The following is a 144,179-nucleotide window of genomic DNA, read 5'->3' as shown; positions in this document are numbered from 1 at the left end:
CAGCATGAAGATATCTTGCAACCTGTTCGTTGCGAATGAGCAGCAATCGTTCTCCATTTCTCAAGAGAGATGGTCAGATCGCCACCTGTGGAGACTGAGGCGAAGCCATCATGGTGGTTAAGTGGTTATGGTACTCTGCAGCTGCTGACCCGAAATACGCTGGTTCGATGAAGGCGACATGCTAGAGGTCAGTGTACCGTGCATTGTCAGTGCACGTAGGCCGAAATTACCTGGAAATTGCCAGGTGGCTGAAATTACCTGGAACCCTCAATTACGGCGTCTCTCATAGCGTGGGTCGTTTTGGGACGTTTAATTTGTAATTGTGGACAAGTACCTCATACCAAGGGCTTAAGTGGGCGGATCCGGTAGGTATTTCAAATGTATCAAAGGAATATTTCCAGCCAAAAACGGACGAACACAGGAAACGGTGAAGGAGACAGGAAAGCGGCTATATTTCCTTAATGCAATGCACCAACTAGCCCAACAACGAGTTATACTAGAACACATTTCAAATGCCTTCAGTAATTACTTTCACGGAGTGAATTTATACCGATCCTATAGCCTACCACTGTGACTTCAAACATGTCGATTTTCCCTTTGTTCTCTTTCCGATCACATCGCCCATAGTGGTCGCTGTAATCCATAACCCTAAGGACACGGGTCTTGAATTAGATCATTTATCAGTTCGCCATTTTAAATTAGTAGCCCATCTTATCAGCGGGACAGTAAGCTACATCATTATGCACCTTACTTTCAAAGATTGCGTTTTCCCTATACAGGGTGTTTCAAGAAATGTGTCAGAAAATCTTAAAAATAAGGGAAATGCAATACATATTTGCTCGCTGCCTTCATAATTTCTTTTTCTGTGGAGGCCGACATCTTTGCATGACTGGAGATATCATATACACTCGACACGGTGGTCTTAGTGGTTATGATACTCGACTGCTGACCCGAAGGTCGCGGGATCGAATCCCGGCCGCAGCGGCCGCATTTTTGACGGAGGCGAAAATGCTTGAGGACCGTGTACTTCAATACCCCAATTCCTCAGCCCTGACCCCAATTTAGGTGCACGTTAAAGAACTCCAGTAAGGTGACTTGTTGGGCGAGTTGGTTCATTCTTATTGCAGAATTAGCGCAAATACCAAGACGAGAGAAGGCGAGAGACGAACAAGCGCAAACTATCAACTGAATTTATTCGAAAAGCACACACATATATACGTGAGCAAAGTCACAGTCACGAGTCACCTTAGCGAACACTAAATTCGATTAGTGGCAGGCGCTCAAGTAATCTACCTCAGTGGCATGCAACGTGATAGATGGCCTCACTCCGCATGCCTCGCCCGATCTGTTAATGAAAAATGCTTCCTCTATTTCTCGCGCAACCTTCTCTCTTAATCTTGAGAGAACCTTAGCTTCTGATAGCAAGGGTGCGCAGCCGCACTCCCTGCAATGTAATGACAGATTAGAACAAGGTGTTCCCCTCAATGAAGCCTTATGATCTAACAGTCTGTTGTTCACACACCGTCCCGTCTGCCCGACATAGCATTTCCCACACGATAACGGTATATGATAAACTACCCCTCTGCCACACTCGACCAATTTATGACGGTGCTTGATGTCGCATCCGTGGCCCCGCTTGCTCTGCCCACATATGCGGCCGCACATATGCGCCCAAGCTTGTCTGCAGCAGAAAAAACCACATTGCACCCGAACCTATTACCCACTTTTTTCAACCTATGGGATACACCGTGAACATACGGAATGATTACAAAAGGTTTCCCTTTCTTCCGTTTCACTTGACTTACACCCCGCGCTTCCAACTTCATCTTTTGCAAGATCCTTTCGCTCAGGACCGCCAAATGTCGCTCTGGGAACCTAGACTGCCGGAGCCTCCCAGCCTGTCGTGCAAAACTCTCATTCATGCGATGAGGGCACGACTTCTTGAGTGAAGCCTTGAGGCAGGCCATCGCAACACCATTTTTTACTATTTTAGATATACCCGAACGGAAGTCGATGATAGGTTTGACACTACGAGGGGCGTACATCCAACATACGTGGCTTCCTCCAAAACATATGCTCAGATCTGAGAACTGTATGCAACCATTACTGGGAACCTCACATGTAAACCTCAGCCCTGACCCCAATTCCTTGAACACCTTCAATACATCAATCCTAGTGCTCACACACCGAAAGTCCTCTACAAAAACCATGTAATCGTCCACGTATCTAAAGGTTTTTACCACAACGGAGTCCAACGCAGTCTCTAGGCCACGGTCAACCACACTCAGATAAATTTCGCTCAAACCAGGCGCCACACTCGACCCAATGCATATCCCCGACTTCTGAGTGTAATAGCACCCTTTCCAACCAAAAGCGGTTGATCCTAAGTATACAGATAGGAGCTCAAGGAAGGAACTCGTCGATACGCCGCACCTATCTTGAAACCTTTGTTCGTCGTTATCTTCTTGAATGCAATTCCTGACGAACACCAGAAGTCTGTCATGTGGCAACGAATAGAAGAGGTCCTCCAGATCCACACTGAATCCTGACAGCACTTTCGCGTATCCTTCCATCAGAATCTGCGTCACTTCCTCTGAATTCTTCACCCGGTAAGGGTCCACCACGCAGAGAGAGGATAGGTGCTTCTGCAGAAATCCAGAACACTCACGCTGCCAAGTCCCGCGCTCGGACACAATAAGGCGAAAAGGGTTCTCCGCCTTACGTGTCTTCACAGTGAAAAACATCTCTAACACCGTGCCCTTCCCTTTCTTCACCGCAGAGCACAGGCTATCTAGTTTCATCTCCGGATGGTCAAATTTCCGGAGCCCTCCACTACGGTGCCCTCATTATCATATCGTGGGTTTGGGACGCAAAACCCCAACAATTATTAGGAGACATCAAATACGGCAGTAATTAAAGAAGTTAAACTTTGTAATTAGTGGAGATAAGTGGTCGGGTCAACAGGGGAGAATTGAAGCCCTCCATTGCTGTTTTGAGATTTCCAGAAAGCGGACGCTGGTAATTGTAGCAATTCGATGAAGTCTGGCTGATTTTGCCGGAGAAACCGAAACCGAAACATTGAAGAGCGCAAGTGCCGTACTCTTCTTAGATGTGCAGAATGAGCAAGAGCTGGCACCATCGATCGACTTTCGCGGATGTGCCCGCTGTGCTTGCGATTGTAGCCCGTATGGCACGCATACATTAACGAATGCTGAATTACTAACGCCACTGCAATGGTGGTTGTGAACAGCGACGTCATTCTGGAGGTCTGCTAGTTGCGCTCGTAAGAGAGTCGGTTGCGGTTTTGCCAGTGAATGTGGTCAAATTTCATTACTCCGCAATAACTGCTAGAGACCGCTTTTTCGAAATCTGAAAGCGCCAATGGGCTTTCAGCACCAGTGGCGTAGCCAGGGGGTGGCACACCGGGCCTGTGCACCCCCCCCCCCCCCCCCCAAAGCTTTTTTTTTTTTTTGCCATGGCATACAGAGCACGAAATGACAGTCGGCCACATCTGCCTGCCCGTCCCCCACTGTCTCTAGTCATCTTAAGATGCCTGCAGCAACAGAAAAAGTAATTATGAAGGCAGAGAGCAAATATTCCATTTCCCTTATTTTTGAGGATTTTCGGACGTATTTCCTAAAAGACTGTACAACTTACTAAGGAAACCAAAAACCATTCCTGTATTGGCAAAACATAACCGGTATATCATATACAATTACCTTCCATTCTCTATAGTTTTCGTCATTAGTAAAATTGTTGAGTAGATATGTATGATGCGATTAAAAAATGACCTAAAAAGTTTAATATGTTATCAAACTCCCACTTCGGATTCCGTTCTGGACGCTCTACGAGCCTGGGCCATTCTGTAGTAGATTTTGTTAAAAAGAGCAATTGATGCAGGATATCTGTCGATGTGTCGGTTCGATATCTTGCGATTTTAGTAAAACGTTTTATACTGTTAACCATGATGTCCCTCTGAACAAAGTTGAATGCTTATGCGAAAGAAAGGCAGGAAGGGGCAGATGGAAGCTTGCGATGAGAAATTCGTAAACAGTGTGTGTGTGCTGGAGCCGACGTTTCGACAAGTGGACTTGTCTTTTGTCTGGAGTTGCTGCCTTGAAAAAGACAAGTCCACTTCTCGAAACGTCGCCTGAAGCACACACCACCTGTTTACGAATTTCTTATTGAGTGCTTATGGTGTTTTGGTCCTCCGTTAAAGATTTGAATATCTTATCTGTTGTATTGGTAACAAACTGACAGCTGTCGGGATTTAAATATATTTTCTAACGTGAATATATTTAAGCAAGACGTGCCTCAGGGCTCTATTTTAGGTCCACTACAATTCGGATATTAATGATCTAACCAAAAACAAATGGCAACTCAAGCCATTTCATAGGCTGATGACTCTCCTGTTTCAACATCACGCAGTTATATTGCATATTTAATTACAAATCTAAATAATGCATTAAGAGAAATTACTCCCAGTTGATTTACTAATCGATTGGTCCTGAACCCATCTAAGATTATGTTGATGGTTCTTATATCACCACAGAAACGTATATATGTCTGACCCGGAACCTAATTGTTGTATTATATTATAATGCTATCACTGAATCTGTCACATTTCTTGGTGTACACGTAGGGAGAGACATTAAGTGTCATGGCCGTGTTCATCACTTCAAAGGAAGGCTGCGTTTGACGTCAGAGCACGCCAACCCTTCGAGTACCAACCCGTCAGAGTACCAACCCTTCGGCTTGGTGAAGAAACATTCTACGAACAGAAACACTGCTGTGACCAGCTCAGCCAAATTTTATTGTCGTGCGCGGCACGTAGAGTTTACAAAAACTTGGAGGACGCTTGAGCTTCGCTTTCAAGGGTAAAACGCGATAGCGTAATCGGACCATGTTCGTATCGCCTTCCCAATAGCTAGCCGAGCTTCGCCTCTCGGTCGTCACCTAAACCGTGCCGCAAGGAAGACCAAAGTGCGGACGCTCGCCGTCTCCCATATCCATGCATGAGGCGCGACTGAACACAGAAAGTACGCCCGTGGGCCCTTTGCGCAGTCGATGCGGGTTTTCCGTCAAGCCGCTGAAGAACCTTCGAGATGTGCGTACCACCAACGCGAAATGGTGTATATAAATTGCTCGCCGTTAGTGTGCCGGAGGATGTATACGTGGTGGCCGAGCGGCTAAACGCATCGTACCGTGGAGCGATGGGTCGTAGGTTCGAATCCACGGTCCCGCTCGAACCGAAGATTTGTTATTGTTTCTTTATTAGCATCTACCCCGAATTTTCGCTCACGGACAGCGCTGATTTTTTGCTCACAACCAAAGACGCCGACGCCAGAATTTCTGCGAAACGAGCTCTTTAACGCTCTCGCGTTAATACGAAGTTGCCAATTTCTCAAGCGCCCTCTGTAAAGGCTCCTCCTCACTCTCTTCAAAGCTGCCGGCTGCTGCGAGATTTCATTTCGCAGGTTGCTGCTATTGGCCGATAGCTGACATAAATCAAGAACGGCGTTTGGATCAGACGCGCTTCTTGTCGTGGGGTGCCGCCACATACCGGCGCAGCTAAAACTACGCAGTAGCAACAGTAGCGTGCACAAGAATCACACCGCCAGTGGGCGAACGGGTTTCATGACGTGCGTTGACGTATATTCTTGCCCCGAGTGTGTCGGAACCAAACGAAAGCCAAAAACGAAAAATAATAAAAGCGATATTTTTGACAGGAACAAACACGTAACCGAAACTTTATCTATTTTTCGTTTCGGAGTGAAACCGAAATATTTTTTTATCGGTTTTCGGTTCAAGGGAAAATTTGGCAATCCTTAACAACCGAGGTCATGCAACGTGAACATTAATGCATATCTCGGGCCGGTATTCCAAATAAAAGATGCGTTGAAATTTTGGGAAGAACGAAAAGAGCGGCAACCGGAGCTGTGTGTGTGTGTGTGTGTGTGTGTGTGTGTGTGTGTGTGTGTGTGTGTGTGTGTGTGTGTGTGTGTGTGTGTGTGTGTGTGTGTATATATATATATATATATATATATATATATATATATATATATATATATATATATATATATATATATATATATATATATATATATATATATATATATATATTGACGCAAGTTGTCCCTGTTGTGCCAGCCACACAGGCCAACGTGGAGAAGGCATTCTCGGCGCTGAAGTTTCTTTTATCAGAAAAGCGGTCTCGCGTATCACTTGATGACGTGTTGCTTCCGAGATTGTGCTCACTCCCTTGAAGCAAAGCATTCATCCTGCTCAGGGAATCCTTGATAGATGAATGGATGGATGCTGTGAGCGTCCCCTTTATAACGGGGCGGTGAAATGTCTGCCACCAGGCTCGAAGAAAAAAAAAAGAAAAAAAAAACCTTCCTTGTTTCATGTTGGCCTAATACCTTATCTCCATTGATTAAATCTATGTTATTATACAAAAAAAAATATAAATTCACGGTCCATCTCTCTCCCTCTTAAGGCAGAATGACCTTATTTTCACCCATTATTTATTTTTGTACTTTATCTCTACTTTTCTGCCACCAATACTCTAACCGTCTCTTACTTATTTCTATCGCGGACGTGTTCAGCTTTGCATTGTCGTCCCTAAAACCCAAGGCTTCCTGTAGACTCGTGCCCACACGTATACCTGGGTGAATATCGCCACATTCAATCAGTACATGTTCCATCGTTTCCTTAGTTCCCCCGCAGCATGTACATTGTTCTTCTTCGTTACTAAATCTCGCTTTATAACTACGCGTTCTAAGGCAGCCCGACCTTGCTTCAAACAGTAAAGCGCTTCCCCTTGAATTATCATAAAACCTTTCCCTCCTTATTTCGTTTTTTTCCCTTTCGGTAGTTACTCAGAGCCGGCTTCTTTTCCATCGCTGTCATCCAATAAGTCCTCTCCGCCTCTCTGACCTTCCGCTTAATGCTCCTTGTTGCCATATCGCCCGCACTGCTAGCCGTATATTTACTGGTGAGCCTCCTAGTTCTTTTTCTCCACTGCGTGTCAACGCTTTTTCTATACAAATACCTGAAAACCTTCTCTGCCCATCTACCCCTTTCATAAATACGCCACCTGGCGGTGGGCTTTTCGTCAGGTTCGATTTTGCAAGGAATTCTGGGATAGAAATCGCCATGTTTAGGGCAAGGGGGTGTGTCCGTATCATGTGCCCGTGCAGGTACCAGCCAGCTTAATTTCAGTCTCCGATATCCCTGTGAAAGAATGCCACCGTGCCTTGCTTTGCAAAGGCTGTACACCTGACTTCGGCGTCGTAAGAGCAGCCCGTAGACCGGAGGGACGAAAGGTTTGGCGCGGCTGTTGAACTCCGAGCAATGGATCGGCTGGCGTCCGCCTCGGGGGCAAGGAAGAATGCTCGTCGAAGATGATGATGATGATGATGATGATGATGATGATGATGATGATGATGATAACAACTTTATTGTTCCGCCAGAAAAGGAGGCCCCCTACTCCTCGTCCCCGGCACACAGGCCTAGGCGACGGGGGCCGGAACCTCCGCGATTAGAAGCAGGCGAAGAGGTCTTGACTCCTCGCGGCTTCTTCCGCCAGGCGGATGGCTTGTTGCTGTGAAGCGGGGTCCTCGCTCCGCAGCAGGGCTTCCCAGGCCTCTCTACAATTGATATTTGATTTAGCCCCTGGGGAGCTACCACACTCCCAGATTATGTGGTCGAGGGTCTCTCGCCCCACAGTGCTTGCACCTATCGTTTGGCCTATCATCTTTCTGAACATGATATGCCCAGACCGGATTTACAAAATTGCCAGCTTGCAGGCGCCGCCATGCGACTGCCTCCCTATAGTTCAGGCTTTTATCCGGTGGTGGCACCACTCTGCGAATTAGCCGATAATTTTCAACGATTTCGGTGTAACTTTGCAGACGCTCGTCCATGTTCTGGCAGTCGGTCGGCTCCACAGTCACCCGGAAGTAGAGAGCTCGGGCTAACTCGTGGGCCGCCTCGTTGCCAGGAACGGACGTGTGTGTTGGCGTCCAAATTAGGCTAATTTTTCTGTTCAGCCGTCTACCGGTGCCCTTGCCGCTTCGGGCGAGATCCGACCTTTTCCAAAATTCCAGATGGCCGTTTTGCTATCGCTAATTATAAAATGAGCTTCCGTTCCAACGCAAGCGAGCGCTATTGCAAGTTCTTCAGCCGCTTCCGTGTTGCGGCTTCTAATGGTGGCGGCCGACCACCGAGGCGACCGCCGCGCCCGACTTGCCACTTGCCGCGTCCACGTACGCAACCGACTTGTGGTTCATTGATCCAAAGCGTTTGATTAGACTTTGTGCTCTCTTTTCCCTCCTCTCTGCGTGGAATATGGGATGCATGTTTCGAGGGAGGGGGTGCTCGTCGAAGCTACAAGCTGCTGACGGAGTTAGGGCGACGTTGTAGCAGCATCGCTGACGAAGAAGAGAACGATGTCCGCCTGAGAAACGAGGCGGGCGCGCGACACAAGAAGTCTCGAGCGGCCAGTGCCAACCGCTTGGAGTAAACAAATAGTTCAACTTTTTACGGCCCCGAATGAGATTTCTTTTTTCACTTTTTAGGCTGAGTAATACGTGAATATAAGGCGATCGCGACGCCTCCGGCGCAGGCTCGTGCTAGACCCGCACTAGCATTCACAACCGCGAAAACCGACGAAAACAGACGCGTGGAGTTATACATTTCGCTGACCGCACTTCTTGCGTGGCTTCAACAGCGTTGCACTTGATGCGTGAAACAGAGTATAGTCAGGCCAGCCTAGGCTTCACGACAACTGGAATGCCAGCCTCGTCCTTCTGTTCGGCAAAATATATTTGTTTGATTGGCTTGGCGTCATTACTGCCCCACCGCTTAATCACCATGCCCTGACTCCACTGACTACATCGACAGACTGCGAGCTTCATCCCGCACATTTCGTGTCCCTGAACCACGCTGTCAGCAAACGTACTACATCCCATATTGCCGCAGAGCTGGCGATGTCGGAAGCCACCGCAACGCGCTTACGGTGGTCCATATCGCGTCATCTGACGTGTAGTCGCCTTCTCTCCTTGTGTCTCGTCCGTTTGCGCTCAAATCTATTCTGCATCATCCATCGCGCGGACAAGCATTTTACGTACAAATTCGCAACATGCCTACGTACACGGCCTAGCGCTTCCACGACCATAATGACACTGACAGTGTATTATTCCGAGGTGCAGCACGTGCATTTGTTTCATTGGCAATTTTCAAATGTCCGTGGCTTACTTTTTTGTTCTCGTCGCTGTAGCCTAGTTGGTGACACAACGGAACACACCTTTTGAACCATCTTAGCAACACGTTTCTAGCACAATTCACAACACGCGAGCTGGCTGCCGCGCTAGCGAAACCTCACGCACCAGCAGTTGGAGTCTCGCAGAGTGTCGGCTGCTGCGGCGACCTAAACCATTGCCTAAACATGGCGGCTTGCGGTAGTACGCGTGAAGGGGCGCTTGGGGCGCCGTTTTACGAAAAGGTGTTATTCACTTAAGAGGAAAAAATAAATACTATGTTTTTATCGTTACTTTACGTTCTTTTTTTGTATGCAAATAAAAACTGTTACGAACCATTGCGAACGTTTTTTTTTTCTTCGTTAGGGTACACAAACGGAACGGAACTTTCTTCGGTGGAACGAAACTAAAACTGAAACGAAAACCAGTTCGTTGCGACACCCTCTCACACCTTCCTGTGTAGTTTCGAGCGCGCTCGTCAGGACGAAAGGAGAGAAAGCGCTCAAAGCGTGCGAGAAATCCCTGCAAACCCTCTCGTTCTTGCCGGATTCAAGAAATTTTTGCGGCAATCAACTCAGGAGGCAATAAACGATACTGAGGTAATTCAATAATCACTTGGAAATGCGGTTCAGGACCCCTTTAAAGAGCGCTCATCTTTCCACTTAACACTTTCTTCTCATATATTTGTTTTTACTCACAGTCACGTCGACTTATGGTATTGTCGCTTGGGGAAAGAGTTACAAACGTCACCGTCTACATTACAACACATTCAAAGCCAAGCCATGGACATCATCACACGTACTTGTAACTGCACAAACGTAGGCTACTCGGTCCGTGATAATAAGATCCTCTCAGTGGAGCAGTTGCCTAGCTCTTTCAATCTCCATCTTCTTTTCGACAAGTTAATAACGAGACGGCTACAACTTAATGATGTTAACTTGCTCATGAATGAAATGAGGGGTCCTTCATTTGCGAAGCAAAAAATTAAAACGCGTGAGGCTTCGCAATGCTCTAGTTCGCGAGTGAGGAGTTCTTCAGGATTTTCTGTTCTGTTGACGCCTGCAGTAGGTTAAAGTATTGATGTTCTGTGCAGGAGGTCCTGGGTTCGAGTCCTGCGGTATGTTTAGTTTCTAAATTTGTAATTATTTTTTAAATCCCACTCGTCTTTCTAACATTTTTTTTCATTTCCTCTTCTTACGTTAGGGTGCGCTGCTATCGCCTACGGATGGAAGGACGGAGATGTCGCGCACATCTTTTCCGCGTTTTTCGCTTGCAATAAAGTTTCTAATGCACAGGCAATAATATTCCTATTAGATGAGCTATAAACAATTGTTTACTACCTAGAACTCACACTAATTACGGTCAAATGACATCAGCATGCACAGCAATCAAACAATGCAATAAATTACTGACCTTTTAAAAATAATTATCATTCTTACAAAATTTCTTTCACAATTAGTTCTGGCCTGTTTACTTATTTATTTAAATTCAGTTATTAGGTATCTGTGTATAAGGTATCATGTATAGTAACAATAAAAAGTTGTACTTTTCGTTGTTTCGCTTTGGTCTGCATGTTGACCACTTATGCTGTTGGATGCCCATTGCTTTCTGGATTGAATTTGTTGTTCAGGAGCCTAATTCAAGAAACTTCTCATTGCGTAAGCGCTTTTTGCCATTGGCGAGCCGGCTTCGCGATTGATGTGTTCAGCATCAGCTTTGGCTGAACTATCCTCTTACGAACGTCAAGTTTTAGCGCAATACGTTTTCGTTATCTTCATTAATACCTGCTATGATGCTTGCATAGCAAAACATTTTTGTAATTTCTATTCAGGTTCTCACACAAGCTTTCATTTTGAGATCCTCTCATGCGCAGTATGCTACCTGTGCTCTCAATTCTCATACAAACAATTACTGGGTTCTTTAATTCCGTGCCCCTGTGGCGGGCAAAACCAAAGGGTAAGTGCAAAACTTATCATTTCCCAATCCTCTGCATGGCCTTATCGGGTGCATTGTCACCGTCTTGTCAGGCTTTTTTCGCTTTTTCGCCGGTTGAAGTAAACTTCAACTTCAATATTGTGGTTCAGTAGATGTGGCACTAACTCTAATAGGTCAAGGCACAAGCAGATCTCGAACGCCAAAAATCACGCCCCGAAAGATAATGATTGGGACAGAGGCACTGCAGAGCGCCTCAATCTGAGTGTATGTTTATTACATGTCGGTCATATAATAATTATTTACAGATAGTATGCACATTAGGGCCCCAAAGTCAAATGACTGCGAGATTACCGTTATATTACTTGCTATTATAACTACAAGGTATAGGGCCTGAACGAACTGACATTCTTCTGTAAAGTGGGTAAGCACCAATGAGTCTCACCTTTCTGGGATAGGAACGCCTTTGACGGGCAAGCCCGATGGGCGTACCTTGCGAGGCTTGACTGCTGTTGTCGTTGCACCCTTAGAAGCTGCGTTCACGCTGATGGCAGCTCTTCTTGCAACGGGAACCACATTACGGGGCTTTTCCTCGGTGCTGCCGAAGGCTCCTTTCTTAAATGGAGAGCCGTAGAGGTCTTCGTCTATAAGTTGCGCACGCTCCTTGATGGCATAGAAGTCGATAGGAGGGGCGGCGTCATGCGAGCCCCACGGTTGAATGACCACGGCGCTGGGATGAGCGTCCACGGGAATACGCGGCTTGTGATGCCTGTCTCTGGCTGTGGAGGAGGCTTCGCACACGACATCATTCCTGGCTGCCGGACGGAGCTTTCTTCTGAGCGGTTTCGGAGGCTTTGATGGCCTGGGAGAGACGGTAAAGTTTTAACATCGCATAGAGCAGTGTAAGCTATAACCACACCGAGTACATGCAGCTATGTGTGTTAATAGAGGTACCAAAGTATTAAAAAATACCGCGCTAGATCCTGCGCTAATGTCGTTCTTGTGTAGGCCCTGGTGTAGTTCTAAACCATGCTGTGAAACCTGATTGGTGTGGCATGTGGGCCACCGCAATCGGCAGATTACCGACGACACCATCGAAATACTAGAGAGAGGTTTAGAAAGAACGCATTTGCCACGTTTCGGAGAGGACCTCTATTTCTCGAGGTTCGACGTGTACCATGCATGTGTGGGTTGCAGGGACGTGTGTATTTGCTACAAACTGTACTACTGGTGACATAGGCTGGCGCTGATTGTAGCAGTACCCATTTCCCGCTATACAGTGTGTCCTGGGAGTACGGGGAATACAGTCCTGATTCACCCGCCGCGGTAGTCTTGTGGTTATGGTGCTCGACTGCTGACCCGAAGGTCGCGGCGACCACATTTTCGATGGAGGCGAAAATGCTTGAGGCCCGTGTTCTCAGATTTAGGTGCACGTTAAAGAACTACAGTAGGTTGAAATTTCCGCAGCCCTCCAGTACAGCGTCTCTCATAATCATATTCGTGGTTTTGGAACGTTAAACGCCAACAATTATTATTATTTATTAGCTTCCGGATTAGCGGTAACTTTTATGCAGAATGGGATCGCGCGTATGACGAACATGAGTATACTACATGCGTGGTCCACATATGCTCACTAGCGATTAGCATGTGATTTGATAAGCATGTGTGATACTGATTAAATGCTAGTCAGTAGCGTCGGATCTCTGGATGGCTTAAGAATGTTATGAATACGCCGACCATACAGATCTAAGTACACAGGCAGCTGCTTCATTAGGGCGTCTATATGAATGCGTGCCAGCTACATTCGAAAGGAAGTGAACACAACTGAGACCAGCACATTCTAAAAAATTTGTGGTGTAATCTAGACAAGGAAAAAAAAAACACTAACAGAGCAGGCGCTTTGAATAATATCTACCATCAACTAGCTCAAATCAAGAAGAAATATGCCGGAGCCTCTTCGCCGTTATATAGAGGTGACAGCTGTTAGATGACACGAGGTTATATCGCGTTCGCACAAACTTGCATGGAGGTAAGCAGCATGCTTCCTTCAGCTTCAGACGCACCTAGTTGACGGAGCTACCGTGGGAGCATCGGCGCCTCCGCGACGCTTCGGAACGGAAGGTTCCTCCTTGATGGAGGCTAAGGCCTTTCGTGCTTTGGGTTGGGGTACCCTCTTCAGCTCGACGTGAATGCCTTGCGACAACTCTGTATTCACCTTGTCAGTGTGGGGCACGTTATGGTCCATGGCTCGGCCCCACCGATTTGCAGGAAGCCGGCTACAAGGCTGATCTGCCGGGATTGCGTCGCGCCACTTCGATTGGCGTTGTTTTCACCCCTGCACATAAATGGCACGACAGCCGCTGCCTTTGAGCTCAAGATATTCTTTACACGGCGTTATTCGGCTTGGTTACCGTCGGACCGATCATTCACTGCTTTGTAGAACATCATCCAAAGGCCTTCAGTGGTTTGAGCTACCCATGGTGAAAGCACGCGATCTCACGAGGTTGGTTAGTTGATTGGATCTTGGTGGTATGGTTCAACCCACTACGGGGAACAAGGCCATGAATAGGTGGCAGTATGGAGAGAGGGGGGAACAAGAAAACTACGAAAAAAGCTTGTGCGAGCACAGTGAATGTTATCTTTTTCTTCCACACACCAAAGACGATGAAACATTTCCGGTGTTGCGTGCTTTTCAAATGTTTTATGAACCCGTTGCTGAAACCGTCATACGTTTTTTTTTTTACAGCAGAGCTGTTATGGTCGAGGTTTGCAGTGTGTCGTAGATAGAAAATTATCATCATCATGAACCGGCACGCGCTCTCTTCGCCCTCTTCTTCATCGCCTTTCTCTTCTTACTCTTCTGCTTTGCTGCCAGAACACGTGCGCCGATTAGTCCGGCGTAGGATGCAATAACTTCGATGGGCGGGAGAACGAGTACAGAGAGAGACAGAAAGAGAGAGAAAGAAAGATAGAGAAAGAGAGAAAGAAATTCTTGTCGAAAAAAATTTCTTGGCGAGATTCGAACCCGCGTACCCCCGATCCGAAGGGAAACGTCGTAACCACTCGGCTATCCAGGCACGCTAGCAGAGCATAGCATAGCATAGCCTTGTATAGTATAGTATAGCAAGGGGGTGGAAAAGTGAAGTGAGAATGAGGAGGAGGGGCGTTCAATAAAGATTTCCCCTGACTGACTTCTATTTATTGCAGGATGCTGAAACTGCGCATGTGTAATGACATAAGTCACTGTAGGTCACGCGCCAATGTTCAACTCTAAACTAGCAACGGTCTTTCTTTTAGAGGTGCTGAAGTGGTGTGAGGTGTGATAATGGATGCATCAAGTTCCCGTATTGAAAGGGCGCTCTCCAAGGGAGACGTTCGATGAGATAAAAGAGGTTTATGGGGAGGATTCCCCATCATAAGATGTAGTGAAGAACTGGCATCGTCAATTCAAATAGGTCTGATTTCGGTGGAAGCGGCTCCGATTGCAGGGCGACCTCACTGCGCTGTCGATGAACACACCATCCAGCAAGTGGAGGCCACCATTTTGGAAAATCGCCGCGTTAGCGTTCGAGAACTAACCCAACATGTCAAGATTAGAGTGGGGTCCATGGAAAAAATCATTTAGGACCATTTTCATATGCGTAAGGTATCCGATCGCTGGGTTCGCCGGCTGCTCACACCTTTCCAAAAGCAGGAATGAGTAAAATGCTCCCAGGCTCTTTTGACCATGTGCCATGGAAACCAGCAAGACTTTTTCAACAGACTGATTACACAGGATGAATGCTGGGTCCATCACTATGATACGGAGATTAAATTCCAGTCGATGCAATGGAAGCACTTGGACTCACCGCCTCCAAAGAAGGCACGCACCCAGCCCTCGGCGGACAAGGTCATGCTCACAGTCTTTTGGGACCAGCACGGCGTAGTCTTAATGTATTTCCTAGCAAAGGGTGCCAAGATTACTAGGGCATCCTATGCTTCACTGCTGCGGAAATTGCGAGAGACCATCAAAAATAAGAGACGTGGCATGCTCATCAAAGGCGTCCGCCTTCTGCAAGACAATTCCCCAGTTCGCAACTCACATGTTGCCCAGATGGAAGCACGCTCCTGCGGCTTTGAAATTCTGCCGCATTCCCCTTATTCACCCGACCTCGCACCCTCGGACTTCCTACTCTTTCGAACATTGAAGTCATATTTGAAGGACCAGTATTTTCCAGATGATGAGACTCTCATTTCTGAAGTTACAACATGGCTTCTGCAGCAACCTGTCGACTTCTACAAGCGAGGTGTTTACAGTTGCATAAAAAGATGGGAGAAGTGTGCGTCCCAGGGTGTCACCTATGTACAGTAGGACTAATAAATCTGCAAAGTTTCGTTGCTCTCCGTCCCCAGGAAGTGGGTCAGGGGAAATCTTTATTGAACGCCCCTCGTATGTGAGGGTAAGGAGGAGGGGAGAACGAGTACCGAGAGAGATACAGAGAAAGAAAGAGAATGAGAGAAATAGATAAAATGAAAGGGAAGAAAGAGAGAGAAACATAGAAGGCGAGAGAACGACAACAAAGAGTGAGAGAAAGAAATACATAGAAAGAAAGAGAAAAGAGAGAGAGAGAGGTATAAAGACACAGACACAAGAAAAGATAGAAAAGAAAGAGAGCAAGCTCAGCCATGTATAATATAGTATAGCAAGGGGTGAGAAAGAGAGAGTGAGACGGTAAGAACCTAGCCAAGCCAGCAGGGGCGTAGCCAAGCGGGGGGGGGGGGGTTGGGGGGTTCGACACCCCCCCCCCCGAAATTTTTCAGTTTTGCTTGCGTATATATACACGCGCACATACAAACGCACGCACGAACATACATAAAGTATGGTTGAACCCCCCCCCCCCGAAAAAGAATTTCTGGCTACGCCCCTGCAAGCCAGGACCAGCTAGGTGCCCACCAGCTCTGCCGTGACGCAGCCTTGCGCGACTTCTCGGACTTCTCGATAATTTATCTCCTTCCTTTTTAGAACAATGCAAATGTGAGACAGTCGAAGGTCACACTGTCCGCTACCTTTAACTGAGTGGCAACCTGCAAGCGACTTCAGAAGCCGAAGGGAGGGGTGCGCTGGTTTCGCGACATGGACCAATAAACTAGTCTTTCCAGTTTTAAGGCCCAACTAAAAATGTCTGAGTGTCAAGATATTCATTGAACTGAGTTCCCGTACTTTTCCTAACTTGAAGAACTGTTTAACCGTGCCTATGCGAATAAAGAAAAGTTTCGAGATGGGCAGACCGCAAACACCTCTACCGGACTAGTGAAATGAGGCCGAGGGAAGAAAGGACACAAAATAAAAATTTTCACTTGCTTCATTTGTAATTATTCGTTTTCCCAGTCGAATTAACTGCGTGCACGAAGTTCCATACAGAATTTAGCTTGCCTTCATACTTTCATTGCCCGAACAGCCGTTGTGATTGTATCATGTTTTTTTTTTCCTTGCCGTTATGTGGAAATATACAAACTGTTTCCGGTTGGCCGGACGAGGACCGTTACAACGCCTGATGCTCAGTAGAAATAAAAGGAAATAACATTTCCATACCTTTTGAGAATATACGACTAATAACTAGTTATAGATGCCCAAACCAGGATATAATTATGAGGCACGTGACAGTGGGGTGCCTGATTAACTTAGACCACCTGGAGTTCCTTAACTTACACCTAACACTAACCAAGATTTTAGCGCAAGCACTATGCGTGGCAGTGGAGTATTCTACTTCAGAGCCACGCGGGTGCTTGAAACTTCTTCGCAAGAAGACCCTATACGGACTTCATGTCGGGCGAGGAATCATGTTAACAGATGTTTAAAACTTCCCACCCATTACAAAGGGATCAGCCATAATTCTTCATCGTCATCAGCCACAGAATCAACAAAGTATCAACACAGTATCAACAAAACCCTCAACTCATCCCGAGCCCGTAAAGATGTTCTTCGGCAGGATACACGCGCTCTTATTCCACCGTGTGTCTGCTCTCTCCCCCTTCACCTTACTAGGGCGGAGGAAGTCGTGCTTAGGAGGCTTCGGGTAAGGGTGGTTCTTACACCGGCTGTCATCTCAACGTGGAACTGGTCGCATTTATTTCTGGGTGCTGCGTGTCCGTACTGCTCTATTCCAGTGATGCAAGCAGATGCGTGCCATCTTATATGGACATGCCAAGGGTTGCAGTCGGAACGCTCCCGTCACCTCCTGCAAGCCGGTCTTCGTTACAGCGACACGGCCAGTTATGACCGCTGGATACATGACAACAGATTCCGCAAGGCACTGCTTCCCTTCATACACAACACCGGCCTAACGGCGTACATCTAATATACATACACACAAAATATTATGCCTTCAGGGCAAGTCTATGTCGCAAAAAAAAAAAAAAAAAATGGCTACGCAGGCACGTATAATGCCTTACAGACGCGTAGTGGGTACATCACTATATACTTCGCAAAATGATGAATTACGGCATCGTGGGTATTTCCACACTTTGCAAAATGATGACGATTTATGACGTAGCAGCTACTTTGCAACTGTACGTGCAGCAGTCTTGCCAAGAGAGTTTACAACGGGTTCTAGAAAGCCCGCTCCTCCAACTTTCGCTGCGACTATACTGCATGTTCCGCACTGGCCTGTAGTTTACTTTTTTTTTTTTTTTAAGTTGAAACATGTACACGTTCGACTGAAATTTTTCCCAAGCGTAAGACGCAACCACATCGGTATAAGAGAGAAGAGACATACACTCCTAGTGATGCACAGCGAGTATTTCGTCCTGTTTTTGGAATTTGGTTGCCTACTTCTCTGTGGTGCTTCAGTTAGCAAGATTCCCTTTGATTCCGCCTTCACTGTTGATTGTGAGGTATATTTGCTGGAATTGAGCTAAACACACGGGCGCGTGTTTTGTATCGTATTCGTACCTACTTAAACCTGCCGTCGTCATAGCTTTCTAGATGCTAAATTGCGTAAGCATGTAAACTTTACAGTGTGTAAGCCAGTGCTGGAAGACGGAAGAGGGGTCATTTTTCTGCTACACCTCTTGCTGATGGAATTTTCTTCTGTTTGGGCGGAATGTGCAGAAGAAAAGAGATTGATCGAAGGACGGTTTTTGTGAGACACAATCATATGCATCCAACAAATAATTGAGTGGGGATCGCACCCACAACGTTCGCATTACTTTCAAGAAGGAAGGATGTCGCGAAAGAGGGAAAAAAGAAAAACAGAAAAAAAAAAACCCGTTACGTCTGCGTGGAACACGCGGCACAGTCACAGCGAAAGCTGTAGTAGCGGCCTCTCCAGGTCCCGTTGTAAACTCTCTTGGGGCGAATGCTGCAAGTAGAGTTGCAAAGTACCACCGTAAACGCCATAAACAATTATAATTTTGCGAAGTAGCGAAGCACCCACTATGCCATTATTCATCATTCTGCGGAGAAACGAGATACCTCCTACACATTGTAAGTCATTGTGCTTGCTTGCTTGCTGCTTGCTTGTTTCTTGCATTTGGCTCACATCCACAACGGGGGATTGCGCTCTTTGTTGATGTTATGGCTGATGACGATGAAAAATTGTGGCTGATCTCTTTGTAACGGGTGGGAAACCACCCACTCGTCACGTAATTCGTATGGCGGGACGCCTAGTTGTTATTTCACTCTTCTACCACCCGATATGTTACATCTGTTAACGTGATTATGAGCCCGGAATGACGCCTGTATAGGGTCTTTTTGCGAAGGAGTTTCAAGTACCAGCGTGGCTCTGGGCTCTGGTAGAATACTCGAATGGCACGCATAGGGTCTGGATTCAAATACCTCCCGATCCTGGATATTTTTTTTTTCTCATTGCGCGCGACAGCGGTCACGGACACCGGTGGCGGCAGCGGCGGACAACTACGCCACCAAAAATCGGCTGTTGTGATCTCATAACAGCTTTCGCTACAAAAAAAACGCAGCACACATGGGAGAGTGAGACGACGATGCTTGCGCGATCCCTTGCGTGCTGTGCTATTTTTTGTGTAATCCTTTCTTTTTGAAACGATGCACCATCTAGCCCCTGAACGCGTGCTACTAGACTACTTTTGCATTACGCGTGCGATGCTCATTTGGTATATAGAGCATCGCACGCGTAAAAGAGTATAGGTTGCCGGTTGGGCCCTCACGGGCGGCTAGTCGTTTTTTCGCCCACTTTCATTTCCATTTATCTCATAATTGCTGCTCTTCGATTAAAAAAAAATTAGCGCAGCTTGCACTAAGTCGCGCAAGGCTGGGTCCCACCAGAGCTGCTGGGCACCTAGCTGGTCTTGGCTTGGCTAGGCTTTTACCCTCTCACTTGTTTCTTTCCCACCCCTTGCTATACCTTACTATATATATGGCTAGGCTTGCTCTTGCCAAGAATTTTTTTAGCCAAGAATTTCTCTCTTTCTCTATCTTTATTTCTTCTCTCTCTGTACTCGCTTCCTCGCCCATCAGAGTTATTGCATCCCACGCCGGAGAAACGGGCGCACGTGTTCTGGGAGCGAAGCAGAAGATGATGAAGAGAGCACGTGCCGGTTCATGGTGATGGTAATTTTCTATCTACGACACACGGCCAACCTAGAGCCATAACGGCTCTGCTGTGAAAACTACACCTAAATGAAGCCAGGAATACCCCTGTGCTTTTATTGGCTTCATTATTTGTTGGCTTCATATGAAGGCAAGCAATAAGCTTCCAGTTGTAAGTTCAGCGCCGTGCTTGTCGCCTCACTCCCTTCGTCGCTTGCCCCTTGCGCTGCTACCAACTAAGTTCTTATTCGATACGGCTGCCGGAGTTTATACCCATTTTTTTGAGTAATGGCAGTGTTGTTGGCCGTACGCAAATAAACTCCAGCATTTACATCAGCTGTGATGACCACTGATTATTTATCTCTGCGTCCATCACTTTCTGCGTGTCATGCAGGCCCGTAGCTGCAGGGGAGTGGGGTAGGCCAACCTTCCCTCCCCCAGGAATATCGACATATTTTATACTTTTGGCCAGGGCCGTACCCAGGAATTTTTTTCGGGAGGTGTTTGTCTGTAGAACGGCTAACGTTGGCAACTGGTGGTCGCTGTGAGGGCGCGCAAGTATTTTAACGCGATAGCGTTAAAGAGCTTCGTTCCGCAGAAATATCGGTGTCGGCGTCGCTGGTTGGGAGCGAAAAATCGTCATCTTGTCTATGACCGAAAATAAAAAAATCTTAGGTTCGAGTGAGAATCAAACCAGGCCGTATGCGTGGCAAGCAGGTGTTCTACCACAGAGCCACTCCATTGCTTGGAACTGAACTGAAATTAACTTTAATGCTTCACAAACATACGCCTCCTGTGTGCAGGTGTCACAGTACGAGAGATGTAATATCGTAGTAAAACGGGGTACAAGCGTATATTGCCATCGGGCGTCACACCATGTGAACTGCATAACGAATTGGTGGTTTACAGTCGGCCACTCATTACAAAAGGCACACAGATTACTGCGCGTATTCCCTTACGAACACGTAGTGGGTGCATCGCAACTTCGAAAAAGTATCACGCGCGTAATACTGCTGGTTTAAAGCATGCCACCCATTACAAAGGGCATACACATTAGTGCGCGCATTCTCTTACACACACGTAGTGGGTACATTGTTGCCATAAAAGTGCTCTTGAAGAGGACTGCAGAAACCTTTACCTATGTCGAGTGTGTGTGTGTGTGTGTGTGTGTGTGTGTGTGTGTGTGTGTGTGTGTGTGTGTGTGTGTGTGTGTGTGTGTGTGTGTGTGTGTGTGTGTGTGTGCGTGTATGAGATCGGGCGACTGAACATGATGACAAGCGAAATAGAGCACGATGAAGATGGGTGTCGGATATCGCTATCGCGTTCAACTCTTAAAGGCGAAGCTTAAACGTCCCCCAATTTTTTAGTGTCACCCTAAAAGTTAAAGCATGAAAAAATTTCGGGGGGTGTCAGAACCCCCTCAACCCCCTTAGTTACGGCCCTGCTTTTGGCACACATATTCTTGCAAAACACGATGACTCGTGTACATCAGGTGGCCGCGCCTTTCGTGTAGCTACGCTAAATTTCTCCTAACATAACTGTAGACTGAATCCTTCACCAATGGCGCTCATTCTGAGGCGATGCAGAAAAAAAGGATACCCTTTTTGACATGTAGACGGATCTCTTACACGTGAAAAACTCTGCTACGAACTCTGGGCCCGTATTCTCAAAAGGCGACAATCGCAAAAGTATCGCCTTTGGTGCGCGCTGATTGGCTATTGAGCAAACCGGAAAAGTTAGGGCGCCATCTGGTAATTCCGCCGACGTCAATTTTGCGTCATGGTGCTCGACGGTGCTCTCGACATATTTGCAATAAACGAAGGCACCGTTAACCGTCGGTTCGTGGTGAAGTCTAGCACTTCAGTGACGCAGGCGGTAGCTTCTAGTATTCAATCCTCGGTGGATGAACGCAGCATTTTTTACGCCGAAGCTTTCATCGAGCATTACCTCGGGGAGTTATCAGCACTCGTTCTTTGCCAGCGCGTGTTTTTTCGTGGTTTGAACGTCCCAGGAACATAAACCGTGCGTTGCTCGCGTGGCTTATCGCGAGCCGGCAACATGTTGAGATCTTGAGACGATGTCGCTGCGGCGGCACGCTACAGCTGAATTCTCCGAGTACGCCGTCTTAAACTCTCAACGAAAATACGTTTCACGCAAAGTTGCATTCTTTAAATATTATACTGTGCATTAAATAATCGAACAAAAAAACGTTGAAAGCACTTTCAACACGTCTTATACTTCAAGTAGCCACAGCCAAGCCGGCCAAGCCTGGCCACTGCGTAGAAGCAGCAGCACACGCTCGAAAACGCCGCACTCGGGTTGCTCTGCGCTCGTAGTACGGTGCGCTCACTCCTGTGTTGTGAGACATTCGTACTACCAACGGCTAGTTGCAACAATGACGTCACAGGCAAGTGTTTTTTTTTTACTTATTGAACGCATCAAATTCTACGTCACCAAACGCGATACTATCGCCTTTTGCGATCGTTTGAGAATACGGGCCCTGGGTGTACACTTTTATGTGCCTGTGATTCCGTTATTTGGAAATTTGGAACCTCAATTTTTGGCACCTACAACAGAAAATTTTACTTGGCAGTGCAAAATTATTTCGCTGAGGACAGTCGATTACCCTTGCTTCTCCCTCTCTCTCTCTCTCTCTCTCTCTCTCTCTCTCTCTCTATATATATATATATATATATATATATATATATATATATATATATATATAGCCCCGCCACGGTGGTCTAGTGGTTATGGAGCTCGACTGCTGACCCGAAGGTCGCGGGATCGAATCCCGGCCGCGGCGGCTGCATTTTCGATGGAGGCGAAAATGTTTGAGGCCCATGTACTTAGATTTAGGTGCACGTTAAAGAACCCCAGGTGGTCGAAATTTCCGGAGCCCTCCACTACGGCGTCTCTCATAATCATATCGTGGTTTTGGGACGTTAAACCCCAGATATATATATATATATATATATATATATATATATATATATATATATAGTTTAATTATGCTCCTTCTGTTGTCTTTGTCCCTCTTCTACTGTTTACCACGTACTATAATTTTTTACCGGTGATTGGAAATTTCAAATTTGCCGATTCCCCTCTTCTGCACCATCTTTCTTCACCACCCGGTTCATGGCCGACAGTGCCCACTGTCGGCCAACAACAACAACAACAACAACAACAACAACAACAACAACAACAACACACAGGACAGGACATTCTGCCCAAGTGGCAACGCGCAATGCTGTTAAGGGCAATAGATGAAGCTTATGCGTAATGTATTGCAATATGGTGTTTAGCCACGCTGCATGCCAAAGAATCACACGTTACAGCCATGTTTAAAACGCGATGTCGGCGCTTAACTATCGGCACGAGAGATATACGTCTTTTAATCAAGAAATCAGCCAATTAGAGGTGGATGTCTCCCGTATGAAACTACTATATGTCGCGCATCACAAGAGAAAAACAAAATAAATGAATATGACAGGAGTCAATGAACGCGAGGTCCAAGTGTTTCCAAGGCCCATTCTCTTATCAGGGAGACAGGCGGCCGTTCCGTGGTCCATTTGCTCCCGCGGACACTGATATCGAAGCCCAAGGCTGGCCGCAAAGCAGCCTGCGCTCTTGAATCGGCGGCCGAGCTCAAAGCTACCCGGGCGCGGAAAGGATTGCGCGCGCTGCGGCTGTTTGCGTGGTAGCCGCCAGGGGACGCCACAGCCGGTGGCGTCACCCGTAGCGTTCCATAAAAATTGCCCTCTCCGCGAAACCCGCCGTACGGGAACGAAGACGTCGTCCGGCGGGCGCGGGAGGGCGGCTCACTTTTAAATTCGTCGTGTAACCTGGATCGCGAGCCTCGCTGCTGTCAGCCGCGCCGCTGCCTCCGCCGGAGCACGCCGTGGGGATCAGACACCATCATGTGGAACTACGTCGTCCTCTGTCTTCTCTTCCTCATCCAAATCATCGGAGGTCTGGACCGAGAGGAGTACGAATTCGGCGTCGGCATCGCAGACATCACCGGTCCGGCGGCTGAAATTGGAATGGTAAGCGCGGGACGTCGTCGTCGTTTCCTCAAGGCGTAGCATTCTTTCGAACGCGCGTATGCGCCTACTGAACCGCGTGCGCAACTCGAAGTTCGACTTGCTTTGTTTACAGTCGAACGCAGACCTCCGTGCGCGACTTCCCTTTCATTCGAGGTTTCCTGGAAGAGTTCCGTTCTGCACTCTGCTCGGAGAGCGCTCAGCTGGCCTGCGCCTTATAGCGCCACTATGATGTGACGACGCTGTTTTGTCCGCTTTCTGCACTTTGCCTGCGTGACCTCATCGTTTCGCGACAGCGTAAGTGAGCGCCCTGCCTGCAGCCTTGGCTGTAGGCCGCTTCCTCCCTTACGCTGTCGCAAGAGCCAGTGGTCCCTTTGCACATGCATGTAAGGATGCAACACCGACGGTGTGTGTACGGCATAGGCATAGCGAGGAGTTCAACCTCCCGCACTCCCCCCGCACGAAAGAAACTTTACCAGTTTGTATGCATATACGCCACATACAAACACACACACGCACGCAAAAATGGGTTGAGGGACACCTCCCGAAATAAAAAAAAATTCCTGGCTGCGTCCCTGGTGTACACGGCTGAGGGCTTGCGCTCTGAGAAAACCTTCTACAAGCAGACTTATCATCTCACTTATCCGCATTAATGTGTCGTACATTAGCAAATGCACTGATGTCTCATAAACAATTGAAGTGCACAACAGCGGCTACCAACTCGTTCTTGGGCATTCAAACAATTGATTATACAAGAAAAAACGCTTCAGTCTGCGATGAAAGATGCGGTTCTGCATTGGACAATTTCCTCGATGTCTCTACGCGAAGCTTCACACTTCTGTATGCGCCACGTTCTGTCGGCCACGTCGCAAAACATTTTATGTATCTCCGGTAACAGACAACCAAGGTTTACTGTGTTCCTTTTATATACCTCCTCACATCCAGGACAACTGTGTTCCTTCGTATATACCTCCTCACATCCAGGACAAGTGTGTACGACAGGGAACCTTCTAGCCAGCACATCATTATCGTGTGGCCTTTCGATCTCGTTGGCAGGGATTCGCACTCACGAAGGTGGTACGTGCTCCTTCGACTTGCCTCTGCTCTTATTTATGCACAATGCCGATTGGAGATTGTGAATGCGGCAGTTGCGTGGACCATTCCAGCACGTGCCGCCCGCTGACTGAACGCTATCGGTTCCAGCATCTTTCGGTGGCTCCAGCAGCCGCGGTCCTCTTCTAACCGGCTGGTTTTCGACGAAAGAGGAAATGTCTCGCGTTATATATTTTGAATGGTACAGAGAAGGTTTATTCAAACGCACTTTCCTTCGCGCCCTAATCTCTGGCCGCGCGGGAGGAAATGGAGCGTAGCCCTACGAACAGGCGCCTAATTCGACGTAGGACCCGAGAAAGGAGTAATGTGGTGCCGGGCCGTAATCACACGCGGCCAAAGTGACGCTCTCAGTTTTGTCGGGCGCAAGGAAGAGGCCGCGCATAATCCGATCCGTCTCGGCGCCGACGACTACGCGTGCGGGCAAAGCAGGAAAAAATGCACGGCCGGCGCAGCAGTTTCATAAACTTGGGACCGCAGCGAAGGGTGCCTATTTTTGGGGGAAGGCAAGACTTGCCTAATTCTTGTTTGCTCCTTTAGAGATGATTGCCTTTGTTTGCATGCTTTGCAGTGGCGCCCTTCCTGGAAGGAAGTGCTTCCTATGGCCGCCCGTTACAGGGATCGTGAACGGCCGCGTGATAAAAGACACCGCTGCTCTGCTGGGCCAGCGTGCAGCGGGGGCCCGACGCGGAAAAAAGCGCGCTACGTTCGCCGGGGATGCGAGGGCAGAGCATCCCGTGACCATTTTTTCGTCATCTCGGCAGCCTCTGTCACGCTTTCTCCCTAGGTTCATCGTAGATCAAAAGAGAGGTCGCGTGCGCTACCAACGTTGCCAATTGCGCAATTTTGTTTCCTTAGCCTTTACGATTATACTGTAAATTTGTAAAGAACTTAACCCTCGTTGCAGGGCTCGAACGGGTAGATATGATACATGCGCACCTCTTCTTTCAAATCAGAGAGAAAAAACACCTCGAGCATCAGATTCAAACTATAGACGTGACGCGATGTATACATAAGAAGAACGAAAAAAAGCCATCTTCGGAAGGAATGGCCAGCCGTCGTCCTGTTCCCGCAGCGACCACTGTCAGGGGGAGTGCTCGGAACGGCCGCAAGGTAAATGTAAATGGTAGCGAAGCTTCCATAGAGGCCCATACGTTCAGAAAATGGCTGCTCATCAGCTGCTCATGGGGCTTGGCGCCATCTGTGTGAGGAGGGAACACTTCCGGCGGAACAAAAAATAAAGCGGATGTGACGCAATATCCGGTAAAAAAGTGACGTCATTTTGTTGGCACTAGCGCGAAATTTGACCTCAAAATATTTTTCCTAGGCCCCTGGTCACTAAGGACTCGCGCAACAGCGAGCCGGCAAGCCCTTGGCGAATGCGCTTGAAGCCAACGCTAGCTAAACTAGTATCGACCCGTGAATAAACAGCCGTGTTTAAGTGTACCGTCGTGGAATTCGCCTTGGTTTTACCAGGAAACTTTATTCTCTGAGCTTTTATTCTGCGTTCGTGTGATCTTCCACAGCGTGAATAACGTAGGCAGCAGCGTACATCTCATATTTGCAGCGTTGCTTATTTGCTTCGCACATGCGCAGGGGACTTAAAGAGCGCATTGCATGCGTGCTTCAGTTCTAACCAGAAGAAATGACGCTGGTCACGCCAAAATAATGATATTTCAGTTTTATTCAATGGTCACAATAAAGCAATTTAACACACCTACACAATGAGCAACAAATGTCATAAGTACAAAAGGTGCGTACACTACGTGCACTATGTTTTGCCTTTTGTTCCGATAAATTAACCTTACGTGTAACGTATCAAGACATGCGAATTGTAGCGATCGTAGCGCGACAGATAACTTAGCGATCTGCTCACCGATAACCGGAAATATAGTAGGCACCGCATGTTCACGAAGGAAACCGGGCAGCAGGAATACTGATCCATGAAAATCCAGCAAGCACACTACTCCGAACCGTTGCCCCGGTGTCTTATCTAGAAGAGAGGGCTCGCCAGGCGTACGCGTGTTGCTATTGCATCCTTGGAACACCACATCGTTTCCGCTAGTACCGAGGAAAGCGTTCGGCGTGAAAGGTTAGTCGCCTCGTGCCGTTGTCCGTTGAACACCGTAGCCAACACGTTCACCAATGATGAAACGCACATCGCAACTTCGCGCACACAAAAATCAAATTCTCACCACAATAATTCACAGCACGCATGCAAGTGCGAAACACCAGCACACCTGAGGGGGTGTGTCGCCGCAGGACGAACTTTACGCGCGCCTTTCCGAACACTACAAGGACTGCGTCGCAGAGCAATGGCATGTGTCATTCTTTAGAGGGCGCTAATGAGAAGATTTTTGATAATGCATATACATTTTCATGAATTCTTTGTACACTGGATCTAAATAAATGTTATTCTGAAATAAATCTCGGTCATAAAATATAAATATTATTTTTTTGTTGAATGAAATTAGGTTTTTTGTTATTAGTGTTTGTTCCCACCACACCTAGTCGCGCTTCAATCGCTACTCCCATAACTCCCCATGCTGATGTCGCTGACAATAGGATCTGAACCGCTTTTCGCCCGAAGCTTCGCGACCTATTTGGATAGACCTTGACGGCCGCACCACCAATGCATCGAAAAGAGTGTAGAGCCACATGTGGCGCTGCAATCGGTAGCCTGCAAGGTGTGGTCATTTAAGAGCTGCGCGCGGTTCCACCAAAGTGATGCACAGGTAGAATACCTGCTTCCCACTGATAAGACCCGGGTTGGATTTGCTGTTATAGATGGTGCTTTGTTTTTGTTTGGTGTAACTTGTTAGAGTTGTACTGGGTTTCTTTTTTCATTTCTTAAAATACGCTTCAGTTGCTACGCACTTCCACAAAAAGTGACGCGAAATGTCAAGGAAATAAAACAAATTTGCGAGTGAATGCAAATATTTGTAGCGCCACCGTACGGGATTCAACAAAAAGAAAAGTATGGGCCCCGAAATTTTTGCGATTACGAGACTCGGACGCACTCGTTTTCTTAGGCGAAATCCTAGAAGTCTTGCTTAACAAGTCGTCGCGGCAATGAGGCTAGTGCGCACACGCGCACGCACGCATTTCTTGTACATGGGGCCCTGTTTTATGTCCTTTTCGAAGAACAATGCAATTTGCGCACAAGCGTCCTCGGCGCGATGACGCCTTAAGCAAGACTTCTCAGATTTCGTCTAAGAATAGGTATGCGTCCGAATCTCGTATTCACAAATAAATCTCGGAGACCGTACTTCCATTTATGTTTTTGTTGAATCCCGTGCGGTGGCGCTACCATATTTACATTCACAGTAAAATTTCTTTTAACTTCCTTCACATTTCGCGTTACTTTTTGTGGCAGTGCGTAGCAATCGTCGCGATTATCATGAAACGAAAAAAAGAAAACAAATATAAACGGAACAAGTTATTTAAAAAAAAAACACCTTTTATAGTAGCAGCTCGAACCCGGGTCTTCTCAGTGGCAACCAGGCATTCTACCTCTGCACCACATCGGTGAAGCCGCGCGCCGCTCCTAAAGGACCACATATTGCAGGATATACCAATCGCAGGGCCACAAGCGGCTTCACCCTGTTTTGGCTTCTTTTCGAAGCTTGTTCCGAGCACTCCCCTTGGTTCTAGTACACTCTAGTCAAGGGGAACAAGAAAGATTTACCGTGAAGCACATCGCATGGAGGACGGTCATCACCGGTCGCTCATGTGATGCGTTAACTGGAGGAATGTACGGGATCATTGTATTCACCTGCGTTCAGAGTGTTGCAGAAGGATTGAAGTCCAAAAAACGGCAGGAAGTGGAAGATGGAAGCTTGCGATGAAAAAATCCGTAAACAGGGCGTGGGTGCTCTGTTTACGGATTTTTCATCAGAAGGATTGAAGAGCACTTGCAATAACTATAAGATTAGAAAAACAAATGCAGTTTTGTAGACAGCGTGCAGAGGCATCTCGATGACGTCTGGTGTAATGTGCCGCGAGGTTTACTGTATCGTGCGAAGAATCTGATCGCATGAGAGCGAGCGCAGCGGTGACTCGAGAGTACGATGAACTCCGCTCATTGTATTGCCACGTACAGCACGTACTACGTGAAGTAGACGGACGACGCAGGAACAAAGGAAAGATACTTTATTGAGAGCCCCCACAAAGAAAAAGAAACATGGTTGATCCCTCCGTTATAGGAATCGGTATAACACGAAAAACAAACGTATCTTCACAGAAGTAGTTCAATATTCATTGTGATAAATGAGAGCTTGCAAAATGTCCATTAGCGTTTGGCGGGTATAGCACCGTTTGATGTGGACGCACCTACGTTGATTCTAGTGGCACATCTCCATCCAGACGACTAACGTCAATGATCACGTTTAAACCTTTGTGGTAGCTGAAGTAGTTAACATAAACCTGCGGACACAGCGTATGAATTCCGCGCAAAGATGGCATCAACAAGCTCATAATCACTAGCACTTGATATGCGCTCATCGAAAGCATCATCACTTGAACAGACAAACGGCAAGGTGTGCGCTCTCCAGCAATTGGGTAACCTACACTTCTGCTCATGCTACCCAACAGCGCTTCAGGAATGCGAGAGGCAGAGCTCGTAGCTTGAGCCGTGACTGCGCGAAGGCGTTCCGCTGTCCGCTCGCGTCTCTCGCTGCAACAAAGCACTCACTCAAACTGTATTGAAATGAAATGGAGTGGAAATCCGGGTAGCCAGCGCCCGCTGCGCTGAGACCACCGAAGTGCGTCCTGTCGGCTCTCGCTAGTATCATGATGCAGTACTTCACTTCACCTTTCCAAGACGGTGACACCTCCCCACGCCAGCGAAGGTTACTGTGAAAGGAAGAAGCTGTGAAAGATATACGGCGCGTTTGTGAAGGCTCATGCATAAGCATCGGTAACGCAGTGGGTAAAGCGCCCGGCTCTATATCGTCGCGGACCGAGAGGACGTCAATTCGACTCCCACGTCATCCACATCAACAAATTTTTTTCTTTGCCATCTGTATTTTACTGACGTATTTCCGTGACGGAAATACGTCAGTGAAGTCTTGGTGGACCCCCGGCATAAAACACTTTCGCTTTAAAAAAAAAGCCGGCTCTATGGTTTCGCCAGTTTCGCCGCAAGCGTGCCTGTTACGGCGAGCGACCGTCGACAGAGTGATTCCCGTTCACTGCCCGCAGCTCGTTTTTAAGAGTGGCATGAAACCAGTTACCGCCCACCTACCGTCTATCGCGGAATTCGATAAGACGTGCAGTGCACATAATTATTTAAGACAGCTACCCTGAGTGCGTATGGAAAAGACAAAGAAAAGCGATAGCCCTTATCGCGCGACAAGCCGCTCAGCGACACGCACATGGCTCTGGCCCCCTGTGAAAAAACACTATCGCCTCGATACGAACTGATAAAGCGCACACTGGAAAAAGGACAGTGCAAAAAGGATTGCAGTAGAAAAATGAATACAACATAAGTGTTTGCGTGCGCGCACACCAAATCCAGAACAGAAATCCGGCACAAGAGTATATCGCTTATCTATACCGCTCGTAGAAAGGTTTCAGTCGCATGATGTGAACTACCTCACCTCTCGCACGACGCCGCTGCATCGCTCCTTCAGGAACGATCTCATAGTTCACTTCACCGAGACTACTTAAGACCATGTATGGGTCAAGGTAACCCTAGTAAGAGCTTCTCGCTCAGTCCGCGCCGGCGAATCGGCGTTCGAAACCACACAACGGCACCAGGAGTGTACTACTCTTGTTATCGTCGAAGGTGTTGGGTGTCTATTTCTTGCTGCCTCTTTAGCCGCACACGGGTGAGTTGGCGAGCCCCTTCGGCACGATACAAATCATCAGCTACGTCGGGATTCACGTCATTGTCGTTTACATGCGGCAGCATGGCATCAAGCGTTGTTGTAGGTGGTCGCCCATGTACTAGACTAAATGGGCTTATTCTTGTAGTCTCTTGCAATGCTGTGTTGTACGCAAACGTTACATATGACAGCGCTTGATTCCACGTCTTGTGCTCAACGTCTACGTATACATCGACAGCGTGTCTTCCATGGTCTTGTTAAGCAGCTCTGTGAGGTCGTTAGACGTCGCAGTATTTAGCCGAGGATAAGACGACTACGGAAGCGCAGCGAAGATAACTTCCGCGTATCTGAAGCCTTCCACGCACGTCTGCATTTTTCTCACGCATAACGATAAACCAAGCTTCAGTATAAAGCGAACATATATTTGTTTGCGCTGACTTCGAGCAATTAATCTATAGCGATCTGTTTGCGTGCATATGAACACCGAATGGGGGCACGTACCCCCAGTGAAGGACAAAAACATCGCTTGTCGTCGGGTTTGGTTCCCACCGGCGGCAAGATTTTTTTTCGTTCCCTTTCATTCAGTTCCACTCGCCTGATGAAAACTTCAACTGAAAACTACGTATAACAGCCCCTATGCATTCCTCGGCTGTATTTTGCCTTCAAAAATGTTTGTGTCTAACAAGGGCAGCCCCATTCCGTTTTTGTTTCCGTTATATTAGTAGGATGTCCCCTCTTTACTTTGACAAGTGAAATTTGCTGAAACTTCAGCCGCTCTTTAGACATGTAATATATTTTGTAAAGCTGCCCGCAGAGTTAAGATGGTGTGGTTCAGCTGATGGTGAAAGGAGCAGTATGTAAATAAAATATACTATGAAATCATACGACGGAATATATATACCCAACTTGAAGAGAGGAAGCGTGAGATTACTAAAGTGTTTGCATGTTCAAGTTTCATAACAAGCATTCCGATATATGTTATACCGAAAGGCAGTTGTGTATATTACAATGTGGGGAAAAAAATCACATCGCCAATGCTATGTGAGCGTTCAAAATAGCGGAAGAGCGCGCGAAAAGCTTGTCTCAACGCTTCGCCAGGGTCCGGCCTTCGTCAGGGAATGCATCGCAGTAAAGGAATACAGCCTGTATTCTTTTACGAATACCGCGTTTTGAACGTTCAAGTAATGGAACAGTCGTTATATTGGGGATTTCCATGATGTGCGTTTTGCATGTTTTGCATAGAGATTTGTGCCAGGCTTATCCCACGCAAACTGCCCTTTATGATTTCCTTCTAAAAATCTCCTAGGTGCTTAAGTAGAAAATGACAAGTCGTTTCATGAAACATATTCAGCCAAAAAAATATTATTTCATCGGATCAAGCATCACAGGAACATTCTTGTTGGGCACGTCCTAGTCATCCTATATATAGATGACTATAGGATGATTAGGACTTTGAGATGACTGGGGTGATTAGGACTTACTAGGAATAACTAGGGCGAGTATGAAATGAAAACACGAGACAAAGTACACGGAATACGGATCCTTGTTCGTCTCCCATTTGTCCGGTGTTTTCAGTTGTGTTGTTCGGACTCGTCTTAGTTCAATGGGCTTTTGTTCTTTCGATAGTCCTGTAATTTCACCGTAAGTTTTATCACACACGCCTACACAAACCGCCGACGTTCTGCGCGCAGTGAGCCTCGTCGTTGGCATTCTGTCGATGCTGGCCTTCGGCAACCGCGACATGCTATCAGAGAGCGGAAATGGGTGAGCCCGAACCAATAATGTCGCACATCCACGTGGCGGAAGTTCGCAGAATGGCTTCGCCTTGTGTTGTCGGGAATCCGGAAGAAAATTTCTTGTAAGGAGCCCAGTCCTCTGTGGGCACGGTCGAGCGTGGCCAGCGTAACTGCCGAGGACCACTTTGCTCGGGTTCCATATATGCGTACTGTTCGTCGCGCCGGAGAAACGGTTGTTTGGCAGAACTCACGTATCTAGAAACGGGCATTTCTACTTCGGAAACGCCTAAGCCAGGGGTCTCAAACACGCGGCGCGCGCATGACCACTTTTCATACCACTTTTTTTTATTTACTTAATAAGTATGTTCGTGAGCTACACAGACATGACTGGTCTAAAGCATTGTTTTCGTGAGGCACCACCCCATGTGGTCACCATGTGTTGAAACATAACCGTGAAACGTAAAAACTATATTTCAGAATCGACGTCCAATTTTAGTCATTTTGGCGATAGGTATCGACATGTTGTAATCCTGGCGCCAAATCTCCTTCAGAAATGACGCGTATATGAGATACGGGAAAGGTTTTCTTTCAAATGGTAACGTTTGCTGACAATCTGTACAAACTATACAGTCTTACCTGTCCCTGCCCTTGCGGGACTAAATTGCGTGAGATTGAGACCCCTGGCCTAAGCCATGCGACTTGACAGCACTCAAGTTGCGCGAGTTAAACTGCCTCTTTGGGCATTGCACAGATTGTTGACAATGATTTTGCTCGGTTATTTGTTAATATTCACCGGCACTACTTTACGCAGAGGTTCGGCTTTTCGTTTCGGTAATAATTCGACAGTCATTAATAAGAGCTGTTACTCGCTTTGGATTCCTTATTTGCTGGCATCAGTCAGTGTATCACGTACCTAAAAGCGGCCTCCTATAGTTATCACCGTCTGAGTGTCAGCATAAACGTTCACTGTCTTCAGTGTCGGTCCATGTCATTGACTTCGTTGAATAGGCCCAGCAGTACACGGCGACAAAACACACACATGTATGGTGGCAAACATGGCCCAGTTAGTCTTGCGATAAGGTGCTTTGTGTGTGGCACATAAGGCGTAAAGTGAAACATAGAGAACGAGCAGTAGCACTGAACCATAAATGTCTATAGGTCGAGTTATTTTCTTTTGAGCGGCGCTGCTAGAATGTTCACAATGCAATAACAACGCCAGAAACCAGGCACAGGTACGATGAAAAATGACAGGTTGCTCGACTAACAACAGGGCTATTTATACATGATGAGCATTTCAATACGCTAGTCGTATTTAACTGCTCGTAGCACGTATGAATAAATCTGTTATTCAGCGCAACGTTCAGTTTGTTCGTGCCTTCTTCGCGTGTCAAGTTTCGTCCGCCACGGTGGATAAGTGGTTACGGCGCTCGGCTGCTGACTCGAAGGTCGCGGGTTCGATCCCTGCCGTGGCGGTCGCATTTCGGTGGACGCGAAATGGTAGAGACCCGTGTACTTTACGATGTCAGTGCGCGTTAAAGAACGCCAGATGGTCGAAATTCCCGGAGCCTTCCACTACGGTGTCCCTGATAATCATAACGGGGTTTTGGGACGTAAAGCGCCAGATAATATTAGTGTCATGTTTCTAGCAAGGTTACTGCATTGAAGGTAAACAACCAGTTTGATGATGCTTACACTTGAGCAGACTGTGTTAGCAAACATAGAAAATTGTGGGCGTGTAGGCCATTTGGTTAGTCATGATCAGTAGAGGCCGGACTTTCAGGCATTAAGGCGCGTTTTAGGCGCCGAAAATAGGCAGGCAGAACAATGTTTTAGGCCTCTATAATCGTAATATAGGCACAATAAATTTTTACATAAATGCAAATAATTTCAAATGAAGACGTGCGAGACCTGTATCTAGGACAGGAAAAAAAATGTTATTGTTCATGATGGCACAAAGTCGCCAACAGTTTAACATAGCCGTGCAATTGTCCTTTTTCCCACACGGCTCGCAGAGAACGGTCTCTCCGTTTATTGGGTAGCGTGGTGAGTCAAGTGTACGCTGTCGAATTAACACACTCCTGGGTTTCTTTCTTTTCGGCATGGCTGAGAAGGGCAGAGCAAGAGCAGATAGCCAGACCGGGGACTGAAAGACCAGAAGGGAGGGATGCCTCCTATTGGCCAGGTCGAATCTGGCAGAGCCAATTTCTCTCCTGGCGGTGAATACCTTAAAAAGTAAATTACAGACAATACAAAAGCCGCGTGCACATCACATTTTCTTGCATACTGTGCTCTTCACTCCCCTTTCCCCTGGCGGCTCCCCGCGGTTTCGCATTCGCCAACCGCTGGCGCCATGTCTGCGCGGTGGCGTATGCTGGCCGTCTTATCCAACTTCACTGCTGCTAGCGGTTTCTTTCCGGGAGTTGGTCGAACTAGAGGACTAGGTTGAGCCCCATAGAGTTCCGAAGAGTCAATGTTGCCCGGTAGCATGAATAACGGTCTGAAAATGCACCTGAAAACGAAACTTGAGGCTAAATAGTGCCACACGCGCTCATTTCTTTCTATGTTTTATGTTACCGCCCCCTTACACGTGTTACTATACTGCCTTGCGCAAGCCGTGTCAGAATGTCTGGGAACATTCCAGATTGTAGTAGATCATTTTGTTAAGATTGCGCACATGACGCGAATAGTCAAGATTACTCCAAAGCTTGCGCGACCACCAGTTATAAGGCTGGAAAGTTCGATGCACGATGTATAAAAGACGGCGCGTCCCAGCGATGAGCAGTTTATTGACGGCCGACGCTCTGTTCGCCGCTATCAATGTACAGTGTATGTTGCTGTAGTTTGATTTTCCGTTTCCCGGCCACAAGTTCGGCCAAATAAAGAGTTTCATCTTGGACACGCCAACTGCTGCCTTCGTCGACGTCACGACCCCGTGACAATAGTGTTCATATGGGGGCCGATTTTGAAAATAGGCATTCATAGGCATTTAGGCACAAACGCCAATATAGGCATTTATAGGCACTATAAGAACACTCGAAAAGCCTTCTTAACCTGTAATAATGCTCATATATCAAAGCTGACGATAGGAGCGCAAGTAACAAAATAGGCATTTGCTTAAAATCCGGTCTCTAATGATAACCAACTGGCGCGTGTGGTTTTGCTGTTACCTTTACTGAACTATGATATCTATTGCATGGCAGTCAGAAGGAACTTCAAGCATACCACATCAGAAATATGTCGCATAATAGCATATCGATCCCCTTACGTTTTCTTGTTTAGACTGCGAAATGAATTTAAATGAGCTTAAATCCACCCGACCACGGTTGGGTGGATTTAAGCAGGTCGAGATTTTTCATTTATTTGCTCTTTTTTTCTAACAATAACACCAGTAGCCAGTCAGCGGCTGCGGTACGTGTGTACTTCTTTCCTTGCTTTCTCCCGTTTGCGCTGTTTACAAGGTCAAGGATAAAGGCACACTGAAGAGAATCGGCCTAGATCGATAAATTGTGCTCTGAGAACTCTAATGTCGTTAATTTCGGCATCATATGTTTATTAATAGAGGAGAAAATCAAGCTCAAAGTTTCATTTTTAAATTTCGCGCCAAAATTTTCCCGCGTGACGTCACGGATTTCAAAGTGTATTTATCGTATTTTGGCGCCATTGGCTTAACAAAATTACCCCAAACTTGGTATGTTAAGTCTATGGCCTCCTCAGAGGACAATGTACTCCATTTTTACCGATTAGGAACTACGTACTCCCTAGTAAGCGCCGTCAAAACATGTGACGTCACGGGGAATGGTGCGGAAGCTTCAAGGTGGCGTGGCCACCCATATTTTGTTTTTGCACGTTTTCTCGCTTACTAATCGTCTTCTCGCAGCAAGCGTGGTGTTTTTGGTATCGTGAAAGAGTAGTCTACTTATATGAGAAAAGTCGTTTTGCTCTTTAGTGTCCCTTTAAATGACCCGCCCAGTTGTCCACGTTGCCGTTTGTTGTAAACGTTCACGTTAAAGTTGACAAGGTTCTGATCATACTTGCACAGGTTACGGAAAGAAAAATAAGTAATAGCTTGAATTTTCAATTACTTTATTCAATTGTATCACTCATTAAACTGACCAATTACTGCCCAATATAAGTAACTGAGCGATTACTAAGAAATATTCGATTATTTTTGTATTATTTTCATACTCTAATTCACATTCTAAAAATCGTGCTGAGAGAACGCGCTCGTTCTGTAGGTCGTTCCGTGCACGCCCTGCAGCCTTTCCCACTTTCTTTGTATTCGTTCACAATTGATGTCAAATATTTTCTTCCCTCGCCTTCCCCCGGGGAATGGTGAATACATCAACGGCGCCACTGAGAACTCGCTCGATGCGCGCGATGAAGAGAAGCGCGGCATCGTAACGTATACGAACGCATTGCGCACAAGGCTTCGGTTTCAAAACGCTGAAATGCTCGGTTTTAGCCCTCTAAGGAGTACACCTTTTCACTTTTCCTTTGGTTCGGGGGCGAAACGCGCCGTGTAGTGCGAATAAAAAGATATACAAAAGAGTACAATCGTCTGTAGGGGATTTCTCGGCTTTATAATGACCGTCACTGTCGAGCCATATATACACACGCCGACTCAATTCGTCGGTCAACTTCTGGTAAAGTTAAGATGACGAAACTATAATACTGAGCGTCCGGGCTTGCCTGCCTGAACATGTTCATACACGAGACGCTGCGTGGCACGACCGCGGGTGCTCTATGTTTTCCACGTGGTGCCCTTCTCACACATTGGCTAACGGTCACTCTTGATGCACACGATGAGAACCGCTTAGTTTTTCCCGTCATGTCATATGTCATGTGTCCCAGGTGTTTTGGGCCAGATTTTATTGAATGAATTTGTAACTATTACTGTATTGCGCAAAGCATTTTCTCATTCTCAAAATTTTGTTTTCGTCACGGGTTGCACTTCAGATGTTCCCTGATCTGACTGAAACATGGCTACAGAAAAAAGTTAATATAACATTTGTTTTTCGGCGGAGCGAAACATAAGTTCTCTTGTAGAGCGTTTGGTGACCGGAACTTAGTATTCAATATAGTTTAATAGAAATGCGGTACGGAAATATTTTTATGTGTCTCCCATTTTCACAAAGCTTTGCCAGAATTACATTTTTAGGGAGAAAAATACTGAAATTTGTTACTGACGCGTACTCCATGGCAAAAACACTTCGGAGTCGAAACAGGGCTAGTATTTTTTGAAAAAAAAAAAAAACAACAACACTACAGACATGCGAGAATTCAGGTTCTGGCTCACTTGCAGTCGTTATTTGCGCTTGGAGTTGTTCCCATTAAAATATGAACTAAAGTGCGTAATATATAGTTGTTTATTGACATTTCATTTCCGTCTTTTTACCTCGTTTCAATGTTAGCGTTAGGAGAGACAAATTTCTGAAGTTGGCACCTGCAATACAGTTGGCATTACCGCTTCATGGCATATCACGAGCATTGCCACGCGCACTGCTGGACTGTGACAAGCATTATTCCGCCCTGCCAGTGCTTGACAGTGTTCGCCAGTCCCACGAAACACTGTAATCCTGAGTCAGTACGCAGACCTCGGCAATTAACTGCAGCGTTTTCGAATAGGTGCACCGAATTTTTGAATTGCCTGAGTCACTAGATGTCAAAGCCAGCGCTACCTCCTTTTGGAGATCAATCTCATCGTCAATATGATGCACAGAAGCGCGCCCCATCCTATCGCAGTAGCTTAAGAAAAATTCAGTCGCTAGCTTTTCTCGGCAGGGGAACAGCTTAAGAAAGAAACCCTGCTCATAGGTTCATTCTTTTCTTTTACTCTCAGTTTCGATGCAAGCATTTATGCTTTCGTCTTCCAAGGTAATGGACTGTCTGCCTGCACAACTTAACTCTTCTAGATTAAGATCTTGGTGCAACTTCCTTCAGACCGACTAACTCACTACATTTTGTCAGGCGGATATTCGTAACTCCTAAAAATAATTAAAGGTTCATGTTAAGCAGTCTCAGTAAATTACGCTTCAAAAATAGCAAAAATTCCTCTATTATACTTGGAGAACTAAGCCAGCAGAAATTGGGAATTAATGAATTTCCTTTGAGCCTGAAGCTTACTGCAGTGACTCGTCAGTATGTCTTGGATTTTTTATAGCATCGACATGGATCTGCTGTTAACTGATTCTCATTAAAAAATAGCTACATTCTGGTTACATTGAGTTTTTGATAAAGAAAAGGCTCAACTTAGACGGGTTTGAAAACTTGCGTTAAGATGGCCTATGTATAAGCGAACGAGAATCGGAATGAGGGACATCACGTTCTTGGAGGAGGTGTCCAGCAAATAAAGTTTTGTCTTCATTTTATAATTTATATCGACCAAGTTTTTCTCACAGAACATATAAAAACAGTTTCGCAAAAATATTTCGTTCTCGCTTATTGGCCTCAAGCGTATAACAGAAGACAAACCTAGTTGCGACGTCGATGTAACAGCGCAAACTTAAAGACAGGGACACATAAGGCAAGGGAGACAACACAAACGCCTGTGTTGTCTTCCTTGCCTTGTGTGTCCCTCTCTAAGCTTGCGATCTTCCTTCGACGTTATGTACCAAGTCGAAGCCACTCTAGTGATATTGCGACAGCTCCTTTCTCGCTGTTTTTTACGTCCGAATACGCCCACACGTTTGACCCATGGTTTTTGCCATTTGTAATTGGCCATGTGGTAACCCACCTAACTAAAACTAACTAAATTATAAAAGTGTGCAGACATTACAGTATGCTCCCCTCACTAAATGAATAATAGAGTGCAACTTTCGTAGTATGTAGACGAGAAATTCGACCTACCAAGAATGCTTGAGGGAATGAAAGAGAACGTCATTTTTTGTCCAGTGCCAACATCGTGCCAAAACTATTGAAAAAGTGCACGTGGCTTTGTATACTGTTGGTTTTACTTCCATATAGTAAGAAAGATTAAAATATTTTTCCGTTTCTTCAAAAATTTCCGGAAAAGAACCTGTTCTTTTCGTTTTTTTTTTTCACTGCTTCAAAAGTTCCGGTAATTGTTCATCTCTACCCACCTGTGGTTATTTAACGCTCATTTATGTCTAAGTATACGGTTGTTTTTGTATTTCGCTCCCATCGAAAGGCGACGGGAATGGAGCCCGCGCCCTTTGCTTGGCACTCACCATAGCCGCGGATGCTACTACGGAGGGTGTAGTTACGCTCTGTGTATGCTTTGCCGGTAGGCTACGTGGACTGCTATTTGTTTGGCTGCAGCTTCAAGGTGGACTAGTCGGTGTTTGCAAGATCATGCTTCGAAAACACTGAGAAGTGCTAAAAGAGACAATACGCGTCCGCATGGGGTTCATCTCTCTTCGCGCCTCATTTCTGGATTCTTTCCGGTGATGAGCGACGAATGCTGTATAAACTATTTACGCGAGTCGGTGCCGCTATACGTATAACCATCTAAACACGAATTCTGTATTTTCGCGCGCTGCATATGGCAGCGAAACTTCGTATTCGTGTATTATGTCCGTGAGAGAGGCCTTCGCTTGTAGTTATAGTTAACATTTGCCATTCGGAAACCTCTTTCACTCATGGTAATTCGGTGAACAGCAACATCCTGTGTTATTGTTACGTATAACAATGCGGCGGAATTTACTTATTTCCTTTTCCTCATTATGCAAAAAGGCCTTTCGGCTGTATCTCCCTCACCATTTTCCTGTCAGAATTTGCCGCGGAACTGGCGTCACGTACCACTGCCGAGCATTTTAATCCTTGTGCTGTATACCTTCGCTGTGAATTTCAGACGATATGATAAAATGTTTTTTGCAAATGGGTGTTTACATGCGAAGTACCAAGTGCAAGCCGCCATGCTAGTGAATACACATGTATCTTGTCAGTAACGGCAACAGGGGGTAAAATATTTCTTTTTAGAATGAGTGTTCAATATTGATGTTCGCATTCGAGGCACGTGTCTCGAGTGTCGAGTGCAAGCCGTCATGCCAGTACATATGCATATATGCTGTCAGTAACGTTAACGGGGGGGTCATGGCGTTAATCCGCAAAATACCGCTATATGCAAATTCTGTTCACTCAAAGTGTGGTAGAAATTATTGCATAACAAGCTCAATATGGCGTCCCCCACGGTTACAACGTTGATTTGGCACCGTCAGTTTATGACAACAATGCTATCGAGCCTTAGTTACAAATTATGAGGAGTGTGGCGAAATTGAAGCGTTTTAAGCTGTATTCACACGACGGATGAAATCGCGATTCGAGCCTGCGGATTGCGTACTACGTCACCATACGTCAGCCGTTCCCGCGTTCCCGCTTCGGTCCGCGCGGAGCGATTCGTGAAACGACGGAGGCCCAAATCACAGTTGGGATCCTCGGGAAGCAATACCGAAATCCTAGCTTGTAGCGTGAATTCTCCCCTGTCGTGTGAATTCTGGCTGCGGAGAGATCGGAATCACGTCACATGTCACGTGACTGATCTGTCCGCGATCACGTCCGTCGTGAGAATACAGTTTTAAGTGGGGCGGAAACATTTGCAGCCTGAGAGAAAGCTCTGCGAAAATATCAGTACGGTACAACGTGCTATTCTAAAAGTAAGTAGGCGCGGCTGTGGGACTGTGCATGCACGCGACGCCGGCGAGGCATTTTAACTGGTACAGTCTGTGAACAGCGGATACGCATGCAATGCGTTTCCTTTACAAGGTACATGCGCCGCGGCGCACGCGACGGTGTAATGACTGGCTTTCGCAAACTGTGCACAACGATTGCCGTGGCCTCCACCTGAGCTGCGAGCAAAGGTTTCGAAGAAACCGCCGCGTCAGCTAAACGAGGGAGCGTGGTTGTCGTAACGAACGGGTGAACGGTTTATTCTTAACACCGAGCCAGACGAAGCGGATCCTTCGTGGTCGAACAGAAAGAAGAAAAAAAAAGGGGGGGGGGGGGTTAGCTGCAGCGCGCGCGACAGGACCCAGAAACATTCCTAACCAGACGGGGCGGTCAGTAGACGGCCTTCCTTTTGTTTATCGAAAAAGCACCGTTGGGATAGGGTTGACCGAGAAAATAAAAATAGGTCGGCCCACACCCTTCGAGCCATCGAAGTATTTATTACACGTGTACCTTTGTACGGAAGGGATTGTTGCCCTGCGCAGCAAAAGTGTTTAAGTAATCGTTATTTTGCACTACGTGTCCTTTTACCGGCAAAATCAGGAAAAAAAACCTTAACCGGCAGGCGTAGCGGGCTGTGTAGCTGCCCGCCAATTTTCCTTACTATTAAAATAAAATAACTCTAGGCGACTTGGCTTGGATTCAGCATCTCATTGCTCAGTATCTCGCTCAGTGTTTGCGGCATCCTGCAATGCAGAGATTGTAAGGTATTTCCACTTTAAACGTATGTTGCGACGCCAGGTGGTGAACCACATAGTGCCGATGTATACGGAGGCATCTTTTTGACTCGAAGCTACTTCGAACGCTTCTGGCCGTACTCGAATATACGTTTGTGTTCGTAACAGCTGCTTGTCACTGGTCATGCGCCTTCGCCGCTCGCTATCACGATTGGCGAGGGTTCTCTGCTACGAACTGTTGCAGCGTACAAAATAGCTTTGCAAGTACGTCCCTCCACGGACAGCTCATTTCACAATGTATGGAAGAGGTTGTTTTACGAGAGACTTCATATATTGGGCGCGAACGAATTGAAGGTAATCGCGCATCGACTGTTGACTGGCCCGGATGAACAGGACGAGGCCTGTAACGCTGCAGCTGTGAGCACTTTCGGTGCGTCAAATTTGGAGCATGGATTTTCCTTCGCGGGTGGCTATGGGCATGTAGTTTACGTGCAGCCGGCGTCAGAAGTTGATTAGGTTTGAGAAAACTTCGGATTTCCCAGCAATTTGTGATTGCAGTGATGGGATTGATCGACGCCATTTTGGCGCCGCTTCTGGACCAGATAAAACCAGGCTTTGGAGCAGCAGATGAGCCTTTTGGAGCAGTTACCAGTCCGACATTTTCGAACGCAAATAGTTGTCTCTAATATGGAGCAGTTGAACTTGTGTACCATGTTTAACAAATTGATATATACACAAATGAATGCATGTTTGTTTATGAAATTCAAGAAGATGAAATTAACAAAACCTTGGTTTGGGCGAGTTGGTCCATTATTAGAGGAAACTTGAAAAGCGCAAACGACAAAGACGAAACACATACAACAGGACTGGCGCTTTACTTGCAACTGGCGTTTATTTGAAACGAACATCGGGATATACCCGGGCATCAAGCTCACACATATGCACACATCAAAAGAAAATGAAGTGGCGTTTCTTTCGACGCACATTGATACACCATAGATTTGTTTTCAAATTTCATGTTTGAAGATTGACCAATCTGTTGTGGGATGATGTGTGCACATGTTCGAGCTTGATGCGCGCGTATATCGCGATGTTCGTTTCCAATAAACGCCAGTTGCAAGTAAAGCGCCAGGCCTGTTGTATGTGTTTCGTCTTCGTCGTTCGCGCTTTTCAAGTTTCCTCTAAACTTACTGCTCTTCCTTTTCTTGCGTCCAACCCACAATTTCTTCAGTCCCGTGACCGTCGGCCGCCTCACATTTGCCCGCAATACAGTCCCTATTTTAGTGAGGCTTTCCCAGATGCTTTAGTTACTGCACTACGGAAGCGCAAGCTGCGTAAATATTCCACGCGTTTTTTTTTTTTTGTGCTATGGAAAAAAACTATTCTGATGACGTTCGTGCTTTCAGTACAACCTAGGTTTGTGTTGTTTTGGAAAGTAAATGCGGTCGTGCTTCAGGGAGAGAATCGTTGGGCTGCTGTTTTGAAATACAGGGTTTAATAATTAACTGGCCTTTGCGCCCGAAGTATTCGCCGTGTTTAACGACATTCGCGGTAATGAATCTTCGTATCTCATTTTACAAGCTCTTTAACATGAACTTTTGTCTCGGCCGAGAAGCAGGACCGAGACAACAGTATGTATATGCTGCGACTTCGTGTCTTCTCAGCAAAATTTCACAGGCCTCTGTCGCGGGTGGAATTGTTGATAAATCCTGACCGTAGAATCATATTAAAAAAAGTGCTCCGCATGACTTCTTGAAGTTAATTAGAACGAACAGTACTACTGATTGTTACGAAAAAAAAATATAGCCGTCTGTTCAAGCACATATACGTACCGCTCACTGTAATTAATGCAATCAATCAAGTAAAAGGTTGCCGTCCTACACAAACTTGTAATTGCACCAAATACTGTACTTCATAACAGTTAAAAACTATATTTACTCGGTTTAATAATGCTATGCCGCAGAATGATGTAGTAGTCGTCCTAGAAAACTTCATTTACGCAGTGTATGGGGTAGCTGGTATTGCGCGACTGGTGTGCGCCCCCGCACTTGAGAATCCATCCTTAGCGTCCATGCATGCTATAATTTGGGCTGCTTCAAACCAGGTATTATCGGCAAACGTCGCTCGTGCAGTCTAGATCGTGATGTTCTACAGTTATAGACAAGCGTGTTGAGCTCTGTCCATATTGTTAGTGCGTTTTAGAACAGGCCGGAAATCAAAATTCAAGGCTGCCTGCTGAAGCAACGGGAATATTCAGCGTCTGCTTGTGTCTCTTGGTCTCTAAACTTTTCACGCTGACTCCACATACGTTCATACTTACTAGCCTGTCGTCAAAGACAAGAGGTCGTTCGCGTCCACTCGGTTGTTGTGTACTGCGAAGCCGGCAGCGCGCTGGCGTCAGGCGCTGACGCATATATTTCGGGCTTGCGAGTCGCACAGCTGGGATTACTGGCTACCAGGATCTAAACAAAAAGAAGAAGAAAAGAGAGAATGTAGCCAAGCAAATTGAATAGCCGCGTCGAAAGAGACACGAAACGATTCTGCCCGCTGCTAAGAGGGGTGAGAGGCGCAGGCGGCATGCAGCAGCAGTATACACGAAGAGATTGTCGTGCTTCAAGCGTGCTGACAGCGGCCGACGGACGCACATTCCCGGCAGGGATTCCAAATTAGGCGCTAACGGGCTCCGAATGCCACACAAGAAGAAAAAGGATGTTCCATGAAGTGCGAGGTGTACGCTTAGCGACACTCTTGTCGCCTTGTGAGCGCGTCGCAACATCCGGGCATTTTGATGTTTCGTGATATCCGGACACAGCCGGTGGCGTGGCCCCTTCTGATCGAGTGCGTATATACTCGAGAACGTCGGCGGGTGGCCCCTCACTCGGTGGCGACCAACCTCGTTTGCGTGGCGTGCCGAAACCATTGAGAATAAATGGCCCTACGTGTGCATTAAGCTAATGCCGCACCACTCGTGCAAGGAGGCTGGATAATTCAGCGTCTCGCTGCTTTGGGTGTTGCGGATGTTGTTGGCCATTAGAAAAATCATCACGGGATCCTGCGCCAAAAATGGGTCAACGGTGCTGTATCCGCTTGTGAAAACATTAGACGACGTAAAGGACTCTTTAAGCGGTACACGTAGACTTATATATCCGTGGCTTGCGCCGACTTTATCGCGGTCGCCATGTCGGAGGAGCTATCAGCATAGCAAAGCCTTGCGTTTATCTACGTATACGTTTAACGTTGCCGCAGTTGTGTTGCTAAGCGCACGGGAGGTCGCGGAATCGACTCTCTGTCACGGCTTCCGCATTCAGGCAGCGAAAACGCCCGTGTATACTGGTGCTTTGGTGCTCGTTAAATAACCCGTGACAAAGAAATAAAGAAGAAAAGACGCAAGCATCCTCTACGGAGTTCCTCGTAAGCCACAACGCACCCCTAGGGCGCAAAAGCTCAGAATTTATTCGCTGCGGGAGTTGCAAAAGGTGATCCAGAATGGCGGCCGTGGCGGCACTTTGAAAGTACTTGCTCCTTTACGGCGCACAAGTATGTTTAACGGAACTGGCTGCCAATTTTTAGAATACCCCCCACCCTCTCTCTTTTTCTTTTTTACTTTTTTTTTAGTGCAACGAAAAGCTGAATGGTCAGAGTGTTCACTAACGCGCTGAAAACACGGAAAGCGCTGCGGAACATTTGTCAGAATTTTTCGATATGCAGTGAGGCCCGATATAGCTGTGAGAAAGTAATACTTTGTCCATCAAGCCGAGGTTCCCGCGACTCAAATTTTCTGAAGTGTTGAAATGTTGAAGTGTTGAAACATGACAATAAGCTCGTGCTGCGGTATGCCACATGCAAGTCAGAAGTTCCTTTTTTGCTAGGCCAATGTCAGTTTTCGAACGTGAAACTATACGCTTCTGCACGTAGCATGCAGCCCAGCGTGTTGCCGCAGTCTCACTTTTCAAGCGAAGCGTGTGCTGACTGACCTGTGAAGCTGGTGCACCATCGTGTTCCAAAAAAAACAAAAAAAACACCCACCGCCGCGGATAAAAGCGCGTGACGCGCTCACCCAAGCGCCCTCCTCACCCACAGCTGGCACGCACCAAAGAAATAATAAATAAAAAGGAATAAACCTTCCTTCCGGGGCTGCAGTTTTGACCTGGGTCTCCCTGGTCCGAAAGCGAGTCCCTTGACCACTAGGCCACGCACCTACATATGTTAGAAGAGCAGACTGTTGGGCGAGTTGGTAATGCATTATATGGAAAACTGCGCGAAAAACTTATACAAAGGAAGAAACGGACGACACAAGCGGATACTAACAACTGAAAGTTTATTGAAAAAACACAGAATATGAGGAGCAATGAAACCACGTGTGCAAGATTAAACAGCAGAACGGGAACTACATGTGGTATATGCTTGCCCGTTGAGAACTGAACTGAAGCGTACGAATGCGTTCTACCGACGATGCAAAAAACAAATGGGAAGAAGTACACTTGCTATGGGCGCTTCATTGAAATATTTCGTGTTTGCGGACTAAAAGCGATCTGCTGGACAACGAGTAAGGTCGTTATCAAGGATTGCACATTTCAGTAAAAATGAATTCGTAACCCGCGCTTCCATGGTCGCGTGATGGTCATTTCGTTGGGCTGTTCTATAGAGGCTGGCGAACTCTAGCAAGAACATGCCGACTCAGCCCGAAAAGAGCGTTCCGGGGACGGCCGCTACTTATAACAAAACTGAACGCTTACGTTAGGAGGGGGCACTGCGCAATGCGAAAGAAACAAAAGCAGTATAATAATAATAATAATAATAATAATAATAATAATAATAATAATAATAATAATAATAATAATAATAATAATAATAATAATAATAATAATAATAATAATAATATCTTGAGTTTTACGCGCCAAAACCACGATATGATTGTGAGAGACGCCGTAGTGGAGGGCTCCAAAAATTTCGACCATCTGGTGTTCTTTAACGGGCACTGACATCGCACAGTACACGGGGCTCTAGCATTTCGCCTCCATCGAAACACGACCGCCGCGGCCGGAATCCAACCCGCGACTTTCGGGTCAGCATTCTAGCAACCGCTATACCACAGAGTCGAATGACATTTTTATTTTACAGGCCGCTGAACTCGGCGAACTTGCTCGCAAACTCGCGCGCTTACGAAAACAGTTATGCGCACAGTTACGTGATGAGAGGCGCGTCACACGACTCGCCACGGGTCTGCCTTTTCACATATTTCCTCGAAGACAGCGCCGCTGCCCCGTCTGAACTTTTTTATATCGCAATGCGCTTAGAATAAAATGCAGGCGCGCAAGAATCAAAATAGCGCAATGTTAAAGAAAATTATTGCGTAGTGATAACATCCGGTTACGTACAGTGAGGAGCTTGTGTGGGGGCTAGTTGGAACATACTGTAGGAAAAATGTAGCGCTGCAAAGTTGAGGACAAGACAAAGACTGGGACTACACAGACGAAGCTTCGTCTGTGTAGTCCCAGTCTTTGTCTTGTCCTCAACTTAGCAGCGCTACATTTTTCCTACGTACACTGGCCTTAGTGCATCCGTATTGTAATACTGGCTCCCCAGAAAGTTCGCGCAACATGCAGTTTTTCGCGACTTTCTGGGCTGTCTTAAAAATTGTAATTCCCACTTAAATCGCCGAACAGCACGTTCAGTATTCTTACTCTTTCGTGCTCTTTTCGTGCTCTTTTCACTTCCTCCAACATCTCTTGATAGGTTTCGGGTGGCTGTCGGTCCATTTGACTGTATTACATCCAAGAAAAAAGAAAGCACGGACATTTAGCTTGTTCTTTGAAAGCGCTAGAGGATGGGAATACCTTCCCATCTGATATAAATCATGGGCCGAAGCATCAGTGGCAGAGCGCCATCTGTGGAACAGTTCCTGCATGCTTTGTTCCTCTTGAGGAAACTGCTTGCAACGTAGTACACAGCTGATGCGTTTGAGCCATTTGAGCGCCGCGAAGCAGGCCAACAGGGCACGTGGCCCGAGGCAAACGCCGCGCCACTTGTGCTCGGCCAGATAGCGGTCACGAGCGCACAGCTTAGCCAGGGTTGTAGCGCGGCTGCTCGAGGAACGCTCTCGATCTCGCAATCCTTCGCAAATGCGCGCGTATAACGTAGTGTCGCGATAGCGAATTCTGTTCGACCGCATATGCGCTGCCGCTCGTAGTACGTGCCATCGCTGCATCGTATACGTCAGTGTACGTTATCCCTTGACATGGTTTGAGTACATGGCACCTGGATACAGCAACCTGTACACCACTCGACATTTTCTGTTATATGGGGCACCTTCTGTGTAGCCTTTCAAAGCCACCTTGTTCTGTAGTCGCTCCATATATGGCTGTATATGCAATCACATCGCGCAGGAGGCTCATCAGATTGCGTGCGAGGAAATCGCTGGCGTTTTGTTTTTGCTCACAGAATCGAGGCAATCAGTCCCTGGTCGCGTCCTAGCGTGTTTGTATATTTACTCAGCCAATATATACTATATATGCCAAGACTTACACATGCTCGGTATATCACAGATTGTTACGGAGAGTTCACTGATTCACGCGTGCATTCAATTACGTCTCTTCACCGGATCCCTCACCCGCGAAATAAGCCAGAAGGCTAAGGTGACAATTCGATGGTAATCCGACGGGTTGACCTGGAATAGTTGCCCCCGAATCTGCGAGCGTGGTTTCATTTGTCGCAGATCTGTATCTGCCAGCAGGAAGCAAAATTATCCGCGCCAAATCGCAGCGGTCGCGCGGTATATGGTAACAGAATCGAGGTCCAACTTCCGCAGTCTACCTTTCTACAGTTATGGTCAATGTGTCTGCGGTCTCTACTGTCGTCGTCCTGGCCGCCCTACGGTGGAGTGACTCTCAAGACGAGTCCCATCAGTAGCGTGAGTGATAATGGTAAACCACCATTCATGATTTGAGAGTGCTTGCCGAATGTGCTCCATCCCATCCTTATTATCCTAGTTACTTCAGTCTCATGGTTCGGCTCCACGGTTACTACCTGGCCTAAGTAGACGTATCCCTTTACAAATTCCATGGTGCAGTGCTTCGCTACCTATCACAAAGCGCTGTTCTCTTCCGAGACTGTTGCACATTGCCTTAGTTTTCTGCATATTAATTTTCAGACCTACCGTTCTGCTTTCCTTGTTCAAATCAGTAATCATGAGTTGCAATTCGTCCCCCGAGTTACTCATCAATGCAATGTCATCAGCGAATCGCTGGTTACTAAGGTACTCTCCATTAACTCGTATCCCTAACTCTTCCCAATATATAGGACCCTGAAAACCTCCTGTAAGCACGCGGTGAATAGCGTTGGGGAGATCTTGTCTCCCTGCCTTACACCCTTCTTTACTGGGGTTTTGACGCTTTCTTTATAGAGGACTATGGTGGCTGTGGAGCCGCTGTAGATTTCTTCCAGTATGTTTATATATGGTTCGTTGACGCCCAGATTCCGTAGTGCCTGCATTACTGCTGATATCTCGACCGAATCAAATGCCTTCTCGCCATATAGTTTGCCGTGGACCATAGGCCTATATGTGGGAGCAGATGGAACGAAGGGTCGCGATAGTAGCCGCCTGTTAATGTTGCATGCGTCCTGTTGGCGCTTGTTTGCCGTGGCTTTATGGTCAACTGACGCGCAATCCCTGCGCCGTCCGCCGCACAGGTATTGCGATCGAGTTTGAGCTGTGTTGTAATAATAATAATAATAATAATAATAATAATAATAATAATAATAATAATAATAATAATAATAATAATAATAATAATAATAATAATAATAATAATACTTTTATTTCCACCAATACGACGGAGGGGATGAGAAAAAAGGGATCCTATACGCACCAGGAAGAGGCAGGGGGCAAAATCCATGGTGCAATAAGTAAATACGGCAGTTATTACTGGTAGATTGCATGCTTACAAGACACAGTAGTTACAGTAATTATATATGACAGTAATTTAGATTATCGTCACCACCACCATCCTCAGCCAAATTTGTCCAATGCAGGATGAAGGCCTCTGCCAGTGATCTCCAACTTACCCCGTCTCGTGCCAGCTGACTCCATTTTAGGCCAGCGAACTTATTATTTTCGTCACCCCATCTAAATTGCTGCAGTCCTCGGCTGCGTTTCCCATCCCTTGGGGTACACACGTGCAAAACAGCAAAAGGTAAAAATAGCAACCACGAAGGAAATATTTCGAACAAAGGTTTCTGCGTAATGTTACGTATAGTGACAATACAAGAGCACATAGACAAGTTGGTTAGCGCAGACGGATGTTCGTTATGTCAAATAGTTTGAAGAATCTGAATATTTCATTCGCGTAGCTGAGAATGTGTGATGTCGGAATTCAATCCCTACAAGAATCAGTTGCAAGAATCAGCAAGAAACACTTTGCTGTCCATAATTAATTGCTTCAAATAGGAGTGTGAAAGTGAAACAAACGAACTAGCTTATATTATAAGTATATGCTATGCCTAGACTCGTGCTCAGCACGCGAAAGCGACGCTATTCAGTGAGCTTGCGGCCAAGAACGCTCGCTGACGTTGGAGCCAAGTGTGAGGAAACGAGGAGGACCATCTCTAGCCGACCGCTCAGTTTCGTCATTAGTAGCCAGCGCGATCACATATTAGACACACTACCCGCCGTGGTGGTCTAGTGACTATAGGGCTATACTACTGACCCGAAGGTCGCGGGATCAAATCCCGGCCAAGGCGGTCGCATTTCGATGGAGGCGAAATGCTAGAGACCCCCGTGTGTTTAAATTTAGGTGCACGCTAAAGAACACCAGATGGTCAACATTTCGCGAGCCCTCCACTACGACGTCTTGATCGTGGTTTTGGGACGTAGAACCCCAGCAGTCATTATAACATATTAGCCATGCTCAAGTTGTTTGTGTGGCTGTAAGAAAAATGGCGACATTTTCATGTTATTATATTTCCCCGAAACTACTTTTGCAAAAGAAAGCTTAATTTCCGTAGAATAAAGGACGAAGTTACTGCTGCGGGGCTTCGGGGAGTGTTGGGTAGGTTGTGTGGAGGACGGGGAAATGCTGCCATATGAAAGTGAGATCGATGTTCTGATTGATGGTTTGGCGAACAATAAAGCTAAACGCTTGTCTTCGCTATCAACGTTTCCCCTCTGGAGGCAACTTGCGAAGAACAGGTGTATGCGCAGAATGTGCGCCAGTTTTAAAATGATCACATTTTAACGGCAGCAATGCCTGCTTTTTTGCTGGAAAATAATATCGACGAAGGGCTCAAGGAAATATATATATATATATATATATATATATATATATATATATATATATATAGTTACAAGTTACAATCAACTGGGAGGGAAATACGACCTTGAGCAGTTGTAAGGTTTTCTTTAATAAATAAATTAATAAATAAATAAATAAATAAATAAATAACTTTTTTTGCTGCAGTTCGGGATCATAGTAGTGCGTATGATTGGAAAGGGGTCAGCTTGCACCGGCGGCTGTATGAGCAGTGGCAGCAGCGGAAGCACTTGTTCGTCACGCCACATTGCTCGACCGTATCGACGCAATAAAGGAAAGCGCTTGCTGCCACAGTTGCGTCACTCCTGTGGACGCGGATTTCATAAAACTCCCATTGTTCATTGATCGCTACGTGTGATGCGCAAACGCGGGAGGCGGGAGCCGTTTTCACCGCCGGTATTTTTCGACCAAATCTGGAGCAGTAGGGTTTCTTTTTTCTTCTTTTTTTTTAAATACCGCTCAATAGCGTTCGCTGAATGAATGAAAGCCAGTCTTCCATAAAGAATACTCGCAGCGAGAGCATGGACTGTGCATTGTTTGCCATAGTACAAATGCTCCTTTCACATGTACGGCGACTATGATCAGTGTAGTCTATTGGCAAATAGAACACGGGGGTGTTGGGCACATATCAATTATTCTCTCAACCAAGCGTACAATCGACTATAGCTTTGCTGTAGATGTCATGTGGTTGTTGGCACCAGCTCTTCTCTATGCACACCTGTACAGTGGTTTGGCGTAGTTTATTCCAGCAGTTAAAGTAAGGTGAAACAACACGTTTGCATGTTCCAACTTACGGTGGACCGCACTTTCTTCGAAAATGGGCTGCGAATCAAAGAACCATTTTTTGCCCGCCCTTCCATCGTGCATGTCGTGAAGCGTGTAGTGAAGCGTGTCCGTAAGGTGACGTCTGAGACTTCCAAATGCTGTGAGACTTTCCCCCTAATATATCATTGAAGTTGCTAGTTACGCTCTTATTGTTAGCGCTTTTGGGAGGGGGGAGGGGTTCCCGTAAATTCCACAATTTGTGTACGCTCACTCATAAAAACACACACGCACGAACATACATAAAAAGGAAGTCGAACACCCTCTGAAAAAATTTGTGGCTGCGCGCCTGACTAATTAATCGACTATTACATTGTGAATGAACTAACCTCGTTGTTCAGTACGTTTGTGCACGTATCTCATATAGATACGTGAATGCGACTAGTAAAAACCATACTTTTAACGATAGACCTCCCACATTAGGCTCAGCCAAGCGTTCATCGTGGAGTTACTAACAGCGCAACGGAGTTACAATACGGACAGTAGAAGAAAAGGACATGATGAACATCCACCAGCTAGCCCAACTCGCGATTCTGCTCCAGCCAAGCGTGTTCCTAGTTTGTTGCGTGTGATAGCTTTCCTTAACTTTCGGCTTCCTCAGCAAGTTTAGGCCCCGTGCAAATATTTACCTGCGACACCAGAAAGCGTCGGTCTTCTCTGTTCTGTGAGGATATTAAGCCTTAGGTATACATAATAGTTGTAGTATCTCGGTCGCCTATAGACCAGTGGCAATCTGCAAACTCATTCTTTGCCAGTGACGTCTCGCTGTCAAGCATGCGATGATTACGCGTATTTCGTAAGCTATCCTATATGTCACTTGCGCCTAAAAGGCTTTTATTGGCAACAACACGAGCGACCGTGGCATGTTAGTCAGGTGCGCATGTTAGAGACACTCACTGAAATTACGGTTGCAATCAAGGAATTGCGCGCGAATATAGGCTGAACAGGTTTAATTGGTTCTGTAAGAACAGCTGTGCGTCACTGAGTGACAACGATGCATTCACAATAAATAAGCGGACTTTTGCTTATTTCTTTTAAACTTCGGTTGGTGATAGCGCAACGACAGGTTCTCTACACGTGCCTCCCTTTGTTCCTCACGCAAAAAAGATGGGGTGCTCCTTGAATAATGACGTCAGAATGCAGCGATCGCGCACGTTCTCTTGTAGCGCGTAATTAAATAACGCGGGCTTTTCAGCATTCCTCGCGAATTTAGAAAAAAAAAAACTGCATATGCTGGACGACAGCTCATACTATATCCCGCGTGGAAACTTGGGCAAGTTGATAGGACATAATTGAATATAAGAACAGCGCAATAGACAAGGACTGACGAAGAAAACACAACACAGCGCTGAATTTCAACAATGATTTAATAGCGGAGCGAAGTATATATATATATATATATATATATATATATATATATATATATATATATATATATATGAGAAAAGTGGACATGCGTAGGAGGGTGCACTTAACAACCACTGCGATATAATACCAGCAAAACTCTTGTCGCTTGTTGATTGAGCAGGAAGCCAGTATACAGCTTAAAATTGATCTAGATACGCAATCTCTTTTTGCAAAAGCGCAACTGAAGGGGAACTTACACATGTACCGTCAAACTTGCTTATGTCATAAGCCTCAATTATCTCACGTGTGGCCTGCGAGAGGGGCACGCAGCCGCAGTCGCGGCAGTGAATTCCGAGGTGTCCTTGAACCGCATTTTGCACATCATTATTGTGCTCTCTTAAACGGTCATTCAAACACCTTCCGGTTTGCCCTATGTATTTCTTTCTGCAGGACAATGGAAGAAGATACACGACGGTGGTGGCACAAGGAACGAAGCGCGTCCTGTGTTGCACAGAGCATCTTACCCTATTTGCAGCTGGTTCATTCGCCAACTTAAAAAAGCTTTCACAACTTTTTCGGAGCGCAAAACACAACAGTGATGCGAGCACGTTGCCCAATTTTTTTTTTCAGCCTATGCGAAACGTTTTGCAGATAAGGGACTGCAACACAGTTCCTAGGAACTGGCGCATTTTGAGGCTGAGATTGCCCTCCTTGGTACTTGAATTGCTTCAAAAGCTTTTCCGCCACGGCAGAAATCAGGGCATTCGGGTAACCAGCGCTTAAGAGGCGCTCGACCTGTGCTTGGAAACTGCGTTGCATCGAGTGCGGGCATGACCTCCTAAGAGATTTAACGAGGCAAACATTAATGATGCCCCTTTTCCCCACTTTAGGATGAGCTGAGTGGAAAGGTAAAATGGGGTTTTCCACTTCTCGGTGAGAACAGCAAGCACAAATGATTATTCAGAAAACAGAGCGTTAGGTCTAAGAACCTAATCGAATTACCAGAAGGTAGGTCATGTGTGGTGTTTTAGCGCTGTGTGGTGTTTTCTTCGTCAGTCCTTGTCTATTGCGCTGTTCTTATATATATTCGACCATACTATCCCGCGGAGCAGTTGACACTTTATGGTCTTTTGGTGCTGTAGTACTATATAGGACGAAACTACCAACGTATGTATACGTCGGTGAGTGCATCACCGTTACTGTCTCAGCACTGCTGTCCACTGAGGTTTCTCTTAAACGCACGCGCTTCCAGAGGACTAGAAATCGGTCCATGGCGCTGGAAGGTGCGCGGCCAAGGAGGAAAAGCCGTCTACCTTCCCTTTCGTAACTCAAGGAAAGGCGCCGTGCGAAACTTGCTGGACGGCGGCTCGCGGCCACGCTTTCGTAGCTGTTCATGCCACAGCAGACGAATACATAAGAAAGAAACGAAAAGGCAAAAGAAAAGAAAGAAGAAAAAGAAAGAGAGGCTGTTTTATGTACATATATATGCGCTTCAATTGACGCAAGTCGTGCGCGCATTTTCGTTTCATATGCACTTTTACCTCTCTCTCTTTTTCTCTCTCATATTTTTTTTCTGTGGTGATGCAACTGACGGTAAGCAGCGTTGTCCTGCTTGCTTGCAGGGGGCTAGATGGGTATTTTATTGGTACGTTTTTTTTTCTCTTCGCAGCGAACTGTACCTCGTCTAACTGCGGTAACCAAGGCTAGTTTAGTTTATCCTTTGTAGACGTGTCTTGAATGAATACGCCTGCTCTTACGGTTAAACTGAATCGGGGATGAGAAAGGCGCCTTCACGTCGGCCTAGCTACTTTCACTGTCCTCTGTGACGACGATTACTCGCACTAGAATGACTCGAACCGGTGGCCTTCCAAGTTCTAGTCACGTACGCAGTTGCCTCGAAACTTTCAAGGACTACTACACGGCGTAAAATATTTAAACTGATACGCACACCAGTTTATTGCACAAGTTTCATCCATCGGCTTACAGTCCGTCACAAACAAATTTTGCTTCCTCTAAACTCAGTGTCCAAAATGAGCAACATACTTTCATGTTGACCTTCGCAGCAAGTTACTGGTACACAGATTTGCACAAAAAAAGAAGGTCAATTTCGCAGCATGAAGGCGAAACGTTGGAAGATGTAGTTAGATTTACCTTTGCAGCTGAAAGCGTCTCAGAGCGCTGTCGTGATAAAGAGCCTGCCAGCGGTATTTCTGGCGTCCTCGGCGCAGTACGAGATGACACCGAAGGGAAACGATTGGCGTTTGCTCAGCGCCGAAACAAAAAAAAATTCGGGAAGTTTGAACTGAGTTGCGCAAAGCTTGGCACAACGTACCTGGTTGGTCCTCAGCTTGTCGTGCTGCAGCACAGGAATGACAACGCCGGCGGCGATTTGATCCAGCCTGCTTGGCCGAAGAAGCAGCAGCCAATAGACGGCGACCGGTGGATCCGGAATCCGCGCAAAGCTTGCCACTCTGAATGTGTTGAAATCGCTGTCGCTGAGCCACGGTGTAAGAAACTGTGGAGGTTGCTATGGCGACGGCTCGGCGGCGGCTGCTCCTCGGCGCGGTGGCGGCTTGGTGGTTGCTATGGCAACGGCACGGCAGGGTTTCTTTTGTTAACGGACGCCTTACTGCCAGCTTTAACAGCTTCGCTGTTAATATTTCGTTAATATAGCTTGACATTCAGCACGGGTCTTATGCGCACACGTAAGAACGCTATAATGCATGTGCGCGCAACGCTCATCCTATGCACTGGAAGGAACGGAACGCTGACCTGGCTCCGGCAGGGCCGTGTCTCTGGAGGCCTTCGCGCTGGAGCCGCGCGTGCGCCTTCAATAACAGAACAGCACGGCGGTGCGCCTGGAGCGTCGGTGAAGTTCACAATAAACTAAAGAAAAGGGAGATACAAACAACCCATAATCGTTCACGGTCGTCATAGCACGCAGAAGCTGCACTCTTGCTCACCCACACCGGTGAATGAACCTTTGGGTTTACTAACTATATAAGTGATGAGGATGTGGCTCAAGTGCCAATTTCGCTATCTCTAAGAGTAGCCGTCGCTTACGTAGGCTTGTGGCGTCCATTAGTCGCCGTGGCCGTGACCTAGATTTCTCTCGACTGCCAGGACCGACATCCGTTTTGGGGTATAAATACGTGCTAATTGGGCACGTCACTCGCGTATTTCGTTTTGTATACGTATTGTTGTGTACGCCAGGAGAGGCACCCGCGCACAGGTTGATGCCCTTTACTCACGCACTCTGCGCATCTCGAACCGCTGGTCACTGAATTGCATGACTGCTCCTTTGAACTTCCTTTTAATTATAATATCTGGGTTTCACGGGCCAAAACGACGATATGATTGTGAGGAACGCCGTACTAACGGCTCCTGAAATTTTGACCATCTAGTGTTCTTTGACATGCACTGACATCGCACAGTACACGGGCCTCTAGCTATTCGCCTCCATCGAAATGCGACCGCCGCCGAGATCGAACACACGACTTTCGGGTCAACAGCCGAGCACCGTATAACCACCGTACCACCGAGCCGGACCCCTTGAACTTACTTTGCGTAGGTCTTCTGACGGCAGAAAAGCGCATCAGCATAGTGATCCCCACGCCTGCTGCGCTGTCTAAACATGGTTCAGTGGGCGTGCTGCTCGATCGTCATCAGTCGTTCAAGTTGGCGTTCTTCGAAGTGGTGTGTATTAGGCGATACTGATACCACGGAAACGTATCGAAACGGAAAGCACCAATCGCGCGTGTCGACTCCCCCCTTTCTTTCTTTTTTTTTCTTCTATCATCTTTATAGAAAGAACTATGGTGCAGTTCTTCAAGCAGAGGAGGAACGTTTTCCACGGAGAAATGCTAACAATAATAATAATAATAATATCTGGGGTTTAACGTCCCAAAACCACGATATGATTATGAGAGACGCCGTAGTGGAGGGCTCCGGAAATTTCGACCACCTGGGGTTCTTTAACGTGCACCCGAATTTAAGTACACAGGCCTCAAACATTTTCGCCTCCATCAAAAATGCAGCCACCGCGGTCGGGATTCGATCCCGCGACCTTCGGGTCAGCAGTCGAGCGCCATAACCACTAGACCACCGTGCCGGGGCGACACCGAGAAATGCTAGTCTTCTCGTGAGTTTGAACTCGTGATACGTTTTCATGTGGTCAGAATAACGGGATGGACTCCCGTCTATCAACCTGTGGCTGAATTTAAGCGAAAGCCAGGCCGATGGCGTGCGAGACCGCGAACCAGAGGCGCTTACTCTGTTCGGTGCTTGGGCAGCCTGTCCGTCAGCCCGGCCAGCCGCCGGTGAGCGACGCTTCGGGCCCAGCTTATCTGGGACAACTTGTTCCGAATCACTTTCTTCTTCTTCGTCGTCGCCGCTCAGCGGCGGCTTCCTGCTACCCGCTGTATTGGGGGCCCTTTTTTCTTTCTCCGCTGCTCGGGCGGCTCCTGTGCTCTTGGCATTTGCTTTCCGGGCGCGCTCCGCTGCCCTCTTTCCCCCGGCGCACTGTTTGGAATAAACGGCCCGTAAGGAGGAGACGAAAAAAAGGATCAGACTCGTATCTCTGCACTGGCCTCACGCTTTGGAATGCACGACGCGAGTGCACTGGCTGCTCGTGCCGACCCGCACATACGGCGAGCCCCTGCGCGTGGCGGAAGGGCGCGATGCCACGTTGGCGTCGGACACACCGATACAAAGGCAGCGCTACTCCACCAGTGCGATGGACGTGTTTCTGGTGGAGCGTATCCACTGCTACGTCGACACTGCATTGAGATGTTCTAGGCACTCCGACAATTTTATGCTCTGGTGCCATTCCTGGCGGCGCACATAGAATCATGATTACTGCCTAACTCTTGCAGCATCTATTTCGCTTATTGCTAGTGTCAGTAATGGGCTCGATTGCTGCCGTCAGATATTGTTCCTAGGCCCAGGGCATATGCCTGGCTCATCAGAAAGGGATAGAGCCTGTCAGTTTCTATAAACTATATATATATATGTGACACTGAACTCGCTGCTATTAACGCTCACTGACAAATGGAACCAATCCCTCCTCATGGATATGGGAGTACGATTCGTTCGATTTAAGTGAGTCCGGCAATAATTGCACGTTTTGCTTGAATATGTGCGAACTGAGGGTTTCCAGAAATGCATAGCCGATCGCTTTTTAAGTCAAGCCGTGTTATACAAGCCTTAACTTTCGCTGTAGCTGTGCTTCTCTTGGAAGCTGCACTGTTGATGATAGTGAACTTACGATCGACGCCAGTTTATCCTGCCAGCCTAATTTTCATTGACAGGTGCGAAAATCAGACAAGTAACCACGCTGTATATATACGTGATACGGATGAAATCATTGTACAGGCAGGGTCAAAAGTTTACGCCATGTGGATTTAACGAACTGTCGAATATATCAGCCTAGTTTGGGCATACGGCGTGCATTACCATTGTGCTGCCTCTACTAGAGTATGCTGCCTGTACAAAAGGCTGTAATCGTTTAATGGCTGCCCAGTAAAAATAGACTGATAGTCGACTTTTTTGTTGAACCCGAATCGCGTACGCTTTTCACCCTGCACATACATTTGCACATTTGTAAGTTTCTGCATTTGTGTATTTGTAACGGTCTATGCGAAATATTGTAACTGCGAGACGATATTAATAAGTACGGACAGATCGTCGCTTGCCGGAAACTTCCGGCTATTGTGTACATATGCAGAGCTGTATACCTAACAAAAACCTCTTTCGCGTTAAAGGCCTGTGAAGCGGCTGCGTTGCGGCCTGCTCCCTGCTTGTTTAATCGATTTGCGATTAAACAAGCTTCTTTATAAGCACGCTTTTTACCGATTAAAAGCCTCCGGGCCTGCGCGGAACACACAGCGCAGTCACAGCGAAAGCTGGAGAATCGGCCTTCCTTGTAGCAGGTGCACTGGCAGCGAGTGACGGCTGCGAGTGCACTGGCAAGGTGTACCCACTATACACCATAAGTCAGCATAACTTTGCGAAGTAGCGGAAGTACCCACCATGCAATTATTCAGCATTCTGCGGAGAAGTGAGGCACCCACTACGCCTGTGGAAGGATAATGTGCACTTTGTTGATGCTGTGGCTGAGACGATGAAGAATTATGGCTGAGCCCTTTGTAATGGGTGGGAAGCTTTAAACCACGCACTCGTTGCGCAGTTCGCATTGTGTGACGCCTGGTTGTTATTTTGTTCTTCTACCACGTTATATTAAAATGCTAACGTGATTCCTTGCTCGACATGACGCCTCTATAGGGTCTTTTCGGGAAGGAGTTTCAAGCACCGGAGTAGATATATGGTAGAATACCCGACAGCCACAGAGAGCCCGGGTTGAAATCTCGCTGGGTCCTTGTTTTGCGCGATAGCGGTTACGGACACCATCGGCGGCGGCGGCGGCGGACAACTACGGCACCAAAATCGACTCTTGTTGTGATCTCATAACAGCTTTATCTGTAAAACAGATCGCTCTTTTGTGGAATACTTAGCCTCCAATGAAATCACGCGCTGCTTTAAAAGCGCGTGGTTGGTGTAATACGTGTGCCATGCCTCCTTCGCATCAGTGACCCTTTCATAAAACGGTATTATTCAGGTTAGTCTCATGTACACGCATAGAATTTGTGCCGGAATTCAAACGACACATTCAACCGTTTTTTCATCTCAGCATTGCACCTGCGAACATACCGAATTCAATGTTGCAAATACGATGAGTATAAAGAATGTGCTGCGCATCTAGCTCGACAAATTCTCACTTTTTAAAAGAAAAGCTGTGGTTGACAAGTTAATAATACGTATAATATAGTATTAGCAATAGTAATAATTATTATTATGATAATTATAACGGCCTCAAAGCACTATCTTGGGTAGGAGCTAACAACGCAATACATAATATACGCAAACCTGAATGCGTGCAGGAAAGCGTAGTTCTAATTACAGAAAAGAACAGGCGCGATCATTGCGACCTACAATTAAAAGGTAATTATTCGGGAGCAGCTTTTAGACATTAACGAAATTTCATTGAATGATACAAGGCTCTACTACTGGGAAGGCCGCTATTGAAAATTGTATTCATGCGTAAAATTGTTTGGTTAATGTACGAAAAGTGTTGCCTGTATATACTGTTACTAATATTTACTTGCACGTCACGCGTATGTATGGCTGTCTCAGGGTATGGTACGTAAAACGGACTCTACTTTTGCAATCATGTTCTTGGTAAACACTGCTATGCTGTTCCTCGTATAGGTCGGCCAAGTCCTCTCAAGCTGTTTGTGCAGCTTCTTCTTCCTTGATCTCAAACAGCTTTGCAAAGGACATTCTCTCTATGTATATATATTAAAAATCACCTCAAGATGATTGAAAATACATGAAATTAGTTCTCTCTCTCTCTCTCTTTATATATTCATATATATAAAGAGAGAGAAAGATCTGTAGAGAGTTGCTACTAGAGATCTGTACTCGGCAGGTAGGCAGCGTTTGAAGGACACGCGGGAGCTTGCGCAACTGTCCTTGTGAAGCTTTTTCTGGCAGCTGTAGCGGTCAGGAAAATTGCCTGGTGAAGTGCCTACGTCCTCTTACGGTAAACAAGCGCTCGTCTAAAAGAACAAAAATAATGTCTTTTCGTGAGCTTTACAGGTCCAGGTCCCTTGCTCACATAGAATGAAAGAAAAGGTTCATTGGCGTATCAACTAGTTCGCGAGTGGTTCGCGAGTGGATATATATATATATATATATATATATATATATATATATATATATATATATATATATATATATATATATATATATTGTGATGACGAAGAGCGGCACCGAGGCTCTGGCGCGCGGGCAGCTAGAGGGAAGTGGAGAAAGAAGAAGGTCAGAGGGAATAGAACAGCCGGCCCAGGAACGGGTGCTGTCTCTGTGTCTCGTTCATTACAATGGCGCAGTCTACAACGCAAGCCGAACCTTGCAGCTGAAGCCACCTGTCATCGCGCGTCGTCGGCAGCGCGGGTCTCTCCAACCTAGGAACGCCGTCCACGCTTCCTCGGTCATGGACACCATGGCCCAACCGCTGCTGCAGCTACCTAGACAACCATCCGAGGACGGCGTCCAGGCCTCGTCGGTGGCTCATGGGTACGCTTACCCCGGCGCTGCGAAGACAGTGCATTACCTACCATTGCCAGGGAATGCCGTTCACGCTTCCCGTGGCGACAACCTCTCATTCAGGTCTCCATCGACACCTGAGCCACTTTGGGATGCTCCTTCGGACCAACAGCCCGCCATCATGGGCCCGACCACCACTGCCTACTGGTCAGACATTACTGGCTCTGCACGCGAACCATCGGAGAGCGCCGCGCACCTGCGGCGTACCATTGCGCGACTCCGCGTCACGGCGAACGCCTTGATAGCGTCGAGCTCGGCGCTGTTTCCTCCCATAATTCCGGCACTGACAGCAATCAACGCCATGTTGGATGTAGCCACCTCGCTAGACCTTGAGGCCAGCTCGCCTGAGCAACGTAGAGAGCTCCGGTCAACCCTCAGCCAGGTCTCTATCCAACTTGGTGATTTCGCGTACACAATCTACCGTTTCGCGCCTGCCGTATCACCATCCCAGGCTATCTTCGTACTACCGGAGTTCCGCGGCTTCCAGGACGACGCCGAAAATGGGTGGCGACCGTCAACGCCCTAGGAGCTCGAGAAACCTGGACGGAGGCGCAGAAATGGTCCATGGCGGTAGACCGCCTTCGGGAAGGTGCCGCGGCGTGGCACAGGTATGAAGGCGTGAGGCAGCACTCCTGGGCGGAATGGAGTGCAGCCCTGATTGCCGCATTCGGCCGGATTCCATGTGCCCACCAGCGAGTCTAACACGACGTCTACCGAGGAGGGAGCTCACGAGGTGCTACACCTTGAGGCTACAACTGCACGCTGCAGCTCACCGGCAGACAGCTGCATAGCCTGGCCTAGCACGAACATCGGACTGACGTCATGCTGTCACTCTGCTTCATTATCCGACGCGAGAACATCCCCGCCAATGGCCGAGAGCATTTCGCATCCCTATCTATCGGAAAAGCCGCCTCCATGCTCGCCATCACCTGAGCACTTGGAGGCACCGGCCCGCGTCGTTCTGGACATTCAACTACCTATTGAGACATGCCTGCCTGGGAATCACACCAACATCCCCTCTCACCAGGCAGAAGCAGATATACGTGCGACGCGTTCCTTGGCCGAAAGTGAGAGCGTTTGTAACTTAATAAGACACGACTTTTCAGAAGACACCAAGGTCTCTCACAACTCTGAGATTTTCTTCGGAGACCTGCCCGCGCAGCACAAGTCTCCGGCTCTTAGAACGGCTTCTCTCGAGGACTCTACGCCTGCACGCAGCGCGGCTTCAAGAATTGCTGACTTGGGAACGTTAGTGGGCTCCACAGCGACAACGCTGCAAAGCACAAGCCACGTCGCAGGTCAGCGCGTAAACTTGGCGCCATGATGCCGCAGACCTCTAGTAGGGCACTCAGACGCCCCTCGGCCCACTGCAAAAAAGGCCGACGGCCTCGTTCGGTGCAGCAAGTGGCTTTTCCGGGTCTACCATCCAGTGCCTTGTTTCCGAGACTGCGACCGATTAAACGTCCGGACAACATGCCACCATTCGACGTCAGCCAGGGCCGCCCGCCGGAGCCGTCGCTAACGTATTCGCAGTCAATTTCGCACCATGGCCGAGAACTTCGACGACGACGTCAAGATCACTTTCGCCTGCCAAAGAGCGCTGACGCTCGTTCCCAAGCCATGTCAAGGCGTGGCTTGGACCGACCACAGCGATTTGACCAGTGTCGCCCACCAGAGGCACTTCAGGCAGGCCTCCCAGCCAACTTGCAGCGTGGTCGGGACCGACCGCCGCGATGCAGCCAGCACCGCCCACCAGAGACATTGTCGACTGTTCCGCGCGCTCGCAGTCATGGCCGAGTGTGATGACGAAGAGCGGCACCGAGGCTCTGGCGCGCGGGCAGCTAGAGGGAAGTGGAGAAAGAAGAAGGTCAGAGGGAATAGAACAGCCGGCCCAGGAACGGGTGCTGTCTCTGTGTCTCGTTCATTACAATATATATATATATATATATATATATATATATGATGTCGGCGAATAAACAGTTGTTTAGAAGCATATACTCCTCACCTATTGTCTCACGGCAACCATTGCCGTAAGACAATAGGCTATTGTCTTACGGATATATATATACTAGCACAAACAGCTTGAGTGGACTTGACCATGCTGTGCGCACACGACCGTAGTGTAACGGCCTACAGCCGGGGTATCAAACACGCGGCCCGCGGCCTGCACATGACAGTCTTCGTCCCATGTTTTTTTTAAGAATATTTGACTGCGACATTTCTGAATGGTGTTCGCATTATTTCCTCGCATATCGTGATTAATAACGCGTTGTTCAAGTAAGCTAAAGAGACGTGGCTGGTCTTAAGCATATTTTTTTCGTGAAGCACCCCATGAGGTCCCCTTGTGTTGAAACATAACTCCGGGACAAAAACTCTATACTTAAGGGTCGGCGTCCAGATTTTAGTCATTGTGGAGATCGCTATAGCTATGTTTATCGAATAGTGACGCCAAATCCCGTTCAGAAATGACCCGTATATAAGATATATATATATATAGGAAAGGCCCTTTTTCAAATGGCAACTGCCATTTTGTCACATCTACTTTCTACTTTCCTTACCCTGTGCGATAAGGAATAGATGTAAGGGACAGCTACGACTCGCTTCTTATTACTATTGCTTTCGCCAACCATGTTTGGACTCACCGAAATTGACTTTTTTAAGCGTTCAGCGAAAATGGCTATCTATAACGCGAGGATATATATACCTCTAACAGACGCGCAACGTATGCGTTAAAGCTGGCGCTCGTTTTGTGTGCGCGTACAATGTAGTGACGAAGGACTTAAGGCACGATGTGAAAATTCCGTTTTTTTACCACCTTAGGATGCTTCGATGAGAAATCTAACAATGGTTAAATTTCTCGTCCAGAGCAGTACTGCCAGCGTACGTAATTGTGAAACATTAAGGAGACGGCCTGAAACTGTGTTACGCCGTTCGGAGGCAATTCGTTAGTAAACTTCAGGCCATCTCCACTTATATCAAATTTTTTGTTTTAAATTGTTCTCCCTTTTTGCAATACATCTTCGATCTACAATGCTCTTAAAAGACTAAAAATAACGTCACCTATACATACCTTTCTTGGCTTCGTTGTCTGTTGCTTTTCATTAAGGAATTGTGTCTAAGAAAGAAAAACTGCGGCAGATCCCACTCATTGTGGTAATCGATTTCATGCGAAGCAGTCGGCGAGTAGCAGCCTATGCCGGATTTTTAGCTTTGAGTCATGTATTACGGATTAGGTCGACGTGTTTTGGTAAATTTAGTACTTGTGCGCATATCGTGTACTTGCCAAGCACGTCGACTACACTGACATGTAAACGATAGCTCGTGGTCCGACGTAACGTCAGCACTCACGGTAAAGCGACACCAGCTTTATCGCAACGAAGTGCACGCTATTGTGCGATGACGTGCATAAGTAGCGGTCGTCGGCGAATTTGAGCAACCCTTACCCATAGCTTGCGGAGTCAGTGTTTACTGCGTTTTCGTGAAAGCGGCTAGCCAGCACGGCAACCACGGTTGGCTTTGCGCGGATATGACGCCGCATAGGGTCTTTATCTGAAGCAGCTTGAAGCACTGGTGTGGCTCTGTGGTATAGAATACTGTCATGTTGAATGCCTGGGATCGGATCCGGCTCGAGCCGGGATTTTCATTCTTAGCTTCCATCGGGATCTCTCGTTCATCGGCAACTCCGTCGACTCCTGCACCGGATTTTGTGTAACGCGGGCTGCTTAACGTTATCGCATTAGGATTTCCAAACTCTATTCACGCTGTCCTTAGGTTCCTATAGACTCTGAATCAATCACCTGTGGCGCGTAACCGAATACCATGGGCCACGTTATTCGTGTTATGCGGGTATGTGCCACACGTTACTGGTGGAAAGGGTTTGATGACGTACGCGACGGCAGGTCACGTTACTCATGTCATGACCTGTGAATCGTGTTTGTCATACACCCATCTCCTCCTGTGCCAATTTTGGCATATACTGAGCTAAGGAGACGATCATGAGAGTGCCCAGACGTAGGCGGCCGGATAGGAAGATATAAGGTCAAAGTGCCTTTGGTTCACTAACAAATGCTTCACATACAAAAAACGAGCCCTACAATTTCTCTTCTTTCGTTCATTCATAGCGAGGGTCTCGTTCCGGCAGGCTTGATGCCTTCAGGTAGTATGTGAGGGCTTAGTGGTCAGCTTCCAGCTCGTAAAAAGATCACATGCTCCCAGGCTTGCATTGATGACCGCCGCCGTAGGACGGTAGCTCGATTGGTAGAGCATCGGGCGCGTTATTTCGGTCCCTGCTGGCAGCAAGTTGTCTTTTCGTCCACTTTAATTTCTTCACATTTATATAATAATTGCTACAATGCAGTTATAACAGCAAAATTAGCGTCCCCTATACCTTCCTTGGCTGCATTGTCTGTTAGTTTTCATTAGGGTTGTGCCTAACAAAGCAAAAAGCGAGCCCTTAGATACTCGTGAGAAATTTTCCGTCCACCTCGGTGGTACAGTGGTTACGGTGCTCGGCTGCTGGCCAAAAGGTACCGGGTTCGATCCCTGCCGCGGCGGCCGCAGTTCGATGGAGGCGGAATGCTAGAGGCCCGTGTACTGTGTGATGTCAGTGCACATAAAAGAACACCGGATGGTCAAAATTTCCGGAGCCCTCCGCTACGGTGTGTCTCATAATCATATCGTCGTCTCAGCACGTAAAACCCCGGATATTAGTCAGTAATTTCCCGTCTGCGCTTAAACTGCCTGGCTCTCACGCGGCGTCACGAAATTTTCAAAACTAGCGATGTCAGGATGACCTGTAGAAAATGAACAGGACATTTTAATATGCTGAAACACGGTCTCGTTCCGAGCGGGTGAGGAGATAGCCGCCCACCGATTATTATGGCAGCGGCTACTCGTAGGAGCTTGTAATAATGAACTTAGTTACGTATAATAAATAGTTTAACCAGCAGTATAATGCGGACGATTCGTTTGTACGCTCAGCACCCTGTACTTTCAACTGTGGTGGGCCAACGCCCGACTATGAAAAACGGTGAACTAAAAGCGATGTTCCGAATTCCTGAGTATCTCAGCATTTTCTTTGCGGTCTTGCCGTACTGGTCACCGCTGCCTAAAAAAAAAGGGGGGGGGGATACATGTTTTGTCTATACCATCGTATTTCCGAGTTCCTTTCATGTGTTTCTATGAGTGTAGATAACCGCATCGTATGATGAACTCGCTTACACACATACCAGCTAGATTTTTTTTCTTGTTTTGCTGCCTCATATTGTACTGTCTGCCGCGCTTGCTTATCTGTACATTCTGTTCTGTGCTACCTTTTAGGTGCATCAGCACAAAGGCAGCATAGGCATTACAGGGCACTATAATAAACGTTTAATTATTATTATTATTATTATTATTATTATTATTATTATTATTATTATTATTATTATTATTATTATTAGAAACGTGTCGTCACAAGGTAAAAATGTCATCAACATGTATGTTATATCCGTTGCTCACTTGATTGACTCATGTCATACGTACAGGAATCCAGGATGTTAGAAGCACTTCAAGAGGATGTCAGTGCCGACCAACGCGGTTTCTATCTTGGAGACAGGCGCTTTTTGACGAAACATGTACTATAAATACACTGGCAATGAATTGGAAATGTCTCAATTGAATGCAATCCGCTCGCCTATCATCACAGGATCTTTAGGTAGTATCGCATCATTTGCGACTGAGAACCGCTTCCGAAGTGGCACGGGCGAAGTTTGTACTGCAAAAGTACAATAAGGAGTTAAAATGTCGAGTGTGAAAACGATATTCGAAGGAAGTGCTTCATGAATTGAAAAGTTTAGACAGCTTCATCCAATTCAAGCACACATTCTCCACAGAGTTCCCTAGAAAATTTACTGGAGGGAACTCTGATACTAATGCCCTGGGGAGCTTCAAGGCTGCTGAGCCAGCATTGGATTGATGTCGTGTATTTTCCTAACTCTTCAAACGCGCTTTGTGACTACAGCAAAGTTATCATTTTCAGCAAAATATTATTTTACGAACGCAACAATTAATTCACAGTGTTTTTGCGTGTATGCGGAGCTTTTTTGCCTTCTGCGTTTACAAATGTAGTATTGTTCAGAAATTTGATCTAATAAAGGAAAAAAAATACGCTGTAAACGAAGCCACAAAAACCTCTAAAGCCACAATCACGAAGACAAGACAAATCCATGTATTACACTTATCATTCTTACGACATATGAACGATCGCAGCGCCCAGGTCGAGCTTCCTCCGATGAAAGCAGTATGCAAATAGGTGCTCACCTCCCGTGCAGCGCATCTCAAAACGACCAAGCAGTCGTTTCATAATCTTATAAAGGTTGTCTTCATTTTTCACTCATCAATTGTTCGCACGGAGCTACGAGCCTCTAGGCATTATAACGAATGAACAGAATCGAACGCGTCTCTGTATTCTTGCTACAAAATATACTAGAATTATTGGTACAAGTCTACTCACATTCAAGTTGTGGCTCAGCGCTTTTGATAACGAGAGACACATAGAACTCTCTATTAAAAACGCGCGGGAGTTCGCTTGTTCACTTTCGTCGCTCGCAGTGTGATTCTTCCTTTTCGCCGTGCTCCTGCCCACTTCGCACACGGTGATTAAAGTCACCTATTGCGTCATAGCGTGCAAGTTTTCTATTCTTTACGGTGAGTCGCGCTGTGATTGAGATGAAGCGTTCGTGTCCCGAAATTCTGAGGTTACACGCGAATTTGATCGAAAGACATGTCACAAGAGCTGAAAATTAGGCATATTGGTGATGACGCATCCAGGCGGAAACAGCGAAAATTGATGTCGGAGCACAACAGAAGTGCTCTGTGTCGCTCCCACGGAGCATAGCGCAATCGGTTGCGCATTCGTCCCCTTGTCCTTTCTGCATCTAATATCTGCCACGTAATATACTGCTCTGTGTCGAGTACTCTATGATATAGAGTATCATATATTTGGGCCGTGCCCACGCTCAAAGACGAACAACGAGATAAGCCATAAGTCGTACACGTGTGGTATCGCCAACAGGAATGAGACGAGAATGGAGGCATGCGAAATCGCTCAATTTTATCTTCGTTTGGATCGCGCAGCCTTAACCCTGATTTCGGCGCTGTCCGGACGCCAAAATTAAAACGGGGCCTCCGCCAATAAAAACTGCCCCTCAACCCCCTCCTCTGTTCTCGCCCTAGCCTTGTCCATTGCTACTGCAAATAGCGTCGAACAAAACAGCCCCATAACAAGATTGCTTGAGCGAAAAATAAACTCGCGCACCGTGACCGAGTCGCCCGATGTGGCCGCGCGTGGCGGCGCACGGTGACGTTCGAGCGCCATCGATCAGACGCGGACGGACAAACGGGTGATTGTCTCGGGCTGAGCGTGGGCGGTCATATGGGAATAGTCGGGGTCTCGACCTCCAGCCGCTGTGGTGACTCTGTTAAACTTTGGGCGTACAGAAACGAGGGTGTGGCTCGCGAGGGCAACAGCCGGTCGAGCTGATCGACTTATTCGCGACGAGAATCGTGCGGCCGTGATTGTCTGAGCTGGCCTTCTGTCAGGGCCGCAGTCGGAACGGGAAGGAGAGATTCCGGAAGAGCGTGTGAAGCTGCATTCGGGGGAAGGGGCACTTCCTCGAGATAGGAAGTGCCGCCTTGCAGAGGCGGCCTCCGGGCGCGGAACTGGCGGCCACGTGGAATTGAGAGCGGGTCTCCGCTGCAGTTCTGTGCGCGCGGCGAAGTGGTGGCACACGGAGACAATTACGCGTCCGACGCCGGAAGCGTTCTACCTTGCCAGGTCGCCTTTCCAAATACGGGGCCGCCGCGCGACCTCGGTGGCCTTCGATCATGACGGCCAGTGCTATAGTGCACGAGCAGTGCACGGCTTTCGTGTTTTGTCATGGTTCATCCGCCTTGCCTTCTTCCACAGCTTGCTTTGACAACCTGCTCCGAATGTCCGCTTCAAATGTTGACGAAAATGTCCCCTAGTGAACCATTGAAGCTAGCTAAATGAAATTTGTAGGGGATGTTGAGACTGTCAAGGGTGATGTGCGGAACAAGATGCGCGTTGAATATAATCATGTTGGCTATCGGAATATTAATAAACTTCTGTTGATATCTATGCGAAACTTCACGGAATTTCCGACAGTGCGTCTCTTTCGAAATATGAAATATGCCGCTCGGTTGGTAGAACGTTATGTGCGTGCTGATGAAATATAAAAGTTTCAGGTACCTTGGGGGCGCACCTTGAGAAATTACAGTTTAATTATTCGGGGGTTTCCGATGCTTGCATAGGGTAAAAATTTTTTTTTTGATTTCTGAAATCGCTGGGCTCATCGAGGCGAAATTGGGGGGAAATAAAAATCCGCGTTAATTAAGCAAGGCGTAGTGGAGAAACGTCAAAGTTCTGGGTGCACTGGGGGCGCCGCAGGAAATTTTGGACATGCCGGAGCCTTTAATGCGCTCCATGGAGAAGCTCCCTGCTGGTGTAATCAGTCAGCTCAACATAGCATCACTGTGGAGAAGCTCCACAGAAACAGAAAATCCTTCATAAGAATGGAAACTTGAGCTAGTTGGTATGCGTTCATCTTTGGTTGATCCAGCGCACATGGGACGAGGACGAAGAATGAGAAGCACAGGACAGGCGCCTGTCATGTGCTTCTTATTCTTCGTCCACGTCCCGTGGGCGCTGGATCAACCACAGAAAATCCTTGAGGAGGAACTGCACCTGATGCCCCGACTTCCTTGTTTTGTAAGCAGCTTATCCGGAACTCGCTGTTAGGATTGGGCAGGCGGGTCGTAAACCTCTGCTGGTTTTATTAACACGAAAGTGTTTTATGCCGGGGTCCACCAAGACTTCAGTGACGTATTTCCGTCACGGAAATGACGTCGAAAAAATACACATGATCAGGTGGCAAAAAAAAAACAGTTTCATCAACGGGAGTCGACCCCACGACCTGTCGGTCAGCGAAACAGGTGCCAGGCACGCAATCCACTGTGCCACGGACACACACATGGAGGCTTTACAAACGCGCCTGTTATATCTCACACTTTCCTCTCATAGCGCTCTTGGTCGGCGGGGTGGTGTCGCCGTCTAGGAGCGGTAAAGTGAAGTAATGCATTATCACCCTGGCCTCCGCGATTAGTTCCTGCAACGCGTCGTTGCTACGCGTGCGTCCCGTTCGGTGCGTTTCCAATAGGAGATGTGCAGTGTTGTCAACACCTTAACACAACGCGAGGTGGTGACCTTAGCCCAAGCTTCGGCCTCGCTCATAGCATCCGTCCATATAGACCCTTTCGCTGTTTACAAACAAAGCTGCTGGACGACTTCCGGTTTTGTGCGCCGGAGTAGCCGAGTAGCGTTGTCGAGGAACAAAAGCCTTAGCGAGTAACCGGCACATTTTCAACACTTTTCTCCCTGTGTCTGGCCAAATATTTTATAAAATATTTTACTGAGCTGCACACACAACATTATAAGAGATAGTCTTTCACTTTCAGGCGCCTTCTTTTTACCTGAAAGCGGAAAAAGAGTCTTTCCTTACTCTGGCACAACTTCAAAAGCATGCTTTTTGCTTCGGTGTTAGAGAGTGATAATTGAAGTGACCGGAAGTTTCTTGGGTGCAACACCTGCTGCTGCTATCGCAATCTTGAAACCGACCGAAAAGGCGAATAGCTCTGCGACGCACGCCTGCGTCGCCTGGCTGTAACACCGCGTTCCCCGCTTGCGCTCGCCCCGAGAAAAATCGCAGCCGGTCTAGAGGGTAGACACGACGCGCGTTGCGTTTCCCTCTAGTCCCGCCGTGGTGTTGAATAACTCTTTAACGTGCGGCGGGATGCCGCATGCCAAAGTTCTGCGTCCACTCAGCGACCCTCTTCTGACTGTCACACCGCTTTGCCTGATTACGCTCTCACCGTTAACTACTACAGCTACCACAATGGTTTGTTTAATCAATGACAATGAACATTAGTCGTGATGGAGATGTGACGCCAAGCGTCAACGTGGGTGCATCCACATTAAACGGTGCTATGGCTGCCCAACACCAATAGGCATTGTGCAAGCTCTCTTATATCAATGTACTGTAACCATTCAACTAGTTCTGTAAAGACACGTTTTACTTTCGTGTTATACCGATTCCTACGAATCGGTATAACACAAAATCAGCCATGATTTATTTTCAATAATTATTTGCTTATTTATCTTACCTTCACTCAGGCGCCTCACTCGGACTGGATGAGCTGTGCCTCCAGGAATCGGTGATTACTGCCGCATATTTATTTAGGCGTGTCAGCCAAGTGCGGCTCAGAGCAGGAAGTTGACTGCTGTCTTACGCGCGCTCAGTGCGTGAAATAATGATCCGGCGGAAGAAAGGAGAACGTATACACCCGAGACGATAAACGTGTCAGTATGGGTCGCGTGAAACCAGAGCGAAAGAAAGCGGAACACTACCAGCAGCCTAGCGCCTAAAGCAACCAAAAGTGGAGCAAGCTGTAACAAGGCCTGCCTAGCCGAACTATCTGAAACACTGCGGGACGTACACAAAAGAACTTGTTGGGCCCGTTTTCACAAAAGCGTCTTACGTTAGACATGTTCGTAAGAGAAAATACTGGTGCCACAACCACTCCTGGTGCGGGGCATGTCGTTAGCGAAGACAGCTGGCCAATGGCAAAGAGCATTTACGAATGAAGAGCTTTGTGAATTGGGCCCCTGATTTTGACAGTCGCAAAACTTGAATGTGTACACGTGATCATTTGGAAAGCTACGTTTGACTTTGTTGCACCAATGTTTGCTTAAGGCACACTTAAAGACTTCATCACTACATTGGTGTTAGTGGCAATGACAACAGGAATTAGAGACACGCCATGGCGGCGCAGCGGCTATGGCATCCTGGTTCTGTGACGAAGTCGAAGGTTCAATTGCCACCCACGGCAGCCAAGTTTCAGTGGAATCGAAATAAAAAAAAACGCTCATGTTCAGGTGAAGAAACCTCATATTCAGGTGAAGAAACCAACGCGAACAAAATTGTTCCGGATCCCTCCTCAACGGCTTTTCTCACAGAGCGAGTGTTTTTTCGGGACATTAAACACTTCAAATCAGTCAGTGACTCAGTCAAGAGAGCAAGTCAGCAATGGGGCGAGCGTTAAATTTGAGGACGACTTGAACTGACCGTTGTGAAAAGGACTGATCACGACAAATATTTGGGACCTGGTGGAGTATATGTCTCGTGTCATGAGAACTTGGATTCAGCATACTGGCATTTTCACTTGACTGAGGTTGGGAAGGGACATCTGTCGTCGACGCGGAAGAATACCCGTTCAGACGGCAGGGTCTAGCGATTTTCTAAAGGTTTGCCCTGCCGCTTTGCGCAAGTATTGTCGTATTTCTGTGACACTTGTACCCGACAATGTAACAAGGGGTTTAATTAAATGGGCAAAGTAGATTGGCAGCCGAGTGCTTTGCTTATTATGTTCAAACTAATTCTTCTAGTTTTTATGGGACCTGGTATTATGTGTAATGATACAACTATGCTTAAAACAAAATACATCTATATCTCCAAGCATGAACTTCAAGCCTGTTCATCGTTTATCAAGCCTGTTCACCCGACACGGGGGAGCCAGCACCAGCACACTATGCGCTATGGACGTGTCTCAGGCTATTAGAACTAAGAAAAACCTGCCTTGCTGTCCTGCAAATATCGATCGATACATGAAATGACAGGATCCTTCCAAGAGGGGGGCCTGACCATCGGACAGCCATTCATGACAGTTTGTTGTTTACCTGTTGAGGAGCGAAATAATGAACCTCATCTATCGGCACCTCGCCGGAAGCACCGCGGTGGCTGTATTTTATCTATTTAAATGCTGAATAAAACTTTCCCTGTCTCTCTCACGTGCACTGCTCTGTAAAAAAAAAGACGCATATGCAGGCTTTGTTTCAAATATATTGATCTGTCAAACAAGAAGCCTGCAAACTACCTGCAGGTTCACGTAAGCGCCCTGTGTTAGAGAAGCGGAAGATTTTTTTTTAATCTGCGTCGATGGAAACCTGGCAGCAATTCATGCGGACAACTTTACTCTAAAGCCCTTTTACGCTGCGTAAGAGCATTCGTTGCAATGGGCAGCTAGCACAGACGTGGTGATCAAAATTAAGCTTTACATGGTTCTCAAAATTAGGCATTAAGGTGCATGTGAAATCTACCTATGAACACAAGTTATGCAGTCAGGGGGACCAAAAAGTCAGCTTCGCCGCCAGTCAAAGCAATGAATGCGATAGCAACAAATCCGTATGTTATACGAAGTAAGGCTAGCAGCTCACTCCTTTAGCAAATGCACCCGCTGCAGCGAGTGACGTGACCTTCGTGCTGGCTGTGGCTTTAACGCTGACTTTGCGATAGGAGCACAACACGTACAAAGGTATGAGCCCGTCTGCTGATCCCCTCTAAAGATTCGGCGCACGCCACCGTGGGCGACCACTCCCTGTCGGTCAAAGCACGCATTCTTCTGCCGGCACCCACTCAGACTCCCATCTCCATGCGCATTTCGCGCGACGAGACGGACGGCGTGTTGATCGTCGGTAGCCCTCGCACGCTTTCACTCGCAGATAGAACATACGACGCACAGGGCGATGTTATCTATTAACGCGATAGCGTTAAAGTGCTCGTATCGAAGAAATTCCGCCGTCGGCGTCGGCACCGTTGGTTGTGAGCGAAAAATCATCATCTTGTCCGTGACCGAAAAATCGAAAAAAGCTGCAAATAAAACAAATACTAAAAATGTTGGGTCCGAGTGAGAGTCGAACCCAGGCCGCCTGCGTGGCAAGCAGGTGTTCTACCACACAGCCATGACTCTGCTTGGAGCTGCACAGAAAGTAACTTTCATGCTTTCCGAAAATGCGCGTCCTGTATACGGGTGTCACAGTACGAGATGTTATATCGCAGTAATATTGCGTGGTACTAGCGTACATTGCCATCGGGCGTCACACCATGTCAATATCCTAACGACTTGGTGGTTTAAAGACAGCCACCCATTACAGAAGGCAAACACATTACTGCCCGTATAAAAGTTTCTCGCGCATAATTGCCCCTGGTTTAAAGCATGCTACCCATTACATAAGGCACACACCTTAGTGCGCGCATTCTGTTAAACGCTCGTAGTGTTCGAAGTGCGCACTATAGGGACAGGATATCCCTATCGCGTTCAACTCTTAAGGCGAAGCTTAAGCGCCCCCCATTTTTTTTTGGACTTTACACGGAACTTCTACGCAGGACTGTGTCCTGTTTTCCTCGCGCTTCGCTTCGACATGAATCTATACCAGCTCGCCTAGTATACTCTACGTTACTTCAGACAAAAATTATTCTTTTTTTTTGTTCTCTCTCATAATGGATTTATTGCTTATGTGTCGGAACGGAAGGAATAAGCCAGGCACCATTATCTCATCTACGTGAGACTTTTGTGACTTGTATATAGTACGCATTTACAGAATTGCGATCAGATGCAAGAGAACAGTGCTGAGGAGTACATTGTAGGCAGAACTTCGTGAAATATACTCTTGCTTCGACGCCATAATTACTGCTGATGTTTGTTGGTTTCATAGGTGATACTAGAGGTTTTCCGGTGTTTTCCTTGGAAGCAGTAAAGACATCTGACGCATTCTTGTGCGGTTCACTCCTCTTAAACAATGAGCAGCAAAGAGGTCTTAAAAAAATTTGCATGACACACGAATTTGAAGGGGGCACACAATCGCTCATTACGATGTTGCTACAGTCCTGTGCCACTGATAAGAAGGAAGCTGCATACGCGGCTGAGTAGAAGTCGGCGACCTTCGAGTTAGCGCTGGATGTTTCCGTAAATCAGGCGGCGTATCTATTTGTAAATATATCTGTATGCATCTTATGCCGGCGTCTTCCACGTGAAATTTTGGTGGGGGTGGGTATTCTCTGTGACCATCACGGAGCTTCGCAGTGGATGGTTCCCCGAGCGTATACCATCATGGCCTCGGGTGAAGAAACCTCGTCTATGCCGCCTACATGAAATGCTTCACAATATCACGCAACTTCAACCTAAAATGTAGTTGGTAGGTTGTAAAGCAGGTGTTTTCTATATCTGATGCACGGAAAGCGTGTGAATAACTGCCGGCCGACAGTTGCGTACGCCAAGGCGTGCCTATACTATGACCGATACCTCTCTCAGGAGGCATTGAAAAAGAATACGTTGGTGCCTAGTCACTCCGCTCGGAATGGTGCGCTAGACGCCGTGCAGGGACCACGAGCAGCTGTTGGCATCTGGAACACGTAACGTTTCCGTTGGCAATCCACCGGTGGCGTTGCATTGCACATGGATATTCGAACAGCTGCGCAAAGGAACAACTTGCGATTGAGCTATATTTCTAAGAAGAGAGAGTTACGAAGCGTGGTGTCGTAACGGGTAAAAATAGAATAACCACTTATTATCAGTGCACTTGCGCAGGCGTTTCGAAAAGCATTGTAACGGTGGTCTACGTGGTTTGGAAGCCTTGAAAAGAGAGCGAAGACGAAACTGACATGCAAACAACACAATAAACGCGAACAGAGGAAGAAAAGGGTACTATACATGATAGTTTGAGTAGGTGTGAAGCAGCCTTTTTCGCTTTAGTGGTCCAGTCTTGTACGGTGCACTTCTTTCGCATTCCCTACATTGCACATTGGGTATCCCTCTGTTTCTCACATATATATATATATATATATATATATATTAGGAAAGAGGTATACGCTTCTAAAAAAGTGTTTATTTGTCGACGTTTCGATCGGAGACCCATTTTCATCAAGACGAAATTTACCGGGCTTCTATGCGCTTTTATATCATCGTCCTCCGAGCCGAGAGAGAGAAAAAAGACGCATAGAACGCATGTCAGCCAAGTGCGGCTTAGAGCAGGAAGTTGCACTACTTTCTCATGATACATGCCATGAGACGGCTACAGGGCCGTCTGCACAACACGTGTACCCAGGAAAAAGAAGTGTTTTATGTGCATTATTTCTTTCAGTATGTGTATGCGCGCAAAGGGAGTATCACTCTACAAGTAGGTTCTGCCGTCCTTCAGTGCGGCAGTTGTAAGTGGCGCATGACGCGTATTGTGCCCCCCTTTGTGTCCTTGACGTTTGGTTGATGCCTCTTTTATCGTAAGAATGATAGTGTTCTTTTGTTTGCAACAAAGTCATGTATTCTTGTTTTTGCTGTAACAATTCACTTGATGTTTTCTTTTGCCACTCCTGCTTGGACCAGAATGTTGGTCCGCAGTATGTTTAAATAAATAAATAAATAAAACGTAAAAAAAGGTGTTAAGGAAAAGTAAATAAAAAGAAAAAAAAGAAAAAGAAAAAAGAAAAAAAGAGAGAAGTAAGAAACCTGAGGAAAAAGGAAAAAGAGTCGCGAACACACCACGTGCGCATACCTTGACATACAAACAACACATGCTTCCTGAGAAAAAGAGAGAGAGAGAGAAAGAGAACTAAGAAACCTGAGGAAAAAGGAAAAACAGTCGCGAACACACCACGTGCACATACTTTGACATACGAACAACACGTGTTTCCTGAGAAAAAAAAAGAAAAAAAAAGAACTACGCAGATATACACAGATCGTCCAGGTGAAGTACATTCCTGTAGTCCCTAGTCGAGCTCCAATGTTTTGGCTGCCGCCTCCTCACGTGTTCCCGAAGCTTCGGGAACAAGTGAGCTACGTATTTTCAAAACTACGAAGCTACGTATTTTCAAGAACTACAAAAATCTTCAAAGTTCGTGATCTTTTCTTGAGCTATCTCAAACTATTCCTAACCAATCTTAATAATAGTATGATTTTCAGGAAAGTTTGTTTTAGTACAAAAATGTTTAGGGGTAAAACAGACTTCAAATCCTCCCGAAAAAAAATTGTGAAATTAGAGAAAATATGCGATTTGTTGCATGTTTGACCGTATTTTTCATACTGATGCGTTCCAAGAAAAAATTCTCGTCATGCGGCGTTTGATAGAAGACTTCATCTTTAAGTAATGAAGAAAGTCTAGTCAAATCATTTTTTGTTTTAAGGAAGAAAATAATTTTTGAATTTGGCCCTCCGAACGCGTCCTGCATTTCTTTTTGTTGCCACTTCGCCGCAAATCACGTGGTCGCCATCGCAGCTGACACTCGTCACAGGCGACAGCAAGATGCGAGATGTATGTCAGTGGCTCGTGAATGCTCGAAAGTCTTGTCGGGTTGATGTCAAGGCGACGAGTAATGAATTCGCGTTACACTGTGAGCTTGCTTGGCGGGCCCATTGGGAAGTATGGACGCCCGAGAGCATCCTATGGCCTCGTTGGCACAATGTGCTACAGGGCCGTCTGCACAACACGTATACCCAGGAAAAAAGTGTTTTATGTGCATTATTTCTTTCAGTATGTGTATGCTAATTGCGCAGACGGCCCTGTTGCACGTTGTGCCAACGATGCCATATGCTGCTCTCGGGCGTCCATACTTCCCAATGGGCCCGCCAAGCAAGCTTAGAGATCTTAGAGATATTGCAGGAGCGGGGGGAGGGGGAGGGGGAGGAGCGATGAGGGGGTAGGGGGTGATGAAGTGGTGCAAAAACATCAAAAAAAGATAGGACAGGAAAGACGCGACCATTTTTTAAGCAGCTTCATAGAAGAAGTGGTTTGTCTAAGCCACATGCTGCAATCACCGCCGCACAGCACTAAACCCCATCGCGTGCTCATGACATACTATCACGTATGAGAGCAAATATCAAGTCTGCACGTCCTCCCTCTGTGGAGGAGAGCTACAGCCTCGGTCGCTTGTTCTAATGGGCCCCGCTATGCGTGTATAGCAAACTAGATTCACGTGACCTTTATTTGTGATTGCAGGAAATAGGCGCCAAACAACGCGGGCACAAGGAAAGGCACAGTGCAAACAATGCGCCACTTACAACTGCTTTATTGAAGGACGACGGAACTTACAGGCGATACTTCCTCTTGTGCACAATATACTGGGAATTCCCATGCAGGAGCCACACTTCCGATGTTAATGATATTGATGCGACGCTTGCATACTGTTCGCCAAAAGCCTGACAAACGGTGCGCGCAAAGGGAGTATCACTCTACACGTAGGTTCTGCCGTCCTTTAGTGCGGGAGTTGTAAGCGGCACATGACGCGCATTGTGCCCCCCTTTGTGTCCTTGACGTTTGGCGATTATTTCCCGCAACCAACTTGACAAAACTTATACAGCTTTATCTGCGCTTTTACAAAATGATTGCGTGCCCATCTTTTCGTGGGATGCGTGCGCGCTATTTTATTGAGGCGGATATAAACTGCTAAGCAGCTAAATAACTGCGAGTAAACGGATGTGTGGTACTCTATTTCATACAATGCAAGCATCAAGAAGAACATGTGAGCTATGATCAGGGCCCTCCCTTCATTCAATGACTGAGTGGGGGGCGGGGAGTTGGGGTTGAGGTTGGCCTCCTAGCCATGCACATATGGCCTGTTTGTATGCATGTGCGTGAGAAAGGGGGCTGTGTGCATGCGTATGTATTGCTGAATTACTTATCATCCACCGTGGTAGCTTAGTGGCTAAGGTGCCGCGCTTCTAAACTCGAGGACGCGGGTTCAATTTCCGGCCACTGCGGCCGTATTTCGATGGAGGCCACATGCCAAAATAGCCGTGTACTTATGCGCAGTGCCTCATAATCACATCGTGGTTTCGGCACTTAAAATCTAATAATTTAATTAATTATGACAAGCACGTGAGCTCGAGTGGCGCATTTCTGTAACGTACCGCCGTGTTCTTAAAGATGTGCATTTAAGGCTAACTGAGGCAAGTTTTATCATTTACAGATGTATAAAAGTGTAGTAAAATTGATATATACGCGTAATGCGCCTCGTAAATGTGTTAGCATGTCGGTATACCTTGAAGTGAATTTATTTATTCACTTTTTTACTCGTGGTCTTGGGGCGAGTAGGCTGACGGTATCATTGTTGCATTGTTTTCTCTCGCTTGCGTACCTATTGATACGCGCTTCCCTGAGCGCACAGGAGTTCGGAGAACGGAAGACAAATGTGCGTAAAGATGGCTGTGTGTCTTTGCAAAGTGTACGCAGCTGTCCACCGCGCCTCGATCTGTGCCCAAAAACTGCGTAAATGTAAAGTTTAACGAATTATGGACATTGTGTGGGGCGTCATTTTCTCGTTTATTATTATTATTATTATTTTGCTACATATAGCGTAGTGCACCCAGTAGACTGTCATGAACGCAATGCCACGACCGCTTGGTACAAACGCGCTTGCATCCAGCGGCCGTGGTAATGCATTGGTTACCGTAGTAATGGAGGTTACTCGGTGATAACTACCCGTCACTGCTCTGAATCATGTGCGCCTAGGACTGACGCAAAATATTCTGCGAGCTTTTGCCTTTACGTCATCCCAGTCACGAAATGTCTCGCTCGCATCTTCTTATTGGAAGCTTAACTGCAGTGCTCCTTCGACGTAGCAGTTACTATAACTTGACGAGCTTCTAATTGTTGCTCATGCTATACTGTTGTTCATGTTGGGTGAGTTGGTGCATTGCTAATCGATGTGTGGCGCAATGTAACAAAATATATAAAGGAAAAAAAGAAAAGCCGACAGAAATAGAGCCATATTATTTCGACTGTTTGATACTCCTATTACTAAGAAATGTGTTATTAAGCGTATTGCGACGGAAATTTTTGTGGTTGAGTGCCGCTTTGTATCGGTTAACTGCGACCAAGGCGTTTCTGCTACATTGGGTAGTGACGCGATGTTTGAGATGACGGCGGAGAGATCATAGGGACATAAATGCTGGAATACTCGCTCGTTTATAACAAATTTTTTGTCTCATGTGCAACGTCATTGGAAACTCGGCCGGATCCAGCAATTTGGGGTCGTCAGTGATAATGATCAATGCGCTTTATTGACTGCAATAGCTTATTATTATTATTTTTTTTCATTTCTGATCAGATTTCGCGCTGTGCGTGGATGACGTTGTTGACTCCGAAATCAAGGGACAGTAATGGTGGGTTTTGCATTCTGTATAGGGATGAACGTACTTGAATTAGCGCGCATCGCCTGATGTGGTTTAACGTCTCAGTGAAATGCGTCGTCTATGAGAGGCTTTGCAATGGAGCTGCTCACCAGGTGTCCACATTAAACTGCACCTGAAGCCCCAGCACAGTGGCGCAATCCCGTTTCCGACAAAATGCAGCCGCCGAGGCCGGCAATTGAATTTGCACCCTCGTGCTCAGCCTCGCCAAATCCGCGGAACCATGGCGACGATTTTAAAGGATTAGTAGTTCAATTACCGCTCCCAATTCACTGTGTGTGACTGGTATACCTTCTGCGGTTCTGCAAGCATCATTCGGTCGATAAGCACGAGCTTTTCACTGTACTTAAGCGCCGAACTTGAAACTAATCGTATACCGAGTCGCAGTGATTTCTAAGAGACAGTGGAGAGCCGCGAGAGTCATCGCTTCGATCAACTATAAAGCGTGAAATCTGACGGTTAACTCTGGTTGTGCTAGATCGTGGCAAACGATCACCAGGGTCGTTTGATACCCTTGACTGGCCATGGACTTCCGTGTATAACGTTATCAAAAGCCAGCCGTGAAACTTTGCGTTCGACGACGCACATCTGTAGCGTATACACCTTACAGGGAGCGGAGGACCCAGCTCTCCGTAGCACATGCATGCTGTGGTCTTTCGACTTATTCACTCATCTTAAGGCACACATGTAAATCTTTTGCCTGGGAGCAGCGGCACGTGTCTGACATAATAACTATTGGGGTTTTACGTCCCAAAACCACGATATGATTTTGAGGGACGCCGTAGTGGAGGGCTCCGGAAATTTCAGTCAATTGGGGATCTTTAACGTGCACCTAAATCTGAGTACACGGGCCTCTAGCATTTCGCCTCCATCAAAATGCGGCCGCCGCGGCCAGGATACGATCCCACGACCTTCGGCTCAGCAGTCGAGCACCATAAACACTAGACCACCGTGGCGGGTCATGTGTTTGACATGCGTTCACGAACGTAGTGGAAGCGCATGCGCTCTACTTATATATTCGAGCGGGACCATGAACTCTGTGCCAGGTTGGACACAACAGGATATACTGTCAGACATTGCAAGCGAGTCTCGTGTGTCGTCATTTAAAACGTCTCATACTTGTGGGAATACCCAGCAGTTAGCTTCAGCACTTTCGAGTAACAAAACTCAACAGCCACTGGTACACCATGGGCGGTCATCGCGGCTTAGAGTTTTCGTGCATATATCGCAGGTATTTGTATGGAACGCAAGTGCTCAAATCTGTAATTCTCAAACGTAGTTCTAAATCGCTGAAAATTAGAATAGGCCACCTTTATTCAGTAAATTTATACAAGAAACAGTGCAATGTTATTTGAGTTTAAACTTGTATTGTACTGTTACACTATTGTATTGTATTGTTATTGTATTGTTACACTATTGTATTGTTACGCAAATTGTATTGTTACACTATTCAGACCGAAATTTCGCTCTCGCGTGTCAAAAATGCTGTTAGAGGCAGTGTGCTACGTTTTCCGTGCTTAAATAAGAATTTTGAGATGTAAAGCGTGGATACCTTGGGCATTATCAAGTTCACGAGTGGAAGCAAGATATAAGCATGCGTGGGCGAAGAGCTTCAAGCAGAAGCTCGCATATTCAGAACATAGAGGTTCGTATGAGCATAGAAACACTCTGTGGAAGGGGATACTTCTGGTGGAGCATCACACCCGAAAGAAAAAAAAAAGCGGAGTGAATGATGGCACACTCGCAAACATATACAGACATACATGCGCAAGCTCTCAATTTTCTAACGAAAGAACAAAAGGTTCTGTCCGTTTAGTAGACAGAACTGAACCACGGGCTTTTTAATTATTAAACTGATATTAAATTGGCAATTTATGAACGTTAGCGTTGAATCGCTAAGGTAACGCTCATCACGAGCCACAATGTTCAGAAGCGCTAAAGGAAGGGTTATTAAGGCGAAAGCCTTATATGCCTCATGTGAAAGTCGCCTTGAACGAAAAACGCGGCGACGACACGAAACAGTCACACCCCCCCCCCCCAAAAAAAAAAAGAAAGAAAAAGACGAAGCGAGCTGCGAGCTGCGCGCTAGCGCTAACTTTGGCTTTGGCGTGAAACCGAGGCGATAAAGAAGACGATCCCCGTGCGCAGTCATGGGAAGCTTACGCGGAGCGGCGCCGGCTGCTTGGAGAGTGTATATATATATATATATATATATATATATATATATATATATATATATATATATATATATATATATATATATATATATATATATATATATATATATATATAAAGTAAAGCGGCATTCGCGCGATTGGGCCTATGAGGTAGTGCGGAAAGGGCCCGCTACGGAAGACGCTGCGCCAGGGCTTAGTGGATAGTCCGGTAGGCCGAAGTATGCAACGCTGGAGGAGGCTCGGCAAGCGCGAAATCAGGCAAGACTAGCCAAGCGCTCGTCGGATTCTGATGGGACGTTTTAGTTTTTAGTCTTTCGCCTTCGAGTCGTCTTAGCGATATTGTGTGACCTTCGGAATTTGTCCCACGCTTATGTATAGCCTGTTGTCCCACGCTTTAGGCTATTCTTCTCGAGAAAATTATCTGAAAGACGGAGGCCACGATTGGCCGCGTGTTTTATACTGCATTGACAGCGCTACAGGTAATTCGTGGTCGGTGAATGGAAAGTATCGAGTAGAAAGCGCAAGTAATTAGTCAATTTGTATAATTATTTTACCCTCAGGTCTTCACAGCATTGTAGAGGGGAACGGCGAAAAAAAACAACAAAGGAAGACAACATAACTAATGCACTTGCAATGCAGTATATAGATACGGAAAGTCAGGAATGTAAAAAAAAAATCCAAGAAGGCAAATTTTAACAGAAAAGCACACACACACACACACACACACACACACACACACACACACACACACACACACACACACACACGCACACGCACACGCACACGCACACGCACACGCACGCACACACACACACACACACGCACGCACGCACGCACACACACACACACACACACACACACACACACACACACACACACACACACACACACACACACACACACACACACACACACACACACACACACACACACACACGCGCGCGCGCGCGCGCACAGACACACAGAAAAACCAAAAGCACACAAAAGAAAAGTCATCGCGTAATGTACGCATTGACAGGTTTAATACAATGCGGAATGTGCCAGGGTTAGTAACAGTTTCGACTGATGCAGACAGGGGATTCCGGCCACGGCATTTTTTCAGAAGGAAATAATGAGAGTACGTTAACGTAGTATTTCGAGGGAATGTGCACTCTGTTATTGTGATTTAAGCGAGATGATATGAAAGATGCAGGCTGTTATAATCGCGATTTAACTGCGGTTGGGATAGTATATTTTATGGAAGATACAGAGGCGTCCTAGCTAGTGCTAACTAGCTTCGTGGGGTTAGAAATAAATTTTTCATGGAATTAAACAACAAATGGTCAATGCGCAAGCAGTGCAATTTTAGTAGGAGCAACTGGTGGTTAACCTTGTCGAATGCTTTCGCGAAATCTAAGAATATACAGTCAGTCGCCACACCTCTGTCCAGTGTAATGTGCAAATCATTAGTAAATATAATGAGCTGGTTTACGTATCACAATAATCTACGAAAAACGTGCTGAGAGTTGTGAAAGATGTTATTTGATTTCAAATGTCTAACAAGGTGAGTGTAAATTATGTGCTTCATAAGTTTGCAAGGAATGGATGTAAGATAAATAGTTGCGAGCGTTGTGTCTGTCACCAGACTTAAGAAGCGGGTTAACCTTGGCTATTTTCCAGTCTGTAGGTAGACAGCTATCTAGAAATGATTTAGTGAAGATGCAGCCTAATATTACTGAGCTATATTCTGTCATATTCTGAAGTTATTTAGAGGCAATGGTGTCAATTTCGAATGAAGATGAACGTGTCAATTTATTAAAAATTTTAATGTTTGCAATCCCGCCTAGTGAAGAATTTTTTTTCGGCAAGAATTTTTCTCTTTCAGTCTTTTTTTCTCTCCCTCTACTTCTTTCTCTCTCCATCATTGATGTTCTCTCTGTCTCTCTCTATATTTTTCTTTCTCCACTTCTTTCTCATTCTTTCTGTGCTACGCTTTACTCTCTCCCCTCCTCCTTTCCTTCCTCCTCGCCATCACATCTCTCCTCCTCATGCTCACTTCCCTTTCTCACCTATACTATACATACATTTCTATACTATACACGCCGTAGCAGTGAGTAGTGGGATTTGCCCAAATTCTGTGGCACATGCCCGTTCGTGATGATGATAGTTTTGCGGCAGCGTCGACACTTAACGGCCGGCTTAAACAGCTTCGCTGTTAGTACTAATTGCTGTAATGCCGGCCGCGTAAAATGCAAGGGGATCCACAGGAAGATAGTATCGTGTATGCACGGGTGGTCGTTAATTCTAGAGTCATTGAAAGAGGAGGCAAAGGTTACATTGGTAAGTAACGAGGCGCATTGATTCTAGAATGCCCTGGTTGCAAATCGACGGCTCGTCGGACAGCAAGCATCTGCCACTGCGTACGCGCTCCATTTTTCTTCCGCTTGTGGAGGGGTTTCTTAGTGTTTTACGGCGACGTACAGTTTCCAGGAGTTCTTTCAGTGGCGCTGGAGTCATTGTCAATGTCTTTCAGGAGCACTGACAGATTAATTAATTAATTAATTCTCTCAGGGGGTAAGAACGTGCCTTCTAAAGCGTTCTTCTAAAGATTATAAGGGCTCCTCATGTACAGATCCAAGAATCAGCAGCTCGCAATTACTATGAAGCAATTGATCCAAAGAAGCCATTCCATTAAAATTTCTTTATTTGATTTACTATAATAAAACTGGAATTAACAGAGAGATGTACCTACACAAACCTCATTACATTTCAAAACGTTTTGATCATGTTTGCAAAATCCTGGAATACCCAGCTAAAACGAACATGTATGCCAATTCATTTTTTCCTAGAACAATTAAACAGTGGAAAAGGCTAACTGAAAAGCAAATACATAGCGGGAACGAAGATGTATTTTATTCAATGCTGTAAACCCGTGCTGTAACCTCAACGAAGATGTATTCATGTGTGAACAAAGTTGCATTATGTGTGTGAACGAAGATGTATTTCAGTAATTTATGTGTGAACAAAGTTTTATTGTGTGTGCGAACGAAGATGTACTTCGTTTATTGATGTAACCCTCCTGCTATAACGCCTTCGGGCGCGGCGGGGTATCTGATGAATAAAGAATAAATAAAAGGGTGAATGAAACCTTACGATACTTCAGTACGTGCCCTTCAGCGCTTTGTCTAGTGCGCCGTAGCATTCGATGCACGTTGCTCGTACTTGATCGGCGCGCTGACGAAAAGTATTGCATGAATTTGTCAATTTTATACCAAAATGGTCAACACTAAAAGGTACCAAGGGTTAACCTTTGAAAATTTAATGATTTAAGAACAGAAAAGCTTAAAGGGCTACTGACACGAAAATTTTCAGTTGTCGTTTTTTTTTTTGCCTCAAACGAAAGGTCAAGCCCTCAAGAGTCTAATAAAGGTAGTGCAAAGCGCGAGTGCACCCTGAAAAAGTAATTACAGTGGTGTTTTTAAAAGCTAGTTTCGGTTCCCTACTGTACCCTGACGTCACAACATGGCATGAGCTTCTCGTCACGTGCTCGCACAATATATAGTGACGTTTCCACGGCCGCTCCGCAACGTGGCTCCGTTGGTGACGCACAAGCAGCCATTTTGAATGTTTTGGTGACGCACAAGCGGCCATCTTGGAAGTTTTGGTACCTGGCGTCATCACAACTAGCCAGACTGCTGCGCGAAGTCACCAGAATTAGTACTGTAGCCTGACGTCAAGCTAGTGTCGATGTCGGTAGGTGTGCCGCGGGAAAGTTGACTTTAATATACAAATAAAATATCAGCATTTGCTGAGCTTCACACTTGCTCAGAGCCGTCTCTGCATACAGGAGATTTGTATGGCAGATTAAACTCGCCTTCGAAAAAAGGGGCCATGCAGTAGCCCTTTAATGCGAGCAAATGGCCCGTGTGTTCCTCAATTTCGCCAGAGATGTGTGTACACTATTTTTTTTTTGTTCCGCAGATGTGAATGCATGTACGTTCGCACATCTAACCAACCTTCACTTACTCGCCATCTTTTCTCTCATATGCAGTTGGGCTATGCCAAAACCGGCCAGGCTTCATCCGGCATTCACTTCCGCGTGTACAGCAGGGCGTTCATCATAAAACAAGGCGATTCCAGGGTGGTCATCGTGAACGTCGACTCCGGCATGATTGGCGACATCGTGAAAATCGAGGCGAGTTCACTCTTACTGTCGTTCTACACATTTGAGATGATAAGCTCTCAGACTCTTACTGCGTTCTTCTCATTTTTTTACTGTGTCTTGCTGATACCCTGTCCGACTGCGGGCACTCCGGTTCGTTGCGTTATGATGTCACATTAGAGACGCGGTAGCTTCCTCACCGCCGGGACCTCCACATCCGAAATTCACGGTTGAAATGACATTGTATCGTCTCCGCGGAAAGAGATTAGCACAAGTGACCATTGAGGCTGATGGTCACTTGTGCCAATCGTTTTCTGCGGCGACCGTACATAGGCGTCAGCCGAAAAGCATCCTACAAGGAGGATTTATTAACGGGAGTTGAAGTGAAGTGGCTCGTTCTTTATTCTTGAACACGCTGACGTGAAAGTGGCAACCATCAGTGTAATGCGGGGTAAGCATGCCTCGGGCTTGTTTTGAAGTTACAAAAAAAAAAAGAAAGAAGTCGAGAAAAACAAATGGTGAACGAAAGGACATTTGCGCGCGTGCTCATAACAGGTGATCATGCAGAATTTCAACTTTGTTTCGCTTTACGCCTTCCGTGCAGTTCAGAGACAACGATTGAAATAAGGGCATCGTAAAACTTGCACAAACCAGGTATGTGATTTTGTCGGCCGCGTCCCTGACTGGCTGAGGACAAAAAAAAAAAAATTATGCGAGTGCATCGGAAGTAAAGCCTAATTGAAAACTGTGAAGCCCAAACTGAATCGCAGGAAAGAGCGTGTTTTATGGGCAGCCTGCTTCAAACCTAGTTATACCAGGACGCTTTGCAGTTGGCGGCTTCGCAGCGTTAGCCTGATCAAGAGCCTCCAGCTATAAGCTCACCGATGCATCAAGGCCCTCGCGATAGAAATATATGAGAGGGCTCATTATATGCTTCAACGTCTTCTCTTGTGATGTGGAAATTTTTATTCGTGTAAATTTTGTTTAAAGCGAAAAAATAATTTTTCATGTCCACAACGAATGTCACTGGCAGGCAGTACCGATGTATGTCTTCACTCTAGAACCCGCGGTCATTCTCGATAATTTTGCGGGCTTGCACGAGGACTCCGTCAGTTTTTCAAGCAAACTCTAGCCGTGTAACTTCTCATCAGTGTACATACATTGGAACCAGCTTACTTTTGTCTCTTCATAACTGGCTTTCTTGGCACTAGGCGAAGTCAGCCAGACGAACACAGAGAGTTTGGCTGTGGTATCTATTGGATGACTGTGCTTCATTTTTTGCCACACGGATGCGTGGATCACATAGTTCTTTGTTCTCAGCTGTTTTGATACTAGCACAAGAACAGCGCTTCATGGTTTCCCAACACTCACAAAAGGAAATTATGGCTTCCGAAACGTAAATTTCTTGTCCTTTAGGTCTTTTGCTTTCCAATGTTTAGTCTTCTGTTCGCATTTTCGACGCCTTAATCGTTAATTTCAAAGTAATATAATAATATAAAAATTTCCACATCACAAGAGAAGACGTTGGAGCATATAATGAGCATATATAAGGAGCATATATTTTTATCGCGAGGGCCTTGATGCTTAAATTACGAGTGAATCTACCGAAAAAGTCATTTTTCTGTCAATTTTGCAAGCATTTTTCTCAATAAACGTTTGTTCACAGAGGCTGCAAATATTTTTGGCATATAGTATGTCGACTGGCAAACGAGCCAAAAAATTTTTGCTGAAATTCTGGCTGAAACATCGTCGCCGTTTTTACAAAAAAAAAAAATGTCTGAATTTGCACGTTTTTTTGCTTCTTTGCTAAGCCTATTTAAGCGAAAAATTTAATATTTCTTGTGACGTCACGGGAAAGAACAATGACAATAGAATGCTTTAAAACACAATGCGTCGTTGTACCCAGTTTCGAAGTTGAATACGCATAAGAACTGACATTTGGGCGAGTTGGATTATGAATACGCATAATTTATTCCCACCTAAGTTTTCCTTTTCGCCGGAACATTCAAAGGGCGGTCACGTGACCACATAATTTTTTTTGAACGAGAATACTGCACTGAAACCGCTCTCACACCTTGTAGCTCAATTTTTTTCAATAAAATCGCTGGTTGTCGAATTTTGGGCTGGGACGTTTCACTTGGAATGACCTAATACATATCAAACAGCCCTGGGATCCTGAGTACAAATGCCAAACAACCAGCAGGTGCCAGTTGACACGTACACACAGCTTCTGTCATTGCGAGGAAATTCACTGCCATTTCGCAGCCACTTAAGAGAATTCTTGTTTCTTGTATGAGGATGAATGTACGGGCCTTTTCTTGTACGAGCAACAAACGAGATGCGTCCTCTGTGGTTTACGCTTAATTGTAAATTATGCTGCACTGTACTAATAAGGAAGAACTGAGGAAGTTACTGCGCTGTTAAGACGAAGATATCCAAATTGACGCTCCCATACATGCTACACTCCAGCTGGCACTTTTTGTTTTTGGCGAAGGGGATCACGGGTATTAAATGTGCAAGCTATACGACCGCATAGACGTGGCACCAAAATAATTCTTCAATCTGAGATTTTTGTTTTCCCCTTCGAGACACATAAACCAGATGCACTCTTCGAAGGACCACCAACGACGTGGCGATTAGGCGCTTGCCTTTCACGTTTTTTTTTAACACGAAGTGGTTTTGATATCTCTCAATCTATATCCATACTCGTGCAGCTAAGTGCACGATTATTACAGTAAGTATAGGTGACCAGGCAGCGGCCAGCCAAAAAATAGCACATTGGTAACGCTCCCCGCGCCGTTCAGTGCTATACGGCGAGTGCTCGTTAAAACATTGACTAGCTCGAACTGCAGCCACGCAGTCGGCCAAGAGCGCGACGCGGTTTTTCCGGCGGGATTCTTCGCACCTTAACGCACTAATTATACGTGAGGCGTCCGTTATAACTTTGTTGGCGGTGGGAAAACTACAGGAGCACCACACTATCTCGTAATGTAGTCTCTTCGTTGCTTGTGTGGGGGATAAATCAAGACAGTATTATTAACAAAGGCGCACTTCAGTGGTAAATTATTATTAGCTGCTTATGGCTTATATTGTCCACATTGGCGCACATGACGTGAATAAAGGTGGTTGTTCACATCTGCGTGTCCGATAGCGTAGACGTCCCGATAACACAGGTTTCGTGAAGGCTTATGTAGTATAGTTTAATACTGGCGGCGAAGAAATTGCAGGGAATGCTCCGCTTCTTGTGTAGCTAAAACAGCTAATGGTCAGTTGATGTCGGCGTCTTTCTGGAATCGGTGCACATTTTTCTCTTTTACCGCGGAGTACTTCTTGTTACACCGTCGACAAGATTTACTTTTCATTAAACTGTAGCTCTGTCATGGAGGGAGGTAGACGACGTGATTGAAGTTTCTGGTGCCTTCAGGAAATGTGCAAAGGATGCTGAGGCTTACTCATTGGTATATTATTATTATTATTATTATTATTATTATTATTATTATTATTATTATTATTATTATTATTATTATTATTATTATTATTGCAGGTATGAAGTGTTATCGCGTTTGCTTTTCAATTCAGACTTTTTTTTAATAGAAACAGTGACTGCCTCAATAAAGACGCCATCTACGCTGTATGCTGTGACGAATTTCAGCGCATGCTATTCGCTACTGCACGCGTGGCACATGCGGCCTCGAAAACGCTTCCGTTAGCTTTCATAACCGCAGCTGCTATTCAGAGAATAAATTTTTTGTAGGAGCACTGCGTCACATCAGCGGCGAAGAGCATACGTACTGCATGCGGCAGTTGTGAAATGAGCACACATGATCTAATTGTACTATAGACTATTTTGAGAACGGGTTTCGGTGCCGCCATGCTGGGCTATTAAGCTTGCCGTGTTTTATTATGAACAACTAAGCGAACAGCGCTACGAACATGAAAACTGTTGGGTTGGTGCATTCGGCGTTTCCTGGCTTTATCAGTTCGCGTCATGGGATACAAAAATAAGAAAACATTCGTTTAACAGCCCATGATGGCGGCGCCCATATGCCTTACGTAACATAGTCTATACTATGTTCCGCCGCACGACGGCCTTTGTTAAGCGTAAAAATGGATAGCAGCCAAAGCGGCAGCTGCCCTAAAGTGAACATATTAGTTTTAAGCGGTCAGTAATTTTCTATGACAGGCAGTAGAGAATAATTTCCCACATTTACCAATTTACGTGACAGGAGCTTAAGCGTGCTTTTCCATTGTGGTATGGAAGAGTTTTGTAAAGCGAACTGCAGTATATCGTTGGAACAAAGACACATACCTTAAGAATTGCAGCTTTCCTATCAAGGATGCTTTTTTAACCGCTAAAGTGTACACGTAGCCCTCTCTTTCTCTCTCTAAAAGATGTGCGTAGTTGATCGAGCGCTAGAGACTGAATGGACACAGACTTCTATGCATGTGCCTAACAATAGCACCTGCTCGTCTACAGGAAAGTGCCCTCCTTTTTGTTATTGCAAGTTGTATTTTCATAAAAGGGAAGAATTCTCAGGCCATTGTCTTCTACTTGTGTAGAAGGTGTTATGCACGCTTTGTACTCACGGTATCATAGAGTTTCTTTCGCATCGATATTAAAATTAAATTTTTAATCGGGGTAATTCTGTAGTGTGGCGGCCTTACGCGAGTTAATCTTGCTGGCGTGCTGGTTTTGCCAAGTTCAAACCTACCACATCTACGTAATGCCTGTGATAGCTTCCTTTTACGATGTTATATCTGTCTGCGCATTATAGATCATTCGAACACCGCTGTGACGCACCCGAAAACTTACTTTGTTGTCTCCTTCGGGTGATCGAGTAAATTACCACCTCACACCTTTCTCTTCTTAAGAAGCGTCTTAACGTTCTGCAAGGGGGGTGTGCGTGTCACCGCTTAGCACGTGCTCCTGAAACGCTGCTTCTCAGCAGCTCTGTGGTATCGATGTATATCCGGAAAGCGTTGCTCGGATAGAGACCGCAGTACGGTCGGCAGGGTGGCGTGCGCCGGCGCATGACGTCAGTAGCCACGACAAACGTGAGAGCGACCATGAAATCGAAGGAAAACAACCGTCGTGACCGATCATAGGGCGCATGGCGACTCTCTTCGACCCTATCAAGTGCCAAGATTGCCAAGCTGGAAAATACGATATATTGTGCAACTCAGAGATGCGCACGAGGCATAGCTTTGCACTGCCGCTGTATCTAGTTTACCACTCGGATGAGTCTCAACGACGGACCTTGAGAAAGTAAAGTTTGCAGCGACTCACGTATAATGACACACACGGTGCCAGTTCTGTCGGCTGCATCTGTGTGAGATTACGGCTCTCGCGCAGACGAGTGGGGGGGGGGGGTTGAATTTTTCGTTCAAAAATCACAGACTTGGCCGTAATAAATATCATATACTGCAGCGGGGGACCCCGGGTTAACTTCAGTCGCATTGGCTCTGAAAGTACATGTTCTGAAAACCCAACGCACCAGCGTTTCGACGCCCAAACTCACCGCATTGCGGCCTCTACAGCAAACAATTAATGTCGCGGCCTCGATCTTACGTTAGCGGAAAACGTCCGCTTCAGTCGTTGCAGAATGAAGTAGGAAAACAGGTATAGTCATGTGAGCGTGCGTGTCGTACACGGCATCTAGCAGTACACGCCAGTGGTTTGAAACCGAATCAATCGGAAAAGGAAAATGTGCTGAATCAAAACCTCAATTTCAGAGAAGCTGAGACCGCAGCGACTCATTTCGGAGAACACGTTTCACAGCACCCGTGTACCCTCCTCGCCGCATCCGCTCGCCACAAAAAAACCAGAGCTAATAATTGTTGGCGCTTTAACGTCCTAAAATCACGATATGATTGACAGACTGTATAATAAAACATATATAATAAAATGTTATCAACAAGGGGGATCATCCTCCCGTAGAGGTGTGAAGTTTCAAATATCGGGTCGTTTACTTGCAGCAGTAAATATAAAATTTAATTTGCTGCTCGCAGGAATTTTTGAGTGTTTTCGACTATAATTTGGAAATTTCCTTCTATGTAGGTTGTATTTCTGTGATCGATTTCAATTACATTCTACTGTGACCTCAAGGCAGCTACAACTTTGAAATTTTGCCGGCGTGTTTACCCTGTGGCACAATTTATTTAAGCGAAGTCGGATGAGTCGGGTGTTTTTCCTGCGACTCACTGTGTAATGCCCACGGTAACACTCAATGGCAAATAGATTTTTCGTCATTTCTCACAATCTGCCTAATTATGCACCTCACACACACACCTACAAATTTCATGACTCATCTTCCATGACTTGTGCTACATCGCACCCAAAGTTTTCCGGCGTTTAACGTCGATCATTCTCTCGATATATTTTCGTCAACTTTCAGAGCGGATGTTTCAGCGATCGTTTCCATGCGGATCAATGACGGCTTTACTTTGTGCGCAGTGCCGCCAGGTAATCGAAATACAAGACGAAAGTAAGCAATAGCTAGCAAACGTTTCAAAAACAGTTTATTGTGTTGGCTGTCGTTTCTGCCTAGACGTTATCCATGACCGCTATGTGGCAGATAAATTTACAGTCCCTTTAGCTAACACTAAAGAGAGTACAGGCGAAAGCCTATGCTCTCGCGAGCACTCGTTAAATTACTTTGACGAGCTCAGTCGATTGTATCGTTACTTCCCGTTACTTGTTCCCTTTCGGTCGCCTATAGACGTCACGACTGGTCATACATGCTGAGGCTTGATCGCCGAGGTGTTAATTCCCATTTCAATTCACTTTAAAATTTGTTTCACATATAATTCACCTTTGATTCACTTCCATACATTTGCGACTTTAATTTACTTTAATTCAGATGTGATCCACATTTAAATCACACTTTAGTCACCATATGCACTAATTATTTCTAGTGACTTGGCGTACCCTCATCTCATTGAGCCCGGATCGGAATTTACTCAATGGTAATGGGGTATAAATAAACACTTTAGGTGGTCGTTAAGTAACGGGAACATGCGCGAGCCGAGAAAGAGAGTAAAGAGAAAATGCTGCAGTAATGATGCGCATCACACATACAGGGGTAACAGCAAATATGAGACGTAATTTGCGAAAAGCGGAACGTCGTAATGTTATTTGGACAGCAGGTGCAACATTTCTGAGACCAGACGCTACTGACAGCCTCGAAATATGCGGGACGGAAAAATAGGGGGCTGCTTGAGTGACAGCACGATAAATGAAGCGATCTAAGGTGAAACGGGGTGATCAACATTTGCAGCCCGAAAAGTAAAAATGGAGCTTCAGTATTACGAACAGTTTCGAATAGAAGTGTGAAGCACTGGTCTACGGCGAGGGTTAGCGTTCTAGAAATAGTTAAGCGTGAAGACACGGATACAATGAAAACAAACAACAGATACACCGTTTTCCTTTACTTGTGTCCGCGCCTACGATGAATGCCTACCAACCAGTCCAACTTTCTGTCGTTACTAGCAATGTTGCAACGGTGGGGGAGAAGAACACGGCCACTCGCAATAGAGATGTCAAGGTGTAGCCTGACATACCCAATCTATACTGAAACAGAAAGAGATCACGAGAAGGTTTACAGGATAACGATTTATTGAGGGGTAAACGGACATTGCATGGACATTGTGGCCTCGATGCGGGCGCTTCACTTCTTGTGACTCGAATTGGACTCTTGAGGGCAAGATGCTACGGGCGAGCATTTGAAAACGTTGAAAATATATGTCACTACTTGACAAAGTATAAGTTTCAATGCGGTCCCTTGCCTTTGCCCATGAGGTGAATGCTTCCTCCTATTTAAAAGGTTCGCAGCAACACAGTGCTCATTCAAACGGACGACAGATGCGAGGTTCCGCCGACCCACCTCGACTAACAGCTGACCGGCAGATTCACTTGTTGCGGGGTGTGCATTTTATAACATGCGGCAGTAACCAGGGAAGTCGGGCCTTCACCCCACAGCAAAGGAAAATTCCCGTCATTCGCCGATAGGCGAGAGTGAAGCACCAGGCTTTTCTCTTCTGTGATGAGACCTTCCAGGACTTGGCTGCTTTCGCTGTGCCACTCCCCGATGGCTCTCTTTCCCGCTTGGTTCGCACGCTCTCTCTCTTTCGGGCTGCCGCTACGGCCGGCTTGTTTTCACGCAAGGTCACTCACACGCTTGCTTTGGCGATGCCCACGGTAGACTCGAATGCCACGCAAACCGCGCTCGCAGTTACCCAGTGAATCATTCCGCGTGCGTAGCCGTACGTCGACCGCGATCGTCAGGCTAACGTAAACAGCTGACTCCGCAAATGGTGTCGACCTTATGACCTCAATAGCAGTTCGCTCGGCTGGGAAGGGTTTCAACGGGGCATTCTCAGCAGGGTCAGCTTCTTTGGGAATTATACGAGCTTCCAAGGGCATTACGCAGGATGCGCCGCGTTTCTACTCGCCGAGTGGGAATGGGTTTCAATAAAAACAAGTGTTCATGCCACACGAATTGTGTTGAAATTTTTGTTCAGTACTGGACGCTTAAACATGCATACACATAGAACCGTTTGATCGAGTGTCGTTTGCGCCGATTCTGTTCGTTGTTATTTTTCATTTTTGGGTGGCTATGTAGCATAGTCGGTCAGTAAAATTGTGCAACTTAGTTAATAAGGCTTTCGAAATCAATGCCGGAAGTTGAAGCAATCGAGACATGATTGCTTGGAAAGGGAGCTGTTAATTTCACATAGTAAGGTCATGAGTGAAGGCACCACTGTGTTTTTTAGTTGATGTTATCGCTATTTTCGCGTTTTTTGAAGTCTCCGGTCCCCGCGTCGTTGAGAAGTTGTGCCACCTTTTAAATGTAGCCTCTGCGACCGGAAATTGTCTCCGGGCCACATGTTCGTATACCGATATATCGAAAGCATCGTAGTCACTGTGTTTGCAATCACAATCTTAATGTCCTGTTCAGGAATACAGTCTGTCTAAGTTTATTGAAAGGGCTGTCCTGCGCGCATACATGTGGTTTAACTCGCCTTGGCGGACAAGGCTATCGCTACTGCGAGATTAACAAAATTATGACAGTGAATCCATTTCTTTTTTTAAATTTAACGATTACGGTATGCGTCTGTATTAGGAAATGAGGGACAATCGTATTCGAGGGTGGGAGCCTAGATAAGCAGATGAACACTCCATATGACGTAGAAGCTGGGCCGAGCTGCGAACGGCTGTACTCCGTGTTCTCCATTGGTCGGTGGACATTCAAAATTCCGAACCATTCTCCCTTAAACATTCGAACTTTTCTTTTTATTATTATTTCTGCTACACAGTTCGAATATATATACGTATTTCTTTTTCTTTTTATTGTGACCTGGTTTCACCGACTAAAACTCTTACGTGGTATCGCTCGTGTGAGGGCGATGCCACTATAATTTGGTGATTTCATGACGCCACCTAACTTTTCGCCATCCTCCTCTGCGTTTCCCATCCCTTGGTATCCGTTCCGTCGCTCTGACTGACCATCGGTTATCTGTCCTACGCATTACATGGACAGCACATGTCCATGTTACGCCTATCATTTACCGTTCCATCGCACGCTGTGTGGTCGTTAACTTCTTCTCGAGTTTTTCTTTGTTATTCTCCTAGTTGCTACCCCATATGCCAGTACTGGCAGAATCCAATGACTGTACATTTTGAACTTTATGGACAGCGGTAAGTTGCCGGTCAAACTTTGGGAATGTATTCCGTAACCGCTCCAGTCCATTCTTATTCTTCGGCGAGTTTCCTTCGCATGAGAAGGCTCCCCTGTTAGTAATTGGCCTAAATATATGTGCTTGTTCAGATTCGAGGGTCCCGTTGCCAATCGTGAACTCTGGTTCTCTCGCTGGGCCGCCAAGCATTATCTTTGTCTTCTGCATATTTATCTTTAACCTTGCTTTTAGGTCTCCCTTCTTGTGTATTAATATAATATTTGTGTTTCTTCAGCTCGCTGGTACATTTGAAGTCCTGGGACATTGTGTGTAGAGTGTCGCAAGTTTCTTAAACATAAAATACCGTCTATCTTTGATCAACTCAACTTTCATGCAGTCTTCTTTCCGCGGGACAAATTTTATAGTGTCTTTCTATAGTCTCATCGATAGGTGCTCATGGAACTTCAGTGTCCTGATCGACTTTCATTTCAGTCAAGGTTGGACGACTGACGTGAGAACTGTACAGTTCAGAACAGTCAGAATAGAAGTTTTCTGCCACCTTCACGATGTCATGGAAGCAACCGCCGCGGTGGTCTAGTGGTCACAGTGCTCGGCATCTGACCCGAAGGTCGCAGGATCGAATTCCGGCCGCTGCGGCCGCATTTCGATGGAGGCGAAATGCTAGAGGCCCGTGCACTTAGATTTAGCTGCACGTTAAAGAACACCAGATGGTCAAAATTACCCGAACCCTCCACTGCGGTGTTTCTCATAATCATATCACGGTTTTGGGACGGAAAACCCTAAGAATTATTATTATGTCATTGAAGGTGCTGCGAGCATTCCCCTGCTTATCTTTTAGCGCGTACGTCTGGGCTTTTTTTTAACTGCCTTCTTTTTTTTACGGCTGCCCCTATCTCTTTGACGTTACAATCCGTGTGTCTTTTCTTGTCGATCAGCTTTCATATTTCAGAAAGTTATATTTTATCTCATGAAGTGGCCACTTTCATCTGCTTTCTTTTGTGGTTTGGGAGAGTTTGCTTACCTCTTGCCTTGGTGTGCTTTACCCCAGGCTTCATTTGCTGCTTCAGATATCAGCCTGGTTACGGTTTGGACATTTTTTTTTTATTTTGTCATTTAATTTTTTTCTAGAGCATCGTATTTGTTCTCAAGGGCAATCCTAAATTTGTGGGTGTTTACCCCGACTACATCTACGTGTCCCTCTTCAGGTTGAGGGCTATCCTTGTCTTCAGGTCATTTTACTTTGCTCTACCTATTTACTGCTTCCATGTCCTGCACTAAACATGAGGCTTCACTGCGATTAAATAACGTTTTCAGACTGCGCACTCTTGCTATTTTTTTTTATCATTCGCGACTTCTATGTAACAAGCGTTATCTGTAGGTAAACCTCGACCAAAGTGAACTGGGCTCATATTGAGTAAGCAGTGGGTTCGATTGAGCCGCATATCACTTCTCCTCCTCCTCCTCGTAGGCTAAAGTGGCACAAGCATATTTCTCTTGCAGAAGCGACTGAAATAAGCATGTCACAATGATTTGCGCAATCACAAAGAGTGTTAGTTACCCTCGCTTTTTCGCCCACGTACGGTTATACGCAGCTTCCTTCTGAGGCCAAGTATTAGCGGTCCCAAATCACATTCACGTGTAATTTGATCGAACTCAGTCCAGTATCTCTATGCCTAGTTTAACATTAGTTGTTCTGGAAAAAAGAAGAAGTAAAAGAGAGAGTGAGAGAATGAGCACATGTTTGATATTTACAGAAACACGAATTACTATGACGTTCTCTGTCCGTTCTTTCCGACACGTTCCCTCGCTCACAATAAAATAAAGGGGAGGGTGGTGGTGGCTATTATGTATTTGGTAAGTATGTATTGCACACCGCTATGAGCGGCAACAAATGCGACGTGTACGTGCAGATACGCTTGTGTGGTTGGTTAAGCACGGTTGCTGTTATATTCTGTTATATTTAGGTCGCATAAAAGTTGACCATAATAATGATATCGTTCCATGATGCAGTTCACTTGACGCCCGCATAAATCCGCAACACGCACGTTTTTTCATGAAGCATTCGATAGATATTAACTTTCCTGTGGCTTTAAGGACATCTTGTGCGGTTAGCGGAAAGCTTGAAATAATTGCTCCGCAATGCAGCATACTATTTTTTTTTCCGTGCAGGGGAGAACGAAACCGCCCATGCGTAGATATTTTGATGCGTGCTGATAAATCAGTGTAGAGAGCGCTAAGTTTACCTCGTGTAATAGGCTACACTTGCGGAATCGCGAATAGGAGAGCGTTAACGCGAGCTGTAGATTTCTAAGCCTCGTGACGCAAACACCCGCGATGATTTGTGACGTCTACTTAAATTTTCTGCGTTAGATTATCAGATATTTTCGCATCATCTTATTAACACGCAAAAGTTAATTGTTTGGCAATAAAAGAACTAATATCGCATTATTTCACGTGAGGCTCAGTTCTAACCTTTGCGTACAAATGGAAGAAAAGGGAAAAATGCATAAACCCCGATGGTCATCACTAGAGGGCGGATTTTTAGGCATTAAAAAAGCTCGTTTCAGGTGCCCAAAATATTCAGGCAAAACAACGTTTTAAGCTTCCAAAATCATAAATATAGGCACAATAAATTTATAAATACAAATAATTTCAAACGAAGACATGCGCGACCTATATCTACGACAGGAAAACAAAAATGTTATTGCTTAAGATGGCACAAAGGCGCCAACAGTTGATCATAGCCGCGCCATCTTAGAGTTGTAAAAAGATTAAATAGTAAAGCGATAAAAGTAGAGGTGTACACCCTGTGATTAGGTGACAACAAAAAAATGTGGCGCTCGGTAAAGATGAGGTGTTTTTTCACAGCTCTGTTCGCGGTACAGTGTTGTAAATGACTCTTGGTGTCGTTCGCATCGTGATGGCGCAGCGTGGCATGCCTATATATTGGCTTCGTGAACTGAGAATAAACAGTTGGTAGTCTGCGCTCTTTCCTGTCTCCCTTCTTCTTTCCTGCTGGTTGCGCAGTAAGTCGAGTTTACATGATCATAGCCGTGCATTTGTGCTTTGTACACGGTCTCTCCCGTGTTCTGCACGGTGAGTCAAGTGTCCACTGTCGAATCAGTACACTCCTGGGTGTCTTCACGGCATGACTGAAAAGGGCAGAGTAGGAGCAGACAGCCAGATCGCTGAAAGACCTGAAGGGAGGGATTCCTCCTATTGGCCCGGTCGAATCGCGTAGAGCCAATTTCCGCCCTGCCAGTGAACCACTGGCGTAGCCAGGGGAGGGGGGGGGGGGCGGGTGAGTTTCGGGGGGTTCAACTCTATCCCCTCGAAACTTTTCAGTTTTGCATGTACGTATATACGTACACGCACACGTACAAACGCACGCACGAACAGACATAAAGTATGGATGCACCCCCCACCCCCACCCCCTCCGAAAAAAATGTCTGGCTACGCTACTGCAGTGAACACCTTACGAAGAAAATTACTAAAACAAAAGCCGCGTGCACATCATATTTTTCTTTCTTTTTTTGCTCTTCACTCTCCTTTCCGCTGACGACTATCTACGGTCTCGCATTCGCCAACCGCTCGCGCCATGTCTCTGCGGCGGCGAATGCTCGCCGGCGTCTCCCACTTCACGGCTGCTAGCGGTTGTGTCCGGGAGTTGGTTGAGGTTGAACGCAATAGTTCGGAACAGTCGATGTTGCGCGCATGAATAACAGTCTCACACAGCTCTAAAGAGCGAAACTTGAGGCTAAAAAGCATCCATATAGGCGCCAATTTTGAAAATAGGCATTTATAAGCATTTATAAGCATTTAGGCACAAACGCGAAAATTAGGCATTTATAGACACTATAAAAGCCCTTCTTAACCTTCAATTCATGCTATATATCAAAGTGTGGCGATAGGAGCGCAAGGAACAAAACAGGCATTCGCCTAAAATCCGGTCTCTAGTCATCACTTCGCACTGACGCCATGTGAGCTCTGGTCGGATCTTGCACTTCACGGAAGAAAGTTTTGCCTGTATTTACTCCGCTACATGGTGTCGCCCAAACGTAAAACTAAAATCTCTGAAGAGAGAGAGAAAAAAAATCACAGTAATGAATACGATAGCAACAATTTGTATTGTTAGACGAAGTAAGGCTAGCAGCTAACTCTTCTGGATCCGATCTCGCGTAGCTCAACAGAACACTGGTTTAAGGGAATACGGCCGCTCCAGTGACCGAAGTTGTTTTCGTGCTGTCATTTCTCTAAACACGAAGTAAGAATTGAGAACGCAGCAAGTTTACGAGCCGTCTCGTGATACCTGTCGAGCCCGCGCGCCAGCGATCGCGCCCTTCGAGCGACGCAGCCCCCATCCCCCCCCCCCGCTTCCCTCTCCTCCGCTGGCGTCCTTTCATGCTCCTTACGAAAGACAGGCGGGGGAGGGGGTTCCTCTCTTCTTCATGATCAACCGATGGCAGGCCTTGCCCGTGGGTTGATGTTATCGCATGCGCCCTCCGTGCGACGGAGACGGCCGGCTCGTTTCTTCTCCGCTTCAGCCGCTTTCGTCGCAAGCGCTCGTGCGCTTTTACTCGCGGGTAGAATGTACTATGCGCGGGGTGATTTCATCAATTTGGGCTTGATACCGAAAACGACGGTGCAGCCAACGGCGACGGCAAAAACCGGTTGTGAGTGTTCATATAATTGCTGTCGCACTAGAATAATCTGTAGAAAGTTATATCTTTACTCTAAACTCCATCAGTCGTATGGCGGTTGACAAACGTCACTTATGTGGATTTATCTCCCTGCGTAGTCTCTGACGACAGCTTTAGGAGACCGTGACTGGCAAATTGGTTCGAACGTATTTAGACATTGAAAATTACAGCAACTAATTGTGCGTAATTGAAATAAAACGAAGACTCTTGGCCCGGAATGACGAAGGTGTTCGCGTCTTGTGCCCGGCTAAACATGGCGTCGCCTGCATCAATGCGCTAGTGTACTGTCAAATCGCTACAAAGTCATTATTAGACGCAAACATTATCGTGAATATCGCTTTTGGAGTTTACGTTCTTTTGGTCAGACGTAAGCCTTATACTTTATTAAGTGCATAATGCGCGGGCATGAAGGTGTGTGCCTTGTGCGCAGAACCGATAGTTGACGACCTTGCTCTCCTATAAAAAGTAGATACACGAAAGGGGGCCTGTTGTAAGCAACTTTTCCATCGGCATTTGATTTATAGAATGGAAGCCAACAACAAATAACGCCGCGAAAAGGCTTTTTTTTTTCATACTCGTTCTCGCACGTGTTGCTAAGGGACCTCAGGTTCGTCGCAGGGATGAATATGTGTAACGCAGCTGCGATGCCGTATCCATGCACGTTGTAGGCTGACAGCTGGCCCTGACATATGTCCGACGGTGGAGGTAACGATAGACTAGAACATACGCGTGTCACATTACCAAAAACCCGCTTAACAGTTGTACACTAGGCATTGAAAGTACGGTCTAGGCACTGTGTTATCGCATTTCGCAACGTATTCACTTGCACGCATGTACTTTGTACTATAGAGGCGGCCGTCGTCTGTTAAAGATACGGGAAAGGCGAGTTCCCATGAGCGCAAACCATCTACGTCATCACATTTCCAACGCGTTCGATTGACCAGTTCTTCGTCTGGAAAGGCGGCGGACCTGCGGACCTTTAGGTGTGCGTTTGAGAGGAACAAAGCTAGTAAAGAAATAAGCACAATTTTTTAATCATAACATAATTCCCGCGATTTGCAAATTCCTTATTTTTAAATTAGGGCTGCGCGAATTGTTCAGTCGGTAAAATGTGTACTCATGATTGTTCATTATAGATTCTTCCTGTGTCGCTTTAACCTGTGTAGTACTTACTTACTTTGTATCTCAGTCTGACTTATAAATTACCTTGTTTGGAAAAGCTTCGGTGTGCTCAAAGAAATTCTATTGAATTGGTCTCCCCGGCGTCCCCGGTGTCATCGGGAGCTGACAGCGACTTCATGGTACTTAACAAGGACAATGGATCCACTTAATAACCACTGTAATTGGAGCAGAATTCACTGTTATTGGATTCTGTTCCAAGCTCAATTAATAAGTCGGCTAAGTAATAATTATACAATACAATCATTAACTAATTGGCACACTGCTTTCATGCCCAGTTGTCATCCCCATACCGTTCGTACAGAGAGTTCTGCTCTAAGCTAAATCAATGAGCCGATTAAATAATTGAATAATTATGCAGTAGACACTTCAACTGATTGGGGCATGCTGCTTACTTTCATAGCCAATTAATATTATCTAGTACTGCCGAATAAGAAAATCTGCGTTCAGCGTTACATAGTACCCCGTTACCTTCTTGTGCCATGTGCCATGCTTTTGCCATGGGCAATGCTTTTGCCTTTGAAAAAGGATGGCACATGGTACTATGTGTCCGGACTGTAGGTTAATTCTTCACGTTTTTCTTTCGTTAGTGAATTTGCCTCGGCTTTTTTTTTTCGTTTGTTTTACATTTGTATTCTTAAGCTCTTCTTTACTTCTATAGGCTTGTATCTCTTTGATCGACGCTAGAAGGCAGGTTTCGCGAAGATTGCTTTATTTTTTCCAGGGCGCAAATACAACTTTTGCGGATTTCCTTGCTCGAAGCACATGCTCGTTTCACGCTCAGTAGCAATTTATCGAGGAGCGATGCAAACGCTGTAGCTACTAAAAAACAACTTCACATTACTGGGGCTATACGGTTTACCACGTCCCGTTACTTTCTATACTGTTCATGTGTAGCAAACGTTATCTTAGCCTTAAGATACGACGCTGTCTCCCTAGACTTACTGCGGGCTAGAACACTGTCGTGCTGATCGATGTACCCAGTTCGCGATCGATACATACGCTAAGCGCGCGCTCTGTCAACTGTTTCGTAGCCTTTGCACGTGTGGTCGCACGTGCGTAAGGTTGTAATCCGGGATCCCCGTGGAAACCCTTGCTGCAAGCTTCAGAACCTGAATGGGATAATTTTCTACGCTCTTCTAAAATTCGGTGCACCAGGCTGTAAGCAGTTCCTTGCCACAAGACAGCAGCGCATCCTGTCACTCGCCGAACGGCTTCGAAACATTTGACAACAAAATGGCATGCAATATTAGCTTGAAAATTCCAGGATGCGAGGAGTGCGGGCATCGCCGGTGTCAGCCCGTCAATATGCATCCTCTGGGCGAAGCGAGCAGGCACCGTGTTGTCTGCCTTTAATGGCCCAGCAAATACCTGCGTGCCGTCCTCAAACGCTCCGCTTGCCGCTTTTTTGCTACAGTCCTTAAAATACATATTTAATCGTAGTAGGATGGCAAGTTGATTGCACCGTTAGAGAGCTTCTAGATATACGTGTGCCACCTTCGATCGCCGTTGCTTCGCACGCGACGTGTGCACCTTGTTCACGTAAGCGCGCGCACTCAGCCACGACGGTGCAGTATTATAATAATTTTCTTACGAAGGATAATAAACGGAAGCCAAACTTGCAGGTGGTGAAGCGCCTTCAGGACAAGTACGGCTCGTCGCTGTACAGTGAGGAGAACATCCTGCTGACGGCCACGCACACGCACGCGTCGGTGGGCGGCTTCATGCAGTACCTGCTCTATAACATACACACCCAGGGCTTCATCCGCCAGGTGGCCGACGTCCAAATCGACGGCATATGCAGGGTACGTCTGTTTTATGCTCCTTGTGCATATACATATATGCTCAACCAGATTGCGGCGTTGTGTTCAGGACAGCCAGGAGAACACAAAGCACCGAAACCAGAACGGGAATCAGCCAAGTGGTGATTCAAAACGGAAAAGCCGAGTTTTTGTTCTTTCATGGACACCAACTTACTGCGCTAGGAATCGGTGTAAGCAAAAAATGACTGCTTGACCAGTAGAATATAGCGAACAACTACACATACGGCAGTTTTCCTCTTCCTCTTCTCTCTCTTTTTTTTTTTTTTTTGAGTAGCACGTGTTCACAAACACGCTACATATTTGAATCTGTCACAGTAACACAAAGTGTGTTTCCATGAAAGCGGACGAGAACAAAGAACAGTTGAGACCGTAATAAAAAATGACATCGTGCGGTTGTAAGAACATGTGCCTGCCAATCACGAATGTGTTAATGTAGTTGAGGGGGATGACATTTCTTCGGCGGTCCACAAAGAGAAAGAAAAAAAGCAAAAAGACCATCGTGACTTTGGTCTCGTTGACTTAAAATATTCTAATAATGTGCGCAAAGTGGAAAGTATTCGCTAGCTGCTATTACCGTTACTGACTTAAGTACACTTAATCTTAAACTAGTGAAATGGAATTCGAAGAAAAAGCTAATGAAAACTATAACACATGAGGAACGAACTGCAGCCACGCCAGTGGATGCAGGTCGACATTAAGCGGAACAGCTGTATGTGGACGACTAAAGATTAACTAAAGACAGCTGGAAGCATTCCAAGCGGTTCCGGACAGGCCATTCTCGTTGTACTAAATAAACTGCCAAGTTGGGCTAGTTGGCTAACTTTTTACGCAGTTCAGACGGATAATTTTGTATCGCGAGGGAACACAATCGGAATATTGTTTCTATCGCTATTGGCTTTCTTCCTCAGCTTGTGCAGATGAATCAATCAAGATCGAGAAATTGAATCCCGATACGGCTTGGTCGCGATTAAAACTAGTACGGAGAGAAGAAAGGCACCAAACAAGCTTTGTGGGGTGTTCTTTTTTTTCTTGCTTCCATCTTTGTTTTTTGCCCCCTACGCGCTCTGGTAACTTACTCAAGGGCCGACCAGCTGGGATCATTCGCCCGCACCTACCAGTAAATGTAGCGTGCTAGGGCTCAGGCCTAAGAGGTGCTCAGAGACGATGAAATATAGAAGCTGGTAGCACAAGAGGTTACACATGCAACGCTCGCGTATGTGCTGTGATCAGCCAACGATGTGACTTGTCCTCGCAGAGTATTGACCAAGCGCATGACGGCCTCCGAAAGGGCTACATCTACTGGAACGAAGGCGAGCTCCTGCACGCCAACATCAACCGCAGTCCATACGCATACGAGGCCAACCCAGCCGACGAGAGGGCTAAGTAAGTAGAGCATTCTCTCTGGAATCATAATTAATAGAAGCGTTTTATCTATCATTAATATAAATATTTTCAATGCATTCATTCATTTCTTTTTTTTTATTTGTAGAGATTTCTTGCGCAGGGCAAAATGATCTGCGGGGAATCTATACCAGTAGGTAGTTAGAATGTTCGAGGGGCTCTACGAAGTTCAAAACCTTATTTTACAGCTCTTCACAGCTGTTCGTTTTGAAAAGACCCAAAAGGTTGTTGCCTTCAAGTAGGACGTGCAAGACATAAACATGTGGCCGCAGCCAGGCCTGAGCGTGGCATACCACTCTCAGGCCTGGCTGCGAGGTTTACTAATATATATATATATATATATATATATATATATATATATATATATATATATATATATATATATATATATATATATATATATATATATATATATATATATATATATATATACTGAAGAAGCTTTTCCAATGGGCCAAACGTACTTGGGAAGAGAAGAGACACAACTAAGCGGTTGTCTTAATTTATTTGCCAACGGTTTTCGACCGGAGGGCCGGTCTTCGTCAAGCCCTGACGAAGACCGGTCCTCCAGTCGAAACCGTTGGCAAATAAAATTAAGACAACCTCTTAGTTGTGTCTCTTCTCTTCCTATATATATATATATATATATATATATATATATATATATATATATATATCCTCCTGAGTTCCGGGTTAGATTTAGGTTCACAGATTTTCCTGAACTTTCAAAACTGGGTGTGTAGATAACAAAGATAAAAAGTGATACTTATTATTTCAGTAATGTCTATGGTTTTGGTATGGCGTGATGTTCAATATATTCGTGATACATGACGTGATATGGCAGCGTTCTACGGCGGACGCCGTAGAACGCAGCTTCACTGAACGCCGCCACGTTGTCTTTTTTATTTTGGAATCCGCTGGCACAATTTTGACAAAACTTCACAGATGGCACTAGTAGGCGTCCAAAATATTGGACAACCGGTTTTTAAGGGTGAAATACGCTGATGTCTTCGTAGTGACGGAGTATTTCATGTCCAATATATTGGACAAATCGCCATAGCTGGCACTCAGGAGGATATATATATATATATATATATATATATATATATATATATATATATAGTAAAACTTCGACGAATCTCACGGGGTTACCGAAAATATTCGTATCATCCGAAATTCGTATCACCAGAAAACATGGAAAATTAGTATGCGACAAAAGAAAATTGGCATATGTTTTGATGTAGTGTTTCTCGGGGCCGCAGCGAGGTCATGAACAGCTCTGAATGATTGCCAGTAAAGTTTTTAGACGTCAATGATCGTACTTGTACTCGCAAATATACGGTGCATACGCGCGTGTGTAATTAATGGACCAGATGTGTTGTGCCCCGTGACCGCTAGTAGCCCCTTAATCTTACTAAGGTTTTCTGCATCACATTAGAGTACTGCGGTGAATGTGACTTAAGAAGCGCTTTGCACTCGATAGATAAGAGGCCAAGCACCTTCGCCAAGACCGTCCGCTTTGTCTCTCGGGGTCTTCGTCCACCGTTCATGAGACTTCATGACGGACCCGCAGCCCAAGTTTCAGTCTTGTTTCATAGAACGTCTGATTGCGGGGACATGGCTTGCATCGACGTGGCAGGCATGTGTTAACACAGTACAAAGACGCTGCTGCCTCGAGCACAGGAGCACGCGTCAACGCGTCGGGAAAAAAAAAAGCGTGACGTCAACGTCATTTTTATTCTAAACGCGAAGGCGCCTAAAGGCCTCCAAGATTCGCGCACTATTTTGGAGGCAACGATGCACTGGTGATGGTCGCGCAGCGCGTATGCCCGCGCCCGCGCGTATGCCCGCGCCCGCGCGTAACTGCCGCGTCTTCCGCGACAGCGCAGGCAGCAGCTGTTCGTAACTGTGCGCCAGCGTACGTTCGTATCAAACGTCGCGGGGTGCAAATCGGTTCGCAACAACCGTATTCCAATACATTGCACGCTAATGGGCCTTGGTCGGGACTGCAGAAAAATTCGTATCACCCCGAAATTCGTACGAGCCGTGATCGTATCACCGGGGTTTTACTGTATATATATGTGTGTGTGTGTGTGTGTGTGTGTGTGTGTGTGTGTGTGTGTGTGTGTGTGTGTGTGTGTGTGTGTGTGTGTGTGTGTGTGTGTGACTCCTTTGGTTTGGGAGAGTCCTGGCTTGCCACGTATATGACTCTCTTTAAAGAGCCACGTTAACTCTCTGGGTCACGCGACTCTCCGAACAGAGTATAATGATTTCCAAAGAGAGTTTCCGTGCCTCTCGAGAGAGAGTCATATACGTGGCAAGCAGGACTCTCCGAAATGAGTCAAAGGACTCTTTTTTTTTTCTTGGAGTGCTGGGTGCAGATTTTTGCCGTTCTAACTGCCCTTCGCGGGAATTCTACTTAATTATTTTAAAGGGTTGCTTTCGTTTTTTTTTTTTTGTGAGCCTTCCTCAAACTCTTCGTGAGTTCGTATCTGCTTTTTGTACTTTTGTAATTATTCTGTAAAACGTCGTTCAATGCAATAGTTCAACGCAGTAGTGTGTGTGTGTGCGAGTTTTTTTTTTCTTTTTCTAGAACTGCAGGATACCGCTTGAATCGGATGTTGTCGTGCCATTTACGTATACATTTCTTGTGCTGATTTGACACTGTGCTAGATTTTGCCGCTGCCAATACTTTCCTTAAGCGACATCGCTTAGGGGAACGTTGCTGTATAGTTTCCTGCAATCAGCTTCTCCACGAGCAAAAGAGCAAAAACCTCCTGCCTCACTGCGACTCCATTTTCGTCGGCAGGCGCCGTTTGGGTTCGGGCGTATACGTGACGGTACGCTTTTGTTTCCCGGAGCGGGTCTTTTGCCGCATCGGAACAGGTTGTCCGTTCTTACATATATAGCTGCGAATCAGACACGCGCAAACGCTTCAAGACAGCTTTGGACGGCTTCTGCGGGGCTTTTTAAAATAGCGACAACATTTCTGGCCAGATACCACGCACCACGCACAGAGCCAGTATGTGTATGATGTCACTCGAGGTACAGTGCCGGACAATTAAAAAAAAAACAAAAAAAAAACGCGATACCTTGAGCACACGGCTGCTGGAACTGTAAGCCCCGCCGGTGGTTGCTGGAGACACTCAGCTGATGCATTGTGGAATGCGATGAAAGCGAGAGCCGACGTATTGTGACAGCATTCGGCCTCCAGCGCTTACTTCTATGGCGCTGTCTGCCATGCGGCCCGTTGTAGCGTTTCATTCGCTGAGCACTCTGCGCACACCGGGTGTTTCTACGAATACATTTAAAAGTCGATTCCATGATAGACATTCCCTCTCTTCTGGCTGCTATTTGGCGACGGATCATACGTGGTCACTAAATCGCCTAGCAAAAAATAGTTTGTTAATTATATTTTAAGCTGATAAGTTCAGACGGCTCATTGTAACTGGAAAATTGAAGTGAGCTCCCCGTGTAGCTACATATATATCAGACCAAAAAGCTATATCGACGCATGGGTCATAAAAAAATCCGATTATCCGCCGAACTGTGGCATCCGGGATTCCTGCTCTCCAAGTGCGTTCTGCCAAAACCTGAACGAGGAAGCTCACGCGTGGCCACACCTTTTGCAGTGACGCTACCGCTCACGGCACCGAACGGCGAGCAATCACCGCTCGGCGGCTTGGTCTGCGTCGCGCGACATCGGGTATCAGTCATCGACAGCGTGCAGCGAGGTGTCGTAGTTAGTAAAGTCGTCTCAAGCGGTTCGGCTGCGCGCACACTTCAGTCTCTTCGGTTTTCGGTTTAGCGCGTTCGGAGAGCCGCAGTTCATCGTGCCATCCCTCCGTGGGCACGAATATTTTTTCGAGATAAAAAAGCTGATTGGGCTTTTTACAAGTCTAGAAACACTTTTACGTATCTTCGCTCGCTGTGCTTAGGACTAATTAACAAAAACTCGTTAATTACCTTTTCAATTTTCATGTAAGGACAGTTCTTTATATCAGAAAGTTGTAGTGCGTGACAATTTATGGCATACCTATTTTTTTAGAAATCACGAAAGTTGCACACAGTTTAAGATGTTCAAGATCGAATTTTAATGGCGATATCGAAACTAATCGCTCCCGGCGCGCAGGAAACGCGGCTGCTCTGTTACGTCAGGTGGGAACTTCCTGTGACAAGGAAGTGACGAAATTTGAACGTTGAAGCAGAATGTATAGTCAGGCAAAGCGGCGAGTAGCCTGAAATAGACAAGTAGACCGCTTATTGTTTGCGTGCAATGTGTGGTGCTTATATATATCTTTGTTAAACTATAAATAGGCACGAAGAACTATTTCGCCTGTGTGCAAGCAGCAGTGCCGGAATGGCTGCCCCCGAGTTTTATGCTTCATAGAGAAAGAAAATGTTCATATTGCGGTTTTCTTGAGCTCGGCCCGAAAGAAACAGATACGCACCAAACATCACTCTCAAAGGTCAGGCGACCCGCTGGCGCAAGTGAGATGATGACTTGCCGCTTTTAACCGCAAGATACTGCCGCGGCGCGCCTTCATTCAAATTTTGTCACTTCCTGGTCACGGGAAGTTCCAGTATGACGTAAGAGAGTGATCGCGTTTCGTGCGCGCCGGTCGCGGCCAGTTTTCATATCGCTATTAAAATTCGATGAAGAATATCTCAAACTACGTGCAAATTTTGTTATTTCTAAAAGATGGATATGCGATAAATTGCCCCGGACTACAACTTTCTAATATAAATATAATAGAAACAAGTCGATAACTAAAACGTCAATCAACTAATTTGTTAATTACTTAATTCAATGTCATTTCAGCTAGGGCAAAGTATTTCCGCCTCGACGTACTATACAGTTCCTGTGCAAAAACGAGTGGAGCCTACTGTCGTAGGATTTTTATAAACATTGGTCTAAAAAAAAACATCCTGTATCTCCGAAAATTCTAAAAAAATAGTGGAAATGCGATATTTGCTCGCTACCTTCATAATTCTTTTTGGTGTGACTGTAGACATCTTCAGATGACTAGATACCTTAATTATGGTAGTAATTATAGAAATTAAGTTACAATTTTATATTAGGGGAGACAGGCGGTCGGATCGAATTGGTGAACTTAAGTTCTTCTAGCGAAGGCCCATTTCCGCTTTGAGGTTTCCAAAAATCGGCCGCTGGTAGTTCTTGCGGAGTGATGAAATCAGACTAATTTCACTGGCGAAACCGAAAGTGAAGCGCCGAAGAGTACAACTGCCATGACCGGTCCGACACGCCAAGAATGACGACACGGTATCCGACAACGATTGCGATGGCGTTATTATTTTGCTTTCGTTAATACGCGTTACCACGGGAAGCACTGCCGGCACTCCCACGAAGCGAAGGAGATCGATGGTTGTTTCGCCCATGACAATGTGACGACGAGTGCTTGAGAGAGGACGCTGTGCCGATGATCTGCACGGTTGTACAAGGTAGACTCCTTTACGTGACAGCATGAAGGCGGCTGTCGAATATACACCCCGATCAGTTTCGGTTTCATTCATTCATTCATTCATTTTCGGTGTCGATGCTTTGGTTTGTGTGTTTTTTATTATTATTCAAATTTACTGGCAGGTTTTCAAGCAAATCGATCGACCCACTTTACTGGTGACAGATGGGCTAATTTAATGTAAAAGAAAGACTTACGATTACAGAATAAAAAAAAAATAACGCCGGATTTGCTCCTTAACGGCCCAAACAACCCAGAAGCTGTCAGAGCAGTTTCACTGCTGCAATATAGTGTTTGCTGTACAGCATTGTGTTATTCGCATTTAAATATTTGACTATAAGGGCATGAGTGTCGGTATACACACAATTCCTCTCGAAATGGGGCCGCCATAACCAGTAGTTGAATCCACGGCTTAATGCTGAGCAGCCGACCACTACTTACACAGCCGCGGGCCGCTTTCGAATGCGCCACAGAAAAGAATAAACACCGCAGGCAAAAATAAACGAGCACTGGGGGCAGATGGAACATCCGTAAACAACGGCTACAAGAAACGTGGTTACGAGAAAGAAAGCGCTGCCGAAGCGTCCATTTATAACTTCGGGGGCCGCTTGAAAAGCGTCTGCTACTAGGCGTTGTCACGCGGTAAGAGGCGCTTGTAGCCCGTATTCGAACAAGACAGAAGTTGCTGCCCTGACGAAGACAAGTCCACTTGTCGAAACGTTGGCTCCAGCGATATTCCCTGTTCAATTATTCCTCATCACTTGTAGTTCGTATGAGCTCGTGCTATAACTGTGGCAGTATCCGTTATCAGTCCGAGCGCGCGAAATAGTGTGTCCAAACTCTCTATCGTTTGCGGGACTCGCAATTTTATTTTTTCCTCGGCACCTCCACCAAAACGTATTGCAAGCACTGGGCTGAAAGCGGTGGTTGCGTCGGAACAGTAGCAGCAAGAGCTGAGCGGGCGCAGGCAGCGTTGCAGCAAACACAGGCTAGGCACCTCCAATTCGTGCCTCGCCCAGGGCTGGCGATGGGGCTGCAGCGCTGGGCATTCCTCTTCATGACAATTTGTTCATTTATTTTGTAATCGCATATCTCGGCTTGAGTACGTTTCCTTCAGGGAGACGCTGCAAGCGAGACCGACGGAAAGTACACAGCCGGCGTTCTCACGTTGACACGAGGTAAAAATGAACCCATGTCCGAGTTACGTCGGCTCTGAAACACCCGTGTCCGCCGCTCTTTTCCTTGTGGAACTTTTGCTAGCTCTCTGTTTCGTTGCGTCAGAATGCATTCTTTCGCGTCACTGAAGACAGCAACCACTACATATTTCCTCATAACGGGCAGAGCGCTTTCGCCAGAGCACCCACGCGAAGTTAGATAAGAAAAATGCGTTGTATCCTCGTCATGCGCCGAGCATTACTGGGAAGGCTGGGCCAGTTCTGCAAGGCGTTGCGTGAGATGCATTTACAGCACCACACTGCCTGCAATAACTAGAAGCGAATGCTTTCCTCGTGAGGAGGTTCCTATGGTTCACCCCAAGCCGGCGTCTTCTTACAGCGGCTTTCTTGCCCGTGCTTTTGGCGCTTCGCGATCGTGAAAAATAAGTGGCATTGTGAAAAAAACTTTAAACTGAATATTGCCAAGATGCCCGCATCTATCGGAGCAAATCAAAACAGTTGCTCGCTTAAACGTTAAGAAGTTCCTGCAGATTCTTGCGTTACTTTCACTGTTGAAGAGGTACTGCAAATCCACGAATATGCGCGAACTTTGTAGTTGCTATCACATCTTCATGCAGATGTTTGAGAATTGTGCACATCATCTGTGTATATCGGGCCAATTATGCCGGAAATGATGTCGCTGCTATTTTTTTCTGACGATGAGGATTGAGTGAAACGTCGTTTACGTGTATGTTGAACAAGTCTTTTTATATGAAGCGCTCACGCTTATTAGCGTATATAAATTATTCGCGCGCGACGATGGCTGCTTGCTGCTGGCAAGCCTATTTGCGTCGTGTACAATTTGACATCGCCAAACTTGCGCTTTCTGCAGTAAATGGTATAATATAATTGGTGGGGTTTTACGTCCCAAAACTACGATATCGTTATGAGAGCCGCCGTAGTGGAGAACTCCGGGAATTTCGACCACCTGGTGTTCTTTAACGTGTGCCTAAATCAAAGTACACAGGCCTCTAGCATTTCGCCTCCATTGAAATGGGGCCGCCGCGGCCGGGATTCGATTCCGCGACCTTCGGGTCAGCCGTCAAGCACCATAACCAATATACCACCATGGCGGGTGCAGTAAATGGTGTTGGCGCTTTATTCTTCTCTTTAGGGAGCACGCTGTGCTCTTGGTATCGATGGCAGCAGCCATGTCACACTGCTTCTTGCGTTGCAGGTACAAGAACAACACGGACACAAAGATGCTGCTTCTCAAGTTCACAGATCTAAAGAACAACCCAGTAGCAATGATAAAGTAAGCACTTGCATTGTTTTTTCTTTTTTGCGTTGGTCGACATCGAAGTTACGTTGTGGGGCTTCGAGTGAACAAGAAGATTCTGAGCTAACAGTACGTTGTGCAACATCGTTCAAGTGGCTTGTAGTCCTATAGCCTATTTTACGGATGGGCTTCGGTGCCGCCATATTGGGCTGTTAACTCTTACCGTATTGTATCTTTCAAAACTAAAGGAACGACGCTGTGGTAGACGCACGCGCACGAAAACGGTTGGGTTGGTGCATCTGACGTTTCATGACCTCATTAATTCATGTCGCGATACAAAAAAAAGGCATTCGTTTAACAGCCTGAGGTGGTAGCGCCCATGTGTCTTACATAAGATCGTCTATGATTTTTTAATGCAGCGAGCTTGCTTGGTATGGCACAGATATTGATGAAGAAATAGAAAACCCATTCTTACTGTTCCTTATTTAAAACGACTGAAGACCACCGAAAAGAGCAGTGATATCGATAAACGCACATTAAGAACCTCGAGGTAAGCGCACTACTTGGTAGTACATTAGCACCAGGATGTTAATCTTACGTGTTCGGCGGTAACTTTCACTCGCTTTATCGGTTCTCGCTGTACTGTGGAACAATGAATATGAAATCGGAAAATAAGCTGTTGCACTCGTTGCAAAGATAGGACCTAGGAAACGTACAGGCTCACGCAGCGCTATCTTGCGCGTAACCGTAATGTAGAGTGAGAAACAATGTCCTAATTGGGGTTATTTGTACATGGTTGACATTGAGGTAAACTGTTGCTACGTTAAGCCTCAGAAGTCCGTTGGAGAGGAAGACATATGAAAAGTGTGGGTGTACACATTTACGGGGTATGTTACTGACGCGAGTATTCGCGAAATAAGGCGAGCACATCGTCGTCGCCATGTTTCTTTCCATTGGAAGAACACATACAGCCAAAAAAATTTGCTGTGGCTTTCTGCTGTTACAATGACACATTGCCGTCGTTTAAAATCCAAAAATTCAACGAAGAGGTTTCTTGAAATGTCTACAAATGTGCCCGTTTTTACGTGATTTTTCGCGATACTGCATATGCAAGGAATTATATGTTCTTTTGAATGAGGGACACGCCGGCTTGGGTTCCAAGGTTTCACTGGGATATGTTTTAGTGCCGCTTTTCAAAGTTTTCAGAGCTATTGGCACATATTTGACAAGGTATGTTTTGTTTCAGTTGGTTCTCCGTTCACCCTACCAGCATGAACAACAGTAACCTACTTATCAGCGGTGACAACAAGGGATACGCCGAGCTCATGTTCGAACACAGAATGAACGGGAATCTTCCTGGAAAGGTAGGTTGGCAGAAAATAATGTTACATAATCTATAGCTCAGAAATCAAGCGATTTTGAATTCGCAGTAGACACTTCGTGGAATAGCTTTAATAAAGCCCAAGCTATAGTACTCTACTTTCGAACGCTTTTTTAAAACGCACTCCTACTTTTCGTGCCGATTGAGCAGCTCTAACCAAGGTTATATTTAAAATCATACACGTTCAAAATTAAAGAGGCCGCTAGTTGAAATTGCTTTGCAAATGCGACAAATGCGGACATTGAGCAGCCGAGATTACGGTGTTGATTCCTGGCCATGGCGGCCGTATTTCGGAAGAGGTGGAAAGGAAATTATGAATGCTTGTATTGGCGCGCTTTGCGTGTCCGCCGAAAAATATCTGGAACTCTCTACATACGGCATCTCTCCGGGTTCGGAAGGTTATGCTAGAAAATGTTTCAAACTCCGAGCAGTGGTTGCAAATACAATGGGCGAGATGAAACGATACTCGCGATGGTAAATGGACGTTGGTTTGACAAATCGCGCGCAACGATTTATAGGCCAAGTGCATTCTGACAAAAGGAAGCCGGAAGTTTGGTTCACAAAGACGCTATGTTAGGAACAAACTCCAGGCTGTGATGTTTATAAGGCTACAGATTTGACAAAACAATGTCTGAAATGTCTTTTTTTTTTTGCAATGTGAAATTCTTTATTTTTGGATAGCGATTTTATGATGAACACTTGCACAGAACGCGGGGTTGAAAACATGACTAGAATGAGTTGTTCTCTGACTTCAAACGTCTGGCGCTGTCATTAAGGTCCTCAGCAGTCACGTGTAAATTATGAGATAAACTTCGTGTCCGTATAACGTGCGAAAAATGTTCTGTCACAACCGCGCGAGAATATGTCGCACTTTCTTCCATGGTTAAGTGACTGCTCGTCGGAAGCAAAGCATACATAGGCTTCAGTAACACTTTAAATAAATTATCATTAAAAATTACACTATTTTTGGTTTTATATATGAGCACACCGTCGCGTCCGTATTTTATGAACCCTTCAGTTCCACACGCGAGAAGAGGCTCTTTCAAACTGGGAAAGTCGTCGGGACGGAGACAGTCGGCCCATTTAATAACTCGTAAGTGTCATTTCAGGGCCGCACGTTCAAGGGTGTATGTAGCGTGGTTGGCCGTAACTTACTTTAGCTTTTTTTTTTTTCGGAAGCTTCATGGCATACCAGCTTAAGCTTTTCTATAGCCTCTTCATGAGACATGCTGCCCTCCATAACCACAATTATTTCTTGGCGCCATTTTTGTCGCTAAAATACATTTTTTTTTTCAAAGTGCTTACGATTCCCTGAATGTATTAGTCAATTTGTGGGGTCGGCTGGGGGCGAGTACCTGTTCTCGTGTGTGCGCGCGCTGTGAACAACGAGTGCTGTGTTGTTCGCAGGGTCCGTTCGTCGCCGCTTTCGCCCAGTCCAATGAGGGCGACGTGTCCCCCAACCTGAGAGGACCACGATGTATCGACACGGGCCTTCCCTGCGACTTCGAGACATCTACCTGCAATGGCCGGGTGAGGCGAGAGGCTATTTTAACCTGTAACAGCTGGAACGCATCATGAATAGTGAGCCTTTGGGCATGGGATGCTAGTAAGTGGATAACACTTAATAACAATACATTAAAGGGACACTAAAGAGCAAAACGATTTTTCTCACATTAGTAAAGTAGTCTTCCACGATACCAAAAACACCACGCTTTCAGCGCGAAGACGCTTAATAAGCGAGAAAACGCGCAAAAAGAAAATACTGGTGGCGACGCCACCTTGGAATTCCCGCACCATTTGCCGTGACGTCACATATTTTTGACGGCGCCTGCTTGGCCCTACGTAGTTCCTAATCGGTTAAATCGAAGTACATTGTCCTCTAGGGGGCCAGAGACTTGACGTAACGAGTTTGGGGAAATTTCGTCGAGCCAGTGGCGCCAAAATACGTTAAATTCTCTTTGAAGTCTTTTACGTCACGAATGACAAAGTTCGGCGCGAAATTTAAAAGTGAAACTTTGAACACGGTTTTCTAGTCTAATAATAAACCTATGGTGGTGAGATAAACTACACAAGAGTTCTCCGAGCACACTTTATCAATCTAAACCAATTCATTGTTTCTCTTTAGTGTCCCTTTAAAAACTAGGAAACGTGTGTCAGAGTATTCACTAAAATGTTTTGTGTAGGAACGGCTATGACAGTAAGCCAACTAGATCAAAGTGCCACTAACAATCGCTGTGATGGCTACAGCCGAACGAACACGGGCAAGACGCGGGCAAGATTATTTCTACATGTCGTACTAAGTCTTGTCCAACTGCAAGGTGATGGCCTTAAAGTACAACGAAAAATTAATTTACGCTCACATTGAACATAAGGACGTCAGCAATCGATACGGCGAGCCCTTGTGTGCGCTGCCTGTATGAGCCATTGTGAACATCTGTAATATCTTGTTACACTTACGCTTAAGGCTAGCAGCTAACTATTTAGAATCCGATCTCGCGAAACTCAACAAAACTCTGGTTTACGGGAATACGGCCACTCCAGAGACCGACGCGGTTTTCGTGCGGTCAGTTCTCTAAACGCGAAGAATTGAGAGCGCAGCAAGTTTACGAGCCGTCTCTGATGCCTGTCGAGATAGCGCGCACGCCAGCGACCTTCGTGCGACGCAGTCCCTCTTCCCCTCCCCTGGCGTCCATTCAGGGCGGGATTTTCGCTCGGCTTGACGGCAGGCATCGCGCACGGGGTGATCTTATCGCATACACCCTCCGTGTGACGGAGACGGCTGGCTCGTTTCATCGCCGCTATAACCGCATTCGTCGCCAGCCCTCGTGCGCTTTTACTCGCGGTTAGAACGTACTATATGCGCGGGGTGATGTTATCGATTTATACTTTATACGGAGCATGACGGCGATGGCAAAAACCCGTCGTGAGTGTTCATATAATTGCTATCGCAATAAAGTAATTTGTAGAAAGTTATGTCTTTACTCTAAACTCCGTCAGTCGTACGGCGGTTGACTGAAACCAACGTCACTTATGTAGATTTGTTTCCCCGCTCAGTCTCTGACGATAGCTTTGACAAACCGTGACTGGCAAATTTGTTCGCTTCCTCCACCCTCCAAAAAACAACGCATGGATCCCCCAACCCCCACCTCCGGATCGATCGATATCAATGCGAAGCTGAAAAATCTGTCCGGCCAATTCGACATGAAACTCCAGGAACATGAAAGTCGCATTGAAAGTAAATTCAACGCTCTTTTCAGTGACATAACTACAAAATTAGAGGCACGGATAGAACAATGCATGGGAACTAGTCTCCAGAGGATGGTTTGCCTTCTTGAGGCACGCCTCACACAGCTCCCTCCGCTTGCCGCCCCCTTTCCTCTTACAACACAACCTGTCGGCACGGATCCCCACATCTCCATTAACGAGAGTTTAACACCTCTCATACATCCCCCTACACTGCATTATGGCAGGCCGGGCCAATAAGAATTCCCTTCATATCAGGGAACTGCCGTGGCTTTCGGGGCAAGCAAGCGCCCCGGTAGCTTCTAGTTCCTGCTTTCTCCCCAGCGCTCCAGGTCCTTCTTCTCCAAGATACTGCCACACAGGCCACACTTCCAAGTTACAACTCCACACACTCTGACACCACAAACGCACCCAGAGCGTCTACCCTTGTGCACCACAATCTCACATACAAGGCACATTACATCACATCAGACACCCTGCGTAATAACAGAGATTATCCACCGCACACATACCCTCCCTCCATATTTATCGCCAACATTTACCATCCCCATCCCAACCGATGGCCATCGTTTGACTCCCTCTTCCAGGAGCTGCATCGACTGGCGGGGAAACATCCCTTGCTAATCGGTGGCGACCTCAACAGTCAGCATACTGACTGGGGATACCAAAAAAACCACACATAGAGGTCGCAGGCTTTGGCTGCTCCGGCAGAACCTCCAACTCTCCGTCCACAACAACCTTTCAGACACCTACAAGCATAGGCAACAGTGTCAGTTTGGACACTAGTCCGGATCTGGTGCTTAGTCGCTCCCTCCGTGCTGTCACATGGACGAGAACACAGCACACACTGGGCAGTGATCACTACATTATACAAGTCATTGTCCCGTTCAAACCACCCCGACACATGACACACAAACTCATTAAGTGGGACGCTCACCGTGCTACGCGTTCCACCCGCGCAGGCAATCCCATCACTGACATCAACGACTGGGTAGAATCTCTTCAGACTGGCATGCAACATCATACGCAGCTGATTGAAACCACCACAGCCACTCCAACAATAGACAACCAACTCGCCCACCTATGGGATGCCTACCACAGCCTTCTAGAGCGGTGGAAACGGGGTAAACATAACAGGACACTAAAGAAACACTTAACCACTCTACAATCCCAAATTCAAATACATTCAGAGGAGCTATGTCGCTCCGATTTGGGGCAGGTATGCGACGACATCGCCGGCAGACTGACCACCAAAAGGGCGTGGCACCTCCTCCGACACCTCCTCGACCCATCGCACACGAAAACCACTACCTAGCACCACGTCACCCGGCTTATACACGCACACATGGACAACCCCAGTGATCTCATGGATACATTCCGCCACACCTACTCATCGCCCGGCATACCACCTCCTCTTCCCTCATACACAGGACAACCGAACCCCGAACTCGACACCGATGTAACTGAAGCGGAGGTCAGAGCCGCTCTGTTGACTCTCCGCACTAAATACGCACCCGGCGCCGACTTGATTACCAACACAACACTGCGTAACCTGGATGACAAATCGATCACTCGCATCACGGAGTACTTCTATCAGTGTTGGAAGGAAGGCACGCTTCCCCAGTCCTGGCGCCACGCGAAAAAATGTTCATACCGAAGCTCAACAAACCACTTACACTCCAAAACTTTCACCCAATCTCATTAACTTCTTGTTTGGGCAAGTTTTTCGAACATGTACTGGCGAGGCTCACACAACATATGACCGACCGTGACTTATACCCTCACAGCGTGGTTGGCTTTTGCCCCACTTGTCCTCACGACATCTTAGACACCTTCGACCCGGTCATTCCGGGCCACACCCGGAAGTCCTGGCTCTGGACTTATCCAAAGCCTTTGATCGTGTCGAGCATCATGTGGTCCTGACATCACTTTCTCCATTGAATGTGGGTACACGTACGTAGACTTACATTCAGGCCTTCCTCACAGCACGCACGGCTGAACTTCAGTTCTGCCCGCTCACCTGTCCAACATGCACACTAAAGAGTGTCAGCAGCCCTCAAGGGTCCGTCCTCCCGCCTTTCTTATTTAATATCACCCTCATCCCCCTAGCTCGACAATGGCAGTGACGGGGACTTGCAAGGACACCATCCAAACAGCCGCCAACCTAACGCAAAACTATGCAGTTAGCGTAGCCCTTACCTGTTCTCTAGAGAAGGCCGGGCTCCTCTGCATCCGTCTCAAAAGCCGCAACTCCCCCTCCTCCCCCATCGTCATCGAACTGGATGGCAAATCGGTACCAGAGGTCGACACCCTCCGGATACTGGGCATGCATATCCAGAGTGATGGGAAGAACACAAACACAATCCGTTGACTCAAGCAGGTTGCAGCGGCGATCTCGCACCTCATCCGCCGCGTCTCAGGCCGTCACCGAGGCATGAAGGAGGGCGACCTATGTCGCCTTATTCATGCCTTTGTACTCAGCCGCGTGCTCTACTCCACCCCCTACCTCCAACTCTCTCGCCGCGACACTGACACCGTGGATACCCTCATCCGTCGGGCATACAAAGTAGCCCTCCACCTTCCCATAAGTACACCTACCGATCGACCTCTCAAGTTAGGCCTTCACAACACTATCGGAGAACTCAGACGCGCACCGCTAAGCACAATACCTTCTTCTCACACAAACCGACATTGGTCGGCATATTCTGCATTCTCTTGGAATCCAGATACCCGCCCATGATCCGACATTACTCCCCATACCAAGACCCCTGCACCGCGAACTCCTCATTGCACCACTGCCCCGTAACATGCACCCCGACCACCACGATAAACGTCGCAGAGCACGCGCTAAAGCTCTACACCTATGTTACGGCTCCGAACCGGACGCCGTATGGGTGGACGCAGCCCGCGTGGGCGATGAAGCGGTCGCTGCCCTTTTGGATCACAATCTCTCCCCCCCACACACACACTTCCTCCAGGCACCCCTCCTGAATCTGCAGATGAAGCTGCCATTGCCTTAGCATCGTACACGCAGAAGCACGGTATATGTCTTATCAGATTCCAAAACCGCAATCTTAAATTTTGCACGAGGCCGAGTTCAGGTCCCTGCTTTTTGCATACTGGACTCGCCCGCTGCACCCCCGCCACGTCAAATGGAGTTGATTTGGGTGCCTGCGCACTGCGAAAATCCTGGAAACGAGGCCGCCATGCCCGAGGTTCTTTCAACCGGGCTCTCGCGGCCTCCGATCTGGGATTCACGAAGGTGCGCGCGCACACTTTCAACGAGCTGACTCAGGCTTATAGGGCAGTGCGTCAGCTATATCCACCACCGCACAAGTCCCTCAGCAACCGACAGACAACCCAGCTACAAACTCACCCACTTCCCTCTCCTCTCATTCTATCGCACATCACCCCCTTTTCGTCACCTCAGCCTGCACTCTTGGCCCTGAACCTCACGCTTCTGCTATCCACATCCTTTCACACTTCCCGGGCGGATCCTCCCCCGTGGGCCCTAGAGCACCTAAAGACTTGGGAGGACTGGGCGTCCCTACTGCGTTCAGAGGACCCAGTTGAGCAGACCACGGTGGCCGACCGGGCTGCCAGCGTCATGGACCACCATCAAATGAACGCTTAAACGCAACGAAGTCGTGCGGTGGCCCGGGAGCCTGCGTGCTCCAAACTCCTCTGATGAATAAAGTTTTTCTCCTCCTCCTCCTCGAGCGTATTTAGACATTGAAAATTACAGCTAATTCTGCGCATTTGAACTGAAACGAAGACGCTTGGCCCGGAATGACGAAGGTGTTCGCGCCTTGTGCCCTGCTAAAAATCAAGTCGCCTGCATCAATGCGCAAGTATACTGTCAAATCGCTGCAAAGCCATTATTACGCACAAACATCCTCGTGAATCTCGCTTTTGAAGTTGACGTTCTTATGGCCAGACGTAAGCCTTATACTTTATTAACCATAGAGTTTCCTACAATACTTACTAGAGGGAATTCTGACGCTAGTGTCTATGGGAGCTGCAACGCATGGCGCTTCAGCCAGTCTGGGAATGATGGGTAGTACACGGATTTGTCTAAACTTCGTTCTTTCGGTCCGTTTGGCACCACGTCGCCTGCATCCGCTTTGTCGCAAAACGAAGTTCAGCAAAAGTCAGCAGTTTCACTTCACCACTTTAACCTTTTTAGGCTCACCAGTTCAAATCTGGTCACGAAGTTCACAACGATCCATTCTGTTATCCGAAAGAAAACCGAAACATAACAATAGACAAAAGCCACAATTGCGTTCCAAGCCCGCAAGCACGAAGACTAGGCAAATCCGTGTACTTCCCATCATTCCCATTGTGGCTGAACGATCGCAGTGCCAGAGTCCCCTCTAGTTAATTTTAGGAAACTCTATGTTATTAACTGCAGTATGCGCGACGATGAAGGTGTGTGCCTTGTGCGCAGAACCGATAGTGGACAACCTTGCTCTCGTATATAAAGTAGATCACTAAAGGGGGCCTCTTGTAAGCATCTTTTCCATCGGCATTTGTGGTAGAATGAAAGCCAATAACAAATAAAGCCGCCAAAAGGCTTTTTTTTTTCTCCTTTTTCATACTCGTTCTCGCATGAGTCGCTGAGGGGCCTCAGGTTGGTCGCAGTGATGAATATGTGTAACGCAGCTGCGATGCACGTTGTAGGCTGACAGCTGGCAGTCTGTACACGGCTTCATATATCCGACAGTGGGGATAGCGCTAGACTAGAACATACTCGTGTCACATTACCGCAAACCCGCCTAACAGCTGTACAGTACGTATTTTAAATACGAGCTAGGCAATGTGTTATCGCATTGCATAATTTATTCACTTGCACGCATGTACTTTGGTCTATGGATGCTGCCGTGGTCTATTAAAACCACGGGAAAGGCGAGTTCCCATGGGCGCAAATCATCTACATCAAAACGTCTCCAACGCGTTGAATTGGCCAGTTCATCTGGACAGGCGACGGACCTCTATGTGTGCGTTTGAGAGGAAAAGAAAATCACATTTTCACCGTAAGGGGGAAACAACCATTGCCCTAGCAACAAATTGTAATGGTATACAAAGTAAGGCTGGCAGCTTACTCTTTTGGATCCTATCTCGTGTAACTCTAGTGTAAGAGAATACGGCGGCTCCAGGGAGAGAAGCGATTTTCGTACAGTCCCTTCGCGTTGGGAGCACAACACCTAGATGGGCATATGAGCAGTTTGCTGATGCCTGCCGAGATAGCGCGCGCGTCAGCGATCGCGACCGCGCCCTTATTCGCCTCGAGACCTTTGAGTGGCGCTTTCTCGCGTGTGACGTCAGAGAGAGGACTCGGGTGCCGCTCTTCGCGCGCGCGTTCGCTACGTGAAGGCTGCACGACGCTACCGGCCAGTCTCTCCTGCTCGAGTTATTGAAACATTAGTGGGCAAGTTCATAAAGCAATTTGTACTGAATGTTCAAGCAAAATGCCCAGCGAAACCGAGCAGAGTTGCCGTCAGGAGCACGTTCAGTGTCGATTGCTCCTGGTGTCGTCTGCTAGCCATCAATGAGTACATTTGCATGTACGGCGACGATTTCTTTTCGCGACTGTCCTAGCTGTGGCGCACTTAGAATGACTTTCCGGCCCATTATGGGTCACTGATTTCAGCGTTCGGGCTTCGGCTGCCGTGTCTGCGTTAAAGCGCAATATAAGTATACCGCGTGCTTCACGTGTTCGGTTGCCAAGCCTGCTCCTTCGATTCAATTCCTTTATTCGGAGTTTTAAGCGCATGACAAGCGATGTGTGATGTCATTCAAATAAATTAAATGATCGTTACAGGCAGCAACCTTTGATTAAATCCAAGTTTTCAGCAGCTGCCGTGTAAGCACGTCGTAATTAAGTACTTGAAGTTTAAACAAGAAAAAAAAGGTTGAGAGCACGTGTCAAAAGGGCATGTACGACGGTGATATGAAATATTTCGTAGGTTGTGCGGAGTTTTTTTTTTTTTTTTGTGCAGCATATTTTAACCCATACGTAATAAGTCAACGTTTGCTGACTCGTTCCCAGTCGTTTGAAAGTATGTTGAACAGAATTAGTGTAATCATGTTAACGTAGATAAATACAAAGCTTTCGCATCAAAAGTCGTAGTAAGATGTATTGGCAATAAAACAGTGTAAATCACTCAACGATCGACTCCTGATAGGGCGTGATGCAGTCACTGTACTAAAAAGACTCGCAGGGTCCCTTATGCATTTGACTAAGATGACTCGAAGGCGAAATCCATCTTCGTTTTGTTCATCGATGTTCAGTATGTTCCCCGCCTCCTTCCGAATGCTCTTTGGACGTAACGTGGTTTTGCACTGCCTCCAGGATGGGAGGCATTGCAAGCTTTTTACACATCGCCTGGTTTTGCATTGCCTCCGTGATCGACCCACCGATCACGGAGGCAATGCAAACCGACGATGTTATACGTGATGACGTCATCATGTGACGTGACGTTATGACGTCACAAATATTGGCTGTCTGTGGTGTCATGAGGACGTCATAAGGTGGCGTCATCGTGTGATGATTTTTTGCATCACTCGTGTTGACGCGGCCGACTAGGGACGCCGACGGTGAATTTTCGCGTTTTATCAGGAATGCAAAGCTTTCACCGTAAAATATTCAATCTTGTTACAGCGCGGTAAAGAATAGCAATAACCAGCCAAAGGGGCCAAGAGAATGGAGGGACAGCTCTCTTTCTCCTCTACTTGGAAATATTCGCTGATTTTTTCTACTGTTTACCAAGCTGTATTATCGGTGACAAATGAAACACGAACAGCGGAGCGCTTCCCCCAGCATTAGGAACTTTATAATGCGCGCCGCCCTGTCATCACCAATGACATGCACCCACACCCGATTAGGCAGCACTGCGCAATCGAAAGTATGAATCTAGCTCACGAGCGGCAAACTACAAGAGCCTATCTGTCTCTAATCATAGGGGTGCGAACTGTACCACGCGCACCACTGCTGGCGTTTCATTCGGAGCCGATAGTACGTGTAACAAGTTTTAATGTACATCCAACTCGCCCAATCTACGCTAGTTGTCCGCAATAACCCGCTGGTCGATGAAGTTATCAATTTTATTTTGTCGGCAAACGTTTTTTGTACGTGGCTACAATTGGGAGTGGAGTGTGAACTTTCGTTCAAGTCTGTTTACATAACGCTAACTTTTGCGAATAAGCCGTAACACGCTTCGCTTCCAAAGCAGCGCAGACTCTAACTCGCTTGGCGGGGCGTTCGCGCTTTCACGTAAGCTATTTCAACTCCACCCAGCCCAGTGAGTGACGCTACGAACTCGGTGGCATGATCCTGACCGCGATGGCTTTGTGTATATAGAAGATACGTTAAATATGTTAACGTTTCTTAACCTCCTGTAATGCTAGCAGCCATCTAAAGAACTATCATTACAAGAAAATACAACTAGTAGTCGAGGAACGCCATGCGACGTGAGCGAACTATAACGAAAATGCTGCTGTTCTAGCCACAGCCTAGCAGACGACAAAAGCCCAATCCCCGCCTTTGCGTCACCGGAGCGCCGTTCGCAGCGCCGCCATCGGTGGCGAACCAGGCGGATAATCAGTCCAGTAGCTGCTCGAGCGACACCCCCCCCCTTTTATTATTAGTTTTATTATTACTTTAGAGTAATGTGGTAGACCATGATTGGTTCAGCGACCATTTTCTGTAATATGAATTTGTTCCTTTCGTCGAGCGTTGTGATCACGCTGTTCTTCTGGTGTCTAATTTCCGTGGTCTACCCATGGCAGTATGAATTGAAAGTTGCTAGACCGTTCTTCCTTTTGTATATGAAAGCGGGAAACACAAGCGGGTTGAAGGAAGTGCCGTTTGACTTCATTGGAAGCCCTCGTGCGAAGTGCAAAGCAGCTACAACCTAATCTTTACCGGGAACGCGTGGGGGGTGTTCCCATTGTTCACAGCCGCCTTATCATCCATCATGCGGTTTTCATGCTTGTTTTGTGTTATTCTTTAGTGAAACGAATACTGAGGTCTGTGCTGTATGCCTGATTGCAAAGAAAGATATGCCGTTTGCCCGCAATTTTTAAACGGCCCCTAAACCACCCAGAGGTCGACATTTAGTTGTGGCGTTGCAGCTGTGCACGAATCTACAGCGAACGCGTTCGTCGGCTCGTCTGTCCACCTATCCGAATACCCTTCCTCAGCGTCTGAGGTGGAAACTCAAAGAACACGCGTATCTACTAGCAGACGCGCACGCGAGCGCGGTCGTCTGTTGGTGGTTTAGGGGCCTGGCGTTTCGTTTGTTTAGTCCACGGAGACGAAACCGTTCCGGGGTAGAGGTATACAGCTGCGCTGTAAAACACTTTTACGCACGCAAAGGGGTCGCAACTTTCGTTTACAGTTGACAGTATTCTTGTTGCAGCATTGAGCTACAGCGTTCGGGACGTAGGTGATTTAGTTTTGATCTGATAGGACAAAGATAGAAATTAATTATGACATATACGCGAACACGCTATATCACATGCGCGTGCGTGGAAATTTAATACTTGAAAGACGGCATTTTTTTATGGCGCTAGCACCTAACGACATTGCGTTTTGGAAGGAGCATGCCGGAAAAAAAATTGTTATAAGAAGGAAGTAATGGCTCAAGTTAAGAGTTGTATGGGATACATATGTCATCGGAGCATAAGCATATTTAAGATAAGGACAGATAAGGTCAGGGTAATTAATGAAAATTAATTGAATGAGTTCATTGAAAGAGCAGACACTTTTCTTACTAATATCTGCGATTGTTGCGGCAGCTGGTGAAGCAGATCTCAGCCACGCGCTTCTTTATTCGTGGCCTGTGCGATTCGCTTGAGCAGCACGACGGCGCGCTGCCGGAGTTGATCGCAAAGACCCCGCAGAGTTAAGTGCAGCTGAACTCGATGAGTGCGCATAAATTAGATAAACAAGTTCACTGAAAGGGGAAGCTGTTATATATATATATATATATATATATAATCGAAGAAATCAAGGCGTACACTTACGAAAAGCGCGCGGCCTTATACGTGGCCTGTGCGATATTGTAGTCTGACATTTGACATTGTGCGTCAATCCAGTAGATAGATCTGGTTTCGGTGCTTCCTGGGGTATTGGTATGCCGGTGGTATCACCGTGTATTTCCGACACAGGCGTTAATGCATGGTATCGGTACCGGTTGCACCACCGTGCAGTGCCACAGCGCGGTGCCGGTGCTAAGAAGGCCGTTCTCCCCCCCCCCCCCTTTTTTTTTAAAGACGATAGTCTTTCTTGGGGAACTTAAACGCACAAATTTTGGTTTCAAAGAGAAGTTTATTTTTCCTATAAGCTCTCAAAAAAAGGAACTATTTACAAGAGTCTTCTCCGACAATAATTCGTCTGTCTTTCTGTTTGTCGGCACGTCACCCGATTCAGCCAACCGGCCAAAGTTGAACCACTCGCTTACTGCCCACCCATCTTGAACTGGTACGTCTGTTCATACTTCTGAACGTTGTCGATCAAAAATAAATATTACGCATATCTGAGGCGCAACTTCATTAGGTAAGTATTAGGTGGTGTGTTCCTTTAATAGAAAGTGCACATATACGTTATTCTAAAGACCCTATAGTTTCTTAAGCTGCGCTGAAAATGCGACTGCGCTGAAACTTGCCTTCCTCCATGCCCTCTGCACGAGCTCATTGTTGTGTTTTGGTTTCGCTTCTGTATTGCACTGTACGAATGCCATGGGGCGCCGCTCTGGCATTCCTGTTTTACCCAGGCGACGTGTAAATAAAAGAGTGTGTGGAGAGTACTCGTTGAGTGCGGACGTTTTTTCTGCTTCAGCGCTTCGCGCCAAACAGCGTGTTCGGGCTGGCCGGCGTCCCCACCGGTCGCGTTGGTCACCGCCGGTCTTCGCCTGCCGCTGCGCCGGGACTACCAGCCCGCAACACAGCACTCATGTTTCCCGACGTATTGCCAGATGGCGTCCATATCTCACGCAGCGCCTCTTCTATCGTCTTTAGACGACATTTGCAGCGAAGCACGCAGATACGCGGCCATTTTTTTTTCTCGTGACAGGTATAGCCGCTGGGGACACAAGTCACTGAGACGTTGCGCCTCTGTTCATTTTTTTTTTTAGACACAGATCGCCTTCCAACTTTCTTTAAAAAACTGGCCATGTGCAGAGGCAGTCACATGTTATCTGATCGTGCCTTTTCTTTTTTCGCTTCCAGACTGAAAAATGCATCGCTTTTGGTCCTGGCAAGGACATGTTTGAAAGCACCAAAATTATTGGTGAGCGGCAGCTACAAAAAGCACTGGTAAGTTGCGGCGGCAAGAACAATGACGTTTTCAGTGTATCCGTATGTTGCCTTCGCAGTGGCAACACGCTCTTTGCTTGCCAGAGAGCTTACCACTGTATTGTTCGTAGTAGATGTGCCTAAACTTCAGTACTAAGCTCAAGTTCCGTTCTGCGTGGCCATCAACATGTGTCCGCCGCATTTGCTCATATTTACGACAGAAACCTAACCTTCTCAGCTATGTGCTCTGATTTAGTGATATTGTGTTAACTCAATATTTTGCGACCTGCAGTGATTTCTTTTTATCAAAAACAAATTTACTCGCATCCTTGGGGTATGTTCTGTTGAGTTGCTCGGCAGCCGAATGTGCATTGTAGCCAAGGAGCACCATTGTCAAAAGTAATTAATTAAAATGCTGATTTCTTACGTGCCAAAAATATGATTATGAGGCACGTTGTTGTGGAACACTCTAAATTAATTTTGTGCTCGTGGGTTTCGTATTGAACGTATAAGGTCGTCCAATCTAAGGTGGACGCCTCATTCTCTTCATAGAAGCTGAAGTTTACTACATAATTCGGAATGTTATCATTGCGTTTATCGACACCATGGTTAGGCGCCGTATAATGAACATCTGCCTCGTGAAGTAGAATGAACGTTCTCACTAATGAGGTGTTCACCTTAGATGTAGTCGACCCTGTACACCTAGATTTATGTACACGGTAGTATAAAGACCGCCTCAAATATCTGCATTTATTATTGCTACATTTATTATTTATTACCTCCATTTGTTATTTATTATCTCCATTTATTATTGTCAAGCGAACATAACTAATCCCCGCAAGCTCGTAGTCAGCTACTTAGCCAAATCTAAGCCGGACTTTGGTTTATGCTGCAGGCGACAGCATTAATTCGCGGAATGCTGACACTATGGAACATTGTAGAGAGGTTCAATATTTTAGAGATCCTTGCCACATGCACGTCGTCTCATTCAGCGCCATCATCAGTGACCGCCTCTCTAGCCACGAAAAAACACCGGCTGTAGTCATTACTGACTAGTCTTGCCCTTCTGCTTGCTTGATGAATGTCACGCCGTTCATACAAGGCCTTTTATATGACAGACGTGTACGCTATTGGCTATTGACACACACACACACACACACACACACACACACACACACACACACACACACACACACACACACACACACACACACACACACACACACACACACACACACACACACACACACACAGATATATATATATATATATATATATATATATATATATATATATATATATATATATATAATATACTATATATATATATATATATATATATATATATATATATATATATACTGCGACGCTTTGGCGCCGTCGTCGGGCGCCGACTTCCTGGCGTCACGTTGTGGGCGTTGCGGCACCGGTCAACGCGCCCGCGTTGTTCTGTCAGCTACGCGCTGGTGTCTGACAAAGTGCGTCCGGATGTGATGGCTGCCTGACAGCGCGACGTTTCCCGATTTGCAGGACCTGTTCCACTCGGCCTCACGCAAGCTATCTGGCAGTGTTGGATTCGCCTACCAAAGGGTGAACATGGGGAAGTATGAAGTCGGCGACAACGAAGCGGATCCGGTAAACGCAAACGCCGTGCCCCACTTTTTTTTTCTTTCGTTCTTGCGTCCACGAAAGAAGAACGAGTTTAAATGCATTGCATCTTTTAAAAGTTGTTCCTGTGGGTATCTGCAGGGAATAGTCCTAACACGTACACCGGGAAACACTGCGTTGAAGCTCGCGTCATGTCGAGTAATTTATGATCATTAGAAATCATACTCTAAGAGCCCTTAAGAAATGGCTTCTTCGTTTATAACGAAAAGAAAATTCTGCTCAGCTCCGAAGTCGTCGTCAAATGAATTAGCAGTGAAAACTTCGACCCCTTCAGGGGGGAGGAGGGGGGGGGGGTATATAATTTTTGCACTTAATACGCAACTGTTGCTAACTTTTAATATTTGCAGATCGAAATAAATGTGGAGTACTGCACAATACTTTTATATTAGCTCTTAGCACCTTTGCCCACTCGGGAAGCGAAAAACTACCGGGTTTTCGTTGGATATGTCTTGCTCGCGTACGTACGTGCACATATTTTTATGGAAATCTTGTTGTTGAGATACAAGTCATATTATTAGACCCAATCATGTGCATAAATCGGTTCATATTTTGTTCGTACTGGTTTCTCTCCCGCATGAAACCTATACACATTGTAAAAGTGAGGTACTGCAAGTAGAATCCTTCATAAACAGTAGGTAGCTGGGAAAGTGGCTAACGAATAACTATTTCTGTGTCAAATATCACCGGTAGGAAATATCGTCACTAAGATCGAATAAAGTTCAGTTCTACATGTTTTTAGAGCAGTGACTATATAGTGAGACTATGAGACTCTCAACCACACTTTCGACAATTTTGACTTATTTACCGAGTCTTGTTTTTTACACGTCGCTTCCAAGGTAAAAAAAAAAAAACAAGTGTCTGAATTATCCTGGCAGACAGCTTCTTTTGAATGAGGAAAAAACTGTGGTAATGGAACTCCTGCACTATTCCAGGTTCTATGTGCAATATAATAAATCGCACGCGCATCATTCGCCGATAGCGCATGCACAATTACGATATAGAACGTTTATTCGCAATGTTCTGATATGCCCCTTGTTACATTTATATGATTTCACTATTTCTCAAGCAGGCTTTATGCAAGCACTGTAATCTTGAAAATGGCGTGCGCCGCACCCTGCTGCTATCGAGAGTAAGCTCGCCAATCACTGTCCTCTGCCGTATAGGCGGCCGTGCTGCAATATAGGGCCTCCATCGATACGGCGCACCGAGCGATTAGTACTCGGTATCTCAGTATGATTGCTGAAACATGGAATCTTGCACTAAAGTTATCGGGATGTGCAATCAGTCATTTATTTCGCTATTTCAGATCACAACGTGTACTGCAGCGTTAGGTTACAGCTTCGCAGCAGGAACGACTGATGGACCGGGCCAGTTCGACTTCACGCAGTGTGAGTCGGTGTTTCTATGGTTTTCAGTGAAGTTCACGTTTGGCGCCCTTTTGTCTGGAGAGCAAAGAAAGTGGGATTTCAGAGCAGCCGCGCTAGGTTCAACGTACAACGGCAGGAATGTCTTGAGAAGCTGCTTCTGCTCTCAATCGCTCTATGTCTCTCTCTGTCTAACCGAACAATGACGCAATACATTTCGGGCACTATTCAAGCGATATGGACAATTGTGCTAGCGACTGTAACCGTTGCACTCTGTGATATGCTTTCTGTGTGGAACGAAAGCGTAATGTGGCACATGGGTAAAGGACATTCTTTTGTACAGTGTTCAGGAACTGGCAAGTTTTCCTGTTTACCACAGTAATGCGCCTTTTGATCTTGGGAAACATTCGTGCCTAGATAACTCAGATAAAGCAATTCGACGCAGCTACATCTTCATCGTGCTGCCTATTCACACACTACCGCTCTGACCATACCGTGCTGCAAGGCGGTTCTAGGGGTTTCTGCTGCGGCGTACGGGTAAATGACCAATGATAAGGAGTAGCGCCAGGTGAAGTACAAAAAGCGGTAATAGTCAGCATTTTGGACGTGAGATACGCGTATTCATCGGTCTTTAGCATCAATTTGTATGCTAGTAATGCAAAGAAGCATACGCCTTCAACAGTACAAAACGGGAAGCTACTCGCTATTTCTGGGACTGTACATGCCGAAACCACGATATGATTATGATGGAAGTTGTGGGCGCTCTGAATTAATTCTGACCACACGTGGTTCGAGGTTTAAAGTCCAATTAGATCTAAGTACACAGGTGTGTCTTGCATTTCGCTCCTATCGAAATGCGTCGCCGTGACATGGAATCGAACCCGCACCCTCGTGCTTAGCAGCACGATGTCAAAGCCGGTAAACCATCACGGCCGGCGCCTCACCATTCCCAACTCTAGTGACCGGGGCTTCGTTTTTTTCCCCTGCATATTGCACGATGCTTAAATGAATAATGCTTTTTTTATGTGCAAGGGAGCTGTGTTTAAGTTCTCGTGTTGGTCACCCCGCAGATGAAGCTGTGATAGCTCTGTATTGTCACGTGGTCGTGACGTTGATGAAGGCAGCAGTCGGCGTGTTCAAGCCGAAACTTTTTATTTGGGTGAACCTGTGCCCTGTAAACAAGAAGTCCAACTACAAGCGATACATGCTACACACTGATAGCGGCGAAGAGAGCGTCGGTAGTCGATAATCTGATCTGTGGTTTAGGCGCGTCGGCATTTATACATGCGGCATCATACGGTCGAGTCTTATCGCTGGTGGCCGCGCTAGAGTAACAGAATAAACTCAACTGTTCGGGCTTACGCGCTCAAGCTTATCAGAAGAATCTAGAATAATCTGGAAGGTCCCAGTCATTCGTGCGCGGTTCACAAAATGCAGTGATTGTACTACGTGTAACAAACCGGTTGCAGAAAAACACAAAAAGGAGCGCGCGTGGCGATATTATGCTGCGTGACTAATGTGCTAATGCTATATAGTACACGGGCTCTTGGCGCCGCGCGTTGCAACGGTTACAGCTCGGCATCACACAGCTTACTATTTGAATGCTGCAAGTTTAATAAATGTTTCCTGAAGTAAAGAAAGGAACTTCCCTACACAAACAAGACTTAGGGCGGTTTCTGCGCCAGAAAGCTCAAATAGCGGCCTGTACACATAAGATGACATAAAGAGTTTGAGTGGCATACCTAAAAAGAACTATGCCCCGCCACGGTGGTCTAGTGGTTATGGCACTCGGCTGCTGACCCGAAGGTCGCGGGATCGAATCCCGGCCGCGGCGGCTGCATTTTCGGTGGAGGCGAAAATGTCTGAGGCCCGTGTACTTAGATTTAGGTGCACGTTAAAGAACCCCAGGTGGTCGAAATTTCCGGAGTCCTCCACTACGGCGTCTCTCATAATCATATCTTGGTTTTGGGACGTTAAACCCCAGATATTATTATTACCTAAAAAGAACTATGAAAAAAAAAACACGCGCACTTTTGTATTATTACACTCTGAACAAAAACTAGAAAAGACACATGGCATTTACACTTAAACCATTAGTAACAGTAATGAAATAAGCGTTCACATAATAGGCTTCACCTCGTCCTCGAGCTTAGCATCGCAACACCCTAGGCTACCACGGTGGGTTGTGACACTTAGTTCGAAATCAGGATTAAGAAGTAGAAAAACTAGAAAGAAGTGAGGCTAGCTTCGAGTTTTTCTGTTCGCAGTAGTGTTGTGGGCCGTGCAGACAATAATCTCAATCCAAATACCTGTGACAGCATTTTACCGTTTCTTCCATTTGACGGAGAACCGCAGGGACCTTCATAATTCTTCTATATCTTTGTGTTCTTAAAAAAAAGTTTGGGACAGAAACAGATTTGCTTACATAGTGTTCATACGATAGCGTTGCAAATAAAACGCGCAATCGAATAAATAAAGAACTTTAACCTGAATATTTTTTTAGATCTCACGGTAGCCGGGCAGCAAACCACACGATAGTTTAGTTGTTCACAATGAACGCAAAACATTTGACTTATCAGCGATTTTTGTCTCCAATGCAGCAACGACGCAGGCGACTCCATTCTGGAATTTCGTTCGCGACTTCATCGCGGCGCCATCGAAGGAGGCCATCAAATGCCATCACCCGAAACCCATCCTGCTCCCCGTTGGCGAGGTAAGTGTGCGAGCTTCTTACAGCAATCGTCTTACGCGTTGGAAACGGATGCTACCGTCGTATAAATGCTCAGACTGTAGGTTTAGTACGTTCGTAGAGGCATCAGGTTGTCTTGAGACCACTACTCAAGCAGCACCAACGTGGTGATGGTGTTGCTTCGAGTGAAAGGGCTTTGTGTTCACCGGCGACTTTGAGATGTTTCTCTTGCGGTGATAACTTTTGCCTTGGGAACATAGGAAGTCCCGGGCGGACAATACATCGAATAAAAAGAAAATACATTTGATCATCGAAGCGCAGCCATGGACGGCGTGGCACTTATTCTGGCTCTTCGCGAAGTTCTGCTGTCCTTGTAGGATTCAGTTCACTTTAATGTAGCTAACTGCACAATTTTCAGGAGAGTTTGAAATAGCTATGTCGTATTCTCGGTTGTTTCAAATAGACCAACCCGTGAGAGCTTTTAACCTTTCTGAACACTGTGCACACTAGTGGGTCGTGCGTACGTATATTACTGCGTGTATTATGAGATGTGCTGCTAGTGGCTTAAATGCGAGGACCATTATGATGCGCCATCTGCAATCGCTACAGTACTGGTTATATACGAAGCTCCGTCAGTTGTAGCGACGCAGTGAAATTTTCCTGTATACGCTCACTCAATACTTCTAATAGTGTCCACCGAGCAAGTATCTCTGCTGAGTGCCTAGCCTGTGAGGGCACATGCAATCGGAAGATAATTCAGATGTCCTTAATGATCTACATTGAGGTAGACGGCGTCAGATTATTCACTCTCGTAATTTGCCAATAAAAATGTTCTTGTAATGCGACAGTTCAGTGCATCTAATCCTTGATAACGCTTTCAGGCTTACTGATTTTTGATAAATGCATGTCATTGCAACTGCCCGCTTTTTTTCCCTTCCTCTTCAGATGAACTTCCCCTACCCTTGGGTGGCCAGCATCGTTCCTACTCAAATTCTGAAAGTCGGGCAGTTGTATATCCTTGGGGCTCCTGGGGAGTTTACGTAAGTGTCCGAAACGCTGGTCTTCTTAATCAGGCTTCGCACGAGGAAGATTTTCCAATCTACTATATTTGCATGTACTGTATAATAATTTTGCTGCTCGGTAAATTTTTACATGCAGAACCATGTCTGGGAGGCGACTTCGCGCTACTGTCGAAAAGGTATGTGGTTGTTTGCACTTCTTTAGCTTTCACGTGGTTTGTTGTTGATTTGTTGTTGCAACGACTGAGTTATTTTGGTAAGTAAGGCGGCTTTATATACGTACTTCCCCTCCAAAACATCGTGCGAGCTGTTGGAACACCTCTCTTAAGATTTCATGGTGTCTCGTTCCTTCAGGACCTTTCGCACTCCTTCGCGAAACCAGCGTGCGCATCAAATAACGTGAAAGACAGCAATGATAGGCTTGGTCCCTTGCACGGCGGGTGGTCGAATGCGTTAACACTTTACGAAAGGAGGGGGATGTTGACCACTGGCGAGAGAGCCAAGTCAACGCCTGTGTTCGCGGCCACAACACGCACTTTCAGGTTGTTTTTTTTTTCTTTTTACAGCGACTATATGCATCAGGAACGTTGGCTCAGTGGTTAAAGCGTTCACCTGTACTCTGAGCGCAAGCATTCTATTTCCGGCTGCAGTGGCGGCATTCCTGTAGGGGCAAAGCGCAAAGCCGCTCGTGTCCTGACCTACGGGCGCATGTGAAAAAAAAAAAACGCATTGTGGCCATAATTAGTTATGAATGCTTTGCGAGACAGTTATGTATCTTTATCACTCGGCGAGATGCGTGTAAAACCTGTAATAGGCCTAAACATTGAGAAGTTGAAGTAAATATATTTTTTTCCGTGTCTACATTTTTAAGTCAGCAACATATGCCCGAATACCGCAGATAATTACTGAGACTTTAGTGACATAACTTGTTGCCGAATCGCAGTGTGATCGCATAACGAGACATGGCAGTGTTTTGATTCTGCAGCTATCACAGCGCTTCCAACAAGATTAATCGCCGAGTATATGTTTCTTCCATCTGTTTTTCTAAATTGCACTTTCACATGCGTGCCTATTTAGGTGGTGAAGATGAAAGACCCCGAATCCATGGTCGTACTGGCTGGCCTCTCCAACACGTACACGCATTACGTGGCTACGTACGAAGAGTACCAGGTGCGTTGACTCGTATGAAGACAACGTAACACCGTTCTGTTCTTTTTTATTCCGAGTTTGCCGTTTGCCATCCACGATTGGCTAAAATCTTCCGAGTCATGCCCACTACTATGCCTGCCTGTCGCGTGATGCAAAGAAAATCACGAACACGCCAAATCTCAAAATGACACGTGCGGACAGCTGACGCACAATTAGATCACAGAAAATGTTACAGGGGCAATTAAGTCCCCTTGCGTGCACTGAATGCGAAACTAGCTCGGACTACACAGCACACTCGGCAGACTGGCGCAGCCGGCGAGGACGCGGCGCGTGCCTGAGCATGTTGACTATATTGATGTCCCTAATATCTCGACATCCATGTCACGTGACATTATCACATGGCTTCATCACTTGGTCATGTGAATTGCAACTTAAAGGGGCCCTGCAATAATTTTCCAAGTAACCATCAAATAGATTCATTAAAAGAGTTTATTGCTTCTCGAATCGACTGCCGCAAAATTTTTACGCTTTAAGCGCTTTCTCTCTCCTTTCGTACCAGCGAGCGCGCTGAAAGCTACGCAGGGATTGGGGGGGGGGGGGGGGAATGAAGAGGGAGTCAGAAGATGCGTCCGTTCGTCAGCGCGCGCCATGACCTCGAGCACAATCTTTTCTTTTGTAGCGTTAGCTACACTTGCCTAGCCGGAGCCGATTTCGCGTGGAGGGTCATGAGCCGTGCTGCGCGTGCCCGAGGATCAGTGATGTCACACAGCTGGGTCACCGGAGCTGGCATCTCGCGCGCTCTCCGACACCGCCGCGTGCGGCTCGTCGCTGCTGGTCTGCGCGTTCGGGAGGAGTGGCGTCGTAGCCATAGACACAGTGGCGCCGGTGCGAGCGCAGCTATTCGCCTTCGCTGTGTAGTCGCCGTCTGACACTGCGCTGGGGCCGCGTGATAGCGCCTCTGACTGGCGTTTGCAGGTGGGTAACGCCATGGAGAAGGAGAGCGCAAATGCTGCTCGACGGCGCAGAAGAGCCGAGAAGCTGATTTCATCGGGTCCCGAAGTAGTTGCCTGGCAATTAGCGGTTCAGCGTACGATGAATGAACAGAAGAAGGCGAATAATCCTACACAATCTGGAAAGCTAAGAATAATCAGCTGAACCCTTGCTAACGCTACGTATATCCTGGCATAGCCGAGCTAAGGCACTGCAAATTTTTTTTCTTCGAACGCGCGGCTTACTTTCTTACTTGCAATCTGATCACGAGCGCGCGCGTGGCACGTGGCGGCATCCCGCGGCGGCCACGATAACTATGCAGCTCACGATGCTCAATTCAGACAATGGCCGTGGACTTTAGGTTCATGGGACGGTTTGGGTTTACGGCATCATTTGTCGAGAGAAGAGCGAGCGATTTCTAGCTGACTTTGAGAATTAATTGTGAATTCCAGGCCGCGTGCTGCGCTTATAATGTCTGGCTTACGTGTTCTCAGGAGCCTCGACTAGCGATCGGCAGCGTTTTCTGACCATGCTAAAAGAGTGTCGCAGGGCCCCTTTACGGTTCTTGGTCATGTGACTATGTCCCATGATGGGATCATTTGGTCATGTGCTCGAATTGGGCAAAATAAATTTTGGGAGTAGAGCAGGTTGGTTTTGAACGTCGGTCAGCTAAATTTTCGAATTGGGCAAAGTCAATTTTGGGGGTGGGCAACTGAAATGTTGGGTGGGAGCAAAGTCATTTTTAGGAGCAGGCCAAGTCGGTTTTGAAAGTGAGTCAATTCAAATTTCGAATTCGGCAAAGTCGGTTTTGCTGGTGGGCCAAGTAAGTTTCAGGAGTGGGTCAGGTTAATTTTGAACGTGGCTCAACTGAATTTTCGAATTGAATGAAGTCAATTTTAGGGCTGGGCCACCCAAAATTCGTGGATGGGCCAAATCGGTTTTGAACGTGAACGTCGGTTGAATTTGAATCCCACTTTCGGAATTGGGTGATGTCAATTTTAGGGGCGGGCCACCCAAATCTTGAGCGTGAGCCAAGTCAATTTGGGGAGCAAACCAGATCCGTTTTGAAAGTTGGTCGAAGTTTTGAGTTGAGCGCCAGAATCCACGTGATGTCATCACTTGGTCAGTTGAGTTTTCCTGCCATCGAATGTTAACGCATTAACGCCGACGGAGACTGAATCTTCTGCTTCACGCGGAGTATAATGCCTTCGCATTAATAAAGACTTGCGAAAGGAGGAGTACAAAGCGGAAAGTCGGGTGCTTCCTGTTCGCGCTACCATATGAATAATACCCGACTCGCCCAGGGAGAAATTTTACTCATATTTAAAGCACAAAGCTTTTAAGCGCACATAAAACGAGGACCGAAGATTTAAGAACTTGACAGGACAGCGCTTATATATATAAGCGCTGTCCTGTCAAGTTCTTAAATCTCCGGTCCTCGTTTTATGTGCGCTTAAAAGCTTTGTGCTTTAAATATGAATGTTCACCAACCAGCCCATCTCACCGTCTTGTTAGAAATTTTACTGAACCGCTAATGTTGTCGAACTCGATTTTCTGCACAGTGGTTCTTACGAAGCGCGGCTGTAGCTAATATGACTTGAAGTTACAGCGTTATTTCAGATTGCATTAGTGTTTGGTTGTTGGTGACGCGTTGTGACGATTGTCTCTTACACTGCGACTTACTGCAGGTACAGCGCTACGAGGGAGCGTCCACGATATACGGGCCGCACACTTTGCTAGCCTACCAAAAACAATTCGAAGGTTTGGCTGTAAGTCTGACGACCAATACGACCCGGCCGATTGGGCCTCCTCTGCCCGACCTGCTCTCCAAGCAAGTGTCCTTCAAGACGGGCGTCGTCTTCGACGGTGCCCCGCTGGGAAAAGTGTTCGGCCAGGTGCTGTCCGATGCCAAGCCTGCATACAACAGGGTCAGTACTCGAGTACTATAGCTCTTGTACTGAAAGACTGAACAGCCATAGTTGACATTGAAGAAGACAAGGAAGCTGCATACCTTAGAGTCCTTAGTGCGGCACAGCGTGAGAGAGTAAAATTATCAGTTGTTATGGATCAGACATGATGCCCAGTCACGCGAACAGTCAAAGCACAAGAGTGGGAGCCAAAATAATATTTGCTCTGGGTTTGTATTGTGCTTTGCCTTCTCGCTCTATAGTGCACTTAGATTTAACGCAGCATAGTTGACATGGTGAGACCTTAGCGGTACGTTCTTACCCGTTTCAGTCACGGTGTCTCCATAGCGAGATGCAACACATTTTTGAATGTTCGAATTTTGAATGTTGATATATTAATTTTCAAAACAGTGAAATGTAACCCTCTTCTAACGAAAAACAATCGCATGATCCATCTTGGTGCAGAAAGTAACGCAAAGCTACCACTTTTGACGAGACGTTTGACAAGTTACCGTGTATCACTGCGGTTAATTTGTGTTCCTTCGTGCATCGAAATGGTGGCAACTGAATAACTAGCGCGTCTTCTTGTAAAAAAATATTTTGTTCTTTCATTATTCACGCATCATCGATTACGAGACATATGTCGGCAACCATTTAATATTTGTAATGTTGAAGACTGACCTGTACGAGAATAAATATTCGTGTTACGTTTATCGATTTTTTTTTCTTCTACTATGCTTGCGCCACATTTCAAGAAAAATGCATAAATTTGAAGGCCTCAAGAATCGTAATTCGTGACTGAAGGTTTTATTGCCTTCGCGTCATACTTAGAGGTGTCTCGTGCCATTTCGCTCTACAGCAGAGCAAGCAATTGCATTTTTACCCCTTCGCGCATTGGCCACAGCTTGCTGTGCAAAATCCATGCGCGATATGGTCCTGGTAACCATTGCAGGACATCAGAAGTTCTAAAGTATGCTGCGCACTTCCGTTAAAGCGCTATTTACACCCGGCTGTCGATCCAAAATGCGGAAACAAGTAGGCAAGATGAGATAATTAGAACTTAACGCAGGCTGCACTTTGAAGCACAGACTGCAAACCAAAGGATTAACATCAGTGAAGGGGAATGGAAACACTTAGGCTTTCAGGAGCGTAGGTTTTGTGGAGTGATACATGGCAACATCTTTATAGAAAGCTCGACGTTGAACAACTATTTTAACTATTTTCAGGGAGAACGAGTCTTTGTGACGTTTGTCTCCGGCCATCCAAGAAACAACTTGATGGTAAGAACAACCTTATCACGTTAAGAACTGCCTAGTTACGATTACAATGTTATGCCTTCCCGCTTTCCACATGTAAAGTATTCAACGTGAAAGTTTGCACACAAGTAATCTTACTTGCAGTTTGATCACGTACCGTTTTTATTGGCGAGTGTCTTTAAAACGGTGTGTTTAACGCCTACCAAATACGCCACTGTAATAATTATTCTAGCTGGAAAGCACGTACTTGACCGTGGAAAAGCTGAGCGATGACGGAGAATCATGGACAGTCGTAGCCACGGACGGCAACTGGGAAACAAGGTATTGTTTTATCGAATCTCAGTGCGAAGCATTCTTTATCTTTCTCGCGACGCTTTGTGGTAGGTTGGTAGTTTTACATGCCCATCTCGCCTCGTTGGAGGCCTCGTGAATAAAAAAAAAATTACTTGTACAATGTTGTAATTAAGCCTCCAACGGAACCAACCAGATGCTCTACCCACTAGGCCACAGAGTCCGCGCGTGGATCGAGAAGGTATTTGCTACAATTAGCCTATGCGTCCCTCGCATACCAACCATTATGTCATAAAAGTTAACATTATGCGTGTGGCCTGCATAATGTTAACCTTTGACAGCTGCAGTTGAAAATTATATAGGGCAGTTTTCTTATACCCTCCGCATAAAGAGTCTTAGAGAACAAATCGGTTGGTTTACACAATGATTCACCCTTTAATGAAGCAATTTCAAATTATCTCTTTCTGGGTCTAGATGGAACGTCGCTTTCGGAAAGCGACATTTCCGGCTCGAAAAGACAGGACAAGGAGATCGTTCATGAGTACGGCGTTGACAGGAGGCAGCTCCTAAGTGAAAGAATATGAAATCAGCGTCTGTGCACGTCGTTTATATGGACCTCTGTCGCGCCTTTTCTTTTTTCCTTTTTTCACGCGGGAACTTGCTTTTCAGAAACGTTCATGAGTGCTAAGGTTTCAACCCCTTCAGAAGTGAAACGGATTGTTATTCCGTGTTCAACGTAACGATTTATTTCGTGAGTGCTTCGAGTGCCTTACTTTACGTAAGAATCAGCCCATGAAGTTTTCGTGATGCAGTTATTGAGTCTTGAGTATTAAAAAGCTGTTTGCGGGAAAAAAATAACCTTCTGTTGGTTAGAGGCATCAGAAAGACAAAACAAAAAGAGCCTCCTAGAGCCTTAATAAGTGCGCGCAGAAATTTTCTGTGATGTATGTGTCTTTGCCAATGCAGATTCTACTGGCGCCGGACTTCGGCCATTCTGGGGCACAGCGAGGCGACAGTTATGTGGGAAATCCCGCAAAATGCGGAATCTGGCGTCTACAGGATCCGTCACTTTGGCCACAGCAAGAACATCCTCCAGGTGGTTACTCCCTACGAGGGCAGCAGTAGAAATTTCAATGTGAACCCCTAGCATGCGGCCAGGAAGAAGCGGAAAAACAGTTGCGCAGGAAGTCGCCGCGGTGCCCCGCCTTGTACGCAGTCTTGCTCAATGGAAGCGCGACGCCGCCGACTGTCCCGGTCCCTGCGCAACTCTTTCTGCTCAGCGCCTTCGGAGCGCATTCCTGCTCGCTTGCTGAATGTCAAATGCTGCCAGCATTACCTGACTTCCTTCGACCTCGATGGCCCAAGGTCGTCGACGTCGAACCACAGGCGGAAGCCGCCAGAGCTCGGTGAAATGAGCAGTGCTCATTCGTCGCCGGGGGATCAAGCACTCATCGAGCCTTCGGCTGAAAAACCGGAGGACAAGCGTCTTGATTCAGCTTCGCGCAACGATTCGCAATACGCTCACAATACTGCTCAAATGAACTCATCTGACAGTGTCAGCCATCACACGTACCATCACTGGCCAAGTGACAATAACGGCGGGCAATTATCATCGTCTTCGAATCACTTTCCACGTCATTCATCGCACAAGGACAGTCATAGCAAGGTCGCTTCGCTACCTCTGAATACCCGGAAGAATTACGTTAACGGTGGCACTACGGTTGGCCGTGCAGCAGGTGTCAGGGGGAAAGAGCAGAAGCACTCCTCCGGGGAAGTACCGGCTGCCGTACCTTGGGGTGTGGCAAGCGGCTACCACACGCATCCTTCTATTCGGTTGGGTACTCGGCATCGGCTTCCCTCACCTGCGGAGCGGCGCCAAATATTGTCCGCCCTGATTAAACACCCACTTCACATTTTCAGTTATCGCGATCGAAATCTGCCATTTCATCTGCGAAACCGCCACCGTGTTGCCTCCAACATTCAAGACACTCTTCGGGCCTTGTCCTCGACGCGTCACCGCTGGACAGATCGGGATGACGTGAAGCTGGACTATTCGGCTTCTGAGCGATCACATTCCATCGTCCGACTTCCCGCTCCTAAAAGAGCAGTGGCGATGGGACGAGAGGTGCTGGCACGCCGTCTAGCGCATGGGCGCTTGCCAGTAACGCTCGACACGCTCCGAAAGTTTCATGGGATTCAGGGTATATCACTTTCTCTCCGGGGCGCCCAGCGTCCATGAAACGCGCGCACGAAAAGTAATGGTCCGCTGTTTTTCGAAGCTGCGACCGGGAAGCTTCGAAAACGTCAAAGCGGCTGTGCATGTGATTTTTTTCTTGAGCCATTTTGCATTGCTAGTTATCTGGTCACGGTACAAAGACTGGAACGAGACGATCTATATATAGTATGCTGCCAAATATATATTATTCATATTTTTGCCATTGTCTTATGTTTCACGAGCAGAATGTGGCACTTGATTAATGTGTAGTGAGCAGTTAACACTGAATAACGCGCTCTTGAATAACGTGTACTATCGTGGCTCTTGTGAGTTTGCCTTGAAGACTCATCTCTGTTAGCTGCAGGGAGAGTTGCCTTCAGCGTAATGAGATAGAGAGGGCAAAAAAAAAAAGTGTTCAAAGTTCAGAGCTTCCTGTCTTCGCGTGCGATCTAAGAAGTGCTCTTAATTCGTGCCTTGCACTGTACTAACGTTTTCAAGCATGATGCATTGCTTTTTCGCCACTGCTTCAGATTTTGAGCGGATCTCTTTTTGACAAATGCAACTTTTCTGGCATTATTCTTTCTGCCTCTAACATTCCTACTTGCCAAGGTAATGTGCCATTTGTTGCACTGCCACGTTAAGCCAAGCTTCTTTCTTGCGCCTCGAATCAAGACAGAATTTAATATGTATGGAGTTAGCTTTGAACACGTGCGTGCGAAAACTTTGTTTCAGGATGACTCGGTATCGTGTGACTGGTGCTACAGTAAATACAATGCTGTACACGGGCCAAGAATCTTAATATTTAGAACACGAATAGCGTTACCTTAAAACTCGCAGCTTCTATGGCGGGTGAAGCGTGCGAAATTTTGAGCTTAGAGTAGGCTTGACACGACCATTCGTAGCTCTGCAATTTCTTATATAACGAGCCAAAGCGTACAAAGAGCGTAAACAAATAAACATAAAAGCTCGGAAAATTATACATTCGATTCATAGTTTGCTTTTTTAGTACGGCGTCTGAAAAGGGGCCACTGGATAGTTTTGCTTTAGTATCACCTTAACATTATAACAAGGTCTTGCTTATTCGAAACTCGTTATACCATCGAGTGACAAAAGCTTTCTGAGTCAAAGGTGCATTTACCTCCATGTACCAC

General features: G+C 46.4%; 1 protein-coding gene across 1 annotated transcript; it reads left to right on the top strand.

Annotated features, from left to right (window-relative positions):
• Positions 1 to 23,471: 23,471 nt before the first annotated feature.
• On the top strand, positions 23,472 to 143,067 carry LOC119403712 (uncharacterized). Its single transcript, XM_037670596.2, has 18 exons — positions 23,472 to 23,783; positions 86,738 to 86,881; positions 104,049 to 104,228; positions 105,502 to 105,629; positions 113,519 to 113,596; positions 114,807 to 114,924; positions 116,349 to 116,471; positions 128,415 to 128,501; positions 130,011 to 130,115; positions 131,455 to 131,536; positions 134,113 to 134,225; positions 135,147 to 135,241; positions 135,360 to 135,399; positions 136,298 to 136,390; positions 139,048 to 139,287; positions 140,493 to 140,546; positions 140,755 to 140,843; positions 141,780 to 143,067. The coding sequence occupies exons 1-18, from the start codon at positions 23,658 to 23,660 to the stop codon at positions 141,958 to 141,960; spliced, it is 2,076 nt and encodes a 691-aa protein (XP_037526524.1). The 5' UTR covers positions 23,472 to 23,657; the 3' UTR covers positions 141,961 to 143,067.
• The last annotated feature ends 1,112 nt before the right edge of the window (positions 143,068 to 144,179 follow it).

The sequence above is a fragment of the Rhipicephalus sanguineus genome, chromosome 1 (assembly GCF_013339695.2).
Source record: "Rhipicephalus sanguineus isolate Rsan-2018 chromosome 1, BIME_Rsan_1.4, whole genome shotgun sequence".
Taxonomy (NCBI): domain Eukaryota; kingdom Metazoa; phylum Arthropoda; class Arachnida; order Ixodida; family Ixodidae; genus Rhipicephalus; species Rhipicephalus sanguineus.
Note: the sequence above shows the minus strand (reverse complement) of the source record. Positions and strands in the feature narration are given on the sequence as shown.

Bases quoted from the DNA above. Each gene is read 5' to 3' on its own strand.
- LOC119403712 (XM_037670596.2), top strand. From the start codon at position 23,658: ATGTGGAACTACGTCGTCCTCTGTCTTCTCTTCCTCATCCAAATCATC. The intron at 114,925-116,348 runs GTAGGTTGGCAG...TGTTGTTCGCAG, and splicing joins ACGGGAATCTTCCTGGAAAG to GGTCCGTTCGTCGCCGCTTT. The intron at 140,547-140,754 runs GTAAGAACAACC...TAATTATTCTAG, and splicing joins ATCCAAGAAACAACTTGATG to CTGGAAAGCACGTACTTGAC.